Below are 110982 nucleotides of genomic sequence, written 5' to 3'. Positions count from 1 at the left end.
TTTAGTATATGCAGCGGGCTGCTAAAAAAAATGAACGTCAGGCCACAAATTGGCCTGAGGGCCGTTTTTTTCTTTTTTGGACACCCCTGTTCTATCCACTAATCCACCAGGCTGCCTGTGTTGTTGCTGTTTATTGACCCCAAAAGGTCAGTCTTAATTGAAGTTTCCAAAAAAGGTTACACACAAGGAGGGATCGTAGGGAGGGTAGTGGGGGGGATCCACATCTCATTCTATAACTCTCAGTTGCAGGATGTTAGCATAAGTCGTCTCATGTGGCCTGCTCAGGAATGCATGTGACTGAAGTCTTCCCATGAGTATAAACCTCAAGTGTGGTGATCAAATGAGTGAACGTGATTGTGAAGGCACATGTAGCTCTATGTTTTTCACTGAAGATCAATTCAATTAGTGTGAGAATTAGTTTGAAGAAATATTTCATGTGCGGCACGGTGGACAACTGGTTAGAGCGTCTGCCTCACAGTTCAATCCCCGGCCCCGTCTGTGTGGAGTTTGCATGTTCGCCCCGTGCCTGCGTGGGTTTTCTCCGGGCCCTCCGGTTTCCTCCCACATCCCAAAAACATGCATGGTAGGTTAATTGACAACTCTAAATTGCCCGTAAGTCCGAATGGTTGTTTGTTTGTATGTGCCCTGCGATTGGCTGGCAACCAGTTCAGGGTGTACCCCGCCTCCTGCCCGATGATAGCTGGGATAGGCTCCAGCACGCCCGCGACCCTAGTGAGGAGAAGCGGCTCAGAAAATGGATGGATGGATGGATGGATATATTTCATGTGTTATTCGTGCACACCATTTTCTTCCCTTTGTAGATTTTACATACACATATATACATACATATACTGTATGTCATATACACCTTTATTTTACAATGTATTTTTCTTTGCCTTTCCCCATTTTGATAGGGGTCATAATAATAATATGAATGAATATGATAATATGAATAAAATGTGAATAAAATACGCAGCGATGCCCTCAAATACAAATCTTAGAGAGTCACCAAGATTTTTTTTCAATCAGTCAAAGGTCCATTTATTGGAATTGGTCAGGCCACATGCGATTCTACTGTCATATTCGAAACCAAATGTCCTTTTCATTAACGACCACACAGCATTTTCAACCAAAATAAAATGTCAGTTCCATTTTGACATGAATAAAAAATAAATATTTATTCAACAAATAAAAATACATGACCCCTGAGTGAAAAGAAGAAAACTTAAAAAACACAAATTATAACCAACAAAGAAGGAAAAATGTATTCCTGACCAAATGTTCACACTGAGTGTCGTCATTGTTTTTTTTGGTTTTTTTAGCAGCGAACTTTGATCACGCCATTTTCGTGCAATCAAGGCTCTTACAGCTGCCCAAGTGTCAAAATTCGAACTGCTCCAAAAAATAAAAGTTATAAATTGCCCTCACAGCAGTGGACTCTGAGTGACCCAGTAACAGGCTGTGTAGTGGAGGTATTCTCCTCTGTTGCTAGTTCAGGTAAGCGGGGCTGTCTTCACATCAGTGTGTTGGCCAGAACACCACTTGAGCTTGAACTCAGAGGAAGGTGCTAATACATTCACTGAGTCAGATCTGCAGGTGTTGCTCCATTACTCCTGTTCTTAGAATACAAGTAATTTTTCTTTGTGTGTGTGTGTGTACAAGCTGTGCCCATGCGCCAGCTGGAGTAAGATTAGACTGGAGTTCAAGTCAGGATTCCAACTTGCCAAGCATATATTAAAGAGGATTAGGCCTCTGTTGTTGAGGCGGCATGCTTTAGTTTCACTTATAAGAAAAATGCGGGAATAACTTGATTTAACATTTGTGTGTGTGTTAAACACAGTGCATATTCTCAAACACAACCCAAACCATTAGCTAGTTACAACAGTCAGGCGTCAACACGGTGACACCCTGTCTTTTTCTCATGAGTCACTGAGAGGACAGTTAACTGAGAAGGAGGAAGAGAAAATATTTGCTGAATGAACATGCATGTGCTGAATCCTGTCACAAGAAGCAAACAAACCACATTAACATTCTCATGCAGAAGCATCAATATTCTGTGGTTGAAAACATTGGCAAATGCACTGCAGTGACCCATTTCCACCTGTGTGTATAAAACAGAGAAAAGGAAAGCTGTTCGCCATGGGAAAGACGCAGTGGAAGATTCCTCCTTCATTGGCCAAACAAACAGCGTGGGCGCTCACAAGACGCCCGAACAAACTTGGCATTGTTTGGAATAAGAAGTGCCTTTTCTCAGGAATCCCTGCACTACAGGGAAGTAGAAGGTGCTGTAAAAGCTCCTGCCAGCACAACCACAGGCACACTAGTCATCTAAGCTGCCATTCTTCTTTTTTTTTTTAACCAGTTCGCTATCCTGTGTGTAAGGTTTTGATGTGGGTTTGGGGGTTGAAGTTGACGCGAAGTAGTATCAGAGGCGGAACGACGCAAGTGTGAAAACACCCGAGACTGAGTCGGTGCAATTGTCGCCGTTTTGGTGACGTCGTATCTCATTGTGACAAGCCGTAACGGCCATGGCATTTCCTAATTTGATTAGTTCTGTCCGAAAGGAACAGGCGTTAAATAGTTGCTATTTACCCCCAGATGTCCAAAGGGGAGATAAGGCTTCAGTATCTTGTAAGTTGGCTTGTAGGTAAACCACTGTAAAGTTTATTGACCTTGTACAGGCTAGTTTATGACCGATATATAGAAAAGCCTCCCTAATAAACGAGCAAGCTTTCTACCATGAGGCTTCACATGTGACCTACAAGGGACAAAGTATGACAATCAGAATGTACTATTCAAATTTAGACTTAAATTTGCCTTTGAGAAATAGTATTTAGGTTTTATAGTATTTAAGAGTAACCATTTGCCATTCCAACACATGTATTTACATTAAGTACATTTCAAATATCTATATGGTATAATACAGCAAAATGTATCATGAATACATTTTCAGTACACAAAAGCAGTAATGGGACTCCATATTGGATGGTTTTGCTTTGAGGCTTGTGAGTTGAACAACAGAAATGTATTAAAGTGGAGTTAAAAGGCCATCACAGCTTTAAAAATGTAATAACACTTTATTGAAGTTTCATTATTTATTACACAACCCAGTTGTAAATTAGTTAGTTAGTTGCTAATTTAGTTCAGTCCAGTGTTTACGTTACTGTATAATGAACAGGTCAAAACAGGCAATCTTCATAGTGTGGGTTGCACAATATTAGTACATCAAGCTTGCTCAAGCTTTATTTGAACTGAATGAAGTACAAAAGACATGTCTGTAATCTAGGCTAATCGAACAGGTAACATAATTTGCATGTATTTTGGAAGAATGTATTTGCTGATTCTCACACCCAAGCTTGGAGAAGTATCATTCCCTATGAAGCCTATGCCTTAGCCAGATATTGTGTGATTTTGATTTGTTGAATGGATATCTTTTTATCACCATTTCTGAATGTCTTTTGATATTTTCTTGTGCCAGTTCTGGCTAGAAATGTATGGAAAATGTATTTATTGCTTACATACAATTCTTTGGGTCTGTGGCACAATAAAGTGTGAAATTACACAACCAAGTAAATCTCATTCCTCTGCACAGGAGCATTTTCAGTAAGTCAGCCTGGTCAGTGAGGAGCGCTGGTGAGTGGAACTCAGTACCTGAGGAGGTTAAACTGCTTACAACATACAAGGCCTTCACAAAAAAACTGAAAATGTGGCTAGTTAACACCTATAGCTGCCAACACTAAAAGACAAGTATGTTATGTTGTTTTTTTGTTATGATCAAAATAATTATGGTTTTATTCTCTCTTAATAGTATAGTTTGATTACGTATCCTGTATTATATTGTCTTGTAGATGTATTTTACTGCTTTTTTACATCATGGCCAGGGGACTACAGATGAAAACTAGCCTTCTGGCTAATTCTGGCTTTTTTAACCATGTGTACTTTATGTGTTTTATGAAATTGCATTGTCCCCTTTCAAAAATAAACTGATAAACCTTTTGTTAGCGGCCTGTTTCCAAAAACGTGTATGTGAGCGAGCCGTGCTGAATTTGCTGAATTGTGCTGTCACAATCTGCACACAGACTGTATTTACCCATGATTTAACAGCTTGGCTAGGAGGAGGTCAGCCATTTTCAAGCAATGCTGACTTCTTGATCCTTTGGGTATTTTGATGAATGCAAAGTCACAGACATAGTAAGACCCCTGGAATTGTTTTAAATTATGAAAAAAATAATAATAATTATCCTAATTCAACTGTGCACATACAACTATAACCCGTCTGATTTTGCTATTTATCAAGATTGTGCATGTGTACCCAATGTGCCTGTGAGAGGATTTATTTGGCTGTCAGCTTTTAAATGACCTTCGATTGACCTTGTAACGGAATGTCCATGACATCCTGCTAACAACACCAAACGTAAACTAGTTGTGGCATGGGAACATGCATTTATTTATATCAATAAATGACCGTGGTCACTGAAACGGGGCACAAGCACTTAGCAAAAATGTACTAACAGAAATCATGCTGGAGCACTTGACCCGTCATATTGCAAACAAATAATTCAATTACTTCACTGGAGCTGTTACATAAGAAGCAGAAAGGCTGACAGAAGAGAAGGGCGGATTCCTGAGTATGTTTCTCTACTCTTTACCTTTTTACAATCATGTAATGTCATTGGTACTTAAATTACATATTTCAGTGTCCTGTAAGGAATCAGGTTGATAACAAATAGGACCAAGATCACGAATTACAGCAATGATAGAAGTACCATTAACTCATTCACTGCCAGCCTTCCCAGTTAACATGGATATTTGACTTCTAAAGCCGTCAATGGCAGTGAATGAGTTAAGGAGTTACAACATTACCAAACGTAAATGAATAATATAAATGCTGTCTTAAATTTTTGTAACTGATCTACAGTTGATGGTAACTGATTCCTGACACATAGCAGTGCATATTTCGTAGTAGTATATTAAGTAAACTGTACACTAAAGTCTGGGTTGTGTAACATGGACATGAGGTGATATTTAAACATAAGTGGCATAGATGTTGGTGCCTAAGGAGGATGTTCCCTCTTTCATAACACTGGTTCTTAATCTTCCGCCAGCCTGTGGTCAAGCTTACCCTCGCTCCACCTGCCCCATCATCACACTCCAGCTGAGCCCCTCGCCTCGCACCCTGAGCTCTGTGACAGTGTTTAAACATTTTGGCAGGACAGTTGCAATCATCAAACGATTATTAAATGTTTATAAATTCAGTTCACAGGAAAGTAAATCATTTTCATTTGATCTTGGCATCATCATCATCATTCCACTCATCATCGACAGAGGATTTCTGAAGCGATAGCAAAATGTTACTTTTTAATGTATCATGTGTCCTGCTAGTGAATCATATTTGGTGCCTGTCAGACAGACTGAGGCTCCCTGATGCCACATCACCTCCCACGAGCTCCCACACGTCACAAACGCAAGCCTCTTCAGAGTGTTTCTGCCCAAACTGAACTTCAGGAAGTAAACTCATTCGAAGTGGACTTTATCTCAAAAGAAAAACGTAATACAGTGATCCCTCGTGGTTAATGGGGACCAGAACCCCCTGCGAAAGGTGAAAACCTGTGAAGTAGGATTTGCCCCCCCTAGGAATTTTTGTGTATGTGTATGTGGGTACCAGAATGTTTTAAATATGTAAACAGTATTTATACTTTACATATTTGAGACAAAGATTACAACAGTACACGTATTTACTTAAATCTTTAATTATACAGTAATTAACATTCATCACCATTGCCTTTGAGAGAGGCGAAGAGGCTTGCGTTGGTGCCGGAGGAGAGGCTCTCGACTCGTAGAGGCTTTAGGTTCACTCGGAGACTCTTGTGCTGGAGGCGCCGATGGTGTAGCTTGGGTTTTACCTTGGAGAAAAACATTGTGATGGCTAGTTGTCTTTGTTTTTTCTTTTTCTTCAAAATTCCCCTGTACAAGGATATAACCCCGTCTCTTATTACGCGGAGTTACCACAGGTTTCGCTTCCTTATTGAAGCAGTTTTGCGGATGTTTGCTTCCTCTTTCTTGATGTACCGCACTGTAGATTCATTCATGCCATAATGGCGTGCCACAGATGCATAACTTCTGCCCTCTTTGATCATATCTAAAAGTTTCACTTTTTTGCTGATGGTCATCATCATCTTCTTCCTCTTGCTCTCATTGGTCGATGGCGGGCCGGGAACCAATCACGCGCCTTGTATGAGTGCCCGTGGCATGTACAGTACAGTACAGGCATGTACAAAGCCTCTGAGTCAACTCATCTCTTTGTTTGGCATGCAGGGAAACCTTCTCTCTCGTGCATCAACATGAAACAACGCGTCTTTCCGCAATATGGCTGACAATTAGATTATCCCCAATATCTCTAACCTATTCTGAACTTTGGAAAAGGAAGCAAATCATTTAGATAAATTGATTATCCATCCATTTTCCATACCGTTTTATCCTCACAAGGGTCGCGGGCGTGCTGGAGCCTATCCCAGCTATCTTCGGGCGGGAGGCCAACCATTCACACATACATTCACATCTAAGGGCAATTTAGAGTCTTCAATCAACCTACCATACATGTTTTGGGGATGTGGGAGGAAACCGGAGTGCCCCGAGAATAGTTCACTTCTTATGCAACCCCATCGTCCTCCGTCATAGATTCAGGAAAGAATGAGCTGAATGCAAGGCAAATGTCTCCAACATAAAGAGAAGACTCTCTCTTGTGGTTGTGAGGAATTCAAATCATTCAGTGAGTGCAACACCTCAGGCAAGCTGACAAGAGTACCTTCTATCAAGTACGTGCGCAGCCATGCATGAACACAATTCAAAGAAACTACAGGGCTTTCGTTTGTACATTTCAGTTTATGTATTAGATCGAGCAATCGGGCCGTCAAGAGGAACTTAAAACAGCAAACCGAAAAGCAAATGAAACAACAACCCTTGGCCAAAGCGATGACATGTTTTGACTGCATGATATGTTAGCCTTTATCTAGAATTATAAACTCCAGTTTGGAAACATGAGTGATTATTTTAGGCTATTTATATAATTGGCCATACAAATTGACTCAGCTGTCCCAAACGTTACTAAGTGAGACACAAGCAGCAACATTTCTTCCACGGTGACAGCAGACTCTCATTTCCGACTCCGAGCAGCACAGTTAATTATGGACCAAGAGCTAATGTAGGCTTTGTAAGCATTAACCTAAAGATCTTGACTTAAGTTATTTATTATCACATACAAAGACTAGAAACCCACTACGGACAATGGAAACAGTTGAAGCAATATCAAATACAGTTCAGCCTTTAAGGCCAAGCACAATCTGTTCCTGTAAGATAGTCAACCCCCTATTTGGATTTCAGTGCCTAAATATTGAGGACATAAACATGAATCAGAATTCATTAAATAAACAGGCATTGTTTTAATTACAATCTAGTAAAATTGCAACCATCTTTAGACTCATACAAAAGAAGTTAAACCTTGTTGATATAAAGAATACAAACGATGAAACACTCGTCTCAAGGTCAATGGAGAAGCCTTTATGCGAAGGGGATTTACGTCGCAGATGCGCCTCACATATCTCACTTTAATATGCAGTCCGTTAGGCAAGTGTAAAAATAAAGTGTTGACCACTGTTGAAAAAAAAATAATTAAAAAACAAAACAAAACAGTAGTAACAAGTGATGAGTGAACACCAGTCAGCTTACTTCTGTTCTTTTGCTGAGGCAATTTTGGAATTGAAAAAGATACAAAAGCCAAAGAACAAAGGCATGCATGGAAAGAAATTAATTTCTGCCACATGACCTTGTGCAATCTCTACATAAACCTTACTGTTTGGACAGAATTTGACTTGCAATGTTCTGGGTGGTGCTGTACATGCTGCGACTGACCAAAAATGAAGTCTGTGGTTTAACTGGAAACTGAAATATGACACGTATTTTGATTTGAGTGGCTGTTAGAATGAATATCAATTTCAATGTGGCTTCGTCAGACCATGTGATCTTTCTATTGCTCCAGTCCAATTTTATATTCCCTTGCAAATTTCATGAGTAGACATAGATTTAAATCCCTTAAATACTCCTTACATTGTCCATTGTAGAATGTTTCATTACAAAACATAGCCAGAAGTCCTACTATCTATTTCACCAAACTTTTAATTGCACTCAAATGCAATCACTCAAGAGGGGTTTTTTAAGACCACTTTTATTACTCGAAGAAGATAGCCTGTTTTTGATGTGCACATAGTGAAATCGGATCGTGGCTGTCCAAATGAGCGTCGGGCTGAGTCATACGCTACCTGAGTAGCTGTTTAACAACATCAGCTGGTTCATCTGGTTTGTTTGTGGACATTACCTTTCACAACCTTTCGCAAATTCAACTTTGTTTTAACATTTTAAAAGATCTTTTCCTGGATGAAGATCATGAAAGCTTGAAGGGTTATCGTAGTACATATCTACACATCTCAGCCGTGCCGTGACTTCAAATGCCGACTTTGTTGAATCACATGAGACAGTCCGTACGCTTCCACGTGCACTCAGAAGACTAACTGATTTTATCTCACGAGGGGGGAATGCAGGAGGTCAGCGATGCTGATGAGGTCAGCTACAGGTCCCTTTTCCTCTCAAATAAATAATGCAGGAGGTGGCCTACTTGCTGGGATTGTCGTCACACTGGCCCAGGTTTCCGAGAGCATCCATTCCAAATGACACAAATGTTCCATTCTGTCATGACCACATGATTACAATAAAGGACATGATTGTCGCTCTCTGATTCAAGACCTCCATCCATCCATCAATTTTCTGAGTCGCTTCTCCTCACTAGGGTCGCGGGCAGGAAGCCCCTGTTCACATCCTGGTTGTCACATCTGACTTTTATTAGTCAATAAATTCATATCATAAAGCTACACAACTGAAGCAACTGTCGGTCTACCAAAATTAATATTTCCGATACTACCATCCTTGATATAAAATGTTCAGGTACTGTGAAACTTGGTTTGAAGTGTGACGTGATCATCATCTGCAATCCCATTTCAGAAGGGATTGAAATAGTTTATCTGATCTTCAAGTGGAAAATCTGTAAAGGCATTACGATGATTAAAATAAACATTGCCCCAAGACATAATAGACTTTGAAATCAAACTCAAAAGAGCTGTAAATCGCTCAACCCTATACTCTGAAATACTTCTCTCTTAGCACGCTTGCTGTCTCCGCTTAACATGGGTGCTTTTGGGTACAAGGTTAAACTTATTTGCATGGCCGTGCAGTTAAAAACAGGCAATTCCACCAACCAGCCCGCCCCGTCTCCCAGTGGCTTCTTTCTCATTTGAGGTTGTTACATAACCCACTTCTCCATCAAACCAGGAAAGAGAGTCAAAATTCATGTGCTTCAAAATGTTTCACTTTTAGCTCTTAACAATACCTAGTAAAAACCACATTGCTGGCTATATATTATATTTTTATTAAATATCACAGTATTAGATTATTTAATTTTAAGAGCTAAAGCTGTTGCAGAACATCAAACTCTACCACAGCTCCATGTGGAACTCCATTTAACAAGCTGTACAACTAGCACAAATATCCACAACCAACTAATGCCATTCCAACATAATTCTCTGCATGTTTGTGTAAAATAGTAGCATTTTACAAATACTTTGTTTGGGCCTAAACGTGGAAATAAGATGAATAAAATACAGAATTGGATATTTCAATGATTTTGGAAGTGTCTTGGTTTGGTATGGCCACTGTTCTTGTCAGTACATTGAATTTTTTTTTTTTCCTGACAAACGTTGAGTAACACGTCCAAATGTATCGGCTATAAAACCTCCCAATCCTTCATTAGCTTCTTTTCATGTGTTTTAAACATCGCTAAGTCTGTATGTTTTTTAATTTGTCTCTCTTGTACACGCACATACATTCTGAATGTTCTCATTGTGCAGTCACTGACTCACTGCAGTGATTTCTCATCACCACTTGCAGCATCAGGGCCGCACCTGCTTCTCTTTTCTCACATGCACAACATTGTCACGGCAGATAGTCTCATTCATTCATCATACTCTCTTCACTTAGGTTGACGTAATACTCGTCTTCTATCTCGCATCAGATCACTAACGCCCAATGACAGTGATGTCATAGCATGGCCCCTGCCCAAAGGATATGTAACTGTACATCTGGATTAAAACTCTTCACGTGGTGTTCGGACGAGGTCAATCTCAAGCCAACCGCACCATTTCTGCTTGCTTCTGGGCGCGAGGAGGTTTTGCACGCAGACTGTGGCTGAAGAAATAAAACGAGAATATTTCATCACTGCGCAAAAACGCATTGCAATGTAAACGTATCTTGTCCAGATCCAAGAGGAAGTATGTGCTATTTTTGTGCGTAACCCTTTGAAAGTGTTTCATAATAATACCTTATCATGGAATAGCATTAAAATATATTTATGTACATTCAATCTGATTTTATAATGGGCAGTTCGATGATATAGGGGTTGGCACAGTCGGCAGGTTCCGGGTTCGAATCCCGGCTCGGTCCTTCCTGTGTGGAGTTTGCATTTTCTGCTTGAGTGGAATGCCCCCTTCTTAGCTAAAGTGAAGACTCTAAAAATCACTGCGGTGCAAGTGACGGGGTAAATGGTGTTTGAATGTGTGTAACTGGTATTTTTCATTCTGTTGTATTATTTGTTGGTAATATCCAACCTATTCTGTGCCTTTATGCATAGTATTTTAATAGTATTTGTAGTTTAACACTCAGCTAATAGTGCTGTTAGAGTAAGTAAGCAAACATTCTGTGAAAAGCTCCTTTTGGCTGATTTAGTGGTCTTCCGAGTATGTGCCGCACCAAGCAGATGCATGACTGCATTTGCTCCTAATTCCTACAGTGAACTCATGTACACGTTATTCCTAGTAAACCCCCACCCCCCACACGCCCATCCCCATTTGCGCTTGCATTAGGTAAGATTAGGTGTTGTATAACTTTTCCGTCACAAGCCCTCCTAATGCTGCTGCTAATGAGATATTTGAACCCTCTCACACACACATGACAAGCTTGAGTGTCTATATTGACTCTCTGGGTTATACAATAAATTTTCATTAAGCATAGGCAGAAAGTGATATTACATATTGAGCGGCTCCATTAGGACAAGGCGACATTAATGGTGACTTTGTGATCATTGGTGTGATGCAACGTGAGTCATTACCTGGTTTTTGTTTTTGTTTTCAGTACAACACAATTTATTTTTGTGTTATATTTCCATGCTGCTCTATCCTTGGGGGCAGACTGGCCGGATGCCCTACAATAGTCCACCCTAATGTGCGTCCTCATTACTGTCAGAAAGGAAGTGACCTCATTTGTACAACTGATCTAAACTTTCTCTCTTTCCTCTCCCGCCTTACCAAGGAGCATTAACCATCAGGTTCTTAATTGTACCGAATGTAACAACTCCCAGGAAAACATTCCTAAAAAACTGTGGAAAAACAAAGAAACCAAACATTATTAATAACTGTTTAAAGGCAGAATTAATAATACAGCGTTTGTATTTTGATCTTAGATTGGAGTGTCCGGTAAATGACGAAAACACACTAAAAGTTAAAATGTCCAGTTTATCTCATATTTTGCAACAATTGCATTTTGTTAGTTTGATGGGAAAAAAAATTACAGACTAACATTAACCATTTTTTTTAAAATCATACAACAAACAAAATGCAATCATTGATAATGTAATGGTTCATTCAGGGGAGTTCTGGGCATATTATGCAAATACGAGTGTGAATGATCATCTGTCACTCTATGTGCCCTTTGATTGACTGGTAGCCATTCTAGTGTGTAGTGCATCTTTCTTCATATTGGCTGACAAAACCTTCCTGTAGACTTTAGAGTTAATTTTGCTCCTGACATCGTTTGCTATGTATATTAGTGAGCTCATCCCAGAAGAAGTCATGCAATTCCGAGCCATGACGTTATCATCATTGAGTTTCACAGATGAGCAGATCCTTTCTTTTCCAAACTCTTAAGCTTTTCATTACTTTGGGTTCCATCAATCTTTAAATATGGATCTCTTTAGAAAATCTGTCACAAAACAAATTTCAAACGAATAGATAAATAAAACCCACCCATACCTTGTGTGACTCAACATTTCAGGACCCGTTAAGAAGCCTGCTCCCTAAGGTGACTAATATAAACTGATTCTATTTTTAAGCCAGTTAGTGATAAGCTGCTCCAAATCCAATGAACAACTTCAAGTCATCCTTATATACTAGAAGGCACAAAAACAATCGGGGCATATCGAAACAGCAGGTTTTACTTCATACATACAGTAGCTCTTTTCTATGAGTTTTCACATGACACCACAGACAGACCGCTGCCACAATTCCATGGAAACAAGAATCTCTGACTTTGACAGACGCACACCTGACGATCTATATCCGGCATGACTGGCTGCTAATCAGGTTAAAGATAGCTACAGGGGAGCTAGGGCTGTTCGCTTAGTGACCTACTGTACAGACAACATGAACTCAACTCCGCTAGCCTGCTGGCTCCTGCGCACACAGACGTAGTCTGTGTCCTCCTTAACACCCAGTGGCCTCAGAAAGAGTACTTGCTTGAAAAGCACAGGATAGGGAAACGATAAAGATGCAAAAATATACTTTATCTCTCTGAGAGTGATAGGTCATGTTTTCCTCACTGTATGTTTGTTTGTTTTTGTTTTTTGTTTACAAGGTAATGCATAGTCTATTAAAGCAACGTAATGGAACTTTGTGAAAGGGTAAAATAGGCAGGGTTTGAAAAGATGAGATCCTTCTGTTCATATTACAGGGTTTTTTGCGGCGTTGCATTCAGTTTAGTGCCAAGGAAGGAAGGAAGGAAGGAACCCATTCAATTTGGATTATCAGATTAAAGGTTCTGACAGATGAATACATTTCATTTTGTGTGGTATCAATGGAAAACATCCAGTCCCCAGAATAATAATAGCGCTGCCTGTCTGTGCACGCTTTCCACCACAAAGCAGAAAGTTGCCTGCTCACTAAGACGGATGGAAACACAAATACGACAGTTCATTTTGTAGGCCTTGATGGAAGGAATTATATAATTGCAAAATATAAAAACAAAAAAATAATAATCTAGTGATGCCTAAGACTTTTGCAACGAAGTATACTGTATGATGATGTACTTTATACAAGCATTTTGACCTTCAAATACTTTTGTTTGTCATACATACAGTAACTGGCACAGATCCACATTAACCCAAAACTGTCTCATCTTGTTGCATGTATGACTCACTCATTTATTAGTGATAAATAATGTCATTTGCATGCAGCCAACTGAGGTGAAGCCTCATAAACGCAACCAGATAGAATGTAAATGAGACAACAGCTTATTGTGTACGCGAGAAAGCTCAACAATGACGCCAAAGGTTGTCAACGACAAAATGCCACAACAAAATTCAAAACATCCTTCACTTCCATGCTCCCACTCTGCCCCAATTTAAAAATTAAAAAGCGATCTGTACCGTCCGGGCCCGCTTTCAGATTCAAGTGAGCAAACGGGCTGATTGAATAGCCTGTATATATAAAACTTTCCTTTCACTTTCAATGGAAAGCATCACACAGCTAAGTGTCACAATCCTGTAACTTCTAGATGTTTGAAATAAAAGCTTTTCTATATTTAATTCAAATGACGCAGGATTCTTAGGCATACATTCTTTGGCCACTTATGGTACATTTGTTGGTCATTGGCAAGTCACTCTGAGGTGGAAGTTTATAAGCAGGGGAGGAAATTGTACATCATTCCGTTCCTGTGCAGGCCTAATGAATGTTTAGATATGAATCGTTGACTGATGACACAGTGTTAACCCAATGTAGATAAACCTTTGGAAGAACAAACGAAAACTATTGTAACTGGAAGCTTTACAAAATACACTTTATAGACAAACCTATTATTCAATTAATCAATCACATGCTAGGCTAGACCTCTGAGTATCCTCTGACCTCTGGAACTTGATTCCTCTTCTTACAATGACAATAGAATGCCCTTTTCTGCTCCAGAATGACTAAGCCTATGTACACAAGGCAATGTCCATAATGGCATGCTTGAGTGTGGAAGAATGTGATATCCCTGACCGCATCAAACACCTTTGGCATGAACTCACAGTCTGGAGGTCTTATAGCTACAAATGTTAAGACCGACTCCATATTGTCTGCCCTTTTCCAATACCTTTGTCGGGAGAGTGTACTGCAGTTTGGCTGGGGGGGGGGAAAGTAGAATACTCGACATATAATTCAGAGTGCACAACAACGGAGAATCTACAGTGTTAGTCAGGCACCTTCGTAGATCATTGAACCTGTTGTTATTGTGTGTCATTTTAATGACATCCAACACTTCCAACCTCCCAAAGGAGGTCAAACGCAATGCTCCGTAACCCATTAAATAGTGCCTCGTTTGAATGTAATCTGGCCCACAAACGTCTGCTTTTCTCTGTGCAGGTTGTTATGTTCATTAGATTCTAGAGAGATCTACAGGGGGGGATTTTTACTAATACAGCAGAACCTCAGGGGGCGGGTTTTTTTGTGATTTATTAGTTTCAGACAGTCTGACTAAAATCTAATTGTTCAAAATCCAAAGAAATGTTTCCCATATGAAATAATACAAGTAACAAATTTTATAGAGCATAGCAGTCACGCTCAAACTATTTTGTGCTTTTTTTTTTTTTTTTTTTTTTAAACTGAGTGTGACTGTTGGATAGGAAAGTGTGGTGAAACTGTTTTTATACTGCCTGCTTTTAATTTGCGTGTCTTACTTTTGACAGGCTGTGTTACGCAAATATTGCCTGAGTGTTGCAGAGCAGAGTACACAACTTACAAAATGCTTCAGATGATCGATTGTGGGAAATGAACTGCAGTCATGCGTTTTTTGTTTTGTACGAAAACAGGGACAAAAAAAAAAAGGTTCAAAACTGAATCACACAAAAACTATGGCATATGAAAACTGAGGTTCCATTGTAAACGGTTTCAATTAGTTCAACTAGACTTACTTAGAGATGGAACTTTTTTGACTGTCACAAATGATGCTAGTTTCAACAGTTTTTGACCATCCTCTGGCTAACAATTTCACTTTCATGCAGCAACCTTTCCAACTCAAGTCACAGTCATACATTTAGCTGTAACCTGTAAACAAGCAGAGAAATAACGTATTATAAAATTGGTTTCAGCACTGTTTCAGTCATTTCAAGTCACTTCCCGTAACAATTATTCATACACCCTCATCTTGTTCAGTCAAATTCAATTCTGCATTGCTGCTTTGTGCCACTTGTTTCCATGAACACATCTCCCATCTTTTTTCCATCTCAGTGTCACAACAACACTCAGCACAGCATTCAGACTTGTCCTCACTTGTTGTGTCCTGCAGCACGAGGCAATGAGCTTGTCACAAAGGCTACCTGGATCATTTGGTCTAAAAACAGCTCAGAGGAGCCAGAGGATGCTGGTGAGCTGTGAGGGTTATCGCTGCAACTGTGGCCAATTAAAAGCTCACTGTCCAGTCCCTGTCTTCCTCCTCTGGCTTTCCTTGTCATGGAGACCAGGGTCCCCACAGGACTCCCGCTCTCATGGGAGCCGTAACCAGACACCTGCTTTTTGTTTTGTTTTCCAGGATGGAGGATTTGGGGTGAGGGAGACCTGTATAGGCAAGGCAGGTGCATCGCAGATCTTTGGTTTCAGCCACATTGTCTAAGTGAATACAGGGTGCAAAGGAAAAGAATACATAAGTAGGGTGGTGCGCTGAGGAAAGTTGTTTGCCTTTAAATTGAGGACTTTTCCACTGCAGCGAAAGCCATTGAAAGGAAGAGAGAGAAGCAGAGGGAGGTGTATGTGTATGCTCAGGCTGCGGTCACAGATATCTGGATCTGGATGCTCTGCTGCAGATAAATATTCCACCATTGCAGAGTCACTCTAAGAGCTCATATTGTTCTGGACTAGAGATGAAGACTGGCAAGAAATCCATCATAGGTAGGTACACCTTTGATTACTGTCTGTGTAATGAGATTGTCAGCATCTAAGTGACAAATGTAAAGGATGATGCATCTTGAAACGGGCAACTTTTTTTTTTTTTTTAGCACAGTCATGTTTACCTTGTCTGTGAATAAGTCCTTCACCTCTGCTGGAGTAATTTGGGAGACATGCGTCACTGCAAGAATGCATTTAAAGCACTACGTAGTCTTCCTCTGTCTGCTCTCAAATCGCGCTGTTCATTTTGCCTCGTCATCTCATTCAATTCGAGAAGAAAAAGAAAATGTATCAAGGATGATTTTGGAATTGCAGCCCCAAACACAGAGCTGGCACCATTCACGTTAATGTCGTCATTTGTCAGATACCACTTGTCCACTGATGCAGCTGTGTTTGAGCCCTATGAACTCTGCTTTGCAACAAGTGGCTACAAAAACAAAAGTGTGATGTTTCCAGGAAGAAAAAAACTATTTGCGGCGCCTGCAAATTATATTTGAATTGTAAATTTTATGAAAAATTACAAAGTACTTTTGTTGGCATTGCCTAGTGGTTAGCACATGTCTCATGACTCAACTAATCTCAGTTCATCAGTACAGCACTAATGTTAGCCGTTCTTCGCAGATGAACAAGAATATGAGTGAGTACCGATATATTGTCTGTCTACGTGTTGCTGCACCGTCTGTGTACAATCCATTGTTAAAGAGTTATAGCAATGCAACGTAGATGCTAATTTGAGTCAGCATTAAACTAGGAGACTGAAAGGCTAATTTACGTAGTTGTTTTAAATGCACAAGGTGTAATTCTCTGTTTTATGTCGAGTTTGACAGTAAACTTCAACTGGAACAGCTTGAAGCCTCTTTTTGGAAGAACTGTCCACGATTTGCCAAAGAACTGCTTATTATGAAGTGCGTTGAGTTCACTGCCACCGTACAGCGCTTGAATCTCGCAAGTCAAAGCAAAGCAAAAAAATTTAAAACAAATAAAAATTAAAATCAGCTGAACGACGACTCGTATCTAGAAAAAAACTCAAGGCACCGCTCTACTCCAGCCTCTTCCCACATTCCCAAAAAATATGCACGTTGGGTTAATTGAAAATGCCAATATACTGTATTTCATGAAGTGAACTAGATTACAGGGTAACTACCTAATTTTCCAGGGCTATAAAGGTACAACGGCAGTACGTACCATCCTAGTAACAAACCACTGCTAAAGGTACAGTATACACAGTACACACTTTTTTTGTGTACAATGCTCATGTACTTATCCAGTTCAATTCTCACATTTCATCAGTTTATTTGGATTCCACATTGTGACTACTTGAGCTTTATGCAGGGTTTGAAAGGCCATCATTAACCCTCAGTAGACAACAGTTGGAAACAGTTTTTGTTTCTTTGCGGACAGATGGAAAATACAAAGCATGCACAGTTTTAGACAAGATGCAGCTTACAGTTTTTCACAGGAATGACAATGCCGCCATTAAAACTTTCACTTTAAGATGTTTTAAAAAAAATAAATAAAATGTTTTTGCCTTCTAAAATGTCCCGTAAAGGAGTGGTCAAAATGCCAGCTTTAATCCGTTTCTTTTGAAACGTTACCTTGTAATGGCCTCTAAATCTAATGGAAAATATGATTGTGGCAGGCTATGTTGTTCATGTTTTTTTTTTGAACAGTTTTGTCTCATGTCATGTCTGAGGTTTCTTTCTGTGTTAAAGTGATGCAGTGCATGGCTGATGAAATCATTCCAAAAGGAGATAAAACATTTTCCACATTTAGTATCTCTCTCCATGGAAATGGGGGAATGAAAATAAGTTATCTTATCTCCTGCCCGGGAATTCAGATGGGAAGCAAACACAGTGTGATTCCAGTCAGGGCTCCAAGAGTCAATTGTGACTGGACTGAACTGGATCTTCACCACTAGCTTTTGTTTCTCAATGTGTTTCTTTCTCATATGTAACATGGATGCAAATGCAAAAAGGAAAGGGGCTGAATTTTAGCAGCAGTTCAGTGCATAGTTGTCGTGACTGCGTGGGAGTGAAACGGAGGCGCGCGATTGTTGCTGCACCAACCAAACAGACTATTAAATTACCAACACAGTCATTAGCCAGCAGTCCTACTCAGCATGCAGTTGGGTTTGCCTGTGTGACTCATTCCTCTACCTTCTGCTGTCTCACAACCACAACACTTGGAATACAGCACGCACGAGGATAACAAAAATCCCTCTTTCAAGTTGTGCTTCCATCCATCCAACCATTTTCTGAGCCGCTTCTCCTCACTAGGGTCGCGGGCATGCTGGAGCCTATCCCAGCTATCATCGGACAGGAGGTGGGGTACACCCTGAACTGGTTGCCAGCCAATTGCAGGGCACATACAAACAAACAAACAAAGAACCATTCGCACTCACATTCACACCTACGGGCAATTTAGAGTTGTCACTTAACCTACCATGCATGTTTTTGGGATGTGGGAGAAAACCCACGCAGGCACAGGGAGAACATGCAAACTCCACACAGGCGGGGTCGGGGATTGAACGCCAGTCCTTAGAACTGTGAGGCAGACGCTCTAACCAGTCGTCCACCGTGCCGCCAGTTGTGCTTCCCTATTTCCAAATTAATTGCAGAACTCTCCAGTGCAATGTGTGCACAATCCAACTATATTGGGATTGTCAACACAAGCATTTTAATTGGCAACAAATGGTCGGAAACTGAGATTTTCACAATGATACCAACTTGCAAGGGCATACAAGGGATATTTTTTTCTTTTTTAGTATCATAGTTACCCACAAAAAAAACAAGCAAGGACTGCAACTAATTCCAACAAGTCAAACATCACCATCACTCAGACGAGACTAAGATAAGAAAGGAGATTTCAAGGGCTTTTACTGGAGCTGTTGGCAGGGGATTCTCGTTATCCTTAATTGCTGGTCGGGAAGTGATAGTGAAGCATGACTATCATGCATCGGTCACAAGACTGAACAGGATGGCAGAAAACAGAACCAATTTCGTGAAAGTGACATGTGACAATTGGCAGCATGGGCATAGGAGTGACATTAGACAAGATTCACTTCCCTCCAAAGGTAATGAGGTCAACTGCTTTATTTAGCTGCAGACTGAAAACTTTTGTTTTTATTCATCAAAAGAGGAATAGGGGACAAGAGATCAATATTCCAGCTTTAATTTCAAGATATTTGCAGTTTTATCAGATACAAATTTATAGGATAGCATTATTTGTAACAGTAACAGATAGACTTAAATTACATTAGAGTGAAAAAGTCTATGGATTTACTAATCCTCTGCATGCAATGACTCTATCAAGACAAATTGACATCACCTTTCTTTCTCTTTCAGTTGTTGTTTGTTTTGTAGTGTTACTTCCTTTTGTCTCCTCTTTCGCAGGTAAAAAGTATGCTCTATAGGGTTTAAGTCTGGTGATTGGCTTGGTCAGTCTAAAACTTTCCGCTTCTTTTTCCAAACTCCTCTGTTGTTCTGCCAATGTATTTTGGGTCATTATCTGGCTGAATTATGAAGGCCCTCCCGATCAATTTGGTTGTGTTGTTCTTTTAATTGGCAGACAAGTGTTGCTGTAGACCTCTCTCATTTTGCGGCTGTCCTGATGATGTGTTCCATCAATGAAGATTAGTGAGCCCGTCCCGCAAGAAACCATGCAAGTCCAAGCCATAGCCTTTTTCAGTTCCACTGACAAAAACTGATTCATACCAATTATCGCCACACTTTGAAGTGGGAGAGAATTGGAAGATGCTTCTCACTGTCACATTCCTTTTCTTTGTTGAATTCATTGGCAAGGTAGATTGTTAACACCTTATTGACACAGCTAACACACCACGCCCTGCTGCTGACATCATCTGTAAGTGAGCAACAAGAACATTAATTCTCTCAGTTGTAATCCGCCTTATTTATAACTGACGCATTTTCTTTTCTTCCCATTCTATCCTTATGTTCTATTGAAAACATGGAAAAGACACAGAACTACAGTATGTGTTGACCTATTAACAAATACAGTACGGTAGAAGCGTGTTACAACTAGTAATCCAACAACACAGTGTTGAGAAGTAAGGCTGCACAGATATTTCAGCACCCAAAACAAATGGAATCCATACCTAAGAGAACTAAAGTGTACAGCCTGGTGAAGATGGGGCTTAACTAGTTTCAATGGGGTACAGAAGTGTTTTGTGCCACAAGGGACAGAAATTCTCAGCGCTACACAAAGTTTGAATGACAGTGCTGTGGAGTACCTTTCACAAAGATGTTGAACCATCATTCAAACAGGGAATAGCCGTTTTGTCGTCAAACAATACAAAATGGAAAACAGAAGAGTCTTGCATGTCTTCGCACATGCTACAATGACAACATCCCATGTGAATAATTCAGAGGAATGAGGCGAGAAAGCAGAGGAGGAGGATTGGTGTCATATCCTATCTGACGTGGGGTTTTTTTTTTGGGGGGGGGGGGGGGGTTTGTAAAGAGAGCTGTTTGCTTTGGTAGATAGCCTTTCAGCACCACTGCACCTGCAAGAGTCTTTTTTTAATGCCAGAAAGTGCACTTAACTTCCGCTTTCCATTACACAAGTGCTGTTGGCCTCATGCAAGCTCACTTCCTTTTATGAATGCATGATTGTCACATGCAAAACAAAGAAACTAAAAAGGGGTTCTCCACTGGCAGATGAAGGAAACTAAGATTTCAGTAGGTGTTTATATGTTTGAACGCTCACGCCCAAAGAAAAACCCCATTACTCACTGACTAGTTTGTTATGCAGATCTGTCATTCCCCTCAAGCTCGGGATAGCGATTTGCATAATGGCACACTTATGTAACTTACAAGGTTAGTGGACCACATCCACAACAGATGGAACGATCGTTGCCGCGGCTTAGAGTAGCAATGGCGTCATGTTTCATTTCTCTGAATTTATATAATTCCACCTGCATGGCAAAGTCACCTTGACCTCATAGTAAGGCAAAGGGAGATGCAGAGACACATAAATAGATTACATTTATGCATGATTATTACACTGCTTTTTGTTTTGTCGCTATTTGCATGGATTTGAAATTGAAGCTTTTAAATGCAGTGGACCTTATGCACAGCAATGTATTAAGCATTTTCGGTGGAACGATCAGCTGGCGTAACAGTTTGTTACAAGCTGCTGACTGAAAAATAACCTCTGTTGTTAAATCTGTGATGACCTTACGTTGTTTAGTATATTCAATAGTTTGGTGCGAGTACTTTTCATGGTCAAAATGGCATCCAAAGTTTTTACTTTTGGAAGATGATGAGATAGCTCCTCCTGTCAACACCGCGGTGTGCCGCTACGTTATGTTTCCTATGTTGTCACTCTGCATTTACATGTCAAAGTGGCATCTTACATCGAACACGGACGCTGACTGCATAGTCCACTGAATGTAATGGTGACAGATCAATCATCTCCCTATAATCTAAATAGATAGATACAAAGACACTGGAAGAGTCACAGAAAGGCATAGAAGTGAACGTCCTTGGCAATCTATTGGTCGATTCGTGGATCAAACACATCATGTGAATGTTTCCATTCAGTTCCTTGTTAGAGAACAGCAAGTTGTGGAAAACGTACAAAATCATCTAAGACTTAAGACATGTGCATTCAAATTGTTTCATTTAGATGAGGTCAAATTCGTACTGCATTTTAGCTTCATCGTGAAATTCAATCCAAAGCCGAATATATCTCTTTGTGAGCAGTGTATCTTCGTATCTTTGTGCTGTGCACGTGTGCAGTTATGGCTCTTCAGACACTGTCACAGCACACATTCCCATTGTTTGCACTGGGATGGCAGTCAGTTGCAGTCTCGCACTGAGAGAAATGAAGAGGAAGAGATCCTCACACTCCCACATCTTTTTACACCTCCTCCTCCTCTGCAGTGAGGTCGTCATCAGCCATCTCGTGCAGGCGAAGTATGGGTGCAGCGGAATCCCGTGACGTCACGCCCCCGCCGGTTGCCACGGGGACGGTCGTGACGTGCTTGGGCGTCACCGGCGGTACCACGTGGTTTTTATAAATACAGAGGCTGTCCTGCGTTGGCATTCGGCAAGTGAGAGCGGAGCGCGTTCGGTTGAGCTCTGCGCCCGTGCGTAATTGGAGCAAAGCAAGTCGGCGACACCTGATTTGGAGATTATCAGAGAGGAAATAGTGTTGTTTTGTTTTAACTCGGCGTTTCAACATGGCTGTGACTGAAGCGGGATGCGACCTCACGTACTGCAAAATGAGGGGAATTGTTTCTGTTCTCACCGGTGAGCGACCAAAATATGTTTTTATTTATTTACTTAGGTGTTTTATTTCGCCTGGTTATTTAGGTTCCTTAACTACCCATGCATTGTTCTTCTATTACCTGTCAGGACGATAACGTGTTCTGTATTGTGTTTCGGTGTTGGATTTTACGCGCAATTACGCGTTGCACGAATCAAATGAGCACATTTTGAATAATACAAAACTGCACTCTTCCAGGTTAGTAATAAGACTTTTGAATGGAAACTGCTTTGCTGGCCACCACCAATGTCTAAATGAGTGACCCAAGTGGTTGCGTAACCAATAAGCCCGCAGTATTAAGAGTTCTATGCAACAGCGTAAATCTGTCCTATAAAAGGATTTTTGGACCTCGCACACAACGGATTATTGCACTAACAGAGTTTTTTTTCTTTTTCCACATGAAGAAAAGTCCTTTTGTTCACTGCATGCTTAAGCATATTTGTCCAATGTTCATATATACAACATTAGATACACCAGCAAAATTCTGGCCTTACAAAGACCATGCTTGTTGTTTTATATTAATTTAATGTGTATTATTTTTAGCTGTCGTCTATATAGGTGTATTGCATTTTTTTCATGCTGAAGTTAACACATTCACTGCCATTGATGGCTTTAGAAGTCAAATATCCATGTTAACTGGGAAGGCTGGCAGTGAATGAGTTAATGAAGTGTTTCTAATATTTAGACCATTTCATTCGCCTACAGAAAACATTACAAACACTACTGGCAACTACTAACACAATATATTTCTTAATAAATCCATACATCATATATCCGTACGAGACTGTGTTCATCAAAACTTGCCGCTATTAACTCTGCATTTTCAAAATAGATCTCAACTACTTGTATATCTCTGCTAACATCAATGGCTCCTTTCCTTCCATTTTCAGCTTTCATCAAGGAGAGAAAAATGGGGTTGAATGATTTCATCCAGAAGCTTGTGTCGACCCCTCACATCTGCCAACAGTGAGTATTGTACTATGAAACAAACTCTTTTATGGTTTGAATAGAAATGACAATTAGGCACAAGAGGCATTTTCGGCATCCGTCAGAGCTTTCGTAGTTATTTCTGACCACTCGTCCATTTAGATCACTGGCCAATCTAATCTGCCACCTGAGCTGGCTAGGACATTCTGAGAAAAGCTTAAGCTGGGTCCAAGAAGCCAGTGTAAGAATAGACCTTTTATGATGAGCCTGGAACAACCTTCCCACTGCTTAATCACCTTTACAGAAAATCCCCCGGTGTCCGCTAGATAATCCAATAATCAAATTAAAACAAAATGTGGTTTGGACCATCGCACGTGCCTAAATTAGTGCGTAGGCCTTTAGATTTGGGTCTGGTATTGAACAAAATACCAAAGGGCTGTATCCTCGTCCTTTAAATGCTCTCAAGGGGCAACTGGCTGAGTCCTTGGAGAGCTGCCTTGTCACGGGTCAGCCGCTTAAGCTTTTTCTCAGACAGGTTAACACCGAGGCACCTGTCGTAAACTTGACCTGTCTAGATGTATCAGATAGTTCATTCACTCCACAGCGAGGGGAGTGCACTCAGCATGTCAAGAATGCCTTTCAAATGTATCATTGTGGTCTTAAAAAAAAACATAAAACAAGGTTCATATTGATACAAGAGGAAGGCCAAAGGTAATTGAATCCATCTAATCTTTTTTTCAGTGTTGCAGTCAACAACTTCCTGAAGATTGATGAGAATCAGAATGAGGAGGTTGAAAATGATCTCGCTGAAAGAAGGGTAAGCAGGAACGGATGATTCACTGTCATACATTTTTCTGTGTAAATATCGGAGTGTATTTTTATGTTTCCTCATTCTTGTCTTATAGAAGTTCGTTAATTCGCAAAGTTCACTTGCTGAGGACACTCAGTAAGTACCCGCATTGATTTAATTTAATGACTAAGAATGTTAATTAAAAACAATTAAAAAAATCTCTGTAAAATTCTAATTGTGTGTATGTGCCTGTACAGGATCAAACCCTGTGATTTCGACTACCTCAAAATCATCGGCAGAGGCAGCTTTGGAAAGGTGATTTTAATTTTTTTGTAATATCTATTCTTTTATTTATTTTTATTTTTTTTTCCCCTGATAGAGATACTAATGTGCATTTTCTCTGATGCAGGTTCTGCTCGCACGACACAAGGAGTCCACTAAATATTACGCTGTCAAAGTGCTGCAGAAGAAAATTATCCTGAAGAAGAAAGAGGTACAGTATATTTTTGTAGGTCTCGTGAACCAGTATACATTTTTGTTGTCATAATATCAAATGGCACCACGATGAAAATAAACAACATGTTCCTTTTGCCTCTCTTCCAGCAAAAGCATATCATGGCTGAACGCAGCGTGCTCATGAAGAACATCAAGCATCCCTTCCTAGTGGGACTGCACTACTCCTTCCAAACTACTGATAAACTTTACTTTGTACTTGACTACGTTAATGGTGGAGAGGTATGCATCGGAGATTTTGAAATAAACCTTAAGTGGAAAAGGTGTTTGTCATAGATATTAACAGCTTTTGTCCTTTCAGCTCTTCTACCATCTGCAGAGAGAAAGGATCTTCTTGGAACCCCGTGCCAGATTTTACACTGCTGAAATTGCAAGTGCACTCGGCTACCTCCACTCCCTGCATATTGTGTACAGGTAACGATAAGAAACCCTAAAGCGCCCCCTTGTGGACAGCTGTAAGAAAGCGTTCACAATTGTGGCGAATCATTTTTGTGTAATCTTTTCCCTTTTTCGTCACAGGGACCTTAAGCCTGAGAACATCCTGTTAGACTCCCAAGGCCACATTGTCCTAACAGACTTTGGTCTCTGCAAAGAAGATCTTGAACCTAATGGCACAACAACAACTTTCTGTGGGACGCCTGAGGTACAAACCAAGTTTATCCAATTATATTCTCTTGACCAGTGAACACACAAGTGACAAATCAGATGACTCTTATGTTTGTGTTTAATTCCATAGTATTTGGCTCCGGAGGTTCTCCAGAAGCAGGCCTATGACCGTACAGTGGACTGGTGGTGTTTGGGATCTGTGCTCTATGAAATGCTATATGGACTTGTAAGTTGAAACTGTGACGTTGCGGCTTGTGTCCAATTTCTCATCCCTGCGTTAAATTTCAACTAAATGTGTCACGCTTACCTTTGCATCGCGCAGCCTCCCTTCTACAGTCGCAACACAGCTGAGATGTACAACAACATCCTGCACAAGGTTCCTATACTCAAACCCAACGTGTCAAACTCGGGAAGGGAGCTGCTTGAGGGTTTGCTGCAGAAGGATCGTACCAAGAGACTGGGGGTGAAGGATGATTTTGTAAGTACACAAACCTGAATTCAATTCCACTTGACACGGAACTTTCTGAAGACACATAGTGAATAAAACTATTTTTTGTTTTTCTCCAGCTCGAACTGAAGTACCATTCCTTCTTCTCGCCAATCAACTGGGACGACCTGATGGCCAAGAAGATCACTCCGCCCTTCATCCCCTCTGTGGTAGGTTCAACAGTAGATTTCAAAAAGGGATGGGCATAGGAGTCAATTGAAATTCTAGTTAAGAAGTACATCTCGACTTCAACCGAGGTAACATGGAGTGCAATACTTCATTGCAACCAGCAGAGGTGCGGTCGATTCAGTCTCAACCATTACTCCACCGTGATACTCAATTTGACGTCACGTTTTTTTTTTAAATACATTAGTCGATCAATTTTCCACAGTTTTTAGGTAGGATTTTTAAAAGGTGCTACTTGTAAGCCTAACAGTGAGTCAAGTGTTCAATGTTCATAATCATCATCAACCATTTATAAAGAAAAAGCATACTAATTTGATTACTTAATCTTTACATCAACAGATTGTATCAATGCAAAGTCATGTTAATGTTTCGAACTGCTCTGCATCATACTGAGGGGCGTTTGTAATCTAGAGTTTTACGCAGAGGCTACATGAGATGGGCGTATTTTGTTTTGGCTCAATACATCAATAAAGTAGGAGTGTTAATGATATTTCCCCTCCTGCTTGATTTTGCAGAGTGGTCCCACAGACCTACGCCACTTTGACCCAGAGTTCACCCACTTGCCTGTGTCCTCCTCCCTGAGCAACGACACCTTCAGTGTGACCAGCAGTATCAAAGAAGCAGCGGGGGCATTCCCTGGATTTTCCTATGGGCCTCCAGCAGACCATTCCTTTTTGTGAATACCAGTATCATTAACTGATATTCTCTCCCAGTAACCACAAGCTCTGGATTGAGTTTTGTTTTGACAGCGGGACCACATAGGAGCCGCTTGTCCATACGGGACCTACTGAGGGTCGAATCTTGAAGGATCTTTTTACATGACTCATGTACTGAGATGGATTCATGTTACAACATCATCGGCCCTACACTTCTGCCTCTATCATCTAAAACAATAATAAAAAAAACTCTAAGTGTGCCAAGTACTGAAGCACTCCGGGATCTTACAACATCACCCACTGGTGACTGGACCTCACTGCTCCGAAGAGAAGTGCCTGAAGTTTATTGGGACGGCGCCTGCAAGAGTCAACTTTTTCCAGTACGATTCCACTCGACTTTTGACAGGGGCACACTGGCCGTTCAGGGTGATGCCTTCATTCCATGTTTGCATACACTAGATGTTCGAACTAAAATGGTCTCCAAGTTCATTATGCAACTTAATTTCATGTTAATGCTCTATTGCACGAATGGAAACATGGGTCCAGAATAAAGACGAGTCATATCATATCTGTATTCTCCTAATTCATATCTTTACTTTGGACCAAATTTAACATGCTCATTAACTGAAATCTAAATCTTCTAAATATTTACATTTTAAATTGTATTTCTTTTCATAAAAACAAGAGATTCATTGTTTACCCTTTGTAATATGCATTTTATATATAAGTTAATGTTGCCCATTGTGTGTCTGTGTGTGTATATATATATATATATATATATATATAGACTTAGTGAAACCTATATTTATTGAATGGCAATATATCCCCCTAAAGCCTTCATTTACAAGGAATCCATATGTCTATATTATTGATCTGGAACGTGTGATTCAACCAGCAATAACAGGTTTGAACAATGTTTATCAATCATTTTCACAATTAGAATGTTTTACAGAAAACATGCCATACAAACTATATTAAAGATGTCATTGTATTTATACATCGTGTCGAGAGGACCTGTGAATGTTTTGTGCCTGTCCATGTATACTGTGTGTACAGTACATATCTCTTTTCCATTACCTGTTGTTCCCTCCCATAGAGATCTTGATTTATATATGTGCTTCATTAACTTGACTGAGGACAAAAGGATGGAGCAGGCTTCAGCATTAGCCACAAACCCTCTGCTTAATAGGCTTTCTTAAATCGTGCAATAAAATCGCACTGGCTTTAATGGAGGAATTATCGATGGATCTTGCAACAGAATGGGACTAGTAATGTATGAAGTTGTGTTACATTATTGAAAATGGATGATTTATTGCTCGTACATATATTAAAAAACTGATACATGTAAGAGGTGCATTTTAAAGACTGTTGAAAAAAGCACTGCACAGTACATCATTTTCTTCCATATTTGGAAGTTGCAATTTTTTCTTTTGTATTTCAGTGTGTATTTATTTTCCTGCCATTGTTACTAGATTAAGAAAGTAATTTACATGATCTACTCAATTATTGAAAATTAATGTCAGAAATTCCAAATAAAATCTCTTACCTGAAAACCAACGCTGTCATTGTCATAGTGCTAAGGATGCTGCTCCACTTTATCCATCCATTCATTTTCATTCGTGCTTATTCTTTTTAGGATGGCGGGTGATCTGGAGCCTTTTCTAGTTGACTTTGTGTGGAGTACACCCTGGACTGGTCGCCGTTCAATCACAGAAGCTAATTTTAAAATAATAATAATAATAATGTTTGGACACGTACCAATTGATCCAAAAAGTATTTATTTACTATCAATGTATTGACTACAAACGCACCTTCATTATGTTTATCTACCTATGCCAGCAGCATATAGTGACAGACACAACAATTCAATTCAACATTGTTTGGTTTGCACGCAGTTAAGAGTTTTTCAAATGTAGAATATATGCCTTGGATCTGTAAAGGTTGGGAAACTGGTCGGGTGAACAAACATTTCCTCACCTGTCGACAAAGGCACCGGGCAGGCTGAACATGTGACTCAACATTGTGCGCACGCGCAGCTCGCGCAGCAACGCCAACTTCCTGCAAAATAGTGCTCCTTATCAACAGACAAAGCTTTACACTTTGGATTCAAATGGAGATGCTTAAATGTTAACGTTGTGACTTCCCACCTTCAATGGTAAGACGGGTTTACTGATTGCGGTGCCTCCATAACGTGTTATTTTTTTTAATTATTATTTTTTTTTATTTAGCTGCAATTTTTGCTACGGCAGCAGGAATGAGATGCATTGCACGCTGCCATTTCAGTACCCGCTCCTATGGCGGCCGAACCCGACTAATGTCTGGAGCAGAAAACTTTTATGCCCGTGCCAAACTCATCACCTCGCTGCCAGTCTGACTATCGTATCGCTCATTATTAACTAATATTGTAATTAATGTGAAATGTAAAGAAAAGTGAATCCGCTTTTGCTATTTGTTAAACTTTACTCAACGTTTGAGTAAATAGCTAACATCGTATTTGAAGTCCGTAGCTCGGCGATCTTGAAATATTAGCCGTGCTTGCTGTTCACAACAGTCGATTATTTGTAAACAAAACGATCGTGTACTTGAAGTTACCCTTAAATCGACGCTGAACGTGCTACTGATTTTCAGGAATTAGTCTGGCGCCCCTTCACCTTCACAGTGCTTTTATCCTCGGCCGGGATATGTGCTGGTTCCTGCTAATCTAACGGCGATCGGCTATTTCCAGATAGGATGGGGATTAATTTCTCCTTTAGATTAGAAGGTCTCTTTTCACTTGCAAAATGGCAAAACAATATTGGAGCGATGGGGTGGTGCACATGTGGTCCCGATGCAAAAACAACAGCTATATATTTCATCATCAATCGGGTCAGAACGGGCTAAAGTCTTCAGACCTCCTCATATCGCAACTTTCAACTTGTGCAGTATTACTTTTGCAAAAGCTAAAACGTTTGGTAAAGCGTGGTAACGCTTTGTAAATATGTCGGCAAATAATACATCTTTACTTTTTTTTTGGTCGCTTATGATGGGTTACATTGTTATTCGCAGACAGCAGCGTAAAACAAAGCTAAAGTGAAAGCTAATACAAATAAGAGGTACAACAAATTGTATAACGTGATGTACACAAAATAAAACATACACAAAATAATAATAATGCATCATAACTCCTTTCAGCCAACCCTTAACTGTTATAAAATAAGATGAGTCGTCTTTGAACAGTATGAAGGCGCTGGGATCATAACTGGTGCGTTCACAGTCTGCATGATGTCACTCACTACTGTTTGAAAGTTAATAAGCAACTGCAGTCCTTCACCAGACGATTATTTCAAATGTTTCTTTTAACATTTGACATTTTCTAATCCTATCTAGTCATCTTGCCCGCGTCGCTCCTTCTTTTTAGCGCCGACTCTTATTCCTGATAAATGCAGAGCTCCCTCCCTTAAAAGAAGCAAATGTATGTTATCATCACACCTCTTATACAAACATACATAGAGGGGGTCCTCGGTTTACAATGGAGTTCTGGTCTTACAATAGCGATGTTACCCAAATTTCTACGCAAGTCGGAACATGTTATTCAAAACTCCTAATTATAGTAAATATTTGTATGAAAAACTTTAGGGCCATGGAAATAAAATAAATGAGAAACAGTATGTATGGCTGTAACTGAGCATGCTTTCTTGTGCCATGTGGCAATGTATTTTTACGTCACACCGCAGTCTTAATACTAACCTGCGCTAACATGCTAGTAAAGTCATAATTACAGTTAATATTTGAATGTAAAACACCTCTAATTAGTGAATACAAAACAATCAAAATGAAAAGCAGTAAGCCTTCTTGTGCCACTTGACAGTATATTCTTACACCACTGCACAAACTAGTCCGTTGTGTGCAAATTTGTAAACTCGACATCACATACGTCTGGACCACCATAAACCGGAGGACCCCCCCCCCCCCCCCTGTATTCAGTTTTCATACATGATTTGAAGACACTTCCATAACATTCATAAACTGTGTTTGACAATCGTCATTTATATGTAAAAAAAACCAAAAGGTTTTATCTTTGAAAACAAACAAAGAACAACAGAGCATCTCGTCGAAAGACAAAAATTAACACTGGTAAATTATTGCTAATAATTTTTTTGTGGTGGCTCTATAGTTTTCGACAGCGAATATTCAAGTAAAGGTCTGTAGAAGCTATTCATGCTTGGCCGTGGTCTGAGCATCTCAAAAGGGTGTCACTAATTTCGGTAGCCTTCTTTTGCTCCCGGTGTTATGAGTTTACTTATATGAATCTTGTATAAGCTGACATATGTTTCAGCAACCCCTGGAGGTGGCACACTTTTGATCCGGAACGTGCCGTGTTATTTGCCTCACGCGCTGTCGTGGTGTTGTATTTGCCATTTGACCTATTTTCAGTTTCTGCGTCCACATCATGTCAAATACACGTTCCTTGCCCCCTACTTTGACGCGAAAGGTCAGTTAAGCGAGCCGAGCGATGAAACAAGGGTAGATCTTATCCCCCTGGGGCATCATTTGAACCGGCAGCGTCCACCTGAGCGAGAATGTTTTCTTTTTACACGAGTTGGGTCACATGTAAGGCGGCACGCTTCCCTAATCCCACGCTAAGCACGAGAGGGGCGGGCAGTCGAGCGACGTCAGTCACACCTGCCTCACCTGTACGTCTCGTGCAGGATATGTGACCCAGACGCCCCACTTCTTGCCCTCCTTGTGGGTGGGGCTGCGTCGATGTGTGTTTATGTGGTAAGGGGAGGGGAGAGTTTTGTATTGGGAAAACTACATAAGGTGTCACTGCAGTCCACTTTTCAATTCTCTGCTCTACCCCTTGTGACTGTTTGAAGCAGGGTCCGCACAGACTCCCCAGGTCCAGAGAGTAGGCTTTGACGGCGCGCTGTCTTGTCGGGTCGCTCTGCCGCAGAGATGGATGACTCGCAGGAGCTGCCGGTAAGTGTGCCCGCAAGGGGGACGGGTGGGGGGGGGGGGGGGCGGCTGTTTCACATTAATGACTAATGATTTGAAATTGGGCAGTCCTGTACTCTCACTGTTTCCCATCAATTCTCAAGAAACTGTACTAAGTTACAGTCCACATTTGTTATTTGTCTGTTTGTTTCTGAAAGCATCCTGTGAGGTTTTAGTGCTGGAATGAGTGCTGAAAACTAATTGATGCACGTTTTTGGCATGCTTCGCATTCTGAGGACAGTACAGTTAGCCTCTTTATTCTAAGATACTGACTTTAAAAAAAAAAAAAAAATTAACTTATTTGTTCTTTCTTCCGAATGCATATTTGCATATTTTGCCATGAACACCTTACATCACTTATCTTTGTGTTTTCTTTTTTAAAGATGTATTTCATTTGGTCTCATTCAATCAACTTCAATTTTCTGCATTTCTAGTTACGATTGTGACCAGACCTTTTACTACTTCCAAATACCTGTGAGAAGTTGTGTAATATTAATAAGAAATACTATAAATGACAAAACCAGAACCTGTAGCAGGTGACCCGATTTTCTTTGTTTTAATGTTTTGTGGTAGAAAGGATTTTAAAATGACTATGTGGTTGAGATGTTATCCTCTTTAAAATGTAATAATAAATGTTTGGCTGCTGGTGGGGGGGGGGGGGTTGGGGCACAGGTGAAGAAAGCCAAACTTGATGTAGACCATGGATTGGAAAAAGAACAAAGGTACGTTTAAAAAAAAAAAAAAAAAAAAAAAAAAAAGCTTATGAAGTGTGGACTGAACATGACTCCTTTTTTTTTTCTAAATAACCCTGTTGGCTAAAACCAAGCATCTGAATGTTCTTGTAGTAATCTCAGAGAGGATGGAAGCCCGAGTGCTGTGCTCGCTCCATCAGAGCAGGGAAGCTCTTACTCTGCCCTGTCCGTCTCCCAACTTGGCACACGTGAGTAGAAAATATGGAAAAAAGCTGAGAATCACAAGTATAGCGGCTGAGTCTGGAATCCTTGCTTCTGATTGCAGGGGATGGGGAATCTGAAGGAGAGATAGGAGGAGCGCCCCAGTTGAACTCGTATGCACACTCTGGTATGAATGCACAAATGTAACGTGGGTTACTATCACTGGGATTCCTCTTCAGAATCATCATGAAAAAATGTCGCAGAATAATGAAACCATGACGTCTTAAAATAAGTACCACATTAGTACAGTGATAAGTGATTTGTTTCCTGGTTTCATAATTATTGTTTTTTTTCCATTGGATGTATGTGATTTCAGCATGCGCCCGCACACTGCTCTGTCAACTACAGTGTGTGTAAGAAGTAGGCTTTACACGATCAGGATTTTTGGGGCCGATCAGCAAGTTTTAAAAAACGATAACCGATCACAAGATGGAGCAATGTGTCTATTTTACATGACTTGTTCCTTTATTGTATATACTTATGTACTATATACTGTATGCATCCATCCATCCATCCATTTTCCGTACAGGTTTTCCTTACAAGGGTTGCGGGCGTGATGGAGTCCGTCCCAGCTCAAATTATTCTGTAGCATTTTAGACAAAAGTTAAAACACCAATGACCTCTAGGGGGCATTCAAGGATTGGCCACTGACGGACGTTTAGGTCAAATCAACATTACATGACAGAAATAATGGGTGCTAACTTACTGTAATTAAATTATTGCAATGAAATTACTTTAATAAATACTGTTAATGACATGCTTACTCTAACTTTCTCACTGTCCCAGCTATGCGGACGGGTGTTGTCCAGAGTTTGAGTCAGTTTGACCCCCCCCCCCCCCCCCCCCCCCCCCCCCCCCTCCCCCCACCACCACCACCACACACTGCGTTGCTTGAACTCGACATGCTCCTCATGTACATTCTTCCGGTGCTCGTTCAAATTTGTTGTGATGAAGTTCCCCACGACGTACTTCAGTCGTGCACATACTGCAAATAATTTACGTGTTGTTTGTCTGAGACACCGCAAAATAGTCCCACACCGGTGACGTGTTTTTTCACCGGCAAGATTGAAAAAACTTTATTGGCCATCAGATAGTTACAGTACTGCACAACAAGACACATGACAACGCTAAAAACAAACTAGCTTTTGGATTCATACGCGACGAAGACGCGGAGTTAAATGTCTTGTGCGGAGCCGATCGATGACATCATTGATCGGATCGACGACTTATGACATGAAAGCCGATCAGCATAAAATGGTAATTATTGGCCGATACCGATAACACCGATCAGATCGGCGTAAAGTCTAGTAAGAAGTGGTTAATGATACTAAATCCCCCCAAAAATGTACATGGTTTTACTGCTCACAAAAAAGTTATTTGAGAAACAGATACATTTTGTAAAACCTCTTTTCATTATTATATTGAACATTTTGCATGTGCCCCTGAAATTCCTGTCCACCTTGCCATTATGCGGTAGATGCTCCTTTAAAAAAAAAAAACTGTATACCATGACATTAATACGACTAATTAGTTGCAGAGGAAATATTTACACTTAACTTTTGTAATTTTGATCATACTATGTATGTAGTTGGATGTTATCAAGCTTAACATGTCCACTCTGTCATAGTGAAATATAAATTTTCAATCAGTCTTCTGTTTGGAAATTTGAACTATGTTTGTCAGCTTGATCACTGAATTGTGTTGCTAAATGAAGGTCCTCTATGTGTTCATAAATTGCAAACATTGGCCAAAAATGTCCACCCTATCGGCAAGCTCACATATTTTGCTGTTTGCATCTACATTGTCTCCTTGCAGTTAATTTATTTAAAAATAAATATGTGGGAGCTTGGACGATATGCATTTCTTACAGCGCACAATGATTATGAAGTTCAATGGAAAATGTCAGCTTGTTGGAGGTGAAATGGGGAAGTCTCAGAGGCAACTGAGTGAAATTGACTCACATTGCTTAATAAAGTCCTAAGGGATAGATGGATAGTTAGTTAGTTAGTTAGTTATAGTACATACTGTATGCCAATCTGCATGTCAATCTGATTGTTATGTTGTCTTGACAGCCACAGACACAACAGCTGGGTCTGAGTACACCCAGCAGGTCTACGAAGGAAGCAAGTGAGTACACTGCATTAAATAAATAGGAATCTCTTGTCACGTCCGCACTTTAGTACTACGTAATTGTCTTTCTTTTTAGCCCCGTGGTGACATCATACCCCAGCCCAGTGGCCTTCCCCCCTCTGGCTCAGTCTGCTGTATACTCAGCTTTTCCCCAGACAGGCCAAACGTATGGCCTCCCACCCTTTGGTTAGTCCCTTTTGTCATCTTTTCTAACACAGTCTGCTCACTAAAAACACAGCATTGCACCTTTGTCACTTTGCTTTAGTGGCCTCACTCTGCTTCTGCACTGTGGAATTGATTTGCTTTCGGTTTTTCTGCTCCAAGACACAAAGCCCACAGCTTGACAGGAGGATTTTTTTTAACTCCTCGCTGTCTCCAATAACCCTCTTGCCGGCCCTTTCCTTCTTTGCTTTTATTGCTGTCTGTCATCTTTAGGTGCTATGTGGCCAGGCATAAAAACAGAGACAGGTCTGCCAGAGGCGCCCTCTGGTGGCCAGCCTGGGTTTCTCAGCTTCAGTACCACATATACCTCAAGCCAGCCAAGCCAGCTGCACTACTCATACCCCAGCCAAGGCAAGCTGCAGCATCACTTGCTCAGGACAATGCTGTCACACTCTGCAAATTTACTGTAGGAGAGTGTGAATTTTCAGCATTCTCCATTGGTGAGCTAGTCATGTGGGTTTTGTTTTCCTGTCACCTTGATTGAAGAATGTGTGTGTGCTTTTCTCTCAAGGCTCAAGTTTCACAACATCCAGTGTGTACTCCAACATCCCATCAGCTGCAGCTGCTACCACAGCATCCACAACGGTGGCTCTCCAAGTAAGTGGTTGATTATATGTCACACAAAAAGCATGTACAAATCTGTTTTTACCATTTGCGAAACATGCAGCTACACACTAAATCAACAAAGGAGTTTTATGACAATATTAGAAAAGCTTTAGTAGTCGGTGAGAAACGGCACAGAACATGTTTCCACAAGAAGTTTTCTCTGTTGGGTTACCGTAACAAATGTTGATTGATGTAGTGAACGATAGATAATCTTTCTGTTGGACTCCCTCAGGAATTTAGCGGCTACAACTCTTTGGGACAGAGCCAGTTTTCGCACTATTACAGCCTGCCTTCCAGTTACGTGCCCGCGGGCCTGCCCAGCAGTGATGACCATGGAACCACCGTGGGAGGGGCTGTGTACTCAGCTGTTAAGTCAGAAGAGGCCGCCTCAGCAGGACTGCCTCCCAGAGGTGAATTTGTGTACCTCACACACTGTAAAATCACACATAAATACTGCAAGTTAGACTTTTTTTGTCCTCCGCTGTCTTACTCCAAGATGCGTCCCCATCAGAGAACCTCCCGGCGGGGGCGGCTCTGCCCACCAGCGTGGCTCATCCTGCTGGAGCCAGAGACCAAGATGAGGTTGGACGACGGAACTCCATGGGAAAAGCTAAAGGAAAGGCCAAGAAGTGTGACAACTCCCTGCCTACTGAAACCGACCTTGAGGTAAGATAAAAATAACTTTTCCTAGTACCGCAAAGGGGAAATTTGTAATTAATTGGTATTTATGCCAATAATGCAATGGACTCAGTTAGTAACGGATGTCTTTTTAAATTCATCATTTTAAAATTTTAAAATTAATCATGTGACCACTATTAATTGTTAATAACTTTTTGTTTGTTTGTTTGTTTTAGCGCATCTTTCTGTGGGATCTGGATGAGACCATTATTATATTCCACTCATTGCTCACAGGCTCCTTTGCACAAAAGTTTGGCAAGGTATGTTGGCATGAACAATTGTAAAACTTTTCTGTATTTAGAGCTCTTTTATTGTACGGCATTAGGACCCGGCGACCATGCTGAACTTGGGCTTGCAGATGGAGGAGTTTATCTTTGAGTTGGCTGACAACCACCTGTTCTTCAATGACTTGGAGGTAGAGTGGGATACGTTGGCAAACTAATCCTCACAATTTCTGTGAACCAGTTACTGCACACATAACACTCGTCAAAGATTTCTTTATAGGTTTCTCGTTTTGTCTTCTCGAAAATATCTTAACTTACTCTTTTAGGCAAAGCAATGTTTGTTATTAATGAACAACAAAGACATGGACAAACATTTGAGTAGCTTTGAACAGTTGAAATCGTTTGTATTGAATGGCAGCATTTAATGTGGCAGCGCAGTGATTGGCATGGATTTTCTCCCCGGTACTCTGACTTCCTCCCACATTCCGAAAGCATGCATGTTTGGTTAATTAAAAAAGACAAAGTTGTCCATAGGTGAGACTGTGAGTGTGAATGGTTGTTTGTTTCTATGTACCCCGCATCTCGCCCAACATCAGCTGGGATCGGTTCCAGCTTACCCTTGACCCCAGTGAGGACAAGCGGTAGAGAAAATGGGTGCTTAGATTACATCGGATTTAAACTGATATGAATGCTATAATACAAATTATAACAACGGGGTTTACTTTCTGCTTTAAGGAATGTGACCAAGTCCATGTTGAGGATGTAGCCTCCGACGACAACGGGCAGGACCTAAGGTGCTTTTTTGGCAGGGAACACTGAACTGTGCCACAATAGCAAATTTAAGAAGGATTCTGTATAAGTAGAGATACTTTGTCTCCTCTTTATTAGTAATTACAATTTCTTGGCGGATGGATTTAACGCCCCCAGTGGTGGAGGGGCAACAGGAGCCACTACTGGCGTCCAGGGAGGTGTGGAGTGGATGCGCAAACTGGCCTTTCGCTACCGTCGCCTAAAAGAGATTTACAACACCTACAAAGGAAATGTGGGAGGTGAGTTTGCACATTTTCTTTTACTCTGCACAAGAATGCGTTTCAATGATTTACTGTATGTCTTAAATTTCATTCATAATGGTCTTAAAAAGTCCTGAATTTGATTTAGTGAATCCTTCAGAGACCCTCTTGGATCTCAATAGCTCTCAGTAGATGGTGCACATCTACTACACTATGTAATGTGACCAGTGAGGCTATTTGAAAGTGAAAGTAGTTCAAAGTCTACTATTACAGTGGCAAAGAGCCCATTAAATCAGACTTTGTTCATCAAACATGTGTTTTAGCCAAACTAAATAGAGGATTGTGTTTTTGACCTGGTTTTTTTTTGTGACTCACATAAGACAAATGCGAACTAACAGAAGTTCATAAGAGCTAATTGTGTTACAACTGTGTTACATTTACGCAGTGACGATGAGAAGAAACATGTACTGCGGCTGTAAGTAATGCTGCTGCTCCCTTGCAGGCCTGTTGAGTCCTGTGAAGAGGGAGCTGCTGTTGCGGCTTCAGTCTGATATCGAGAACGTGACCGACTCCTGGCTCAGCACAGCGCTCAAGTCTCTACTGCTTATCCAGTCCAGGTCTGAGCTTAATGACACTTACTGTTCTTTCTCAAAAAAATATTTCTGTAAGCCACAAAGCCTTTCTAAACCATTCAAGCAACCAGCTTATGTGTGGGCCTTGACATGCAAACAGCAACATGGCTGCAAATACAGGGAGAGCTAGTTTACAAAAGCACAATTTAGTCAATATATTTAGTGAATATTTGATTGGCTCTATCTATTTAAGCAAGTAATGTGTTTCGTCTGTGGTCAAATAACACTTTGTAGTGTCATTTTGGTGAGCGTTTACAGTGAACCTCTTCATGTTTGCAGTGTGGCATTTGGCCTAAAAACTTATTTGCTTCTTTGTGCGGCCATGTCTATTCTTATTTTCTTTCTTGTGGCGTCCTGGTGCAAAGAACTTTGTCGAAGTAAGGGCAGGAGCTTCATTTAGTCAGGCCATAACCTTGTCTAATAGAAAACAGGGCTTTGGCGCCATCCTGTGCCATCGCTAAGGCAATTCAAAACATTTTAGGGGCCGTCAATTACTCACTGCAGTTTGTAGGGGAACGCTGTATGTAATGAAGTTGTTCAGTGTTTATTTCACCAACAGAGGGAAGTGTGTCAATATCTTGGTCACCACCACTCAACTAGTACCAGCGCTGGCTAAAGTGCTGCTCTACGGCCTGGGAGATGTCTTCCCCATAGAGAACATCTACAGCGCCACAAAAATAGGTACACAAAACAGCCTATTACAGGCCTCATCATCAATGACTCTGTACTGTCAAAAAAGAACGCGTCATAGTCATGCACACGTACAATTGCTAGTTTTGACACTATCTGAAAAAGTCCTGCCGCATCACAATATGAACATAGTGGGGGGAAAAAACAGTGGTTTAGGTTAACAGTTGCAGTGCTTTACTTTTCATGATATTCCGCAAAACCGTTGAGAGACGACTACCTGTGCTGTCGTTTGCTTGCAGGTAAAGAAAGTTGCTTCGAGAGGATCGTCTCTCGCTTCGGGAAGAAAGTGACTTACGTCGTCATAGGAGACGGACGCGATGAAGAGTTTGCAGCGAAACAGGTACATGCAACACAGAACCTGACTTTGAGTTCGCCTTAACATTCCAAGGAAAATATATCTGAAAAGTAGTCAGCTTTTTGCCATTTTAGCGCCTTTTTGTGTGTCAGTGTGTGTACCCTTTTATTAAATTTGTTAATGATACTATAATATTTTTAGTATGGTAAACTTTAAAGGTTACAGTGAACCCCATTTTATTGCAGGGGATACGTTCCAGACCCACCTGCAATAGGTGAAAATGAGGAGAGAGAATATAAAACACTTTTTATAGTTTTACCCCTCCTACAATATTTAGACCGATTAAATACATTTAAACTTATTAAAAGACTTTTAAAAGTATTCCTTTGTGCCTGTTCTCACTCAAACAATTCTGCAAATAAGAGGTGACGCGTGCTTGCTTCAGTTGAAGCTTTCTATATAACCGACACATTACAAATAAGAGAATTAAGCATTATATGTTTACATAAAACAATTTTCAACCAAATCACATAATTTTATCTTGCGAAAGTCTACTAGCTTAATGCTAACATATAATACAATGCGCCGCAGACAGGCTCATGCAAATTAGCATAGATGTTACGGTAATTCTAAACCTTTAAATCACACATGGCGCAGCGACACATACAAACAGAGCATATATATATATATATATATATATATATATATATATTTTTATTTTTTTATTATTGATTTATTTATTTCGGTCACATATTTTCTCCTGCTGTGTTGGAACAATGACTATGGCGCGAGTTTTAAAAACCTATTAAAAAACGGTCGCTTAACAATCTGCAATATAGCGGGGGTGCGAACGTTGAACCACGGTATAGAACTGTATTTCATATGAGGATAATTAAAAATAGAAACAAGGATGACAAACCTCCTGGAAGAGATTACGTTTTCATGGTCCAATGTGCGTTTGAATTCGCCTGAAGTGTGACAAAATGGTTTTGTCGCCCTGTGTAGCACAACATGCCCTTCTGGCGGATCTCCGCTCACGGCGACCTGGTGTCCCTGCACCAAGCCCTGGAACTGGACTTCTTGTAAACAAGCAGGCGGCGGCACATTAAATGGGAAAAGTAGAGACGCCATTTATTGTTTCTGGACGGACACTGATCAAGAATCCGCCTCCAACGCTGCTCACATGCAAATTTACAGACACCTGTGTACTGGCTGAAAGACGGTAAAAAATACTGAGGTGGAGCCGACTGCTAAGAACAGACTGGGCGTCCAGTCGGCTGCTTTCAGTGTCCTCATACCCAGCACTCCCTATTCTTTGGCAGCTAATCTCGCCACAGCTCAAATTTGTACTCATTCGGGCGCAGAAGGGAAGACGACATTGTTTTTGAGCCTCTTTAATTCTTTTAAGTTGAAGCATCTCCCTCCTGATTTCAAATAATCAAAGGCTTTCACTTTATGTTCGTAGGTTGTAGTTTGCATTCAAAATGTACAAGCCAGCTTTTGTTTTCTGAGCTCATTTGCACTGCAAAGCACTAGGTTTGTCTCAATGAAACTCCTCAACTCACTTCAACATAGTTCCTTGACATATAGATGCTACAAGATGGTGGCAAAGCACTATTTCTATGTCTAAATGAAACTCGACTCACTTCAGCATGGTTTATTGACCCCATGATGCCAAAAGTTGGCACCAAAGCAATACTTTTATTGCTGCGATTAGGTGACTTTTCCAACGGATAACTGAGGATAGTTTTGCCTCCAAAAATTAGAAAATGCCAAACCGCGAATGTGGGAAGGTTCACTGTAGTTGATCGTCTGTTCCCTTATTAGTTTGCCTCCCATGGAGCCACTGCATCATTCGAAATGAGGAACTATATGGAGGAACTCTAATGGGGAGAGGAACTATCGTAATACGATCGTAGCCAACAATCCCGCCACCCTGACATAAACTCACACAACTCTCACTGAGATTAAAGTCAAAGTAGTATTAGTAACATAAAGAGGTTTTGGCCCTGTGGAGATGATTTATCTTGAGATTTCTGATGAGCTGAAATGTGTTCCCTTTTTTTTTTTTTTTTGAGCGGGGGGGGGGGGGGGGGGGGGGGGAATAAAAAAAAATGTTTTCTTTCCCCTACAATAACAACCATCATCAAATACTCATCTGTTGGCCCTTTGGCTTCCTCATAGCACAAGCCCAAGTGTCCTTCCAGAGTGTTAAGATAGGTAACATGGTATTAAATATGATTTGTTGGCCTTTTTTTGTTTTGTTTAAATAAGCAGAGAAGAATGTGACCCTTGTAAATAATTATCTAAGTCACATTTTCTATTTTCTTGTTTGTTTGTTTGTTGGTTTTGCTAAGCCCACAGCCAGACTCCACTCCCGCAAACACTGAGTAGATGTTATTTTCTTTTTCACCTCTTTTCAGAATTGGCAGGAGGACATTTTATCCTCATGTCACAATGTAGCAGATTCAGTGCAGTTTGGCAAATCAGCTCGTAAACGACTGGGCTAGTTACATATATCCTCGGAAAGTGCTTCATTGATGCAATTGAATGTCAAACCAAATGTTAAACCAAAAAAGAATTTACTGCGAACGCATCTATGTATTAATTGAGTCGGTCAACAACTTTGATTTAGGTTTGCAAGCCAAATGCTTTGATATGAATTGTTTACATCACAGTTAAGTGAATGGATTTGGACTTTTGGTAAATATAGGAGAACACGGCATGACAAGCTTACGTTGTTATGCAGACGAAAACGGTACTAATGAGATGGCAACTGTGCAATACATCTTTTGATTGCTCATTAAATATAGTTTGGAGGCTAGGTCAACCTCATGTCCACATGACATGGATGACTGAACAATTCTGAGCCTGAAGGTTTCTTCTTTACTCACTCGCAGCTTTTGGACCGTTAAGAATGTGTATTTGTGTGTATTTGGTTGTGTGTGTGTGTGTTTTTTTTATTGTTTTTGCATATTTATATTGTGCCTTTAACCATCTGTATGCATAATCTCAAAGGGAAAGGTGTAAGAGTTTGTTTAGTCCTCGTAACATTGTATTATGTTATCTTAAGTGTTATATTTCTCCTTTTTAACGCTGTTTTCTTTCGAATTCAGATCTTTTTTGGAAGTTCTTTCAAATTGTCATTTTTCTCTCTGTTTAGAAGTCAGCAACCAATTTGTTTTAAATGTACTCCAATGATAGTTCATGAACTCCGTGTGCTCTGTATTACTGTTGAATAGATTCAACTGCGTTAATTAGTTGCTGTGACATCATACTGGCTTGGAGACAATCAATAAGTAATACTGTACGTGGTATTACTGGCTCGGATTACTAAAAGTGATAACAAAAACAGTTCAACAAAGCATTTGTGTATTTTTATGTTCACTTTGTGCACAATACACAGAATGGCCCTACCATTACTGACACATGAAATTATTTTGTTCCATGAGTACCCTGCATGCCAGGTCTGTTTTAAAGTAAACAATGGGGATGCAATGTTGAAAGTACAATAGTCTCAGACACTTTTTCAACCTAAAATTAGATTTAATTTTTTTCATCTCATGGTCAGGACCCGTGAGGGTCTTTTCGACCACTGTAGCCGTTCGGGACCTCAACACTCAATCTCTGTAAGGATTTCCTGTTTATCTGATAAAGTCAGCACATTGGAAATACACTGACCGACCGGTGTCTTTGCATACTTTGACAGAGTATATTACCCACCTGCAAGTTTTCTTTCATTTGTTCACGATCCAAAAATGAATGCATTATTTTAATTACATTAATAAATAATACAATTGCATTAAACATATACTATAAGTATTTACATAGTCATATTTTAGGACCTATATTTGTGCATCTGTAGGCAGGCACATGTTGTTTATTATATATATTGTTCATATGTCAACATTTACATTATCGGTGATTGTAATGATACTTAATAACCAGAGAGTTCAGTACTTTTAAGGGGTTGGTATGAACATTGAGGCTACTTGGTACACTAATTCACACAAAGTGTTCAAGGAAACCAGTTGCAGCCTTCAATTGCTGACATTTGAGTTTGCTATACTCGCACAATCTAATTAGATCCAATTCAAGAGCTGTATCAAAAAGTCTGCATTAACAGTTCGCACTGTAAGCTACAATTCCATTAATCATATTGGTAGAGTAATAAGTCTCTACTCATGCCAATCAAAACTAAACATTCTGTTTGTACAGGCAGATTTATTAGATATTAGATTGTGCAGATGTACCTAACTCAACCAAACAATGCATTCAAATACTTTAGGTTCACTTTCACTCATGCACGGTCTTGAGTTAGCAGCTCTACACTGTTGACTATCAACACACCGTAACAGCTTGTCCAATGTACATATAGAACCAATGAACAACATTGGTAACTACAAATAAAATAATGGGAACCATAACAAGACAGAACGTCAAGTGGTCCACGTTGAGGTTAGAGAACTGTTCCCTTGTGACAGACATCATACATTGTGCGTGTGGGTCATCCACGTGCAAGTCAAGTGAATGCATCATGAGAAGAAATTCTCCGCCAGCTTCCTCATTCTCTTATTGTAAAGTTTGGCGTCCGCTTGGGCCACGGCGCCGTCCGTTACGTCTTCACCCATGTAACTTTGATCGCTAATGTGAGGAACACTGTCCTCCGGCACCAAATTACGGGCTAAGAACATGTCGGCCTTCTGTGTAGTACTACTAGCGTCTCCTTTCAGGTTTGGATGGTAGCACTTGTAATAGATTCTTTTGAGTATTAGGCCGAAAATGTAAAGTGCAACCACACTGACAGCAATGATGCAGGCATACAAGAGTGGGATTTTAAAAGAAAGGGGTTGTGTGTGCATCCTCCAGCACCACAAACCACACATTAGGGACACATCAAGCAGGATGAAGATGTGATAGAACAACAATTTGTATCTAGTCCTTCCTTCCACCACAGTGAACCAGTTAAAATACCAGATGAGGCCCACAGTGGCCTGGTAGAGCAACTCCCCACCTGGGCTGTCCATGAACTCCGTCTTGGAGCGCCAGGCGCAGAAGAATAGGAGCAGCCAGGAGCAAAGGAAGTGGGTGAAGATGAAGCAGGGCAGGACGGAGGCGAAGAGGGCGATGGCGGCCAGCCGGGAGAAGATGAAGAGAAGGTTCCAGGCGAAGTAGATGAGCGAGGAGACGAGGTGTTGCTTTTTTTTCTCAGGCAGGAAGGAGCGCAGGGAGCGGTGGTACGCGGTCACGCTGAAGGCGATAGCTGAAGCCGAGCCGACGGCCTTCAACACTGAGGATGACATTTGACAGTCTACAACCTGCTACTGAGGCAGTACTATAATGGAATTTGACAGTGCCGGTGTATTTGGTGTATTTTTTCTTAATGCAGTAATTCTCTGCATATTCGCGGTTTACTTTTCACCAATTCACCTCGTCACATCTTTCTGAAATGCCCTGGGTTACCACAAGATGGCGCCAAAGCCCAACAATTGTGCCTTGAGATAACGAGTGACCCAACAAGTTTTTTTTCAAGATACGATTTTTTTTGTTTGTTTTCTTTAAGATCCGAGCGCTGTATGGTGGCAGTGACGTAACTTTGCTTTGAAGTCCACTAGCTTAATGCCAACACTTAATGGGAAGCGCCACAGACAAGCGCACAAAATGCATCAGTCTTACTGTGTTATAACCCTTTAAACGATGGTTACTTGAACACAAAAGTGGAACAACACAAGTAGATGGATAATGTAACAATACTCACAGGCCTATATTCTTTATCCTCTGCAAAAAATGACTAATATTACTGGGCTTACTGAGAAGTTGACACCGATTCTATGTATATATGTCTGTATTATACTGCCCCCAGGTGGCCAGGGCAAGCACACCAGAAAGAGTAGCACAATGCCCATTGAATTGAAGCAAAACATGTGGCGAATACTGACATTACTGTATGTTTTTTACAAAGTAAGATATTATATAAGTGCTATTTTTCTCCTTTTAAAAAATGCATCCCAAACATTTTTGTTGTTTTAGTTTGGCACCCTGGAATGGATTAATTACATTTCCATGTATTTCAATGGGGAAAGCTAATGGGAGAATTATTTTGAGAGCCGAACAATGTCACAGAACAAAATAAACTTGTATCTCAAGGCACCACTGCAACAGGATTTTTTTAAATACAGTGAACGCCTGCATGTTTGCAGTTAGCCATTTCTGAATCTGCCTATTTGTTTTAACATAGACTGCGTTATTCATGGGAAAACTTACCTCTTCACTGTCAGGCCCATCCCATGTCTATCATAAAAACATTGCTTTCGTGCCATTTTGTTGGATCTTAGTGCCAAGGAACTATGTGGAAGTGAGGTGAGGAGTTTCATGTAGTCAGGCCATGGCCTAATAGATTTCATCGAAGAAGCTCACGCTTGTTCAATAATGACTATACAGTTATAGGTACAACTGGATGTGGTACCTGTCAGAGTATCCAGCTGTCCCTGCTGCAGCATGATGGTGAGCATGAGGACCAGTTGCGGCGCACTCTCTGAAAAAGCCTCGAAGAGCCGTAGCATGCTGAGGTCGTGAGTCACGAACACCGCAGCGTCTACTGGGTTTTGGGTCTTTGTAATGCAGCTGCAGGACGTGATCTCCACAACGCCGGCATGCCTGAGAGAGAACAATGGAGACTCAAATCCACCCATTACAGATGTGGGCTTGCATATTTAGCAATTTTGTCATACACACAGATTTTTGTATTTCTTTGGGGAAGCTGTGATTAATAGTGCAAGGGAACCAGGCTTGAATTCCCCAAATGACAGAGGCGCCCATGACTGAGGTGCCCTTAATCAAGACCCAATATTCTTTGATTCTTCCCCATTATGTCAACGGTGAGATTCCCCCCAAAAATGTAAAGAATTAAATGGCGTTTGCCACGTTTGTTGCTTCAATTCAATGGACAATGTGCTGCTTCTTCTATTGTGCTTCTCTTGGCCACCTGGGGTGCAATATAATAGACATATTGTATGTATATATACAGACCCGCTCAAAACTCTTCAATATTCATCGTATCTCAAGGCACCACTGTATTTATTTGTATCTGTTGAAATTATTTTTGTGACATACTGCCCAGGCCACTTTGTACGGTAATTCTTGACATCTAAAATGTATGTCTTTGTGACCTCTGAAAAGTATTAAATGTAAATTACGCTTACAACAGTTACCAGTCACCCACACCCTCAACTAATCTAATAAAACAAACCTACCCTGCTCTTTCAAAGATAATGCTCAGTTTACAACTGACAATGCCAGAGAGCCTAGAGGTCTTCCTTTTCCTACTGTATATCATTTATTATTGCGGGGGTGGTTTGCAGTGGTTATTTCACTACAAACTAGAAGCACAAAAACATTGTTGAGTGTCACTCTAAACTATATAGCAGAATTTCAAATGCAGCTCTTAATTTTGATTTATTAACAATGCTGTGGCCAGTCAGTGGAAATAAACATGTTGAAAAAGCACTTTTGGAACAGGAACATAATGCAAAGAAGTTATTTAAACAGTGTGGGAAGGACTGATTATGAAATATAGTGACCACTGGCATACTATGGTCACAAATTGCACATTATCCACAGCTTCCTCCAAATAATTTCACCACAACAATAGACAAAAACATCCATCCGTTTGACTTTGAGCCACAGCCGGAACACACCCCGCACTGGTCGCCGGCCAGTTGAAGGGCAGGGAAAAAGAACCACCTCACACTCAAATTCACAATTGATCTACGGACAATTCAGGACAAATGTCAAACTGAAGGCCTGAGGGCCAGATGTAGATTTGCTCTTTTCATTTTGGCAGAAAACATGTATGGAAAATTGCAATTCTTCAAATTGTACTAACATTGAGAATTTTTCTTCCAGCAAATCCCTTATTTAAAAAAAAAAAAAAAAAAAAAAACTATGGTATTTATGTTTGGAGAACATGCAAACGCCACACAGAGAGGCCGGAGCCGAGAGTCTAAACCCAAACCTCAAAACTATGAGGCTAACGCGCAAACTATTAGGTCACTCTGCTGCTAGACAAAAAGAGACCCTGAAAGAAATTCCAGCGTATTACATAATTGGAAAGTTTTACTCTTTCTTGTAAATGAGAACGATTCCATGAACTGGACAGTGCAAATCAGGGAGGCCATATGAAAAAGACAAATACAAATTCACCACCCCCATATGTTTAAAGTAGACTTTCTACCTACAAACCTGAAGTAGGTTCCCAGTTGTAAAAAGTGCAGGGCCTTGAGCTGTTTAGGAGTGAGACAGCTCTCAACCCTTGTCACCCGTTCAAAGTTATCATAAGTATACCACAGCCAGCTGTATGCTTGAATAAGCACTGACGAGCCCAGGAGGAACAATATCAGGATGCCGAGATACAAGTATTCCTCTTCCTGATAGAAAGACACCACAGTCCATATATCCAGACCAATGTCCAACAATAGAAATGCCAGGCCCAAATAAGTGAGGATACAATCCAACTTGGAGTACTTGAACAAGCTCATGGTTCCACTTGTACAGCTACATGCTGGTGGAGCTGGTCCCACTCCCACGGCACTCTAAATCACTAACTTGAACAGAATGACAGATCGACTGTGTTAAAACAGTGCGGCACTCCTCCTGCTTAAAAAAAAAAACCCGCCCTCAAAGACTACTCTTAAAGGTATATGGTCAAAAAAACAACAACTCGTGAAATAATCCTGTGTCATTCCATGTCACTTTAACTCAGTTTCTTGTGTTGTTTTCATTCACAAAATGACAGCCTTTAAACTCTAATTGTAGGGCTAACTAGATTTCTTTTTCAACTGTTTTACTGACTTCATACATGTCACAAATTGAATGTTCTTGATTATCCGAGTTAGATAATTTTTTTGGACCCTTTTAATATTACAGTGGTGCATATTAATTTTATTTGTTCCGTGACCACGTTCACAACTCAAAACACTTCCAATTTTAAATAATCTTTCCAGATTGAAATGAACGGAAATGCCATTAATCCGTTCCAGACCCCCCCGCCCAAAAAAAATGTTGTGAGATGTTTTTAAGAATAGCACTCTATAATATTGTACTTTGTAAAAACATACAGTTTTAAATAATTTATTAATAATTAAACAGAATGTAAAGAATTAAGCAGTTCGTGCCCAATTAGTTCAATTCAATGGACATTGTGCTCCTCCTTCTGGTGTGCGCACTTTGGCCACCTGGGGACAGTATAATCCATCCATCCATTTTCTGAACCGCTCCATTGTTTGTGTTCAAATATCTGTTGCTGAAAGGGTTATAACACCGCAAGACCAATGCTGTTAGCCCGTCAATGGCGTTTTACATTGTTTGTTAGCATGAAGCTAAACAGGCAAGCCATGTGTTTGTTTGCTTTATTTTGTTCACTTTGAAAGTAAACTTAAACTGGGAATGGCAATAAACAGCTTCAAGGCTCTTTTTTGAAGAATCGTTCACTATCTGCACAAACTGCCGCTTGTTGTGGAGTTCACAGCGCTTCTATAATATTTGCTCATAAGTCTAAGCAAAACAATCAACTGAACGGCTCGTATCGTGAAAATATCTCAAGGCACCATGTATTTGTGAAGAAAACAAAAAAGAGAATCAGTGGCTTGCTTAAGTCTTGCAACATTTATTTTCAAAATGTTCAGACAAAATGTTCCTAGTTAAACAATTTTTACAATTATACATATTTTATTTTGTAGATTCATGACAAATTTAACGAGCTAGTGATGGTTTTTCCCTTTGAAATTCTGTATGAAGTCAACATAGAGCACAAACATGGCTCAAAAGGACGCTGCCCCACCCCTCACTTCCTTCCAAGTCGCATACACACAGTCCTTGCTTGATTTGACAACAGATGATTAAATATAGCTGAGACATTTGTGGCTGGAAAATATTAACGATATGAATTGACCCAATAAAAGGAAATATTAATAGACCTTGACACTTAATTTTAAATCCATATTGTTACCGCTTAACTGTGAATTTGTCTGTGTTCTGTTCTTGCAATTACACATTCTGTAAATACATGGTAATAGCAGCAATTCTACATCCTTGCAACAGTGTATTATCGATTGTGAACGTGTAGAAAAAGTCACTTTGAAAAACTAGCTTATAAAATGTCCCTTTTGTAATTCACTACTGGACATTTCACAGGAGACGATGTAACTTTGTAAAGAGTCAGTTTGACAGCAATGTGTGTGGGTATCTCGGGGCCATTGGAATTTTATTATTTTTTTAAAGTGTGCCATATTGTTAAATTAATATGGCACATTAATATGTAATCACAAAGATAAGACTGATTGGACATTTTATTAAGTACACCCACACAAATCAACAGAACTGTATCCATCTGCCTTTCTCAGACAACAGGGCTCGGTTTTGATTGAAAATGTATGAGAGGTATTTGTGAACAATAATGTTTTATTTGTAGTTTGCAGTGGGGTAGAACTGCATTGCATTGTCTGCAAATTTTGCATGTCTCTTGTATCATTAGTTTGTGCAGGTGTACTTAACCTTGGCCTCTGGGTGTCTACAGTATCCAGAGTACACACAAAAACAGGTTAAAAAGATAACAAGCGTTATCAGTAGACGACTGAACTCTCATTTTGTTTTGTTTTTTCTGTTTTTTGCAGCGTTTCTACAGACTGGAGTAAAAGAGTGCCGCATTGTGCGCCATCCTTTTGTTGAGCAGCTGGGAGGACAAAGTACCGTCCTGGATGGGAAATTCTCTGAAGGACACTTCTGCATCAGGCAAGTCGTCAGTCAGTCTTGGTTCCCTCAGCGGGGGCCTCCACAGCTTAGGGTGGAAGCAACAGTAGTAGATGCATTTAAAGAGCAGTCCCAGCAAGTAGGTAAGAGGTAGAGTGATGAGCAGCGCCACTGCATATGGCTGGGAGGTCACGGGGTCGCGGTAGCACCACCAAGTGGCCAGCAGGATCCCCCCGTCGGTCGTGATGAAGGTATGGTAGATGATGCTCCTGCTTCGAGTCCGACCCTCGGCTACGTTAAACCAGCTGAAGTACCAAATGAGCCCCACGGTGGCCCGGTAGAGCCATTCCCCACCGACGCTGTCCATAAAGTCGGTCCTCTGTCGCCAAGCCCATACAACAAAGCAAGACCAAACCATCAGGAAGTGGGCGGCAATGTAGGGGGGCAGGACAGAAGCGAAGAGGGCGAGGACAGCGACGCGTGGGGAGATGAGCAGCAGGTTCCACAGGAAGTAGACCAAAGACGAACCCCAGCCCTGCTTGGCCTTGTCTGGCAGGAAGGCGCGCAAGCAACGGTGGTAATCCACCACCATCCAGGCTATGGACGTGGTTGATGCCACAATGCTGACGACTGCAAACACAGAGGTTACGCTATCAGTGTGGCAATAAAGCGGAAGAACACTTTTGATGTGTGTAACTGTCATTCTGATAGCTCACTGTGTGGTACTCAAAACAGTAGTACCTTGACTTAATAGCAATTACCCCCCCCCCCCCTCAAGTGGGTTGTAATTGCTTCTAGATGCCACAAGATGGTGGCAAAGCACTTCAAACGGAGCAGATCCTAAAGTGCCAAGGCCATGCATCTAGCATGTACAAAATCATAAACCCATGTTCCATAATTGTATTCAGTTGGTATATATTCAACACAAACAAAGCACCTTCACATAAGGCTCATTTGTGCTATTAGCTAGTATGTTAGCTAATAGCACTAATGAGCCTAAACAACATGCAAGCATAATTGACATGACGTTCTACATGGGCAAATATGCGCACTACCACAAACTCACCTTTTGCCATTTACATACCATAATAAATGTCAGGGAATACAGGCAAATTGTAAACGCAAAGTAGACTACACTGGCTTTTTTAGGAGCTACAGTATATTGGGAGCAGAAACATAACTTTATTTTTATTTCTGATGATGCACAAACGAGGTACATTCAAGGACTGCCAACAAAACAGCACATTTAAAATGCAGATGAGAAAACACTACAAATGAATTAAACCTAAGAACAAATACAAGATTCTATCATTGGGCGCTAAAGTAATAATTGTATTGCTTTGGCCTTAATGTAAAAATAGCAAACACGAGATAATTTTAGCAATTTTTTTTTAGCAAATAACAGATGACAGCTTCCCCAAAAAATTGACAAATATTCTACTTTATGAATGGCGATCCCGGAATATGCACGGCTTCACCTTAAATCCTTACAGCCAGCATCTTGTTTCACTCATACAGTGTATCCACACATATTGACGGTTCCTTTCTTGTTATTCGTTGTTTTTGTGCTTAGGCCAAAGCAATAAAAGTACCACTTTGGCGCCATCTTGTGGCAGCTTGGTGCCAAGGAACGATGTTGAAGTGAATTAAGCTTTATTTAGACAAAAGTAGTGCTCTGCAGCGAGCTTGTAAAATCTTGGTGCCATGGACCTACAGTGGGTACGGAAAGTTTTCTGACCCCATTAAATTTTTCAATCTTTGTTGTATTGCAGCCATTAGTTAAAATCATTACAATTAAATTTTTTCCCCATTAATGTACACACATCACCCCATATTAACAGAAAAAAAGTGTAATTGTTGAAATGTATGCTGAATTATTAAAAAAGAAAAACTGAAATATCACACAACCATAAGTATTCAGACCCTTTACTGTGACACTCATATATTTAACTCGGGTGCTGTCCATTTCTTCTGATCATCCTTGAGATGGTTCTACACCTTCATTGGAGTCCAGCTGTGTTTGATTATACTGATTGGCCTTGATTAGGAAAGCCACACACCTGTCTATATAAGACCTTACAGCTCAAAGTGCATCGCAGAGCAAATGAGAATCATGAGGTCAAAGGAACTCCCTGAAGAGCTCAGAGGGCACAGATCTGGCCAAGGTTATAAAAATATTTCTGCTGCACTGAAGGTTCCTAAGAGCACAGTGGCCTCCATAATCCTGAAATGGAAGACGTTTGGGACGATCAGAACCCTTCCTAGAGCTGGCCGTCCGTCCGGGGGAGAAGAGCCTCGGTGAGAGAGGTAAAGAAGAACCCAAACATCACTGTGGCCGAGCTCCAGAGATGCAGTCGGGAGATGGGAGAAGGTTCTAGAAAGTCAACCATCACTGCAGTCCTCCACCAGTCGGGGCTTTATGGCAGAGTGGCCCAACAGAAGTCTCTCCTCAGTGCAACACACATGAAAGCCCGCAGGAGTTTGCTAAAAAACACCTGAATGACTCCAAGATGGTGAGAAATAAGATTCTCTGGTCTGATGAGACCAAGATAGAACTTTTTGGACTTAATTCTAAGTGGCATATGTGGAGAAAACCAGGCACTGCTCATCACCTGTCCAATACAGTCCCAACAGTGAAGCATGGTGGTGGCAGCATCATGCTGTGGGGGTGTTTTACAGTTGCAGGGACAGGACGATCGGTTGCAATCGAAGGAAAGATGAATGCGGCCAAGTACAGTGATATCCTTCTCCAGAGTGCTCAGGACCTCAGACTGGGCCGAAGGTTCACCTACCAACAAGCCAAGACTGTTTTTGAATGGGCCAGCCAGAGCCCTGACTTAAACCCAATTGAGCATCTCTTGAGAGACCTGAAAATTGCCGTCCACCAACGTTCCCAATGCAACCTGACAGAACTGGAGAGGATCTGCAAGGAGGAATGGCAGAGGATCCCCAAATCCAGGTGTGAAAAACTTGTTGCATCATTCCCAAAAAGACTCATGGCTGTATTAGCGCAAAAGGGGCTTCTACTAAATACTGAGCAAAGGGTCTGAATACTTATGGCTGTGTGATATTTCAGTTTTTCTTTTTTAATAAATCTGCAAAGATTTCAACAATTATTTTTTTTGTTAATATGGGGTGCTGTCTTTACATTACTGAGGGAAAAAAAGAATTGAAATGATTTTAACAAATGGCTGCAATATAACAGAGTGAAAAATTTAAGGGGGTCTGAAAACTTTCCATACCCACTGTATGTTGACGTGAACTGAAGAGTTTCATTTAAAAGTGCTTTGCCGTCATCTTGGGAGAGTCTCGTTTGCTCTGGAGGAACTTGAGAAGCCTGACATCAAAACTGTGAGCCAGGCCCTCTGAAGGAGCTCTTCTCTTGTTAGTGGAAATGACCACATGTAGCAACACTTTTGCTTATTATGCGAACACTAGCCCTAATGTGTCAGAGAACTCACACTGGACGGTCCTGGCTTTGTTGGTGCGCAGCACCACATAGATCATGAGCGTGAGCTGAGGAGCGCTCTCGCAGAACGTCTCGATGAGCCGCAGCATGCTGAGGTCGTGGGTCAGGTAGACGGCGTACTCGGAGCCTTCCTCTTTCCGCCACCATACCCGGAAGCCTTGTCGGATGGCCGAGATGTGCCTACGTGAGGGGAATGCGTGACAAAAGACTTGTTAAATGACGCACGGTAAATCGCACAGCGGATCCAAACACCTCAGTGAAGGAGAACCGGTATGGAATGTGACAGGATGCAGTACCAACATATTATTTGTCACCGCCGCACCTGAACTTGACGTTTATGGTCATGGCACTTGTCAAACGTAATTATACGCTTGCGTACTGGAGCCATGTTGGTGAACCAGACAGTTATGTGTACATGTATGAAAGCATAAAAACAATTATAATAAAAACTTTATTGTGAAGTGTCTAAGCGTGTTGGTATCACAACAATGTGAAGCTGCATGTCACCTGTTGCAGAGCGAAAGCATGACTGCTCAAAATGAATGGAAGTACCGTACTTCTACAATGATGAGCCAAACAATGAGATAAAAAAAGAGAAATATTATCACACGAATGTGTTTAACTGCATGCGGCCTGTTAGTGAGAGGAAGTACTGTATGATGGCTTAAGATGAATGAGAGCGCTTCAATAATGTTTAACCAAGGCGCCCTGTGCTGCTTATCCTTGCTAGCTAGGGTCACAGGTGAGGTCGAGCCTATCCCAGCTCACGTTGACGAGAGGGCAGGGTACACCTCACTGCTATCACCTTTCAGGCCATCATAGACAAAACATGATGGACGTGGGGGGAGGGGGGGCGGCGTGGGCAAACGTGACAGGCCGTGATTGCCCTGGATGCCAGGGCAGGTTTTTAAACTGTCAAAAAGTTTACCACAGCAGTCACCCACTTACCACGCAGACGAGAAAACCAGTCGTAACTTGAAAAACGGGGTTAGCGCAACAAAACGTGACCGTACGTAATAGGCCGTAAAGCATTTAGGTTAATAATTTTTGAATGTTTTAGGAAAACGAGAAAAAAATAAAACTAATTCAACAAACAAGATTCAAGATGGGGATTACCATGATTTAGATAACTGATAATCTACACAGACAAGTTTTAGCAAGCACAATGGTATTTTTTTATTGAGATTGTGACAGAAAGTTAAACACGACTGAAGCCAGCGGTTCTCAAACTTTTTCAGGACTGCCTCAAAAAATATTTAAGTACCACCATAATGACCAATATTAAAATACAGTTCTAGGGCCCAAGTGTTCATCATTAGGTTTCATTCCTAAAAAGTACATTTAATATTTTTGTTAACCTCTGTAAAATTATGTGCAGTTTGAATATTGACAATGCACTTAAATATAGGAAAATTATGATTCAATGTATTAGACCTAAAAGTTAAATAAAAACAAAAAAATGTTTGAATACAAACATTTCTAAATAATTAGATGCAAGTGTATTGTACTTTAAAGTTAATTACTTAGTTAGTTACACTGATTTAGGGGAAAAAAGATAATTGACAAAGGGAAAAAAAATCATTTTTACTTTTTACTCTTCTTCATGAGTACATTTCAGAGTCTGTACTTTTTTACTTTAATACAGGAAATGGATCAGTACTTCTTTTACTAGTTGACTTGTCTTCAACTTCAACTTAAGTAGCTACAAAGTGCAAGCACTTTTTTGTTTTGTCACCTGACTTTTATAAGATTTAATTTAACAAAGTAGGGAGGTATGCGTGTAGCCGCCGCTGACTGGCTGTCGGAAGTAGTGTTTGCGTTATTCACCTTGCACTGCAAACCACTACTGAAAATGTAGAACACCTGTCCTAATATTAATCACGACTTCAAAATTTCTCGAAAGGGCAAGTAACCATGTTATAATATTAATTTATACTAATTTATAATTTCAACAATTTATTTCAAAAACTTTTGGTGAGTAAAATCATTTTTCAAATCCATAAGCACATCTTTAGGATTAATATTTTTCTATGCTTCTGCCAAATATAATGTAAATTGGTCGATATTTTCCGTCACTTAAAACGCTATTTTAATGAATTTTATCAACTCCAAATGCCTCCTAACTGTGCTACAGAATTGAGTCCTTACTATGTATTTCAACAACTTGACTTAATTTGTTTCTTTTCCATGCATGTTTGAGTGGCAAATTACACCACACTACATTACGTGACCACAATGTGCAAACTCTGTTAGACTAACATTCTTTTGTAAACCTGGGCCCTTGGCTTTCTATACTGACTTGAAGTTCATCCTTATTACAGGTATGTGTTGTCTGTTTCTGTTTAGCAAGCTTTCCAATGATACCCGCCTTTTGAAAATAGGATAAAGGAGAAAAGTTATGAAAGTTTGAAAGAAGGTCACACCTAAAATCTCGACCCCTCTTTCTTTGCATCAAGACGTCGGCCAGAAATTGGTGCATTTTCACCGGTTGTGCAGATACATAACTTTCTTATGACACTCACTCTAATCGTCTTTTTTTAAAAAGATCAATGTGATAAAGCTGATCTCATGTCAACCAATTAATGTTCAAATTTTGACACACGTACCCAAGCAATGATGAGACCCAAAACAACAAGAACAACAACAGCAATATTTGCACACGCGTGTTTGTTTACCTGCAAAGGAAACCCAGCTGCAGCACATGCAACAGGCAGCTAAGTTTAACTTTGTCCACGAAGAGCACAGCTTCGGCTCCGATCTCGCTTCGGAACCCGGGCAGGTGGCGGTCATACTTCAACCAGAACCAGCTGAACATTTGGAGCACGGAGGACGACAGGATCATGAGGGCGACCAGTGCGCCGAACCACAAAAAGTCACCGTGGCAGTAAAACTCCACAGCAACCCACAAGTCGGAGCCCCAGTCCGCCAAGAAAGTACACACTCCGATGACGGAAAAGACGAAATCGATCCAAGAGTATTTGGAAAAAGTCTCCATAACAATTTAGCGCGAGTTAGCTAGCCGGTTAGCTGCGCTGTGGTGGCGAAGCGTCCCGTTATTTGTCTCCAAATGAGACCGGCTCACTTTGCTTTCAACCCATCCAGAACATTTCATTGAGTCCCACAGGTGGACACTAGAATGGAATCACTCCATTACCGGACCTAACGCACCATTATTGTTTCAAAGTATAGTCACGCTAAAGTTATAAACGACAAAACAAGAGCTTATTTGCAAAAACAACAAAAAAAACGTTGGTGTTAGGCCCGCCCACAGCGGCTATGACGCCACGCTATTGGTCTCAACATCCGGCACCGAAAGGGTGTTCGTCTAACTTTTAGGGGGGAAATATGAACTTTTGGGACTTTATTAGCTTTGGTTCTTCAACTTTTTACACCAAGTACCATCTCGAAAAAAATAACTTAGTACCAAGTACCACTACAATGACAACATTCACTTTCCCATTTCAACAAAAAAAAACTTTTTTGTCAAATTTGTCATTGCACTGTCACAGTCATTGTCCCTTGACAGTATTACAGCACAGGATAAATGTGAGCTGGGAACAAAATCAGCTGTCTCTGGCCCCATCTCGTACGAGAAACCACTGCACCCAAGGAAAAACAACCAATCAGAGACACACGGCGTAACTTACGAGGTGTCAATGATTTGTTTAGAAGTGTATCAGTGTAGCAGTGTTATAGTAACATTTCATAGAGAACAAGGTGCTTTTCTGGGGTCACCGGTCAGCGTTAGGGTGTGTGCCCGTGATTGCGTGACAAATGATTGGGGGAAAAAGACAAATACTATACTCACACGAAGTAGAAGCCACCTAAATAGGCGACTGAAATCTTACATTTAACAAAAAAAAACATCATATCTATATTTTCTACTCCTTACTTTGTTCAAATAGGCTCATTAGTTTGTTTTTTGACCTCCAAGGATGATTAAATGATGCAGTAAAAATGTAAACAGGCAAAGGAAAAGTTCATTGAGGTCGAGATCTCGACTGATTGAGATCTTGGAGCGGAAAAAAAACAATGAATGCAGCGACATGGAGGAATGTGAACCAGGGAATATTAACGACGATGACACAACGGATTTGGGGAAGCGGGATATTCCCCATTTATGGCCTTATTTAAGAGAATTATTTAACAGAGTATTATTATTATTAAGAGATTATTTAACAGAATTACTTAAGAGAAATCACCACATCTTCGCCACAGCTGCGCCTCACGCTGGCCAACTGTCCTGTGTCAAGCGTCATGACCTTCAAGTTCCTGGGATTTAACCAACATCAACTCCATCCTCAGCACAGGAAAAAATTGTCGCTACCCCTGTTTTGATAGCATGTCCAGTGATTTTCTTTCCCCCTCTCAGTAAGGGCTCTATGCAAGTTAATAAAAGAGGGGAACTACTTTGTGTGCAGGTTTTTTCTTTGTTGTTCCAAGTTATCCGAAACAGCATTGTATAGAATTGACAGTGAAAAAAATATTTGTACTTTTACTTTTACATGTGTACTATTTTTGTACTTAAGTACATTTCAGTCCACTTTTTTTCTTTTACTTTAGTAAAGCAGTTGAATCAGTACTTTTGTACTGTACCTAGAGTGTGACTGTGTGAGTACTTTCGCCACCTGTAGTTGGTGTAGGTCAGGGATTTTTTTTTTTAAATGAGTTATTAGTCCAAGTATACAAAATGCGTTTAGAAAATGTTATGCCAGCGGTTATGGTACAGTTGCTTCAAATATTTGGATTTTTTTCAAGAGATTTTTTAAAGAGAGAGTATCATTGTAAAAGTGGGTTAAGGAAGCTATTTGCTGACTATATTTACATTTGTGAATATACATTTTTGACAATAATATTAACAGGTTGACGAAGAATGCATCTCCTTTTTCGTGTTTTCTGAAAGTGTAGGTCAGTCAGGGATAGGAGTACGTTCTGAACCTGGACCTTATAAAACAGTTCCATTCCTTTTCACTAGGTGGCAATGGTCAAGCCGACCGTCTTTTTCAGAACTGTTGAAAAGCGCCGAAGAATATAGTAAGCCACGCCCTGTCGTCGCGGGCCATTGTGCAGTTAAGCTGCCTTTCTCGTTCCGCATTCTTGTTTTCCTGTTGCTCCGACTGGCGTCCATTGTTGGATTTTGAGCTTCATAATTCGACAAAATGTCTCGGGTGTATATCGGAAGGCTGAGCTATCGGGCCAGGGAAAAGGACGTCGAGAGGTTCTTCAAGAGCTACGGGAAGATTCTGGAAGTGGATCTAAAAAACGGGTAACATTTCGGCCTCCCCCCCCTCGACGGTCCTGCTAGAAAGCTAATGTCGATTAGCTTCAGCTAACTTTGGTGCATGGGCCTCGTCCGTCTGTGCAGGCTCTACTAACGAATGGTGTTTGTTGTCAAATATTTAAGCAGACTGCGCGTCAGTCGTCGAGTGTGTTTAATGATGCATATTTCTTTTGCACACTTCCCCTGCTAGTAATAATTTGGGATATTTTGCTACGCGAGCTAGCGAGCGCCAGACGTGGCAATGTCACGATGTGAACGTGCAAGAATGTGTATTTGAAACGGTAAAAGTCAATAAAATCAACCTTTTTACTCTTTTTATTTGCAATCTCGTGGTCTTACTTTATTCATTTGAAATATTTTAGTGTGATGTTGTAACGTGGTAATAAAACGAGCGTTCTTCCCAGGTATGGGTTTGTTGAATTTGATGACCCGCGCGACGCCGACGATGCGGTGTACGACCTGAACGGGAAGGAGCTGTGCGGGGAGCGAGTGATTGTGGAGCACACCAAAGGTCCCCGTCGTGATGGAGGCTACAGTGGCGGCGGCGGTGGTGGTGGAGGAGGGCGAGGAAGCAGTGAGTTCACCAACTAAACCGTTTTTCGTTTCACGTCAATATATATTTATATATAGATATATATATATATATTTTTTAATTTCAGTCTTGATTAACTTTGGTGCTAAACTGTTGTAGTTGGCGGCTTGGGTGCATTCACTTTATATTGAATAGGGTATATCCGCAACCAATTTTTGCATTAGGCAGAACAGGTCGAAGCATTTCCTTTGGATTCAGGTGACTGGCGGAACCCTATAGAAGGAGACTGGGACAAGGCACTCGGAGGAACTTTAAACGTGTAGTATGTCTTTTTCTTGACACAAGATGTGTTCAGGAGCCACCAATTATGACAATGTCCGATGTTTAGGCGTCGTTCATGTTTACTTATCTCCTATATTTATAAATAAATGATATACATGTAGTTAACCTTTGTCCAAAGATGCCATAGTTACCATAGAGAAAACACAATTTTAGCAAGTTTGGGTTCAACCCATAACATTATCAGCCCGCAGTTACGCTAGTTATCCCAGCATACACAGAACTCCACTAATCTGGTTTTTGGGTTGGGTGGATTGGTCTTGCTTTTGTCCATAATGACTGGAGGTGTTGAAAAGATTACCTACTCCCTAATCAATTTACAGCAAACCACATTCAATAGCAAAAATCTGAAAAATAGGTGACGCCCCATCCAAAAGGGGTTTGTAATTGCATATAGATGCCACAAGATGGGGCCAAACTACTTAAAACTGAGGATCATGAAGCACCAACACCATGCATCTAGCATATACACAATCATGAACCCATGTAACATAAATTTAAATTTTTAGTAGTCAAATTATTCTACACAAACGACCCAACTTCACATGATGTTTATAAATTGTATTAGCTAAATAACACGCATGCACATGTTGGGGAATACAGGCAAATGGTAATGGCAAGGTAAACTACACAGGCTATTTGTAGCTGCATTGGGAGAGAAGCAGAAACATCTCTGTGCAGCAGGTGTATTTAAGGACAGCCAACAAAATAGGACAGCTCAAACCTTGACAAAAACACTCAATGAAAATCCAACACAACCACACAGACAGATTTCACACAAATGTAAGCAAATTTTGGTTTGTTGGTATGTTGTGAGATTTTTCTAATGTGAAGTTTGTGCCTTGGCTCAGTAAAGATTGGTAAACCGTGCTTTAAAGCATTTGGATTGGAAAGTAAGCATTTTAGTGTCAGTAGACACTTATAAGTGCAAATACCCCCGGCCCCCAACTCTGTATTCATGCGTCTGGCATATGTCAGCCCCATTGGTTTTTGACAGCCCTCTTGCAAGCATACATATCTCTGTTTCTGAAATTGGACTTTCCAGAGTGGGTAATGCGTTTGCTGTTGCCATGCAAATTGACCAATTGCATGAAATCTAAATCACTTCGGACAATGGAATAGCAGACGACGGAGATTTCCTGAGAAATTTGAATGCACCCAAGCCACCAATGACTAGTGAAATGAAACCATGTAGCAATTTACAAAAAGTAGTGACAAAAGAAAAACGTTTTCATTTGATAGTTCTGAATTTAGTATTTATATTGTTCAGTATGTTGTGAATGCTATTGTCATTCTATTTTTAACATTCTATTAAAGTTGATTGTCAATTTTAAAAGGTAAAGATTTAACAAAGAACCTCAATGTTTCAATTGAAAGAGTCCTTTGCTGACTGCCTGCCCTATTGCTGGCCATGGTGTCCCCCCTTTCCAAGAGTGTGGTTTGACCATTCTGGGCCCCTGGGCAGACCAAAAAAGGGAGCCATTGTGAATGAAGACCGCTATTGCCATTAGGCCCAGCCCAGGCCGGGTGGTGAGGATGCCATGGGGGTTAGGAACAGATGTGGGTTTAGCCTCAAAAAGAACATTTATTCTAACAGTCAGTTGTTTTTAGGCTTAGTTTAGTATTTTTGTTCACCGGAATTATTTCCTTGATCAGATTTATGTAATTTTAAATGATTTACAATATATATATCCTATTTTTTTTCTTACATTTAATGAGCTTTACTTTTTATGTATAGACAGATGTAGCTTGTCAATTTTAATTAATGTACATAGATTGTCTTTTTTTTTTTTTGTCTAAGACATAGGAGCTTAAAATTATGCCGTTTTTTTTATTTTCAGTGTGGCTTTAATTATTTGTAGAAAATAGTGTGGAATTCAGAATGATAAGTGCATCTCCGTTGCTGCGCGGTCCTCATTTTGTTGCTCTTTCCTTGTTACCTTGAAAGGTGGTTACGGAGGGCGTTGGGGCAGAGACCGCTATGGTCCACCTATTAGGACGGACTATCGGCTCATTGTTGAGAATCTGTCCAGCAGATGCAGCTGGCAGGACTTAAAGGTGCATTTTATTATTTGAAAGAAATATTATACACGTGTTGTTGTCTTCATCTAAAATGTACTTTTTTCCCCCCCTTAAGGATTACATGAGGCAAGCAGGGGAGGTGACTTACGCTGACACGCACAAGGGCCGAAAGAATGAAGGGGTCATCGAGTTCAGGCTCTACGCTGACATGAAGCGGGCTCTGGAGAAGCTGGATGGCACAGAGGTCAACGGCAGAAAGATCCGTCTCATCGAAGACCGCCCCGGAGCCAAACGCCGCCGTTCCTATTCTCGCAGCAGAAGCCGCTCCAGGTACGAAGCACAACACAGGACAAATGGTTACTGCTAGCACTGAAAACTGGGGTAGATTAAACTAAGTTGTCATTACACGTCAAATACAAGGTAATGAAATGACAATCTAACCAACTGCCTAAGAAGAAATTCAAAAGCATATCATCTAAATACATGTCAACATGAGTGAGTATTTCGACTTGTATGCTACCCTTCAAAAGTTTGGGTCACTAAGAAATTTCCTTATTTTTTTAAAGGACAGAACAGTTATTTTAAATGAAGATAATATTGATCTGATCAGAAATACGGTCTAGAAGGTGATTCAGCTTCACTTAATTATCCCATTTTATATCTACAGTTTTGGTTCTCCACTAGGTAGCAGAAGGTACATAATTAACCTGTGAGATTATTCCCCCCCCTTAAGGTAATATATTGTGCCTTGGCTCAAAGGTTGGGAAGCTCTGGTCTTGACGTTAATGTTTAAAAAAAAAACAATAGCGATTGCAGTTATTGAAGAAAAAAAGAGTATACAGAATATACTGAACATGTGTACAGTAGTTCAATGGTATGGTTACTGTATTTATGGAATTGTGGTATAAATGCACAGTAGTGCAAATACAATATGTACAGTTGTGCAAATATACTTGATGATCCAACAGATTGAAGTAAGTGCACCTGTTGCCTATTTAGGTCCCGCTCCAGGAGCCGCAGGTCCCGCAAGAGTCGAAGCCGCAGTGAAAGCAGCAGCCGGAGCCGCTCCCGCTCCAGGTGAGACGTTGCATCACTCCTGGCCTTAACAATATCAGATGCTCATGATGATCATTGATATCTAATCCAAGTTGGACCTTTTGCCTGCAGGCCTGCTTCTCGCTCCCGCAGTCACTCCAACAGCAAGAAGAGTAAAGGAAAGGACAAGAAGGAAGATGAGCGCAGCAACGGAGACCAGAAAGACAAAGACCTAAGCAGGAGCCGCAGCCCCAAAAGCAAAAAGATCAAGAAAGAAGGAAAGAAGAGCAAGAAGGACGACTCGAGGTCCAGATCCAGGTCTCGCTCCCGTTCCGTCTCCAGGAAGTCTGAATCTAAGGGTCGTGACCCTCCCAAGAGCGACGAGGAGGCAGGCGAACAGGAGCGGGGCTCTCGCTCCTGCTCTCCCGCTGACTCAAAATCCAGAGCCAGGTCTAAATCTAAATCTAAATCCAAATCCAAATCCAAGTCTAAATCCAAGTCCCGCTCCCCTTCCCCAGTCAAAGAGCGTTCTCGCTCCCGATCCGCTTCCCGTTCAGTCTCTCGCTCCAAATCCCGTTCCCAGTCCCGCTCTCGTTCCCGCTCATAGTTGAGATTTTTGGACTGTTTGTCATCACCTAGTGTCCCCCTCTTCCTCCACTTTGACATTTCCCAACCCACAGACGGGTACTTCCCATTTTTGATAAGTAGCTATACATCCCAGATGCTTGCTCTTGTCTCATGCACATGCTTCTCCATTTTATTTGCTTTTACACATTTTTCTCCTTTACCGTAGACCCAAATTAGCAGGCTTTTTGTTAAAGTTGCAGTTGGTGATACTCCGTTCTATAAGTTGGTGGTATGCATTTTAGCCCCTTTTGTCCTTAAATATAGATGCTAATTCTGTACCGCTGTACTTTATTGGAATGTTTCACCTTTTGTGAAAGCTGTGACATTTAATTTCAAATAAAAAAAAAAAAAATTAAAGAAAAAGCCTCCTGATTGTGTTTTATGGTCTCTGTAGATCTTTCGCAGCAACAATGACTACTGCTTTAAAATAAAAGCACACGATCATATGGAAGACTGGGTGTTTAATATGTTGGGTCTTTATCTATAGCAACAATCATTAACCACTGTATAAAATAAATTTTCATTAAAGTCCATTCAAATATTTTTTACATGCGGCACCAAGGGCTATATTACATTTCTGTAAAGGTACTGTGCCAATTTTTCAATTTTGCAGTATGTCATCATGGACAAATAAACAGGTTGCTCATTGAGCCACATGATTCCTGCAAAACTGTTTTGTCACACAGCTCCCTCTTATTTCAGTACAACCCCAATTCCAATGTAGTCGGGACATTTAGTTAGTTGGAAAAAGGTTACAGACTGCTGCTGCTTTTGTTGTTTACCAAGACAGCAAACTGACAGTTTCAATCACCACATTAGTGCATCTTGGTTCTCCAGGGGCTGAGTGAGTGTAAGCAATATGAGTCCAACACACGTCAGTCGTCGTCATCCTCAGAAGACGACCGCGTTGCTCCACCGCTGTCGTCTCGGTAGTTTCGAGCCAATAAGCGCAACTGCTCTAGGGCCTCGCTGTAGTCCGCTGTTTCAGGGCCCTGGGAAAGAAAGCTGGGAGCCACGCGGCGGATGTCGAAAGCGCTGACACTGCGATGCAACTCCGCGAGCCACGGGTCCAGCGCGGGCCCTGACTGGAGAGACGTCATGACTGGTACAGAGGTGACGACTGGTTGGGCGAACGGAGCTACAAAGAGCAGATCATTTAGCATAGAACAGTACTAAATACATTTCAGAGCAGAGGATCATGGGACGTAAGAAACTCACAACTGGTTGCAAGCAGTTGGCTGTGCTCGAGACCTCGCTCGGTGAGAGACTGACTGAATATCCGTGGGAAGGGTGGGGTCAATTTACTGGGACTGGACACGAGCTGTAGAGCCCTGGAAGGAGGAAAATGAAGTTTCTCAACATAGAGACATTTTGATACCAAATGGGCTGAATGATTACTCAATTTTTGCAAATAATTCAAGTTTATTGCTCAGGATTTTGTTTTTTTGTTAAATAGAATCCAAATTACTTTAAAAATGATAAGGCCATATTGCCCAGTCCTAACAGATGAATGCATAAGTTTTGGGTCTTACAGAGGAGCTGTAGGATAGAAAGATGTAATATAAGATGCCAGGACATCTTCCCCGCTCTGGAGCTTGTGGAGAGGAGATAGAAGTTCCGTCCCTGGAGCAACAGAACTGATCAGAAAAAAAGAAAAAGAATAATTGTCTCCACAAACTTTGAGGAAGATTCATTAAAAGTATGAATGACAACAAAATGTACCTAGTGAGTCGTTGGCCTTCCAAGCCTTTGAGTGTCACCCACTGGCCATAGCATCGACCGTCGGCTGCCTCGGCGCACGTTGACAGTGGTTTCCAAGGCAACGAGTCAGCACAGGCGCTCAGGGCATCGGGGAAAGAGCTGCCGTGCATTATTGGAAACGGGACGACACCGTAAGCCGCCACCACCTATTATTAAATACATCATGCTCAGCATTAAGGATGTACATTTGAAAATTATTATTATAATGGATGGATGGATGGAACTACAAATGATGTATCTTCTGTCATCTATCTAGGCCAGCGACATATAGTGACCGGCAGAACAATTAAATACCCTTCCACTAGCTGGCAGAAGGTACAATTATACGTTGTATTCACTTGTTGCCATTCATACAAATTTGTGAGTAAATTGAGATAAGATCATCATAACTTCAGTATAATACAGGTACATCTAAATAAATTACAAGTGTCAAAAGCTTAATTTAGTTAAGTAGTTCAACTCAAAAAGTGAAACTCATCATAGAGATCACTACACACAATGAAATATTCCATGATTTATTTTTAATGTATGTAACTTTGATGATTATAGCTGACAGCCAACAAAACCCCAAATTCACCATATCTAGAAACTAGAATTTTATGTAACAATCAAGAAACAATGAAAATGATTTTTAAAGTAGAAATTAGGCAAGAAGGGATCACACTCCTCAGCCTCCCTGGTAAGGTCTCTACAGGGGTGCTGGAGAGGAGGGTCTGTCGGGAAGTCGAATCTCAGATTCAGGAGGAGCAGTGTGGTTTTCGTCCTGGCCGTGGAACAGTGGACCAGCTCTACACCCTCGGCAGGGTCCTCGAGGATGCGTGGGTGTTCGCCCAACCAGTCTACATGTGTTTTGTGGACTTGGAGATGGCACGTGACCGTTTCCCTTGGGGTGTCCTATGGGGGGTGCTTCGGGAGTATGGGGTACCGAACCCCCTGATACGGGCTGTTCGGTCCCTGTACGACCGGTGTCAGAGCTTGGTCCGGATTGCCGGTAGTAAGTCGGACTCCGCCAAGGCTGCCTTTTGTCACCGATTCTGTTCATAATTTTTATGGACAGAATTTCTAGGCGCAGCCGAGGCGTAGAGGGGGTCTGGTTTGGTGGCCTCAGTATTGCATCGCTGCTTTTTGCAGATCATGTGGTTCTGTTCGGTTCATCAAGCAGTGATCTCCAACTCTCACTGGAGCAGTTTGCAGCTGAGTGTGAAGCGGCTGGGATGAGAATCAGCACCTCCAAATCTGAGACCATGGTCCTCAGTCTGAAAAGGGTGGCGTGCCCTTCTCCAAGTCGGGGATGAGATCCTGCCCCAAGTGGAGGAGTTCAAGTATCTTGGGGAATTGTTCATGAGTGAGGGAAGAATGGAATGGGAGATCGACAGGTGGATCGGTGCAGCGTCTGCAGTGATGCGGACTTTGTACCGGTACGTTATGGTAAAGAAGGAGCTAAGCCGAAAGGCGAAGCTCTCGATTTACCAGTCGCTCTACGTTCGTACCCTCACCTATGGTCACGAGCTGTGGGTCATGACCGAAAGAACAAGATCCCGGACACAAGCGGCCAAAATAAGTTTCCTCCGCAGGCTGTCTGGGCTCTCCCTTAGAGATAGGGTGAGAAGCTCGGTCATCCGGGAGGATTTCAGAGTAGAGCCATATGAGGTGGCTGGGGCATCTGATTCGGATGCCTCCCCGGTGAGGTGTTCCGGGCAAATACTCCCAAAAACAAATCCAAGAACTTTCAACTAGATTTAACACAATGACATCACCTTTCTGCCCGACGTAGACAGCGAGTCTGCCAGCTGCCACATGGGGATGCAGTTGTTCCTCAGCCTGTACGGCACAGTGAGCGCATCCAGAGCGAGAGACAGGACAGAGCTGGAGTGGTACCAAAGTGACGGCTGCAACACATAAACCTAAATGTTATGGAGAACTGAAATATAACGACAATGTGATTAAAGAAATGCAATCTACTTTTAATGGCTAGGCTGTGTTAGGTTGAACTTGACCGATGGATGCTAATACACTGCTCACCAAACGTTTGGGATATTCGGTAAAATGCATTATAAGCTTTTCATGTGAACTTAATTTGACCTTCCTTAAACCTTTGAATGCACATGTCCAACGTTTCAGTACTTTTAGCAAGTTGCTGTTCTCTAACAAAGAGCTGAACAGCAAAATTCACAAAGAGGTGTTTGATCTAACATTGTCGTGCAGTTTAGGTTCATCGTGAAATTGCACCCGACATTATAACCGAATATCCCTAACCTTTTTGAGTAGTAAAAGTCTTACTTTGAAAAAAAGAAAAAAAAAAAAAAACTTACATCATAGTTCAGGTTAGGGAAGCTTATAGGAGACGACGGTCGGAGGCCCAGTCCTCCTCGCAGTGTCAGCGGACAGAAGAAGGAGCTGTGACTGGCCATGTGGACCATCCCTAATGCACAGTTCAACAGATGGTAGCGGTCCTTCATTGGAGTCTGCTTGAACAGAAACAACCTGTCGGCGTCTGCAAAGAACACTGTATGAACACTGAACCTTGAGTCCAACTCACTGAATTTGGGTGACTGACGGGAGCCATCCCGTAGGTTAGGATGCCTCGACCACCGTAGGCGTCCTGTAGCAATTCTGTGACCTTTGAGCCCAGACCTGCAAAGCCATCGGCTAGGTCACACAGCACCTGGAAACCCTAAAGTGGAGATACAGCATATGATATATGATGTGATATGGAGAAGGGCAACAGAATAATCAAATTGCACTAACAGCAACTTGTCCAATGTTATTGGTCGCCTGAACCACACAACGTGATCCCCCCCCCCCCAAACCCTTCCTGTTCATTTGTTCAGAGTCATGCAGTATATTGGATCTGTATGCCTTTTTATCGCTGGAACAGCTTTACTGTAAAACAGCCGAGTTTTAAGAGCAACTTACCTGGAAGTAGTCACACTCCTCAACAAAGAAATGCAGTTTGTCATCCAGATCCTCCAACACTGGCCCCTGCAGCAGTGTTTCCCCCTGGCCAAAAGCCTCCAGACAGTCAGTTTCTCTGGTCACAAAATAAAGGGGAGAAAAAAATATCCATGCATGTATGAAAAAATAATATGTCTTCTTTAACAAATTCTACTGGCAAAACACACAACACACAAACAAATATCTTAATCTACAATTTACCCATCATGGTTGTACTGGTGGATAATGGAGATGGTGCGAGGGTGCAAGTGGATGCGCAGGAAGTCAGACCAGACCTTAACGCTACCCTCCAGCTTGTAGTTCTTCTGGACTTGAGCAAGCCGACTGTTCACAGTATCCACGCTCAGAGAACCTGCGGGGCAGGTGAACCTCTGAGAAAGAAGGGCTGAATAAGTAAGATTTGATTAGGTTTTACTTACGTTCACAGTGATATTGGAAGTTGGAAGAAAAATGTGCCTGAGTCAGTATGTCCCCACACTGAGTACAAAGAGCATGAGGCTATTGAATGTCACAAGAACTGGTGTATATTTAGATATCACCTAAAGCAATGTTTAATTGTATAAATATGAACTTGTTGGTTTCATTACAAACCAAAATACTCACATCCAAGTTGTCCAGGTCTTCAAGAAAGGAGTTTTTTGCAGGAGGACTTTCTTCATGTATCATCAGGCTTCCATCCCTGTTATATGGAGAATACTTGGGATGGAATTTGGTGCTGGGTAGGTTCATCTAATCATATTACGAAAAATGGACTTTGTTTGTACATGAATATTTAGGTCTCTGGAGGGCCTACCTACCCATCAAGTGTGAAATTAAACAACCAAGTAAATCTATTTCCGAAAATATGTCTGTGAGTGAGACGTTCACTCGCTTTTTAAGACTATGGGCTCACCAAGTAGCCACCGCCTAGTCATGCTCAGCATTGGCCCAGCAGTAGAGGGGTTTGGGTGAGCAGTGGCTCGTTTGTATGAGATTAGACTCTAGCCTAAAAAAACAACAACAACAAACAAAAGCTAGGCTCAAAATAGAGGGTGTAATGTTTGCTGTAATTCTTGATCCTTGGGATATTTTGGAACAAAACCGTGTTACAATCATGTTTTTGGGAAAATTGCTTCAGTGGGGTAAAATGCATCCTAAGTCTCCTTTAGGCTACAGTATATAACAGAAAAATGCATTTGAAAATGTGAATTCAAAATCTTTGTATATGCTACTTTTGTTTTATATGGTTATTATTATGAGTAGTCACTCTTTACGCAACACCATAATGCTACAGTATATGCATATTTCTTCCAACATTAGAGTTTTGGCTCAATATGGAACATTTTGAGTCTGCTTCTAGTGTAGATGTGCAATATTACATTTTTTTTAATTTTTTTATTTTTTTAAATTGGATAATAACAACTACACGTGAGTGTCAATCGGAATGACTTTTGAAATATACATCAACATGTTATGCACTTGGCCTTCCACAAATGAGAGGGAAAAAGATAACTATCATACTGTCAATCTATTTACCAGGAAAGAGCAGAATTGTCTTTTCCAGTATCATACAGACTTCCCTCCTGCCTTAGAGTCTGCAGACTTCCTGTGTGGAAAAAAAACGTGATTAATATGGCTTCATATGCACTTACTCCCTAACTAACAATACTGTCTCATCAGGATTAGTTAACTATGCAGTAAAACCAAGTTACCTTTGAGGTCCATGGCAATGAGGCGTGGAGTGTAGGTGATGTTCCCACCAAGAGTTTGGCCTTCACGAAACATGACATCACTCTGGATCTCTCCAGGTGGCATCTCTGGGTCGTATGACAGAGACGCATCCTCCAAACACCGAACGAACGCATATCAGATTATTAAATTGCAAATTGACATTACACAGGTGATGATTTCACTGTGTTTCTGGGACAAACTTCAACGTCCGAGCAAATATTGACTACGTTTTACAATCAACGGCCTTTCTACTGCACATTTCTGATTCTCCTTAGATATGAGGCTTCATTGGGATTATAAAATACCATTCGGATGGATACCTTCCCTAACTTTAGGCTTGAGCAGCCTCCTGTCAACACACACAAAGCTAACATCAGCAAGCTAAGTTAGCCGGCAGTGTGTTCCTCACCTGTAAATTCCACCAATGAGTGCCCACAAAGTTGGAATAATGACCAAGCTGAAGCGTGATGACCTCTCTACAAAAGTTACTCATTCTGACGGAAGGCAAATATTATATTAACATAAGAAACAATTTCATGTTACAAATGAGCGACATGTTTGGATATGACAACACAAAAGTTCGACGCAACACGGTGAAGACAAATGATTTCCGATTGGCTGTGTAAGCAATCGAATAAATATCATTGGATACTGAAATGACGTCACACATAGTTAGGTTTCGCTGTGCCTTACGCTCACATGTGGGCTGTGCTCCTTCATAATAATTATCGTTTCCCTATATTGTCTTATTTTTCCCATTTATTTTTGTTTCTAGATTTTGGAAACCCTTTCGTAACTAACTGATGTTTAAAAAATCATGTCACAGAATGGCTTTTTATTTATACTTTTGTTTATGAAGGTATCTTTATTGACAAACCATATTGTACGAAAGCTAATAATGTATTACTGTACAATACTGTAGGCTACTGTACTAAAAGAAAATTCTAGTTCATTGAGCTGTGAATATATTTAGGATAATAAAAAAAAAATCAATTGTGAAACTTTTGAAGCTAATTAAAAATGTTAGGCCTATTGCTATAAATTATCAATGCTTGAAATTAAGTAAATTAATGGTTCTTAAACTTTGTATACCAAGTACCAGCTTAAAAAAACAGCCCTCCAAGTGCCACCATAATGACCAAGATACGAATACAGTAGCATAGTAGGCCCAAGTGTTAGTTAAAAAAAAAAAACACTAAAAATTATACTGTCCGACAGTAACAGTGTGCACAGTTTGAACATTGATCTTAAATTAGGACAATAAAACAGTACTCAAATAATAATATAAAATAAAATAAATAATTAGTTAAAAAATAAAATGTATCACACATAAGTTAAATAAAAATTGTACCTAAATAAAAGTGTAAAAACAAACTGTCCTTAAAGATTAAATGCAAATGTGGAGTATTACTAAAATGTTAAATACAATTGAACTGTACTTAATCCGTGATTATTTTGCATACCACTAGAGGGAGCCCACAGAGCAATCGTGCTATGTTTGGTGTAGTACCACACTTGGACAATATTATTTTAAAAACATTTTTGTGACTCAAAAGTAAATAAATAAAATACATTTTAATAGGGGAGGCGCTGTAGTGAACATGCATGGTAGGTTAATTGACAACTCTAAATTGCCCATAGGTGTGAATGTGAGTGCGAATGGTTGTTTGTTTGTATGTGCCCTGTGATTGGCTGGCAACCAGTTCAGGGTGGACCCCGCCTCCTGCCCGATGATAGCTGGGATAGGCTCAGATCGCCTGCGACCCTCGTGAGGAGAAACGGCTCAGAAAATGGATGGATGGATGGTTTTATTCCACCACGTTAATAAACAAAATTCAAGTTCCTTATGTATGAGTGAGTATCTTTATTAGTAAACACCATCATCGCCATTTTACATCTGTAGAGTGGTAGTCAGACAGATAATTCAGACTAGTGGTTTACATATTGTCAGTGAACATGGAGACAAAAGGCTGAAACCAGCTGCTAAGCTCCTCCATCTTCTCCTGCAGGGTGGAGTACAGGTCCTTCGATGTCTTTTCATAGCTTTTGGTGATGTCCTCCGCTGCGTTCTGAATGGTGTCCTTCATGCTCTCCACTTGGGACTTCAGCAGGTCATTCAGGGTGGTGATCTTCGCCTGGGCGTTGTCTCGCACCTGAGCAAAATAAGGATCCAGATGCCCCCTCAAGTCTGCAATGTTGTCTGAGGTGTGGGACTGGAGTTTCTCCAAATAGGTGGCAACTTGCCTGAGAGAAAGACAACACAACTTAGATACAGGCCTCAGGAACATACAATATATTGTACTGTAGACTGTACTGTAGACTTATTATATCCACTGTACATACAGTATATTTAGAGTGTATTAGGATATACTTCACTCAAATATTTACCTAGACTCGATGGATGAACAATGTGATAATAGTGTTAACACACTAACTTTGTGATCTCCATGGCGTCCTTCTTGAGGCGTTTCTTCATCTTGCGTGTGTATGCGGTGACCCTGAGTCCGACATCATCGGAGTTCTGCTCCACCACGGTCAGCAGCTCCTGTCTGTACTTCTCTATCTGCTCCCTGGCCTCGCTCGTGTGCTTACGGAACCGCTCGACCAGTCCCTGCAGATCTTGGCCCAGACGCTCTGCGACTTTCCAGGTGTACGGACCCAGCTTCTCCTCCAGGTCGGCCCTGTACGTGCCCAGCTCAGCTATGCTGTCTTGGATCAAGGTGCTAAGGGAGGTGAGACACGGCAATGTTGCATGTCACACTGGATCAAAAGCAACTTATTACTTGTCTTAAATGTACAAATACATATTTCTGGCATCTATGTTCAATAGTTGCTGAGACATTCAATAAAAAAAAGTTAAATGGCAGACTCTCTAATTCCTCACTTTATTGTAAATGCATATTTACCATAACAGGCAAATTAAGTTGAAATACAATCTAAGGCAGGAGAACCATGTGATTCCTCCCAAGAAAACGTACAAAATAAAATGTTCTCAAGTTGCTTGCATTGGTTTTCTGCGGGTTGTCCAGCTTCCTCCCACATTCCAAAAACATGCATGCTAGGTTAATTGGAGAGTAGGACCCGACCGATGAATTGGTCGGGCGATTTAATCTCTTTTTTTGCAGATTAAAAAAAAAATCAAACAAATAATAATAAAAAAATAATTGGCAGATTTTTCTCTGTGTTGAAACTTTAAGCAAATACCAAAGGACAAAGTACGGTAAAACAGTCAAATGTTCAGCCTGAAATGTATCTATTTATAATCTTAAGCATTAAGAGACCAAAAAGAAGTTTTTTATTCATTATATATTCTTTAAATTAATTGGCCGATTAATTGGTTATCGGAATTTTATTCTGCAAAATATCAGTATCGGATTTTAAAAATCCATATCGGTCGGGCCCAATTGGAGACTCTAAATCATACGAAGGTGCGAATGTGAGTGTGAATGTTTGTTCGTCTTTATGTGCCCTATGATTGACTGGCGACCAGTTCAAGGTGTACCCCACTATCGCCCAAAATCAGATGGGATAGGCTCTTGCTCACCTGTGACCCTCATGTGAAAAGGTGCGATAGAAAATTAATTTATAGCTCATGGTACCGATGAAAAAGGTTGAAAAACAATTTAAAAATCTGACACGTAAAAGAAAAAAAACAATGTACTGTTTTAGTGATAGACACGATGGTTGAAAATATATTTATTATCAGAAGATTTGACTTCTAAGTATAGTATAATCATGGCACTATGTGTAAACAAACTCACTCCAGTTCTCTGCTGATCTGGGAGCTCTTAATGTCCCTCACGAGCTCATCAGCCTTTGTATTCAACAATGTGAAATAGTTTTTAAAGTAGTCCTCCCAGGTCATCTCCGAGTTATCCTGGACGAAACTCTTGGCCTGGCAGCCTGATTCAAGCACAGGAAGAGATTTGTGTCAGAATGCTCAATTAAAATGTACATTTCTCAGAAAAACTCACCTGAGATGACTGCTAGGGTGACGATTACGACAAAAACCCTCATGGTGTGATCAGAAGAGGCAACTGAAAGCATACATGTACTGTAATTCTCTTCTTAAAATCAGATACATAAAGTACAGATAAATAAAAAGTAATATGATGCAGTAGAAAAGCTTACCAAGCACTTGCAGGCGGCGACGAGGGCGACTAACCTTGTCGCTCTGTATTTATACCGATTAGCAGGCGGTGATGTGATCCGGTCAACGTCACAGGGGTGGTGGACCAGTGTTCGAAGTTCCCATAATGTAGTGTGTTGTCAACTTTTATTGCTGTGTGTGTTATTTTGGCGCCACGTTGCACTCTGACGTACACATGGAGTCACGGGTCAATATTTGGAACCTGAAACATCCGATTTGACATCTTGACTGTTTGTTGTTAGGGTGCAATATAAGAACTATACTAATTCTCAGTGCCCTGCATTGAAATTTGATGAATGTGTTTGTTTTGTACACACAGTTGTTCACAAAGACGAACACATGGGAAGGTTTTTATATAACAGAAACGCCATACATGATGAAAATGGGAAGGCCTCAAATAAGCCACTTCATGTTTTTCTAAAATTGTGCTCCTTTCTTATTGCCAAATAAGGTTAAAAAACAGCTCTCAGTTGGATGTAGCGCTATTCCAGAAACAATAAAAAAGGATATTTTTAAATTAATATCAGAACATTTGATAACAGCTCTTTATTGGATCACATTAGATTGTGTAGTTATTGCTGCGATTGGTGAGTGAATACTTAGAGCTTGAATTAATAAAATTTGAATTTGTTCCTACCTTAGTGATATTTCTCATTTGGTGACGCGTTGTGTATGTTTCAATAGTTTTATTTGTAATTGTTAATCATTTTTGGACTTTGCTTAACTTGATTTAATTATTTAATTGCAATGTGATTTTAAAATTGCCACATTTCAATCACAAGTATTGCTGTGCTGTTTCTCCAAGATAATGATTTTATTTGTTGCACTAATGTGAGGCCGGCACGGTAGGCAACTGGTTAGCCCATCTGCCTCACAGTTCTGGGGACCGGGTTTCAAATCCCGGCCCCGCCTGTGTGGAATTTGCATGTTCTCCCCGTGCCTGGGTGTGTTTTCTCCGGGCACTGCGGTTTCCTCCCACATCCCAAAAACATGCATGGTAGGTTGATTGGAGACTCTAAATTGCCCGTGAGTGTGAATGTGAGCGCAAATGGTTGTTTGTTTATATGTGCCCTGGGATTGGCTGGCGACCGGTTCAGGGTGTACCCCGCCTCCCCCCCGAAGATAGCTGGGATAGGCTCCAGCAGCCCGAGACCCTAGTGAGGCTATTACATGCTTTGGGCACTGCATTGAATAGCCACGAAATGCTAAACAACATATAACTATCAGATTTAATTCAACTCTTTCCAAAATGTTACCACATTGTTTTCCAAGTATAATAATTATATTTGTACAAACCCAGTTCGAATGAAGTTGGGACGTTGTGTTAAACATAAATAAAAACAGAATACAATGATTTGCAAATCATGTTCAACCTAGATTTATTTGAATACACTACAAAGACAAGATATTCAATGTTCAAACTGATAAACTTTATTGTTTTTAGCAAATAATCATTAACTTAGAATTTTATGGCTGCAACACGTTCCAAAAAAGCTGGGAAGCCGGCGGCGTTTCTGGGTGTTGTTGATAAATGGCTTTTGCTTTGCATAGTAGAGTTTCAAGTTGCACTTTCGGGTGTAGCGCTGAATTGTATTTACTGACATTGGTTTTCTGAAGTGTTCCTGAGCCCATGTGGTGATATCCTTTACATATTGATGTCGGTTTTTGATGCGGTGCCACCTGAGGGATCGAAGGTCACGGGCATTCGATGTTGGTTTTCGGCCTTGCCGCTTACATGCAGCGATTTCTCCAGATTCTCTGAACCTTTTGATGATATTATGGACCGTAGATGATGAAATCCCTAAATTCCTTGCAATTGTATGTTGAGGAACATTGTCCTTGAACCTTTCGACTATTTTCTCACACACAAAGAGGTGAACCTCGCCCCATCTTTGCTTATAAATGACTGAGCAATTCTGGGAAGCTCCTTTTATACCCAATCATGGCACCCGCCTGTCTCCAATTAGCCTGGTCACCTGCGGGATGTTCCAAACAGGTGTTTGATGAGCATTCGTCAACTTTCTCAGTCTTTTTTGCCACCTGTCCCAGCTTTTTTGGAACGTGTTGCAGCCATAAAATTCTAAGTTAATGATTATTTGCTAAAACCATAAAGTTTATCAGTTTGAACATCAAATATCATGTCTCTGTAGTGTATTCAATTAAATATAGGTTGAATAATGATTTGCAAATCATTGTATTCTGTTTTTATTTAGGTTTAACACAACGTCCCAACTTCATTGGAATTGGGTTTGTAAGATTATTTGGCTGAGATAATTGTACTGCCAGAAATGTCCTCTGTTTTGTTTTTCTTTGCTTTGCATTACCAAATAGAGTCATCCCCCGCCTTGTCGCGGTTGACTTTTTGTGGTTTCACTGTATCATAGATTTTTAAAACGTGCGTCTCTCATTTTATATTACTGATTTTAACTATATCACAGGATTTTGTGGCATTTGTTTTTCCATACGGACTGTTGTGGCAGACTCACGTAGCAAAGTGCGAGCCAGGAGAAAAGAGTGTAAAAGACAGAGAATGTCCAGAGTTCGGAATCATTTTACTCTTAAAAAAGTAGCTAATAACAATGTGTCTAGTGCCAAGCAGAATTGGCATATGCAACTGGACGTCTACGGTAAAGTAAATATTGGTAGCTAATTTAATGTAGCCTACCACCGCTAATCAGAACCAATTGCAGTCCCTCCACAAGGGGTCAAAGATAGGCACAACCGCGGGGGAACTTTCAATTGCTTTATTAAACAGAAGGTAAGAAAACAAACACGAAATAAGCACATTCTTTGATGAGCTGCTGAAGGCCACAACTTATGCTGAGTAACTCAACACGCAGACGGGCTAAAGGTTAGCCACTTAAAAAATTAGCCAGTGCTTCACTCTAAACAGGCGAGGCCCCGCTTTTAAAGCCACACACATTCAAAGTCACAGATAATACAGTGTAGAATGTGAGGATGGCGAACACAAGTGAACAAAAACAAAACCTGCACCTCACATGCATATGTTGTATTGGTATGATGTCTTAGGCTTTAATATATATTTAAATGAGAACGTAAATATATGGTTGCTAATTCACAGATTTCCGTCCATCGCGGAAGTTCTGGGACATAATCCCCCACAAAAAACGAGTGCCTACTGGATGGATTCTTGTCTAAAGAGCTCCACTTGCTCTTAACTCATTTGGCAGTAAGTTGAAGGTTGATCAATTTCACCAAAGTCTGGTCATATTTTATGTTTCATCAACATGACAGACACACAAAAACACATTTAAAATATTTATTGTTTATTGCAGTGGGCAACAGTCAAATATGAACAGAAAACAGACTTAAATCCAAATCAAAATGAGGTAGAATATTGCACTGTTCATGAGTCCAGCGAGCGGTATTGTTAATTTTTACTGTGTCAGCTTCGTGAAGGACTCCCAGAGAGCAGCCAGCTGCTCCTTCAGGTTCTGGGTGTCGATGTCCAGCTTGGCCCTCAGCTCCTCCCCGTAAGGAAGCAGCTTCTCCTGGATCTCCTGAGTCTTCTCCCTCAGCTGGCTGTGAAACGTTTGGGCCAGGGGCATCATGTTCTTCTGGAACTCCTCCAGGCTATTCTCCATCTTCTGCCTAAGTTCCTCAGTGTAAGGAATCATCTGAGTCTGCAGCTTCTCGACGTTTCTGTCCAGATGGCTCTTCAGTTCCTGGCTTTTCCTCAGCAGGACGGCTTTAAGAGCCTCCGAGTCCATGGTCTCGGCGTAAGAGGACACCTCTTTCTTCAGGTCCTCCACCTGCTCCTGGAAGTGCGTCACCACCTCGTCGGCATACGGCTGCAAGTGGGCTCTCATGGCCGACAGATCCTTCTCCAGGCGGCTCTTTAGCTGCTCGGCCTGCTCGAAGAAGCGCGACGTGAAGTCCTGGGTCACGTGAGTGCGGAGAACATCTGTGAACCTGTTGATGGCATCGTTGCTCCCAGAAATCAGGGTGCTGCAGAGACAAACATCATGTATCCATCATCTTCCTCCAAACATACTTTCTACCAAGCTTCAACAGGGCTTCATCGTTGAATTTCCCCTTGAAATGAGTGTAATGAATCAAAAATTGCACTACAAGAGCAGACTGGGGTTGATTTACAACATTCCCAGTGATAACGCACTCAATCGAATACTGAATATCATCTAGGCCTAAAAAAAAAAAAACCCCAACAGCAAGAAAAAAAACACAAAGTGCAAGAACAATAAATAAATACAACTTAAAATGTACACCTACAGTGGAATAGTGACCGAACCCTGCCACGAATAGCAAAACTGCGAGTAATTGACAAGGGTTGAAATTGCCTATAGATGCCACAAAATGGTGGCAAAGGACTACTTTTGTCTAAATGAAGCTTCTCAACTCAATTCATGTTGTTCACTTGGCACCAAGATGCCAACAGATGGTGCACAAAAACAGTAAACGGGTGAGTTTTTCAGTGAATAAGGGAGGATAGGCAAAAAAAGCTACGAATAGGCAAATTTTCAAATGTGAGGGTACAAAAAAAACCTAAAATAAACAGTAAAGTATCAAGCAAAATGCTTAATGATTTAACTGAACGAAGGTACCTGAAACAATGTTAGAAAAATAATTGAAAACAAAACAATATAAACCTCAATAATTTGGTCTTTAAACTATGTAAAATGTGAAAAAGGTTTAGTTATTTTTAATAAACTGCCTTAATCTGAACATTGATTTTTTAAAAATGTTTCCCCATTTTTCTTCAGTACGATCGTTCGCCCCAAAATAATGAATACTACTCCAGGCTCTTTTGACTGTGAATTGGTCTTGGAGGGGGCCCATGGTGGTCGCGGGGCCCTAAACTGCTGCTTAGTTCGTAAATCCCTTTGGCCTGGCTCTGCTTTCTGCTATTTCTGGATTTCTTACTTGATTTCCTTTCCAAGATCCGACTGTCTGATCAGCGCCAGTGAGTCTCCAGCTGTCGATGTTGCCTTGGCAACATAGTCCCAAAAGGCATCTTTGACCATGTCCACCTGCGGCTTGGGCTGGTTCTGCTGCATGGCTTTGGCATCGCAACCTGGAGACAGAAAGGTACAATTCATTCATCTATTTTCTACACCACGTACCCTGTTCAGGGTCACTGGGAGATGGAGCCCCTCCCAGCTGACTTTGGGCCATATAGGTGGACTACAATCTGGACTGGTCTCAAGTCAATCACAGGGCACACGAAATTTCACACTCACATGTACACCAGTGATTCTCAAACTGTGGTAAATGGCCTCCATCTAGTGGTATGCGAAATAATCACTGCCTAAGTACAGTTCAGTTGTATTTCACTTTTCAGTTCAATGGATTTCCATTGTATCTTTAAGAACTGATTGTTTTTAATCATTTTGCGAGGTACAATTTTTTATTAAATTTTATGTGCAGTACATTTTATTGAATCATTAAGTACACTTTTTTTTTTTCCCCTATATTTAAGCGAAGCGTTAATGTTCAAACTGTGCAGTGGCTTGTAATAATATCAAATACAATTTTAGGAATAAATCCTCGTTTTGATTCAATTTTCATGAACACTTAGGACTACTACGCTACTTGGGTCATGTTGTGTTACTTGAAGAGCTGAGCATTTTTTTAAGTGGTACTTGGTGTAGTTGTACCAAATTAGAATACCGTCTTACCAGCGAAAACAGCCAAAACGAAAACCAGGATGAGCTTCATGACTGACACTGCAGATGAGAAAGCAGATGGATTTCAGAATTGTGAATGCTTATGTTTTAAATACAAAATACATTATTTTTTTTAACCCAAATTAGCTTTCTTACCTTGGTGGATGAGCACTTCACTTTTGGAGAGCTGCTGAATACTGAGTCCTGCTGCAGCGTTCACACACACACACGACTTTATATGGAGACCGCAAAGGCGTAAAGTCCAGCTCAGAATGCTTGGTTGTCACCTCCATTGTGCCACATCGCAACAATGATGTGTCATTGAAGAGCCTTGACATAATCACTCTGGTTTGAAAACCCCCTCGGACTTGAGTCAGTCATTTATAAAATGATTCATTCACAAAATTCCTGTTTTGATAAAAACATTTCGATTTGAAGTGCTGTATTTAATAAATGTGAATTTGATGAATTGAAATATTTGTACCGATATATATATATTGAGAAAGACAACTCCATCCATCCATTTTCTGCACCACTTACAGAATGACAACTGTTTTGTGCATAATATATGTAATTTATTATGAAGTTTGTATGCAATTATACAATAGCTATAGTTGAATACAGAGAAATTTTGAGTTACATAACTCTATTTTATTAGTTTCTTTGTGAAATTCTACCCAAAGACATTCATACGTTGTATAAAACCTCGAAAAATTGGGGAGAAGCATGGTTAAAGAAGTTTTAAGTTTTACAATTCATTTGTAAGAATTTCTTTCCCCCTTTAACTTAAAACTTAATGCTAAACATACAGAGAATTATCTTTTTAATGCTCAACAAAAATTATTCTGTTAAAAGTTTTTCTACTAGCAATGTAAATTGCTTCTAAAATTGACCATTGATTGTGTAGGAAAATAGACTTAAATATTTATTTTTACCATTTTTTAAAAATGCTGTTGAAAAATAATAATTTAAAGCAGTGCACCGTGATGTAAAATAAATCTTGTACTAAAAATTTATTTTAACCAATGATTTGTTTGTTTTTTTTGCATTGAAACAAAACTTGATATATATATATATATATTTTATTTATTTTTTTGGGAGGTGGGGGGGACGACGACGACACTTAATTCGTTCAGTATGATTTGTTTGTTAATTGACAATGAGGAAAAAGAACCCTGACAAGAGAAAGGTCACTCAGTCACGTGTCAACAGTGATGAGTTGTGACATTGACAAGTCAACGGATAAGATAACAGGTCAGCTACTATTTCACTGTTGCTACAACTGAATGCACCATTTGTTCTGCACATCGATAGCAGTGGTGCAATTAAATGGGCGGGGTGTAAATGTCTGGCGAAAGCGGATATTAATGTTGTCAACTTGTCAGTGAACTACTGCGCCTACAACATTGTACAGTCGGTCAAGTAAAACCTGAGCAGGACTGTGACTCTAATTTTCATCTCTTGTTTTCTGATACCGCAGGGAAATATACCAGACGCTAAAATCTTTCTCTCCGTATAAAACTTCAAGTTATCCGAAAAATGTATTTACATTTTCTTTCTTTTTTAAACATACCACATTAAAAAGCTCTGGGAGGCTGTGGCCCTTATTTTTGACCAATCAGCTTTCATGGCTGATAAAATCAAACAAGACAGGCCTTTTTTTTCTTTACAAATAGTATATTTTTTCAGTTTCCAAGAATAATAATACAGTTAATATATACTGCTCCTCATAACATAACATAAAAAAGGCAAGTGATGAAGAAAAAGTACCATTCCTGGTAAACAGAACAACATTATCATTAACTTCAAAATAGCCTTCATAGTAAAAAAATAAAATAAAGAAACAGTCGATGAGCTCAGAGATAACTAAGTATTTCAGTAATGTGTAAATGTCAGGTGTCTGTACATCAAATTTACACAACGAACTGTGACTGGACTGAGGAAACAAGAAACATGAAAATGGCTGGAAGGTCTGTTGAAACTTGAGGTTATCAATGTTAAGGTGATGAATAGTTGCTTAGAGTGTTCGAAGTGAGCGGGTCCATCCTGTGAGGTCAACAAACGTATATCTGGTCGGTTTAACCGATCGTAATCCCAAACCCGCACTGGAACTTGTTCTTGTTATGGTTGAGGAAGGAGCAGAGAACCAAGGAGAGAGGCAGGGGCAGCAACTTCTTTTCAAGAGTTGCACCGACCACCCAGTTACTATCTACTGAACCTGAGAGAAGGAAATAATATGGTGTTCTTGTTACTTAAATACATACATACTTATACATAACATCCATGTGTATCCATCCATTGTCACGGAAGAAGCGGATTGCCCTGACCGCTGTAGCTATGTTAGAATAATGCAAACAGAGGAAACGGGTGAGAAATAAAGGAGAGAGTGTGGCTATTTGGCTGTTGGCAATGATCGCCCCATTCTTGATGGCGGCCGGATGGATCTCGCTTTGTACACGTACCAAGACCAAGTGATGGCTCATAATGCTAAAAACGTGTAAATTGGGGAACTCGTAAGTCAAGGTACCACTGTACATTCATTGCCATTCAACAAAACGCGAGTATGAGATGATACTGTACCTTTAAACTGTAAATTAGCTTTGGGAACGTCTAGCTGGTAGCCAAACGACACGCTGGTATCTTGCATGCGAGTACTCGCCTCAAACTCCACACCGAGCTGCAACTACACAATATTTGACGGTCAGTGCACTGTGAAGCAAAGAACATGACTCGACTAAACACACGGGTTTACTAACCTGCTCATTAGCTTTGTGGTAGTAGGAGGCGTGAGCACCCGCCGATCCGAGAGTCAGCGTGGTGATGTAGTTGGTGCCTATAATTGCCGTAACATCAATGCTAATTTCCGTTAGCGTGTCTAACAGCATTTTACAGTATACGTTAGCATTAAGCTAGCACTTTTTTTTATTATTATATGGTTTGGTTGAACATTTTGTTGTGTAAATGTATAATGTTTAATTCTTTTTTGTTTTATGTGTCAGTTTTACAGTAAATATCAACTGGGAGTGACGAATAAACAGCTTGAAGCAAGCACGCTTTGCCTCTTATTTGGAAAACTGCGAGCGAGAGTCCTGCACAGGTGCAGACTTGTCGATTAAAGGTATATGCATGTACACAGACACTAAAATACGCATCATCTATAGATGATATGCCACCAATTTGTATTTTGGGTTCAAATAAAGTTACAATGTGTTTAAAAGGTGTGTTTGAGGCATATGGGAGGGGTAAAAATATGTAAAGATCCATCCATCCATTTTCTGAGCTGCTTCTCCTCACTAGGGTCGCGGGCGTGCTGGAGCCTATCCCAGCTGTCATCGGGCAGGAGGCGGGGTACACCCTGAACTGGTTGCCAGCCAATCGCAGGGCACAGAGAAACAAACAACCATTCACACTCACAGTCATGCCAACGGGCAATTTAGAGTCTCCAATTAATGCATGTTTTTGGGATGTGGGAGGAAACCGGAGTGCCCGGAGAAAACCCACGCAGGCACGGGGAGAACATGCAAACTCCACACAGGCGGGGCCAGGGATTGAACCCGGGTCCTCAGAACTGTGAGGCTGACGATCTAACCAGTCGGCCACCGTGCCGCCATATGTAAAGATAAATAAAGATAAATAAAGATTAAGATATGTTATTTTTATCTATTCTTTTTACATAACGGGTGGCTCTGGAACGTAATCCCCATGATAAACACTGTGCAGTAAAAGTGCCACATGTCACTGTCCGGTCACCTGTAGCTCACCTGTGTACCTGCCGACTAAAGACATTACAGCGCCCTCCTCTGACGGCCTGCGATGGTACACCAACTCCCCTCCCAGAGCCAGAGAAGGCGTGAGGGACTGGAGGTAGTGCGTTACGACAATACCTGACAGGTGGCCGAAGACACGTTGAAATCAGTGAATGTGGTGTGTCGAAACAATAAAACTGACAGGTGACCTACCAGAGCCAACAAGGACATTGGGGTTTCCAAGTGTAATTGTTGCAGTAAAATCTTTGCCCCTGAACTCTGCATCGCCTTGCCAGCTGACAAACTTGTGTTGCTGTGTCTGAAATACATTGAAATAATTTGAAATCTTTCTCCTAGCTCACTATGACTATTTTGTCAGGGTGTTCAGGACGCAATGAAATGTACCTGAAAGGCCATTTTGGATCGTATGCTGTTGCTGATCTGGTGGATGACTTGAGCGTTAAGGCTGCCAACGTTGTCCATGTCTCCAATCATAACTGGAAAAAACTGAGCACAGCCGTTTTCACCGGTCAAACATTTTCCTTGTAGTATAAACCAAAACTTTTTGTTTTTTTTTACTCCAGGGTCCAAACTCAATGCCAACAGTGCTTTTGAAAAGTCTGACGAAATGAAAGTACATTTGCAGGCTGTCAAGAGCATCCTAGAGCAACAGGTGGTGCTACAACATTAAACTGTTAGCAATTTTTCAGAAGCCCAGATAAAGACATTTTAACTCTAACCCCAAGCGTCATGGTGTCCCTTGAAAAGCGTTGTATAAGTTCAATTTTTTTTTATTTCTTTAAAACAGAATCATAATAAAAACAACAGTAAATTGTGGAATGCATGAAAGTGGAGTCATAGTGAATCGGAATTACTGCTGAAAATCACTTGTTGTCACAGTTAATTAAAAAAGCAGAGTTGTAAATGTTGCTCAAATTTTGATGAGAATAATTTTTCTTTGTTTTGGATTTTAAAAAGATAACTCACAAAATTCATACAGCGGTTATACAATAAAAAACTTATCATGTATGGAGATAACTCAGCATAATATCATATTAAAAGGATGATCCTAAACAACCAGGTACTCCAACTTCCTACCACATTTCAAACACATGCAAGTTAGGCTAATTGAAGACTAATAGGTGTGAGTGTGAGTGTGAATATTGTCGATATGTGCCCTCCGATCGGCTGGCAACCAGTCCAGGGTGCCACTTGCTCAAAGCCAGCTGGAATAGGCTCCAGCTCACCTGCGACCCTAATGAGGGCAAGCACTACAGTATAGAAAAGGGATGGCTGAATTAAACCTGGTTAGAGTTATCCCCCCCAAATTAACCCAAAACACACTTGTGTCACAAAAGATGAAAATAAACTAAAAAACAAAATATTTCAAATAGCGGCGTGGCCGTACCTCTGCTGGACCTTTCTGCTTTAGTCCAACATAAGTGGCACCGAACCTGTAGCTGGAATCCCCCAAAGTGCTCAGCGACACAGTGTGGTTCACCTGAATTTTTACAAAATAATTGTGATTACTAGTTCCCATTTAATCAGAACTTAGACTTTATTTATGAAGAGGAGGTCCAACTTGTGACACAAGCATCCTTGTTTTGTTTTGAAAACTGCTAGGCAAAGACAAGTAACACTCATTTTGTTGGACTGTCTTGGGTTTACATTACATTCTGTATTCACTATGGCAGCATTTCATTAAACTTGTGCAGTGTCAGGCAGTGTATAGCCATCATAAGATCAAGTCAACCAACCTGGAAGTGGTTGCTAAGGCCCTTATTGACGACTAGCCTGACGCCTTCCATCTGCATCGGGAAAACCTCTAAGAGGGGGTGAAGGATGAACCGTGAAAATAGTGGGGGTTCAGATGTATATTATATAGTTTGCCGATCATCTCGTTTACCTTTGCACTTGCGATGACACTCATCAAATGTACCCGGATTAGGTAGAGAATCAGTCACTTCCTGCGACTGCACTGAAGTCACCTCAGTCGAGGGTGACACAGGAGACACCGGAGGCATCCCAAAACCTGGTGGCACTGTCAGGCCCGCACCAGCCACACCGGCAAAGGCTGGTGGCGGTGGGCTGGGGGAGCCGGCGGCCAATACACTCCCCATTCTGTAAGACCAGGAGGAGAGAGGAGAGGGTCGAGTGCCACATCTGCTCATGCTTCTTTGAGTCACCACATGCAAAATTAGTGCCAGCATGAGTTAACTTGCTGGTCATGTTAGCTGCTATGATAATTGGTCAAGAACTAAATTGGTTATTTAATAAATAAAAAAAGACAGAGCAATACTTTTGATCTTATTGTTCTTTTCTGATAATATGGTTGCGTTGCTTTGAGTGACACACCCTATTACAACTGAAAACATTGAAAAAACAAATGGAAATAGAAGAGTCTTACCTTCGTTCAACCCATCGTCAGAGCAACTTAAGTCATTTCTGAGTACTATAGCTCACTCCCCCCCCCCCCCCCTTCCTCGAGAATAATATTAAGACCTTTTTAACCAAAGTAAGTTATGTATGTATGTTGAGAGACATGACTTCAGAGTATAATTATTACAATTTAAAATATGTCTGTGATGAAGCAAAAGGTTTTAACAACTACAAAGAAGACATACCAACAAAATCATAAAAAGCTGATTTAGGCAAGAGAAAAATCACTTTTACTACAACTTCAGTTACATTTTGTCTCAGGGATGGATGGACAACAATAATTTACACTACACGTGCAGGTTTCTGTATTTTGTGCATGGATTATTTGGACTGTCAGAAATCCAAAAATGTCCTCCATTTGTGGAAAGACCCATGTACTCTTATTTAAATCGTGATGTAGTCTTAATTTACTCACTCGGGGTGAAATCTGGGGCTTTTTAGTTGAACACAAAGCTATTATTCTGTTGTAGACTGGTAACAGGTGGATACACAGGTTAATTGTACCTTGTGCCATCTCGTGGGAGAACGTTTCATTATTCTGCCTGTCACCATACGTCGCTGGCATAGGTAGATGAAAAAAAATTAATTGTAGTAAATTAATATTTTGGGCACCAATTAAGTGAAACTGGATAATTTCCCACGGCACACCTGATTATCCCTCAAGGTTACATATAACCACTGAGATAGAGCCAAGCAAGCAAGCAAAAATAAATAAATCAATAAAAATAAAAAATAATAATAAAATTGGTCTGAGGCGTGTGAATGCACTAAAGCATAAATATTGACATAGGAAATGTAGTATATTGGTTGTACTATAGCAAAAATCCCTTTAACCTTCCATACATTTTCCTATGAGCCAAGCACGGGACAAAATATGTCAGTCTGGTTAAGTAACTCTGCTTCAAACATAAGTGTCATCACAATTGTTTACTGGAAGTGCCAAATATATGTAATCACTTACTGATCATGTCAATTGAATTTGCAGCTAAGCTAGCTCATCTATATCAACCACTATGCACGCTACCATTGTTTGCGAGCCATAAACAGTTTAGATGGGTTCATTAAAACGTTATTTTTTTCGGGCAAACACTGTATTTAATTTAAACAGATAACACCGGTGAAAAATTTAGCATATGAATGAATGAACGAAATCCACTCACGTTGTATTTTCAGACGACGATGCACCCGGAAGTAAAAACCCAGTTGTGCCGGAGAAGCACGTTGCAGCGAAACAATCACTTGATTGGTTGACATGTCAAGCTCCTCAAGGGGGATTGGTGAGAATACTTAAAATTGTCTCATGTTTCGTGACGTTACTATCATTTCCGAAACATAATTGGTTAAAGTTCGATTTAAGTATTGGACAGGGGGAGGAACATATAGAAATCCACTTGTATTTTTGACGCATGAGGATTTTTAGATTAGTTTAGCATTTTTAGCTCAAATTCAAGTAAAATTTAAAAATAAATTCTATGTTTGTAATTTGAATAAATAAAAATGGAGACTATTTGTTGAATGACTCCAACAAAAGCACCTCAAGGTCAAATAACCTAACCGCCAGATGGTCCTCAAGCTGTAAACAGCGCCCCCAGTCTTCCCTAACATTATTACCCCAAACACTCTGCTCCAGGAGTATAGGGTGAAAATGAAACTGCTGAGGTTTGTGTTGCAATCACAGCCAATGTAAATGAATTATGTTACATTTTAGACAGGAAAAACATATGCCGTAATACTATTCAAACAGTTTAGGTATTTTAATGCCGATGGACCTTTAAGCTTGTGTACCATAGTGCAACTCAACATTTGTTCCACTCATCGCGAAATAAAAAAGTAAACAAACGACTAAATTTCAGTTGAGTTTATTGAATTTCACAACTCCTGCATGTAGTTCCAAATTACAACAGTAGAGGACAGAGTGAGGAACACTATCCGCTGAATTACCCAGTGTCCCTCAACAGATCTTGTAGGGTCAGGAAATAATGTGACAAAACATTAATATGCTGGGTGAACTTCAGAGAAACCAAAATATTGTTGTTTCAAATGCATTTCTGACAAGAAAACAGAAGAAGAAAAAAATCAAAAAACAAATGAATATTTAAGTCTTTTAAACTCATGTTCTTTAAATTGTGTAACTCAGTTGGTAAGGGAGAACTCAGGAGAAGTTTGTCCTTGATCCCAAAAACAAAAAAAGACTGATCCTGAACTTAGCATTATGACAACTGATGTAATTTTACAAGACTAAACACATTTGCTGGGAAATTCAGAATCCTGTTAACACTCCTCCATACTGTGTTGTAATATTCAGAACCACCAAATCATAGCCAATTAACTATCCATGTTGCAGGAACTTCAGTAGTACATCTAGGGTTTAACTGAATTTAGATGAAACTGCCTGAAGCTTTTGCAGAGTTTACATTAGTGCTTCAGCAGAGGAAATAAATTGAGAGTATTTTTTTTTCACTCACTAAATTTTAAGCTTCAAAACTTACCACCAATTATGTAATTGAACATGAAGCAGTAATCCCAAATTGCAATTCCGCGCCTGTTATTGTCTTTTCTTTACTCAACAGGCTGTAACAATAAGTAGGCAGACCTGACAAGTCAAGGCGCATGCACACATACACAAAATAAATGTTTTATCAGATGACTAAAGCAAATCTAACAGACAACAACATTCAATTTGATGTCCATTGTGACCCAACACAAGCTGCACATTCATATCAAACACTAGGGAAACATTGAAAAAAATTTGAACAAATTCATAGCCAATTTTCCACCTAAGAAGCCATCCATTCAACTGTTTTTTTTTTTATTATTATTATTTTTTTAAAGCAATCAAATAGCCTTCTGGGAGTAAGTTCCATGGAAAGGTTTGAATGAATACATGAAGTTGTGCTTATTTCAGGTCACAATGGAGACTGTGGAATGAAAACATGTTAGGGAAAGACATTCGCAGTTAAGAGTTGGAAAGTCAGAGGTGGGAGGTCACACACCTGGCAAATGTAAACACCACTCATTCAGATTTAAGACATTGTCCCTCACCAACAAATATGTCTGCACATGAAAGCAAAAGAAAGGACAAAAGACACTTATATGCAGCGTCAAAGCGTCAACTAGACCGAGTTCAGTATAGCCGAGTTGAAGCTGCATGCAAATGCTGTGATTACACATTAGACAACTCACTCACGTTTTTGGTTTTGCTTCAGTGTAAATCCTGAAAATCTGTTTTAACAAAAACTTAAGAAATAAAAACCTCGTGTCCCCATTAACACAAACCCAAGTGCTGTAACTTTTGTTTTTTGGGGGGGAATTGTAAACAAAAATGTAAAACTTTAGAATTGATTAGAAAGTGTCTCAATAGGTTCAAGAGGAGCATATACCTTAAAGGCTTTCCAAAAATCTCTAACCAGTAATTTAGTTTTGTCTTTATACTTTAGAAATAATACAACCATCTGATCTATTGTGTACTGGAAACCCACCCAAACCTAGTGCTCAAGTCATATCATGACTCACTGCTGAAAGGACCCCAAAAAAAAAACAACAACCTCTAAACTATTTTTAGTCTCTCTTTTAAAAATCTTAGTTAGGGGAGGACAAAAAAAGTCACAGCTGCCTCTTTAAAGATGCTACAATTTTGCTTTCAAATCCAGAACCCCACCCGCCCCACACTAAAGATAATCCTCTCTTTCTTATCAAAATAGGATTAACCACAAAAGAAACAAGAAATATGTATTGATGCAGCTGCATAAAAGCAAACGGAAACCAGAGCTAGTAATGGATGGAGCAGGAAAAAAAACAACTTTTAACTGCGTCAAGAGCGACACAAAATGGTGTCCAAAAATATGCTCAAGCGCTTGGCGTTCATCTACTAGGCAGCAGAGTTGGCATATACATTCACCAATTTCAATTTGTCAAGATGGGAACGTCTTCGTAGCTGCAGAAATACTAATGAATTAATTCCACCCTCAGTGTCCATATTGCAAACGGAAAGTATAAATAGAAAATGTAATGTAATGATTTGCACCAATAGCCATAATGATCCTGTATAACTACATAATTGAGGCACTTACTTGAAACATTCTGTTTTGAACCAGTTTCTTATACTTTGTCCATTTGAATGAGTTTTAAACTTTTTTTTCTGAATGTTTAAGATTATCAAGACAACTGCAATGAGTACAAACTAACAGCATAAGGCCGCTATGAAACTGAGACGGTTGCAAGCAGGCATCCATGAATCACTCTACATGTATTATTCATTTTGGGGAAAAACAGTCACACACTATTGAGTAAAGCTGCCGTTTTTATTGCAACGTTCACGTTAAACAAAAAGGTTTGCCGTTAAAGATTTATAAGGGAGTTTTGACACACCTCGCATGAAAGTACTGTTGTCTCTCTTGTTTGCATAATTGATGTGTTAAAAGTCAATGGGTTATCATTTCATTCATGTTAGCACAACAGGCTATGAAAGGATAAATGTGTGTGGCAGGAAATAAGGCACTTAAGTGGCAACAGTGTACACAACGATGACTGGTGTTTTGATGGTAAAGAGACCAACCGTTTGGTTGTCAATCTCCAAGGAGGACCGGTTCAAAACAGAATTTATCATATTTTGCACAACAATGCCCTCCAATTGTTTTTTTAAAAGCAAAACTGTACTAATTAAATGCAACTCAAATGCAGGACACAAGGACCAGTATGGGTTTGATGCAAATCAATATTTCATTTTCTGTGCCAAAGGTTTTTGAGGGAAAGAAACATTAAAATCATCTTCATAGCCATTTAGCAGGCTATGAAAACAAGTGAGATGTTGAAGAGGTGCCTGAAGCCTGTGTGCATAAGCCCGGCGTGTCCTGCAGGGAAGACAAAGCTTTATTCACTAAGATGCTTCTTGTATTTTGCATGTAAAATAGACTGAAACTATGTTCAAACACTGGTGTGTCAAACTTGCTCTCACCAGCTTTAGGTGCTGCCCTGCTGGTGTCCTGATCTCTCTTGAACTTCCTCCACCTCACAGTCGCCGCTGGAGGAGTGGAACTCTGCGACGTAGAGACTCTTGTCGATACTGCCGGGAATGGGTTTGATGTCGGTCACCAGTTGGTCCTCGATGGTCTTAAGGTTGAAGCGGTCTTCTGATGTGATCAGGTTGATGGCTAAACCAAAATGACCGAACCTCCCTGAGAACATACAATACATTTCATCAAGTAGACTGGTTTCAATTTCTAAGACAAGTTATTAACCAGAGATTTTAGCACAAATAGGAATTAGAAAATTACTTTTGTGTCAACCAAAGCACATTTGTGGTCATTTGTGGGTGGGGTAGCTGCCCCTTTAATAAACCCTCTCATGTTTACAGTGCCATTATAACCAGCATTTTGTCTTTCTTCAATGGAGGCTGAAACAGCGGCTAGTTGCAGAACTAATATTTACACTTATGTATCATATTTTTTCATGTGTGTGCATTTGGATGTTGTCAAGTTTAACACGTCCACTCTGTCATAGTGAATATCAACTGATATATAAACCTTTTAGAAAAAGTGAACACAGATTCTTCATTAAAGGCCAAAAACATCCACCCTGCTCACATATTTTTCTGTTTGCATGAAAACATTGTCTGCATGCAGTTAATTCATTAAAGTGTGGGAGCCTGACCAATATGCATTTCTGACAGCCTAACGTACACAATGAATATGATGTTCAATGGAAAATCTCAACCTTTTGGGGGTGAAACGGGGAAAAGCATAAGGTGCCTCAAAAGGCACCTTATGCTGATATTGACTCCTGTAGCAATTTTCACATTGATCTTGAAATAAAAATGAGCCTTCTATCAAGTCACTTTGCTTGAACCCTGGTGTAATGGGCAATTGCAATAAAGGATGTGTTAGAATCTTTAGTTGTGTAGATAGAACCTGTGTTGGGTAAAAACTGATCTCAGTGAGATACAAGGCAGAAAAATCCAACTGATTCATATCATTCAATATGGTATATTGGAGCATTATACTTCAACGGGTAGTGAGATGATACCTGATCTTCCAATACGATGGAGATACGTTTCTGCATTCCTCGGAAAGTCAAAGTTGATGACTACATTGACGGCCTGAATGTCGATACCCCTAGTGAAGAGATCTATTGGAGAGGGACAACAGGTACTCATTAAAAATGGACTAATACCAATCCTTAAGCAGAGACTTTACAACTTACCAGTACAGACCAGGTTCCTGCACAGTCCATTTCTGAAGTCATGGAACACTCGGTTTCTATATTCCTGGAAACATAATAAACACCTACATTTATTTTATGCCTTGATGGCTCTTGTGCAACATGTATGCATGCCAAGTGAGACAACCATAGTGGGGGGGGGGCATTAGGATCCAAAATCAACAGACTTAATTGTGCCAACCTGCATCATCTTAGCATGGATATAGAAGCACGAGTAGCCCAGCTGCGTGATCTTCTTAGCTAAGAGCTCCACCCTCTGCGTGGAGTTGCAGAAGATGATCGACTGGTTGATCTGAAGCTACATGTGACAGAAACATAGGTTTTGTGAATACACAGGGTAGGCTGAGTATGTATACACTTGTTAAATGAACTTATTGAAGGAAGGAAGGAATGTATGAAGTAAGGAAGGTAGGATGAAGTAAGGCAAGGAAGGACAAGAATATATGAAAGAATGGAAGGATAAAAGGTAAGAAAGGAAGAAGACTGGAACATAGGAAAGAAGGGGGGATGCATGAAGGAAATGAAGAAGGGAGGAAGGAATGAAGAAAGGAAGGAAATAAAGAACAATGAAAGTTGGGAAAGATGAAAGAAAAAGAATGAGGAAGAAGGAAAGTGGAAAACCGCGTAGTTGTCCACATGGGGTTCAGAACTGTAAATGAATTGAGTGTTACTCACCCTGGAGAAGAGTGTGTTGAGGCAGTGCACTTTCTGTCTCTCTGTGACGTAGGCGTAGTACTGAGTAATGCCCTTAAGAGTCAGCTCCTCCATCAGGTTGATCTCGTAAGGTTTTTGCAGGTGCTTGGCCTACAGCAAGCACATGGAAGAACAGCGGTTTATGGGGAAAACTGCTGAATATTGTAGAGACTTGTATTTAATTACCATAACCAATTGTAGTTTTCGTGTTTTTTTAAAAGTCAAGACATACAAAGATACCAAAAAAAATAGGCTTTGCTGCATGAGACTGCGACAGACTAAAACCTTTAAGCCTGTAACTGAGTGCGGCACAGCCTTTAAAGAGCATACACCAACAAAGAAGACTGGGCACAGAAAGTGAACAGCTTGGTTTGCGGAGTGAAACAATTAGTGCCAGCTGGTCCCGGGCCATCGGGCTGGCTGAGTGGTGGTGCAACTGAAGATGACTCACCATGAATTTTTGCACACTGATGGGGAAGGTTGCAGAGTAGAGCAGGATCTGCCTGTTCTTGGCCAGGAAGCTAATGATATCCTCGATGAGCACCACAAAATCCTGAGACAGCAGTTTGTCTGCCTGGGAGAAGAGAAACAGAGCAAACCGATTTTGAATCCCACATAAAATTTTGAAGACAGCTAGCAGCGGTGTCAAACTCATTTGCACCGGAGACCACGTTATAGATTTATCGATCTATTTTTTTTCCTCAGAGGGCCATTCCAACTGTGAAATCCAATAAAATATAATCACTTCATCATATGATTACATATACACAATTGTCCCTGCTTTTCAATGTTACTACTTATAATTTTAACACAAAAAAAAAAAATTGCAATTGGGGCATTTTGAGATTTCTGTCTAAAATGAAAAATCCATTTAACAAGAAACATGACATGACTTTAGTGGGGCACTCCAAAAAAGTAAAAATGAAAATGTGACAAGCCGGATATGGCCATCAGGCCTTGACGTGTGACCTTGAGGAAGTGAGCTTGTGTTTTGTTTAATACAGTGTGCTTACCTCATCCATCACCATCATCTGGACCCTATCCACCTTTGCCACTCCTTTCTTTATCAAATCCAGAATCCTCCCAGGGTGTGGCAATGACTACATGCACTAATAGGAAAAGGAAAGAGAAAATGGGTTGAGTACATCCAGAAAGCAAAACAATGTCAGGAAAAGCCTACTAGAACATCTGACCATTATTTTGGGTTAGAGACACTTTAAGTGTTAACAGGTGTGTGCTGTCTCATTTTACCCAAGTTTGAATGTGATTTATTAATTCTGATCACACCCACATCCTCAGTCATAAGAGGGTGTGCACACTTAAGGAAACATTATCCCAGTTTATTTTTACTTGCCCTCGCTAAAATATATTTAATTGAGTTATATACATCACAGGTAACATAAATGGTGGAAAACGTTTTTTGTGTACGTAGACTTTTTATATGCACTGTATGTGCCCTGCGATTGTCTGGCAATCCAGTCCAAGGAGAAACCACGCCTATCACTGAAATTCGACTGGAATAGGCTCCAGCTCAAGCATGCAAACAGATGGTACAAAGATGATTGCTCACCAGTCTCATCCAGACGCATGATGTCATCTCGCAGGTTGGTTCCCCCGGTGGTGGCCATGACTTTGACTCCTCCCAGGTGTTTGCTGATCTGAATGCAGATCTGGCTCACCTGCAGTGCCAATTCTCGGGTTGGCACTACTACCATTGCTAAAGAGTAACATATTTAGTAAAGTAAATAAAAAGACTTAACAACTTAGTATACATAAAAACAAGGTAGGTCTGAGAACTATTTAAATCCCACCTTGTATATAGTCCTTTTTAAGGTCGATCCTTTCCAGCAATGGAATTAGATAGGCTCCACTTTTTCCCGTTCCATTCTTAGCCCGAGCCAAAATATCCCTTCCAGACAGGGCAATGGGAATACTCTCCTCCTGCAAGGAATTAAAAACTTTAAAGGCTGCTGCACACTTCGCGATGCAGCCAAACCCGATTGGACTGGATCAGTCAAAAAAAATGACAGTTGCCAACTCACCCCTGCGCATTGAATGAATGGATATATGGACGCCCTGAACAGCGAGCCTGTATAGGCATTTGATGCTGCACATACAGTATACAGTGGGACCGGGCCAGAGCGCGAATAGTGAAAATCTCCGGATTTTTGATGCCCATTATAATTGCACTGAACTAAAAAAAAAAATAATAATAAGACGGGATTTTAAAAATTGAGGGGAAAAAATAAAATAGAAATTAAGTGAAAAGGTGAATCTGCTGGTGCTGAGTATGCAGAGGTCAACTGTTTTACTCTATCACATTTAGTAAGTCATAAAAAGTTAATAGTTAAGGAAGAAGCGGGTTGCTAAAGAGAGTGGACGTGGGAAAGAATAGAGAGACGCTCGCTGGCTCCCATTTATTTGAACGTACCCTCCACGGTACGGCGTGTGTGTACATTCTGAATAAACAAGCTTCACTTTTTCATCCAAAAGCACATCATAAATGATCAAAATAACACAATATTTGATATTTCATATGCTGTTATTTTTATGGCTTGGTGGTGGAGCTATGGCCGTTCTGTCTCGCATTCGCTTAAAACCCGGAAATGTATATTTTTTTGCGTGAGTGAAAGTTTATATGCATTTTCATTGACTAATCTGCGATGCTGACAGCACACGCACCAAACCACACTGCGTGACATTTCAGTCGGATTTGGCTGTGTCGCTCTGTGGGCGGCAGCCTTAAGTCACACCAAGAAGTGACTTACAAATTCAAAATCTCACACTGAACAAGCTACGAATTGTGATATAATTTAAGATGATCATAGTATGAAGAAGCCAGTTTTATCATTGTTGTCGTCATATTGCAACCAGAGTGTTTCTATATGCTCATGGAGCAGAAACTACCAAAGTGCAACCTATTTTCTACTGATAGAGAAACTTATTCTTATTCATTTTAATGAATTTACAAGCCCTCATCTAAAAATGGGAATCAAAATAAGAACTGAAGTCTACCCATTACACACTAGTCTTTCCTAGATAAGTGTTTAATTAACCATACCTGCACGGGAGATGGTTTCTCCCAGCCCATCTCAAAAATGCCCATCAGAAGTTCTCTTTTGAGACAGTAATCTTCAAATTCATTTCCCTTAGTGGCTGTCACATCCTAGGTGGGGAGAAAAAAAAAACTGTTTAAAATTATCATTTTAAGTTTACATCCAAGAGATTTCAAATGTTTCACTCACTGAGGTTTTGACCCTGTTGTCTTTCGGGGGGAGCTTCAGGCTCTTTTTCCAGTCATCTCCAAACCTAATGCCCCCTCCTTCTTGAGAGCCAGCAGCACCTGCTTTCTGGGAGGCACCCAACACTTTTCCTTGAGTTGTGGGTCCTGGCTGGACTGAAGCTGGTTTGGTCTGTCCTCTGAGCTGGCCATTCTGCTTGTTCAGGCCCATGGCAAGTGGGCCAGCATTTTCTGTTCTGGTCGTAGCCATATTTCTTTAAAAATTATTTTGAGTTTTTGTTTTTTTTCCCCCCTGCAACTCTTCCTTCAATGTATTATTTTTGCCTCCTGTGGTATTTATTACTAAAATGATCTTCAAAATGTAAAAAAAAAAAGATTAATAAATCATTAACAAACAAGATTTTCTTGAAGTCCTCAGCTTTTACATTAGCAATCAACCAACGATATTTACATATACACACGCGTACGTGCAGTTTGGCCCTCTTTTAACAAGAGTGACCGACGTACAAGAAATGCAAAACAACCTTTTTGTACACAAGAAACTCTTCAAAATGAAGAGATAATTGCATTAATATACTTGCTCACAATATAGAAAAATTATATGTGAACAAGTATCAAATGTGGATCAAGTCCTGAAATAGAACAACTAAGGCAATCTCTGTACTTGGGGCGTAGTTCCTTCAATATAATCTTTGTTTGATATATTTGTTTTTACACTGAAGAGTTTTTCCTGCCTCCTTTTCAGTCCAAAGCGTTTACTCAGTGTCCTCCTTGGGGAAAAAAAGGATGTCCAAGTCTGTACAAGTCTTTTCCCAAAATCATATAGTCCCAGATACTTTCCACTGGATGGGTAATGGGTATCACATATAGAAGGGGGAATCAAGTTCAAAGCAAAAAAGCTTTACACCCCTTCGTATCCCCAGTGAGTGTTTGCGTACTGCCCAGGCTGGTTCCTCCCTGGATGCCACACGTCTGGAGGTGAAAGTGTCACTAGTGGGAGTTTGATCGTGATCAAGGGGTTTCCCAGTCAAAGCGAGCCAACCACTCAAATGAGTCACCTGAAAGATGCCCAAACAGGAGGTTTTGAATATGCAAAGCACATCAAATTATCCCATAATAAGATATTTAGTTTCCAACTTGGTTTAGGTGAAGACATTTAAGCACCGAGGATTTATCTCGGTGTTAATCAAACTACGTGTTGTTACAATACGCATCGATGTTACCAAGCTTAATGTTGATGTTGCTCTTAAAATCTCAGACGTCTGCCTTATCAACAGAAAGTAACAGGGTCCACGCAACAGAGTTGGGATTTATTTTATAAAAAAAAAAAAAAAAAAAAAAAACGAATCAGGACTGAAATCCGAAACTATCGTCTCTTACAGGTTCAACGAGTTATCCAACTCACATTTTAACGCAATGAGAGTGTTATAAAATTTCACAAAGTGGGCCAAACACAAAGTTGTTAAGTGAGAAACAACCAATGTTTGTTGATCCCGAGCTAACCAGTGCGTATGTTAGCTTTCAGGGATTACAGCAACGAACTCGAGCTTTTGAAAGCAAACGGAGTAAAGAGCGTGTAAAATTAAATATTACCAGTTTACGTTGTCGTTTTTGTGGTATACATTGCTTTGCTAACTGCTAAATGTCCCGGTAGTCGCCTAATTTCGCAGAGCGCTAAAGTTAGCTATGAGCTAACCAGCTAGCAACAACTGATTTTTTTTTTTTTTTTTAAGGAAACCGCTCGTAAACAAAACAACTTACCTCAGTTCGCTGTGATGTTAAAAATGAAACCGGATTTCCCGTTGGTTCCAAACATCTATTTCATCAACACTTTTAATAACTGTAATGTACTTGAAATAAATCGCGGCTATTGTTTTTTTCTTCCTTTAAATCAACATGGTCGCCTTCTTCTTCTTCGTCGTCGTCTTCGTCTTCTCTTCCTCGTTGCCTCCTCATGCTTCTGTTTACCGGTATGAAATATTACCCTACTGACACCAACTGTCGAAACAGAATACTGCAACAGGAAGCACCTGGGGAGGGGGTGGCGGGTGGTGGTGGTTAATATAAAAAAAGCAGATGAAAAGCAGCAACACAAAAACGATCAGAATGAAATATTACAAGGCCCATGGTTATATGATGTAGTGCTGTATTGTGTGGAAAGGTTGACCCAGCTGCCACTGTTCTGTCAGAATATTGCCAGTCAGCAACAATTCTTTATTTTGTTTTTTAATCTTTGAAGCAACATAAAGATGGAACATAGATATCAGACAATACTAAAAACTACAGTACTTCAAATACATGTAAAATGTTGTTATTCCTGTCATTGACATCATTCATTCCAGTTTCCTGAATTTGAAATGTGTTGAATGGTGTGAAATTCTCACAGAGGATGTAATTTCATTAAAAAAAATACATAGGGTGTCCCAAAAGTCCCTATACATAAGGACTTCTATTAATAGATGATCTCTAACAGTATATGACTAATGTTTTTAATGTTGTTTTTCCACAAATACAGGTTGTCCCAAAAGTCACTATACATTTTCCTTTTTCTGTTTTGCATATCATTTACATGCACGTGGCTTGCCAATTTGACACTGGACAGTGTTGCTAAATTGTTGACTGGCCAAAAGTTTTTCAGTCCCTAACTGCAGTGCAGCGGCAGTTTGAGAAGCGTTATGGCTCTCACACTGTTCCAACGGATAATACAATTTACGTTATCCATGGCAAGTTTCTCGATACAGGATCGGTTCTTGGCGAACCACAAAAAATCAATACAGTGGATACTTCAGAGATTGAGCTTTACCTGTAGCAGCTTCAGATTGTTCAAAGGCTTCAAACGGAAGATTATGATGCGCAAGAACACGTGCTCTAGGAGTTTGGTGTTTTCATCAGTGGTGGTAGTAGCAGGCCTTTCACTGCGTGGTTTGTCAAGAACAGATACTGTTACGAGAAACTTGCGCTGCGTGTTGGAGCAGTGGGACACCTATAAAACATCTCAAACTGGCGCTAAACTGCAGTTGAGGGGCAGGAAAACGCAGCAGTTCATATACATCCTTGTGATCTTAAAAAGTCCCCATGAGCTCACATAAGACCCAACAGTCCAACACTATTGCATTTTTGATTTAATAAGGCTTTAAATATTACACTGTAATAAATATTATTAAGAAATATTAACACCAAGTAAATTCCCTGCTTTGAGCAATACAAGGTGAAGGCCACAGTAGTACTCACATATAATGAAATGGTGGATCTGTAAAGCATTTTGTGTGTGATCCATTAATCTTGGAATGTTCGGAAACCTAGTGTCTTATTTCAGTAATGTACATACACTAGACAGCTTAAAGGCACGTGAACTCCATCAACTGCACGTTTTGTGCACTATATAACCCCATCTGCAATTCTTTTTTACACAAACATTGGGGAAACACAACAAATTGTGTTGCCACTGATGATAATAAAACCAATGAGATATATATTTTTTTTAATTTAAGTGGATTTTTCTGTGACTCCGACAGAAGACACTATTGGGTATGGATTTAAATTTAACTTTCCCCAAAAACTGTAGATTGTTTCTTTTCCCACTTATGAAACACTCCTACAAAATACCATTGAGGAATCAAAGTGTGATTAATCTCTTCTAGCTTTGTCAGAACAGTTTTTGGTGCTCCCTTCCTGAAAAATCTCCCTTATTTTCTCCAAGCAGATTTCTGCAGCAACCTCTGTCTCCTTGCAGAGCTGCGAAAGGCTGAGGAAGCCGTGCGGAAGGTCCTCCACCACCGTCAAGCTTACAGGCTGGCCCATGTCTCGCAGCTTCTTGGCAAACATCACAGAGTCATCCAGTAAAGCATCAAGAGCAGGGGCCTATGTGGAAACAAGCACAGGTCAGGAAAATAAATTAAGTCAAATTTATGAATTAAGGGAAGCGAGTGTTTAAAAACATGAAAATATCCCAGGGTTAGCGCTCATTTAAAAATCTTTTTTAAAAAAACACATTTTAAATGGTAATTGGTTGTGTAGATCGTTTTTGTGTGGAACCTGCATGTTTTCCCCCATGCTTGTGTGGGTTTTCTCTGGATCGGCAGGATTCCTCCCACATTCGTCATTAGTTTAGCTGAAGACTCAAAATTGTTGATAGGTGTGAATATGAATGGTTGTTTGTCTTTATGTGCTCTGTGATTGTCTGGTGACCAATCCGGGGTGCACAGATTTACAGTAGTTGATTACATGTGTGCAGTGTCATAGTATGACATTTCTAAAGCAGTTATTGATAAAGGATATACTAGAAATGTATTTTGCACATAAGGGAGTGGAGAAGTCGTCTCTCTCACCACTAGGTGAACAGGCGGCAGGCCTCGAAGAAGGCTGTCAGGCGCCAGCAGCGGTGACACAAACGGGTTCCTGATGATAGGGGAGGAGGTCGGCTGAACAACTGCAAGGCATTCGGAGCGCAGGGGCTCAAAGCCCACTGGGTAATCCAGATGACATTGGGAGTTTGGAGGTGAGGAATGGCTTAAATTCCTGTGTGTGTCCATGCTTGGGGACTCTTTGTGTCTTGATGTTCGTGAGCCGGCTCCACTTGTGGGCCACATGGGCGGCAGAAAGGACTGGATCCAGCTGGTTGCTCCCTGAGTGAGATCACTGAGCAGTGCGGTAGTTTCTCTGCCCAGAGCCGTCAGACTGTTGCCTCCCACAGCCGGCTGTACAGTCTGAGAGTCCACACCTAGGGGTAGAGAGGAATGGTGGGATGTGAAAGAACAAAAGCAAGCAACAAAAAATCAATCAGGGTCAATTCTACAAAAAATTAACAGAAACATTATATAAGTACCCTCACCCTACCGTGGTACACTGAAGCCGGGGTGCTCAGTTATACAACCAATGTTGTAATCATGCCCACATTATCTGATTTGCCCACAAATACATTGTCTATTTTGTTTTCAGGCATCATCATTAAGTCCTCTCCGGTTAAATGATGTGTGAAAGAACATACGTCTATTACTGCACAAACCTACCTGCATAGGCATTGAGGCACTTTGCAAGAACACCCAAAGGTAACAGTGGGTCAATGAGTGTGAGCAAGCGAGAGGGCGAGGCGTCCGTGGTGAGCAAGGTGGCAGGGTAGGCGGCCATAATGCCGTCAGGGACTCGGATACCACACGTCATGGCCTTCATGGACACAGTAATGCAGAGGTTGCCCCCAGCGCTGTCTCCTGCCAGAGAGACACGGTCTGCTGTCGAACCTGGGACACAGACATTACGAGTTCCATCCATCCATTATCTGTACTATTATTAATATTCATGATATTCATCTGTGTGAGGACACTGACCATGTTAATGACTGCTCACAATAATTATCAACAATGATTTAACGAGGTAGGAAACAGATACATATCAATAAACGACACTATTTCTATAATTCTCTGCAAGTGTTTACATTTTCAAATGATCACTTCTCCAACATTCCTAGGAAATCACAATGTCACAAAGGAAAATCACAAAGGAAGTCACTGGTGAGCTATTTTTAGAACAGGGCCATGGGCTTATCATGTGGTCCATGGCCACGGACACAAAGTTGGTGACCCCTGTACTATATGGTCAGAAGAATTGAGTAATTGAGTCTTAATCATACATTCCTGATTAATGTATTTGGACAAGTCCCCTTAATTCCCCTTGAATATTAATCCTTTAGCATACTTCATGGCAACAGTCTGGGGAGGGCCTTTTCTTCCAGCATGACTGTTCTCTAGTGCACAATACAAAGTCCATAAAAGCATAGCTGGGTGAATGTCATCTGGGAGTGCTTGATGCCTTAACGTCATTAAACATCTTTGGATTGAACTAAACCAGAAACTTTTAGCGAGATGCAAGCAGTATAGAAAATGAAAGAATGAATGAACGAATATTTCGCAAAACCTTTTTCCTTGACAATGATCACAGATATACTAACCAAGCAGATGGCAGTTTTTCAAGGCCCAGCAGTAAGCGTAAAAACATTCCTCAAGAGCTCGAGGAAAGGGCGCTTCAGGTGACAGAGAGTAGTCAACAGAGAGGACAGGAACATTCAACTGCTTCGACCAGCTTCGCAGATAATTCTGAGACAAAAGAAGACATGAAAAGGGTTAAGACCTTTAGGACCGCTGCCAGATTAAGTGGTTAAGGCAAACCATGACGCGCTGTACCTCATGTGATCTGGAAGTCTGGGCCACAAAGCCTCCTCCGTGGAAGTGAATGAGCAACCACGGGGATAGGGGTTGCTTCTGCACCCACGGGAGATTGGATGCAGAGACAGAGGACGGATCGCCACGAGAAAAAGCCAGGAGCTCCTCACTGTCCTGCAAATTGGAAAAATACAGGCAAAAGCTCCACTCACTTTCAAGGTATTCCTACGACAAAAGACAAATCTCCCACAGTGGTACCAGTATTAGGACGTGTTTTAGAACTTTTGACTTTTTTTTATTGCAAATATATTGCCATTCACATTTTGATATTCCTAAATCAAAACAATATACACTATCAATTTTGGTTAACTGGAACATCAGAGCAAGGAGCTGTGACACTTTAGGACAACGCTAATTTTCTTATCCATGTCATGTTTCACCTGTCCTTCACGAATCTCGTGGGAGATCAGACGCATGTGGACTGGCCCAGGACCCCAGTGGGCCAGTGGAGGTGACACAGTAGCAGACAGATTCGGGTCCGATGCCAGGGGGAGGCGTAATGGGACAGGAGGTATCGTAAGAGTGAGGTTCAACTGTACGGGGTAGGAAGCTATTCTACTGAAGCCCTGAGGGGAGAACAACATGAACAGAGGAAACATTATCAATTCAATTAAACCCTCACTTGGACTTCAGGTCAAAAAGAAGAAAGTAAGAGAAGGATTAAAATTTGACCCTGCCTACTGTTAAAATCTCAGACTCTGTGATGTTCCAGAAGGACTTCCAAAATTGCATGTCCAGGTTCTGAGTAATGCGTTCGAATTCTGAACCACGCAACTCTGGATCAATGACGTACTTTCCTGATGTGAGGAGAGACAGGGCTGCCAAACCTGACAAAACGAGACAACAGAGGAATGAAATCTCAAATGGACCATCATACATAACTGTATCTGAGGTCAGGACAAAGACTCACCCAGCCCAGACTGCTGTTTACCATAAGTCTCACCATAAGAGATCATGCTTATGACAATAGTCTGGAGGAACGGACGAAGACTTGGTGAGAACTGTCCAAGGAAACAATGGAAGAGTTTTGCTTCAAATGCTGAAAACCTGTGACCTAAACTTACTTAAACATAATTCTGTAAGTCTGGTTATTTGTAACATCTTCATAGAATCAATTCAGTCGGTGCTGGCAGACCTGAAAGCCCAGACACCGGCCATAGAAACAGGCTTTGTGCAGTGAGCTGTATTCCTGCACATATCTGTGGCTCAGGTCGAGATCCTGTAGTGAGTACAGCTGGCCAAAATCGTTGTCATTGATCAGCCGCTTGGCGAGGTAGAGCAGCGCTCGCAGCTGGCACAGGGCGGTGCAGTAGGCCTCCATCTCTGAGGCATTGTGGTACACTCTGAAGAAGGTGCTCTTGTGATTTGAGGCAATGTAGTGACCCTTGTGTAGGATGTGCAAAATACATGACTGCAACACCTAGAAGTCGCATATAGAGAAGAGAGATCCAATCAGAAGCGATGTGGTTCTGGTTCATGAAACAAACCACGTACTGAGACCCCCCAACCATTCAGTCCACAATTTTATCAGTGCCGTTTTATTTTGTTAATGTGATTAAACTACATCAGTGGTCAGCCAGATGGTGCCCACAGGCACTAGGTAGCCCCCAAGGACCCCAAGGTATGCTGTAGCAGGGATCGTAGCTAATTAATCATATGGCTTAGCTTTAGAAGAGTTGGTGCAGTGAGTGTTAGATGCCAGGGAATACAGTACATATGCTTTGTGTCCCACTATGGACCACCTTCAAGTTTTGCCAAGCCCTATTATATATTATAATAGGTGAGTTGCTTTGTTCTTGTTTTACTATGGCCGACGAGGTTTCTCATCCAAACAGTGACTTCCATTGCAAGTCTTTTGACAGTTTAAAAATCTCGCAGGGCATCCACAGCAGTCACGGCCTGTCATGTTGACCTAATAAATAAAAACCCAAAACACACAGCTAAAAACAGCCAAGAACAAAACTATTCTGAAACCGTTCTCTCTCTGTTTTCTATGTAATGTATCAACCATGTATGACATACAGCAGATGACATGGCAATGAAAGAAATTAGACTTTTTTTCCTTACCTTGATCAGGGTGCGATACCCATTTCCAGGTGTTTGCGCGTCAAAGTCATAATGGTGGCAGATGGAAGTGAAGCTGGTGACCATAGGCTCAAGGGCTCGACCGTGTTCTTGAATCTGTTTCATGCAAACCACCAAGCGTTGGGTAACAGTGCCGTCGGCGAGATCAGAAGGTCCACAAAAAGCAGAAATATTTTCTTCACACATGGCCTCCAAGGCTGAAAACGCAACCTTGAAATCCATGTCTGAGGCTGGGGGTCAAAGAGAGACAAGAGAACCTAATAAAACTTTGACCTCGTTTATAGGTGTCTCCGTAGCTTGGTGTTATGTCCTATGATCACCGTGTGTATCTTTAAAAGAAGGACTGTTCACCTTTGGGTAAACACACAGACTTTAATGATCTTTTTGACTGCAACAAAAGTCCTTTCTTGGCTTTGACAACAGACTTGTTGTCTTGTGAAGCCGGAGGATAGCACTTTGGAACGAGGCCATTATTTGCTGACCCGAGAAGAAGAAAAATAAGTATTGCACTTTGTATTAGATTTTTTGGTAATAAATCTAGTGTCTGTATGGTACTAACAAACAAACACTATTTGGTGGGGATTTTGGAGCATTAGTTAGGAAAATAACGTGAACCTCTAAATTTGAATGGAAAGCTTGAAACTGAAGGCTAGATATTTGATCCATGTAAAAACAATACATTAATGACTGCAAAAACAGTTGCCTATTGCAATATAAAATAATAGCAATGTTATTTCAATGAACAAATAAATGCGGTCGCTGTTTTAGCACCTTGTTCATGATTATGACTGATGTTAGGTGGAGCAATGTGAAGTAGTTATGTGTTATCAGAACAATTAATAAAATTGACAACCTTTTAAATATGCAGCCCCAATTCCAATGAAGTTGGGACGTTGTGTTAAACAAATAAAAACAGAATACAATGATTTGCAAATCATGTTCAACCTAGATTTAACTGAATACACTACAAAGACAATATATTTAATGTTCAAACCGATAAACTTTATTGTTTTTAGCAAATAATCATTAACTTGGAATTTTATGGCTGCAACACGTTCCCAAAAATCTGGGACAGGGTCATGTATACCACTGTGTTAGATCACCTTTCCTTTTAACAACATTCAATAAATGTTTGGGAACTGAGGACACAAATTGTTGAAGCTTTGTAGGTGGAATTCTTTCCAATTCTTGCTTGATGTACAGCTTCAGCTGTTCAACGGTCCGGGGTCTCCGTTGTCGTATTTTACGCTTCATAATGCACCACACATTTTCAATGGGAGACTGCGGGCAGGCCAGTCTAGTACCCGCACTCTTTTTCTCGGAAGCCACACTGTTATAACACGTGCAGAATGTGGTTTGGCATTGTCTTTCTGAAATAAGCAGGGGCGTCCATGAAAAAGACGTTGCTTGGATGGCAGCATGTGTTTTCCAAAACCTCTATGTACCTTTCAGCATTAATGGTGCCTTCACAGACGTGTAAGTTACCTATGCCATTGGCACTAACACAGCCCCATACCATCACAGATGCTGGCTTTTGAACTTTGCGTCCATAACAGTCCGGATGGTTCTTTTCCTCTTTGGCCCGGAGAACACAACGTCCACAATTTCCAAAAACAATTTGAAATGTGGACTCGTCGGACCACAGAACACTTTTCCACGTTACGTCAGTCCATCTTAGATGAGCTCGGGCCCAGAGAAGCCGGCGGCGTTTCTGGGTGTTGTTGATAAATGGCTTTTGCTTTGCATAGTAGAGTTTCAAGTTGCACTTACGGATGTAGCGCCAAACTGTATTTACTGACATTGGTTTTCTGAAGTGTTCCTGAGCCTTCCTTTTTGATGCAGTGCCGCCTGAGGGATCGAAGGTCACAGGCATTCAATGTTGGTTTTCGGCCTTGCCGCTTACATGCAGTGATTTCTCCAGATTCTCTGAACCTTTTGATGATATTATGGACCGTAGATGATGAAATCCCTAAATTCCTTGCAATTGTATGTTGAGGAACATTGTCCTTAAACTGTTTTACTATTTTCTCACGCACTTGTTCACAAAGACGTGAATCTCGCCCCATCTTTCCTTGTGAACGACAGCAATTCAGGGAAGCTCCTTTTATACTCAATCATGGCAACCACCTGTTCCCAATTAGCCTGTTCACCTGCGGGATGTTCCAAACAGGTGTTTGATGAGCATTCCTCAACTTTCTCAGTCTTTTTTGCCACCTGTCCCAGCTTTTTTGGAACGTGTTGCAGCCATAAAATTCTAAGTTAATGATTATTTGCTAAAAACAATAAAATGTATCAGTTTGAACATTAAATATCTTGTCTTTGTAGTGTATTCAATTAAATATAGGTTGCACATGATTTACAAATCATTGTATTCTGTTTTTATTTATGTTTAACACAACATCCCAACTTCATTGGAATTGGGGTTGTAGTACATCAATAAATAAGTTATGCACGAGACATCATGTAGTAGCATAATGCTCCATTTATAATGGTAAGCTAGACCATATTTGGATTTGATTTCAATGCAAAAAGATCAAACTTATTGTAGTCTGTCAAGTAACTGGATGAAACAAAAAAAATACGTTTTGAAGGTATTCGTGAGTTTGGAGAACACTGTAAAATGTCGACAAGAGACATAGCACTGGGAGAGGTTTGATGGATTCAAACATACCTTTAAATTACTGTATGATCTGATTATTTTCTAGAGTAACTCATTATGTGTACAACGAAAAGAGAAACAAACAAAACATGATACGTTTCCTGTGAACCAAATGACCAACGTTCAAAAACACATTTTGCTAAAAACTACTGCATCCAATTTAACCAATTAATTAATAAACAACAAGCTAAATTTACTGTAATATTCTAAATGAATTGTCAAATTTGTGTTGTACCTATCGGACCTTTCCAGCAAAACGCCCCTTGACCTCAAACAGCTAATGTGACGCACTGTCTCTGTCACAGCCCGATATTACTTTCCGTTCTCATGCATGACAGGTCGCCTTTCTGTCTACTACTTTGTCTCAAAACTACAAAACAAAACCAACAACACTCGCAATTAACCAACCATGTTTATCTGTGCTTTCGCCACATGATGTGCGACCATGTTGCTTGTCGCGAAAACTTTGCCGGCCGGACGGATCAACAAGTTGCTTCATATCGAAGGTATGTAAACACTGATCGACCCCACTACCGCGTCAGTATCAAGACGCTCCATTTTCGAGTCAGCTATGGGTGTAGAAATGAGCTCATGTTGGTTTGACTTACCGACAGCAACAGGCATCTCCGTGACTTCCTCAAACGGGGCGGGGCGTCAGCGAGCGACAGCCCGCCCAGAGAATGCTGGGTAACGTCACGTGAGCCGCCTCCCAGCTAGCATAACAAAGCAATCTATTGTCGCGTAGGAATCATTATCATGGTGGTAAAAGCTCACCAAAATCACACATTTTACGATGTTTTGTGTATACCACTACTAATATTAATAATATTTATTATTATTCATTCAACCGCATCAGTGATTCCAAATAGCATCTGGATGGTTTATCATTTGTATACAGTATGCATTTGTGTGGCTGCGCAATCTACAGAGATCCAAAACACAAGTTGTACTGTATAGTAAATTCTGCCTTTAAAAATATGATTATATACACTTTTAATTACAATATAGCACTGTATGACAAGTATTTATTGAACATTTTATTCATTGTCGTGGGTGTAGTTAAGTTTGCATTGCTGTAGAACTGTACTGTGTCATTCTTTGAGGTGGCTTGGCACACATTGCTTCTCTAATGGGTCCCACTATATGGATGGAAGTTATTTAGAATTAACAAAATAGCAAATTACATAATATTTAAAAAAAAAATTAACAATTGTACATAAAAGATTTGAGGAAAAGATGAACATGCTAACTGCAAAAGGTCATGACTGACTTCATGTAATCCAAAACTGCAACAGACATTTATATCACACGACCCAGTGGATGATTTATAAATATAGTGTCAGTGGCTTTCAAATTAAGGACATATTTTTGAACCTCTGGTGTCATTAACCTTACCCAAACGACCAATGACTCAGCATGAGTAAAAGGATTAAGTCTGAAGATTATATTCGTTGGTGTGGATTTCAAAGGTCACTTTCATGATCTTACAGTATGTTGCTTCAACATGACAATTACTGAAACTGTCAACTTGTAAACACAGGCCTTCATTTCAACTGGTCTCCATGCGGGTGGCAGCTCGTCGAACAAACGCTACTCTGGAATTTGACACTGTAAACAAAATAAGAGAGACCTTTCCTCATCCGATACGTGAAGGTGTGGAAGAAATGTATTTTTATTTGTTTTACCGAGTTCCGCACAAATGCTATCTCTGAACTCATCCTGTTTAAAGATTAACAATAATTACAGTTATGCTGATTGGTCCTGAAGGGCCTGATGGTTGATTTATCAAACAAACAAAAAATAGTAATAATACATATTGGGCAAGCAGTAAATCAATGACCAATACAGGAAGTAAGTAATTCTTCAGGAAGCAGGGAAATTCCAGCTGTATTCCTAGGATTCCAGGTACGGTACTGTAGTTGTAATTTAGCACAACAATTAGTTGTTTCCCTGACCTACACTTACTCTTTTACATTTATTTGAGTAACCTTTGGGATTAATTGTACTTGTTTGAGTACTTTTAATACAGCATAAGTTTTACTTTTACTTGAGTATTTTTGTTTCAAAGAAACACTGCTTTTACTCCATTACATTGACTAACATTCTGCTCGCTACTTGTACTGCATATTCATCTACAGGTATATATTATTACTTTCGTGATCTATTTTTGTTTGTCAGAGAAACTTGTATCACATGACTCTGTTTTACCAATCCAACGTAACTACTAGTTACTGTACGTCAGTCACAAGACCACACAGTCTCTGCGGCCTCACACAGAATTTTGCAAAGTGAGTCATTTACGTGAAACATGGTAGAAATCTATATTTACCTCACAGGTAGGCTCGTATATCATCTGGCTGCCCCAAAAAATGTTGGCATTTCAGCCTACAAGAACTCCACTTGGAGCATATTAACATACAAGAGACTGTTTAGGTCTGCGTTTGGTCTCAGTCTCTGGAATGAAACCAGCAGGTCAACCACAACACGTGAATGCAAATTGAAGTTCATCCGATCCAATCAAATCCGTTTGAGCTCTGTTCATTTCTGCAGAAAGAAAATTCACAATGTATGAACAGCACTGAAGATAAATATGAAAGTTGGCAGAACTCCAATTGTTTGTGACGAATGAAACAGATCAACATTGCCGATAAATCCACCTGTCGAGGCTCAATATAATCAAATACAAGTGAGGATAAGTGGAACGGAAGATGAATTAATAATTATGTGTTTAATGTGCTTGTTCACATGTGATAACCAAAAAATTGAATTTAAAACCATATACTGTGGATGACTCCGGTTTCCTCCCACACCCCAAAAACATGCATTAATTGGAGACTCTAAATTGCCCATAGGTGTGACTGTGAGTGCGAATGGTTATTTGTTTGTATGTGCCCTGCGATTGGCTGGCAACCAGTTCAGGGTGTACCCCGCCTCCTGCCTGATGACAGCTGGGATAGGCTCCAGCATGCCCGCTACCCTGGTGAGGAGAAGCGGCTCAGAAAATGGATGGATGGATGGATGGATGTTTTAAAGTAAAAATGTTGGGTAATATTTAAATTTGCATATCCCTATTTTATATTTTTGTCCATTTTACGTTTATGCGCTACATAAAAAATAAATAAATCAGAAGTTACTCACCAGTTTTTTCACTCAATACTTGCTTACACAAGTAATGATTTGGGGGACTTTTTGGTTTTCCTTGAGTCATAAAAGCGTATTCTAAATTAAAAGTACTCTTAGTTGAGTACATTTATCCACCTCTTGCCCGCCTTATATTCTTAAGATTTATGTATATTTCAGTTTGAAATTAAGTGAACCTTTACCTGGATGCTCCAAGCTTTATGGATGTTATTGAGTCATTTTTAGATAATTCCATTTACAGACAAACAAACAGGTGGCAGTAACCTCCTGAGTGGAGGCCACGATGGCAAGACTGGCCTGAACTCAGTATGAGTTGACTTTTACTCATGTCAAAACCCAGCCTGATCTGTTCTGTCGAACATGTTACCGGTTGAGGCTTAACCTAAAAGGTTAAAACAACTGGCTGATAACCTCTGACCCTATATACACATTTTTCTCTGCCCGTCTTAGGACAGGTTAACAATCGATGCATGTAGTTTGCTCATAAACTGTCAACAGAGATGCCGTGCTAACAGCTTCCCTTGAAGCCCACGCCAGTCAGTATGATGAAAGAGAACACCAGCATGGAACTGAATGTGCTGCTGTCTGTATGGCTGGATGTATTTTAGTTAAGTTCAATATAGGGATGAGTCTGCAGGGGTGTAACAGGGCATGTCCTTTCTGTGTCTGCCCATTAGTTAATTTATCAGTTTTTACTTTTTCATTTTTCACTGACAATCTTGAAGAAAAAACACTTCTTGAAAACCTTTTTTTTCTAATCAGCGAATCAGCAAAAAAAAAAAAAAAAAAAATTTACGGATAGGGCTACAATGTGTTACTCTTAATGCCCTCTATTTGTAATTGTAAAATGTAGTTGACTTGCGACCCCTCCATAGGAGTCGCCATAGGTAGTCTCTTGCATTTTTGGCAGTTTATGCCTTACATTTATCCAAGCTTTGGACTGGCACTGGAGAGATCCAGTGGCAGGGTGTCGGGGTTGTTGGAAGGGAATTGAACCTACACTTTCAGCATGACAAGCAGCAACATGTTGCAGTACGATACCAGTGCATTTCTCATTGTAAAATAAATACAAAATTGTTTTCAACACTGTACAGTATACTGGCAGATGTGTTAAGGAGGTGTTTGATTCAATTATATATCTTCCCATCAAGTTAGTCCACATCATGAAATTGTTCTTTAATTCAATATCTGTTCATTCACCAGCTGTATTGTAAAATTGTAAAATAAATAAAGTAAATGGTCTTGCGGTTGCGTTACAGTGTAAATAGCAATAACAGTTATATGACAGGATTTCAAGTACAAGTAATAGTTATCACTGACCAAATCACTGCACCTTCGTGTCACCAGGAAACACATTCAAATATTGACTTAGAACACCATCCTTTGTGGGGTTTTTGT

The 110982-nt window shown here is 40.5% G+C and overlaps 10 protein-coding genes and 1 pseudogene across 18 annotated transcripts; 3 read left to right on the top strand and 8 right to left on the bottom strand.

Moving 5' to 3' along the window:
* Positions 1-15970: 15970 nt before the first annotated feature.
* si:ch211-195b13.1 (STKc_SGK domain-containing protein) lies at positions 15971-28020 on the top strand. 2 transcript variants are annotated; one of them, XM_061759541.1, is made up of 13 exons: positions 15971-16013; positions 23189-23264; positions 23967-24042; positions 24131-24171; positions 24273-24330; positions 24425-24508; positions 24619-24750; positions 24830-24942; positions 25048-25171; positions 25265-25360; positions 25457-25612; positions 25702-25791; positions 26323-28020. In XM_061759541.1, the coding sequence occupies exons 1-13, from the start codon at positions 15986-15988 to the stop codon at positions 26485-26487; spliced, it is 1239 nt and encodes a 412-aa protein (XP_061615525.1). In that variant the 5' UTR covers positions 15971-15985; the 3' UTR covers positions 26488-28020. The 2 variants fall into 2 exon arrangements, with proteins under 2 accessions (XP_061615525.1, XP_061615524.1); XM_061759540.1 differs by lacking the exon at positions 15971-16013 and adding an exon at positions 22062-22282.
* A 472-nt stretch (positions 28021-28492) lies between these two features.
* On the top strand, positions 28493-40968 carry eya3 (EYA transcriptional coactivator and phosphatase 3). Of its 4 annotated transcripts, none has more exons than XM_061759537.1 (19): positions 28493-28618; positions 31320-31422; positions 32110-32159; positions 32283-32377; positions 32455-32517; positions 34463-34517; positions 34597-34706; positions 34956-35093; positions 35254-35339; positions 35581-35758; positions 35845-36014; positions 36203-36286; positions 36352-36441; positions 36986-37044; positions 37139-37299; positions 37763-37877; positions 38452-38573; positions 38822-38922; positions 39883-40968. In XM_061759537.1, exons 2-19 carry the CDS (start codon positions 31399-31401, stop codon positions 39961-39963), a joined length of 1782 nt encoding a protein of 593 aa, XP_061615521.1. In that variant the 5' UTR covers positions 28493-28618; positions 31320-31398; the 3' UTR covers positions 39964-40968. The 4 variants fall into 4 exon arrangements, with proteins under 4 accessions (XP_061615521.1, XP_061615522.1, XP_061615520.1 ...); XM_061759538.1 differs by having other exon boundaries at positions 28495-28618; positions 31323-31422; positions 35860-36014; XM_061759536.1 differs by having other exon boundaries at positions 28495-28618; positions 31323-31422.
* A 1274-nt stretch (positions 40969-42242) lies between these two features.
* On the bottom strand, positions 42243-47510 carry LOC133470767 (XK-related protein 8-like). The gene is made up of 3 exons (XM_061759542.1): positions 47119-47510; positions 45344-45534; positions 42243-44167 (listed from the first exon to the last, which is right to left on the bottom strand). The coding sequence occupies exons 1-3, from the start codon at positions 47412-47414 to the stop codon at positions 43413-43415; spliced, it is 1242 nt and encodes a 413-aa protein (XP_061615526.1). The 5' UTR covers positions 47415-47510; the 3' UTR covers positions 42243-43412.
* Positions 47511-48520: 1010 nt separating this feature from the next.
* xkr8.3 (XK related 8, tandem duplicate 3) lies at positions 48521-56425 on the bottom strand. The gene is made up of 3 exons (XM_061760894.1): positions 55768-56425; positions 53085-53272; positions 48521-50253 (listed from the first exon to the last, which is right to left on the bottom strand). Exons 1-3 carry the CDS (start codon positions 56085-56087, stop codon positions 49553-49555), a joined length of 1209 nt encoding a protein of 402 aa, XP_061616878.1. The 5' UTR covers positions 56088-56425; the 3' UTR covers positions 48521-49552.
* Positions 56426-58127: 1702 nt separating this feature from the next.
* srsf4 (serine and arginine rich splicing factor 4) lies at positions 58128-63291 on the top strand. The gene is made up of 6 exons (XM_061759797.1): positions 58128-58358; positions 58778-58947; positions 61193-61302; positions 61382-61596; positions 62266-62343; positions 62434-63291. Exons 1-6 carry the CDS (start codon positions 58252-58254, stop codon positions 62906-62908), a joined length of 1155 nt encoding a protein of 384 aa, XP_061615781.1. The 5' UTR covers positions 58128-58251; the 3' UTR covers positions 62909-63291.
* Positions 63292-63372: 81 nt separating this feature from the next.
* On the bottom strand, positions 63373-69962 carry msto1 (misato mitochondrial distribution and morphology regulator 1). Of its 2 annotated transcripts, XM_061759795.1 has the most exons (14): positions 69764-69962; positions 69336-69465; positions 69160-69229; positions 68248-68323; positions 68064-68121; positions 67846-67996; positions 67606-67720; positions 67229-67363; positions 67002-67154; positions 66447-66578; positions 64651-64835; positions 64461-64565; positions 64147-64259; positions 63373-64066 (listed from the first exon to the last, which is right to left on the bottom strand). In XM_061759795.1, the coding sequence occupies exons 1-14, from the start codon at positions 69845-69847 to the stop codon at positions 63804-63806; spliced, it is 1770 nt and encodes a 589-aa protein (XP_061615779.1). In that variant the 5' UTR covers positions 69848-69962; the 3' UTR covers positions 63373-63803. The 2 variants fall into 2 exon arrangements, with proteins under 2 accessions (XP_061615779.1, XP_061615780.1); XM_061759796.1 differs by lacking the exon at positions 68064-68121 and having other exon boundaries at positions 67846-68015.
* Positions 69963-71198: 1236 nt separating this feature from the next.
* apoea (apolipoprotein Ea) lies at positions 71199-73578 on the bottom strand. The gene is made up of 5 exons (XM_061759789.1): positions 73486-73578; positions 73329-73391; positions 73116-73257; positions 71790-72077; positions 71199-71598 (listed from the first exon to the last, which is right to left on the bottom strand). The coding sequence occupies exons 2-5, from the start codon at positions 73369-73371 to the stop codon at positions 71292-71294; spliced, it is 780 nt and encodes a 259-aa protein (XP_061615773.1). The 5' UTR covers positions 73372-73391; positions 73486-73578; the 3' UTR covers positions 71199-71291.
* Positions 73579-76770: 3192 nt separating this feature from the next.
* apoa4a (apolipoprotein A-IV a) lies at positions 76771-79412 on the bottom strand. The gene is made up of 4 exons (XM_061761026.1): positions 79306-79412; positions 79162-79209; positions 78407-78557; positions 76771-77473 (listed from the first exon to the last, which is right to left on the bottom strand). Exons 2-4 carry the CDS (start codon positions 79199-79201, stop codon positions 76903-76905), a joined length of 762 nt encoding a protein of 253 aa, XP_061617010.1. The 5' UTR covers positions 79202-79209; positions 79306-79412; the 3' UTR covers positions 76771-76902.
* An 847-nt stretch (positions 79413-80259) lies between these two features.
* Positions 80260-86654, bottom strand: tomm40l (translocase of outer mitochondrial membrane 40 homolog, like). 3 transcript variants are annotated; one of them, XM_061760918.1, is made up of 10 exons: positions 86495-86654; positions 84802-85016; positions 84653-84720; positions 84304-84396; positions 83301-83402; positions 83109-83214; positions 82911-83033; positions 81906-81982; positions 81730-81832; positions 80260-81367 (listed from the first exon to the last, which is right to left on the bottom strand). In XM_061760918.1, exons 2-10 carry the CDS (start codon positions 85013-85015, stop codon positions 81228-81230), a joined length of 1026 nt encoding a protein of 341 aa, XP_061616902.1. In that variant the 5' UTR covers position 85016; positions 86495-86654; the 3' UTR covers positions 80260-81227. The 3 variants fall into 3 exon arrangements, with proteins under 3 accessions (XP_061616902.1, XP_061616904.1, XP_061616905.1); XM_061760920.1 differs by lacking the exon at positions 86495-86654 and adding an exon at positions 86296-86476; XM_061760921.1 differs by lacking the exon at positions 84304-84396.
* Positions 86655-87177: 523 nt separating this feature from the next.
* LOC133470984 (probable ATP-dependent RNA helicase ddx6) lies at positions 87178-97446 on the bottom strand (annotated as a pseudogene).
* A 1142-nt stretch (positions 97447-98588) lies between these two features.
* Positions 98589-107140, bottom strand: lipea (lipase, hormone-sensitive a). Of its 2 annotated transcripts, none has more exons than XM_061759912.1 (11): positions 107052-107140; positions 103767-104014; positions 102835-103119; positions 102610-102700; positions 102381-102526; positions 102080-102265; positions 101661-101813; positions 101429-101573; positions 100494-100721; positions 99813-100204; positions 98589-99345 (listed from the first exon to the last, which is right to left on the bottom strand). In XM_061759912.1, exons 1-11 carry the CDS (start codon positions 107065-107067, stop codon positions 99112-99114), a joined length of 2124 nt encoding a protein of 707 aa, XP_061615896.1. In that variant the 5' UTR covers positions 107068-107140; the 3' UTR covers positions 98589-99111. The 2 variants fall into 2 exon arrangements, with proteins under 2 accessions (XP_061615896.1, XP_061615895.1); XM_061759911.1 differs by lacking the exon at positions 107052-107140 and adding an exon at positions 106852-106978.
* Between the last annotated feature and the right edge of the window lie 3842 nt (positions 107141-110982).

The sequence above is a fragment of the Phyllopteryx taeniolatus genome, chromosome 21 (assembly GCF_024500385.1).
Source record: "Phyllopteryx taeniolatus isolate TA_2022b chromosome 21, UOR_Ptae_1.2, whole genome shotgun sequence".
NCBI lineage: Eukaryota > Metazoa > Chordata > Actinopteri > Syngnathiformes > Syngnathidae > Phyllopteryx > Phyllopteryx taeniolatus.
This window is presented reverse-complemented; position numbering and strand designations above follow the sequence as displayed.

Coding starts and splice junctions, on each gene's coding strand:
- si:ch211-195b13.1 (XM_061759540.1), top strand. CDS start 22,213: ATGGCTGTGACTGAAGCGGGATGCGACCTCACGTACTGCAAAATGAGG. Junction 22,283..23,188: donor AATTGTTTCTGTTCTCACCG/GTGAGCGACCAA, acceptor TTCCATTTTCAG/CTTTCATCAAGGAGAGAAAA. Junction 24,043..24,130: donor ATGATCTCGCTGAAAGAAGG/GTAAGCAGGAAC, acceptor CTTGTCTTATAG/AAGTTCGTTAATTCGCAAAG.
- eya3 (XM_061759537.1), top strand. CDS start 31,399: ATGGATGACTCGCAGGAGCTGCCG. Junction 34,518..34,596: donor CAGGTCTACGAAGGAAGCAA/GTGAGTACACTG, acceptor CTTTCTTTTTAG/CCCCGTGGTGACATCATACC. Junction 37,300..37,762: donor CTACAAAGGAAATGTGGGAG/GTGAGTTTGCAC, acceptor GCTCCCTTGCAG/GCCTGTTGAGTCCTGTGAAG.
- LOC133470767 (XM_061759542.1), bottom strand. CDS start 47,414: ATGAGCTTGTTCAAGTACTCCAAGTTGGATTGTATCCTCACTTATTTG. Junction 45,535..47,118: donor CAACTGGGAACCTACTTCAG/GTTTGTAGGTAG, acceptor GTTCTCTCTCAG/GCATGCCGGCGTTGTGGAGA. Junction 44,168..45,343: donor ACAGCTGGATACTCTGACAG/GTACCACATCCA, acceptor TGTCATCCTCAG/TGTTGAAGGCCGTCGGCTCG.
- xkr8.3 (XM_061760894.1), bottom strand. CDS start 56,087: ATGGAGACTTTTTCCAAATACTCTTGGATCGATTTCGTCTTTTCCGTC. Junction 53,273..55,767: donor CAGCTGGGTTTCCTTTGCAG/GTAAACAAACAC, acceptor CCCCTCACGTAG/GCACATCTCGGCCATCCGAC. Junction 50,254..53,084: donor CAAAGCCAGGACCGTCCAGT/GTGAGTTCTCTG, acceptor CTGTGTTTGCAG/TCGTCAGCATTGTGGCATCA.
- srsf4 (XM_061759797.1), top strand. CDS start 58,252: ATGTCTCGGGTGTATATCGGAAGGCTGAGCTATCGGGCCAGGGAAAAG. Junction 58,948..61,192: donor TGGAGGAGGGCGAGGAAGCA/GTGAGTTCACCA, acceptor TTACCTTGAAAG/GTGGTTACGGAGGGCGTTGG. Junction 61,597..62,265: donor CGCAGCAGAAGCCGCTCCAG/GTACGAAGCACA, acceptor TTGCCTATTTAG/GTCCCGCTCCAGGAGCCGCA.
- msto1 (XM_061759795.1), bottom strand. CDS start 69,847: ATGAGTAACTTTTGTAGAGAGGTCATCACGCTTCAGCTTGGTCATTAT. Junction 69,466..69,763: donor CTCATTGGTGGAATTTACAG/GTGAGGAACACA, acceptor CGGTGTTTGGAG/GATGCGTCTCTGTCATACGA. Junction 68,324..69,159: donor GACAATTCTGCTCTTTCCTG/GTAAATAGATTG, acceptor TCCATATAACAG/GGATGGAAGCCTGATGATAC.
- apoea (XM_061759789.1), bottom strand. CDS start 73,371: ATGAGGGTTTTTGTCGTAATCGTCACCCTAGCAGTCATCTCAG. Junction 73,258..73,328: donor CACCCTAGCAGTCATCTCAG/GTGAGTTTTTCT, acceptor TGCTTGAATCAG/GCTGCCAGGCCAAGAGTTTC. Junction 71,599..71,789: donor GACGCCATGGAGATCACAAA/GTTAGTGTGTTA, acceptor TCTTTCTCTCAG/GCAAGTTGCCACCTATTTGG.
- apoa4a (XM_061761026.1), bottom strand. CDS start 79,201: ATGAAGCTCATCCTGGTTTTCGTTTTGGCTGTTTTCGCTG. Junction 78,558..79,161: donor CGTTTTGGCTGTTTTCGCTG/GTAAGACGGTAT, acceptor TTCTGTCTCCAG/GTTGCGATGCCAAAGCCATG. Junction 77,474..78,406: donor GATCTTGGAAAGGAAATCAA/GTAAGAAATCCA, acceptor TTGTCTCTGCAG/CACCCTGATTTCTGGGAGCA.
- tomm40l (XM_061760918.1), bottom strand. CDS start 85,015: ATGGGGAGTGTATTGGCCGCCGGCTCCCCCAGCCCACCGCCACCAGCC. Junction 84,721..84,801: donor GTGTCATCGCAAGTGCAAAG/GTAAACGAGATG, acceptor ACCCCCTCTTAG/AGGTTTTCCCGATGCAGATG. Junction 83,034..83,108: donor CAATGTCCTTGTTGGCTCTG/GTAGGTCACCTG, acceptor GCCACCTGTCAG/GTATTGTCGTAACGCACTAC.
- lipea (XM_061759911.1), bottom strand. CDS start 106,942: ATGAAGCAACTTGTTGATCCGTCCGGCCGGCAAAGTTTTCGCGACAAG. Junction 100,722..101,428: donor GAAAAACTGCCATCTGCTTG/GTTAGTATATCT, acceptor TCTGTGTCCCAG/GTTCGACAGCAGACCGTGTC. Junction 99,346..99,812: donor TGCCGCCTGTTCACCTAGTG/GTGAGAGAGACG, acceptor GTTTCCACATAG/GCCCCTGCTCTTGATGCTTT.